We start from the raw sequence: 144,179 nt of genomic DNA, 5'->3' as shown, positions 1-144,179 counted from the left end.
ACTTATAGTTTACGACATTTATGTTTTGTATAATTTTCATTTTCAAAATATTACTATAATTGTCAATTTATTAATTACTCATTACTTTTTCTTTTCTCCATTGGGTCTCATTTCATCACTTGTTTTTTGTTCCATCTATACATTGACCATGCTGCCCTTTTTCATTTTGTTTTGACCCTAAAGAATTGTTGCATTTTGCACGTACAGATATTTTCCCCAGAAGAGAGCATGGTTTTAGATACAAAATTTTGATATCACCTCACCTCATTGCCCACAGTAGTAGATGAATGTTAAAATTCAACATGAATTCTTCACTATATCTTTCACCCTTTCCTAATTCACAGTGGAAATACTAGGTTTGCTTCTTCTATCTGTCTCTTGGTTGACAGCAAAACGAGGGAGAGAGGAGGATGGCTTGGGCAGAAGTAGAGAGGAGAATGGAGTTGCTGAAGAGAATTTAAAAATCTGGAGGGGAAAAAAAGGACAAATAGTCTAAACCAGTTTCTGTTTCACTTGCATCATTGCAAAGTACCATGTAATGTGTTAATATAAATTAAATTGTTTATTAACAGCATGCTGATATAGTGTTGGATTCCCTCCAACCTCATTTTGGAGGCATTAATATCCTTCAGTGTTTGCTTTATTTATAGATTGTTTGGAATTTTCCTGCAACATAAGATATGTTTCTGTGTGACTGTATGAGGAAAGAGGAAGAGAGACGGATGAAGAGCTAGCAAGAGCAGAAAGAGACAGTTAAACAACTGGACAGCATTAAAAAACAACTTGAGAGAATGATGTCAGCAGTCTACATACACTGAAGCTAAAGTTAGACTGAAGAATTACCCTTAATATGAAGACTGAAATGACATGTACAGCACACATTCTTCCTGTCGTCATCTTTTAGGCACATTAATTAAAAGCGAGATGTACTCTATAATGTAAACTTAATATTGCCCAATAAATTTCCATTCGTCTTGTCCCATTAGGTGTCACCTAGGTGTCATCAAATTCTTTTTCCATTTTAGATGAATCCTCATACTTGTTTGGTGAAGTTGTTGTTTTTATTTTTTTATGACAGATCCCCTTACTCTTGCAACTTTCTACATTTACCTGGACACATAAAAGCATGCACTCTACCGCTGAGCTACACTTTGACCAATCACATTTAGTGAGGAATGGTATCAGTCATATTTGAGGCACCGGTTACCAAAACAGGCACTGCTTACATATACATTTTCTGTTGCGAATCATTTAAAGATGAAGAAAAAGTTCTTTGATGATGTTTCATTCTTGAGTTTACAGTTTTGGTCTTGAGTTTACAGCCTGGTCCCGTCTGAGTGCCTTGTTTCTGTTTTATTGCTAAGCTAAGCAAAACTAAGCTAAGCAGATGTTGGCTGCATTTACAACACAGATACAGTTCCAATTTTGTCCTTTCGTGTGGCACAGATGTGATCCCATCGTCATCAAGAGCTTCTCTGGGTGCGGCAGTAGCTCAGACCACTTGGTCTTGGGCTGGGGACTACAGGCTAGCCGGCATGAGACCCATGTGGACCATAAAGGTCTGGGTGTGAACTGTTGGAGGCATCATTCATTTTACAAGTTGCTCTTTGGGCAATACGACATAGCTGCCTGCCACTTTACTCCTCAGTATAATTGCATGCTTATAGGCCCTGTGTATGTGCGTGCCTGCATGTACACATACATATATAAATACGTATGTGATAAACTAGAGTGGCAAAAGCTAATTTCCCCTAACGGGATTAATAAAAGATATTTATTCTTCTTTTAGTTGGAATACGAATCATGGACAGCTCAGATATTCCCAGTCAATACAAGGCTTAGGTCATTGAAAATAAATATAATAAGGGACGGCCTCTTTCACATATAGTAAACAAATTGGAATTGGGCATCAAGAATGTGACCTGAATTCCTTGAACTGTTCAATTACTACATACTCCACAATGTTTTGGTCACAGCGTGTGACTGTAAAATACTACAGATCACTGTCAGCCTTCTCTGTTGATGGTACGTCACTCTCACACCTCATAAGATAAAAACATGCAAACTGCACAAGGGACAATATTAGGTGTAACCAAACAAAAAACTACATCAACACAGCTTTACAAACTGTACACTGATTTTCTTTTTTTTCTTTTTTTTCTCATTCAGAAAGTCATGCCCAAATGTGATGGCAGACTGTCAGGGGAGCGGTGGTGGCTGTGTTGGAGACAAACTTCACATTGGATCTATTTTTAGTTGGGAACACATAACGTGTGTGTTGTTTTTCTGACTGAAGTGCCATGTAGACTGATTTTAATCAGAGGCTGGTTTGTTGCTGGTCTTGCAGTCATCAGTTCCCATTAAGTAAAAAAACCCAAAGAGGAGTTTTGAACGTTCTGTTGCTAGGAAACTGAATTACCACTCTGACGTCATTGCATTACACCACATAGAGTGAATGGAATCTGACGTTTATGTTGATTTCAGCTCATATCAATCCTGCTTATTTGATTGTTTTTAACTGAATGGAAATGTTCAATTGAAAATTGGATGCATTTCATTTTGATTGTGAGATGGTCAAATTGATCTCCGCAGAGCAGTAAAGTCACACTCAATTGCTTCACAGGTGCAAAGGTAGATTCATAGCAATATAAATGTACAATATGAATTTCAAATCAATATTTGAGCGCCCATGTAACTCGATAGAACAGTTTGAATTTGAATGCACCAGCCAGCCCACAGAGCATTCGACTTGTGTCAATATTTGCTTTAATGTTATAGTCTCTATGCTGCTTTATATTTTCACTGCATGCATTGTCTTCATTTGGTAAGTTTACGTGCAAAGAAGTGTGGTTGGACTGAAAGCACTGAGAGTACTGAGAGTGATCACATTGCCCCAGCAAATGGTTTTCCTTCATTCTGAGCTCTGTCCTTCTTACCTTCAATATTCAAGGTTGCAAAATATGAGCACATTGGAAGCCAAGGTTGAACATGTTAAAAATACCTTGGAATAAAAAAAAAAGAAAAAAATGCAGCTGTGATTTTATAAGAAACCTGATCTTTGACTGTTGGTTGTTATTGTGCATCTACACTTGGTGCTTACAAATGATCAATCATCTATAGTATCATCCTGCTGTGCAACAATCCATTTAACATTGGGGTAAATATCCGTTTTACACGCAGTTAGAACCCTTTAAGTTTAAAGGGATTAGAAAGCAAGTGGAAAAAAAGCTAACTTTAGTGTATACTGAAAACATAAGGGGTCTTCTTCCTACAGCTGTAGATGTTCATCTTCTTCAAATCAGTTTGTATTTTTAAGTCCTCAAACACTATTTTGCATTCTGTCGTTATGCTGCATTAATTTGTACTCTGGTGCCATTAAGCAAGCAAGTTTCACACCATTTGTCAAAAACCAGCATGTCCATCTGGCTCTCTCCATCATGTTCCTTTAACGATTCAATTTATTGTGGATTAACAGCATCCTGTCACACAGAGGGGGACGTGTTGCCTGCTATGTTTCCGCTTTACCAGATTACCTCCATACTTCTGCGCAGAAACAGAGTCACCTAGTGTATGGTTCTTACCGTCAGACTAAAGTGAGGACAGTAGTTTGATCATGTAATCATGCATGATGGGTCATGTGTTTTGTGGACAATCACATCTAAAGCTTTGCCTTGAGCTCTGAGCTCAAAGAGTCTTACTATCTCTGCTGGGGATTGTCTAAAGTTCTCACGTAGCAGCTTTGGTATAATAAGTATGCTATACTTTATTTACCTTATTAGATATGCAAAGCATGTGATGAACCGCATATTAAGCTCCAGTGAGTATATCAATACTCTGCTCTGCCAGATCCATCAAAAGAAATGCTGTCTCTCATGTGGTTTCATGGATGGCTGGAACTTGTACTTTCTTTCCCGTCATTGGTGTCCATCTGGTGCCTGCTGACATGAGAGCTGTGGGTGTTGAGGCACTCTGTAGGTGCCTGTCTGAGTCTAAGTTTGGACAAATCGCAGCAGGTAGCAATTACAGCCACTTGTCTGCTTCTCAAAGGGTGGTTTGATCGGACAGCCTATATGTCCTGTCTGTTGTTCCATCTAAATGTCACTTGTTTCAGGATGCCATGTTGGCAGGGAAAAAGCAGGTCTATTGACACATGGGTGACACAAGGCCCAAACAACACTCACAACTCACTTTCACATAGACAACATGACACATTGCTTTGCATACCAAAAGATTTCTGACTTTTATTGCCATCATTCATTAATAGAATACACAAGAATACACATATATACTGTACATGTATGTACAGATGACCTTAGGTGTGAGGCATTATTCACCCGGGACAGCTTGCCAGTCTATCACACAAACAGACAACTGATTACACTTACAATAAGTTAATTTAGAGTCATACATTTACCTCTGTTGGAAAAGTGTGTTGGGAGGAGGAAAACGGACATCGTAGAAGGAACTCATAGACACACAGGGAGAACATGCAAACTCCACACAGAAAGTCCTCAGGTTGAAGCATGACTTTGTCATGAGGAAACGCATAAACATTATAAATATTCTCCACCCATCTGTATATATGTAAATCCATATTTATATTTGTTTCACTGACCGTATATGATTATTGTTCCAAATATAAGATCTGATCATCAAAATACAGCCCCATGAGAGGTGTACCAGAGGTACACTGTTTAGTCAGATGCATTGAAACTAAAATAATTAATTCTATGCCGCTCTATAAGCTAATTTGTTGCTGCTAGCAGCATTACAGATGTCTACCAGCGACGTTCTGGTGGCTACAACAGGTGTTCACGGCATCAGAACACAGCCGCAAGATGATTAAAAGACAGAAGCGCTCTTTTCTTTGAAAGTCTTAAAAAACACATGCATGACCACGCTTTTGTTCTTCCCTTTCTTTCTTTACAGACTAGTAAAAAATAAAGTAAGTATGCATGTATGAGAAACAGAGCCCATTTCTATTGATCTGACACATGTGTTTGGTCTCATTTTATTCGTTTTACACTGTGTAAACATACTTATTTCAGAAAACAGATTGGAAAACATCCCATTTTCTTTGTGCAGGCAGCAGAAAAGATACATTCTGCAGGAATAATATGACATCAAGCCATAAAACGGGTTCCATAGGGGGAAAACAAGAACAGATCTCATGAATGAGAGATGAGTGCAGAAAAATAGCGACAGAAAGAAATAACCAGCTGGTGAATGGAAGGACATCATGCGCCTTCAACAAAGAAGAAAATATAGAGCAAGCTTTCAGTTTAGCTGTCGGCAATGTGGTTGAGTCATGGGAGGATGTGTGGGGTTAATTAAAGCCTCTAAGAAGGAGAGGTCGAGAGGTGGCTAACGGCAGAATCTGCCTGTAGCTGCCATTAAATGCTCATTGGACAAACTGTAGTGTCTCATTGGCATCCCTCTCTGAGTTGATCAAGCTGTCATTGATCTCTCTCCCTCAAGCATTCATTTCTGTCTCTGAAATGATAACTATAATGACAGAGTTTTACTTTAACTTTGTGTCAGTATCGCTTCAAACAGTGTGCTTATTGTTTCATAAACTGCATAAAAATCTGCTTCATCAGAATCTCTAATACCATTTGTAAAGCTTTGACCCTGTGATGTATAACAATGAAATATTCCCCTTACTTAATTTCCAAATTGACAGCTTAGTCAACATTCTTTTACTAAAATACAAAATCAAACCTTTTAGGGAACAGATTGAAGACATTGGTGTATTGACAAAAGGAACATAGTGATATTGTGTGTATGTCATCGCTGCAGTTAATGAGGTTGAGCAGAACTGTGGCTGTTATTAAAAACAAATGATCTGACAATTAATTCCTCAACCATGTAATTTATTTTCTCTATCACATGGTCACAAATCATTTATCCTTTTATGTCAAGTTTAAACTTATAGATGAGATCATTTCCACATCAATGACTTGAAATCAACAGCAGTTAAGGAAATTAGGAGTTTAAATCTCCAAATTGAAGGAGATCCAGGCAAACATTAGAAGAGATTAAGCATGGTTTGTCGTTGAAGACTAGTGTCATGCTACATGTCATGCCTCATCAACGTTGGCTCAATGTACTAACGAACTCACATCTTTCTCGGTTTACATGATTGAATTCAGCAGATGAAAGATTCTGTCATGAAGTTCATCATCCATAGAAATTAGCACAGTTAAAATCATACATTGATGGTCTCACTTTATTGCCAGCCAAAATGTTATAAAAATACAATATAGAAACGGCACCTGAGAATTGACAAACTATATTAAGACGTTATATAAAATTTACTAAATAAAAGGAATGAAAAGTGTGAGCTTTTCATTCCTTGAGAATTTGAGAAAAGTGTTTTCAGATATTGGGCTAAAAATAAAAAAGCTTCAAGAGACAAATGCAAAAATAAAACAAAAACATGCCACATGCCATATCTTTTGAAAAGAGAGAAACCTGCTCGAAAGTCAACACTGACTGGGAGAGATTGAATTTCCTTCAAAACACACAAAAAAATGAAGAGAGGCAAAATGTCTGCCCACCCAAAGGCTTTTATTGCCTCAAGTCTTTTCTGGAAATCAGCTTTGTACTTTGAAGTATAACCAAAAAAAAAATCCAGAGGTGGTGTTAGAGGATTAGTCCTTTTAAAGCATCAGACATTTCATTCCACGTGTTTCCTAGTAGATCTAACCGGTCAAAGCGACTCAATGAAATACTTTACATTCCTCTAAGTATATCCCTTTAAAATGGCCTTGCAGTGATGTCAGTGCATACCTTATCACTTACAAGCCAGACAGCATTAACAGACTAAAAACACTCAGGACCAAACCCAAGGAATATATAAAGTACCGTATATAAAGTCCATTTCAGTTTGATAATGAAAATTGTTTGTGCAAATGAGAAACGTCTGTTCTATTTCAATTCAGCAAATGATTTCACGGTATGCATGAGAATGACTAAAATGAATATAAACTAATTATGAGGCAGAGACTGTTGTCCTTATAATGAATCAATTAAACAAACACAATTGCTGTTTTTTTCCGGTTCAGTCTTTGTTTTTTACATCCCTAGCGAACCTTAACTTAGAAAGTCAAAGGACTAATGAGGAGCATTTGCCATTTGTTACCACACAAGTTCATGAAAAGCTTGAGTTCTGTGTTCATTAGGCATTAAAATTGTTGTTTTTGTTTGGAGGAAAATATAAAGAAGTCATTACCAGATGACAGGTGTATGGTGAGGCATACAGACTGCAATGAAATACAGTATATATCCTCATATTACTGCGTGGAAGCACTCTCTTATAAGTATGACCTTGAATTATTACAGATAAACCTCAACAAACCTAAAGTATGATATTGATGGTCATCCCAGTAATTAAGGTGGAAAGCTAGTGAAAGACCATGGATGAAACAACTACTTGATTAAAATAAATAGCTTTTTTCTACTCAAGGTTGGTTTCTATTACAACCTTGTTTATTCTGAGTAAAGCTTCCACAATAAATAAACAACGAAAACAGAGAGTAAATCCTAAACGTCTACCTTAAATGGATGACAAATTATATATTAGAACATACACTTATATTCTATTGTTGCTCTAACCTCTCCAATTTCCAATAATTGCTTTTAACATTTCAATCATTCTTTTGGTTACACATTCGACTAAAAGTATGTCAGGCTCAGCCTTCAGAGGATTTAACTGTCAGCTGCTTTGTGTGAACTCCATTTTCTTCTGTAGAAGGACCTGTTCACAACTCCAATTGTTTCCTGTGGGATCATTAAAATGTACTCGCTGAAGTGGAGGTGGGGATGGGGAAACACTCGCAAGAACAGTCTTCAAATTTAATGATCAAAAGAAAATATTGTATGTTAATAAATTAGCAAATTCTTTGAAAGAGTGGACCAAAAAAATCCATTCAGTGTTTTCTAACATCTGGACTTCAAACTAAATTTTCTATTAACTCTCTGTGAATACAGACAAGTTAATAAAATTATTATTTCTGTGTTTAGGAATATACAAAAATGTTTTCATCCTAGATTTGGATGAATTTAGCTCTTTTCAATAAAAAAAGAGAGGGATGGAAACCCTTCAATCTGGTTGTATCCCCTATGTGGCACTGAAGCAGCTCCAGTTTTAAGATTACCAATGACCTCCTCATGGCAGCCGATTCCAGAAACTATCCATCCTCATTTGGCAGCCTTTGACACCATCTCCCATAGTATCCTCAATGACTAACTTCTTTCTATCTGCATATCTGGTACACACTGGTTCAAACCATACACCCCACCGCCCACCCACATAACCGCAGTGGGAGCCAAATTATTCAGCCGTTCTGCACCACATCTCTGAAATGCTCTCCCATTGGACATTTGCATTATTGACTCCTACATCTCATCCAAATCCCATCTCAACACTCATCTGTTCCGACTTTCATATGGCCCTAACTCATCCTACTGTCTGTCAATCTTGTACTTTCTACCCATACTTGCTTCTATTATTTAATGTTTATTTCTCTCTCTTGCTCTCTCTCTTTGTCCTGTCTGTCGTTGTATTATTATTATTATTTTTATTGTTGTTGTTGTTGTTGTCGTACAACACTAGTCAATTTTGTTATTTGAAGCATATCAAACTAAACTGCCTTTAAGTAAGTTTGCTGTTGATCATCAATGATATTAAAAATTAAAAAATAAAATCCTGAACTCACTTGATCGAAGGTTTTAATTAAAAGCAGAAAATTAATTAATATCCTTCAACTCACTTATTGACCTTTAGATTGTCGAGAAGCATTCAGAAACCATTCCTTCATTTAATGTGCAGCTGGTCCACGAACAGAAAGTGGGGTTTGTCTGCTATCAAAGACGACAGGAGACACAAAAGGATCAGCTTCCTTTCTTCATCAGCTCTGCTTCCTTTCCCTCGGGAGCAGGTGATTTTGTGGGCAGGCAGACAGGCTTTAGGTAGCATCCTTGGGGGCTCCGCTACATAGAGATATCTTCAAGGAGTGACCAAAAAAATGAGGTAAAACTGCACGGCATCACTTTGCATTTGATGTCTGGTGCTCCAAAGGTGGCACATTTGAAGTTGAGTAATGAGTAAAGGTATTATACTTAAATGTAAAGCCTCAGCATCTGTGAAATAGTCACAGCTTATTGATGATTATTTACAAATCGTCTTGGATGACAGCCACCTAGCTTCCTCATTCATGTATTTTCTTCGTAGATTATGGCATTAAAAAAATTCTATAGATGGTCTATAGATGCAGATTTTCATTTTGCTCTATGGCAATGATTTTTCATGGTTTTGCTCAATGGATACCAGCCAACACCGACTCTAGTATAATTCAGGTGTTTGTAATTTATATATATCCGAAAGAAGATTAATGTTTTCTGCAAGACTTTTGCATCGCAGCAAAAAAAACCCCCATTACTACTTTTGTCTGTATTACATAATATTGTCACACTGCATTTTGTTTATGTCGCAGTGTAACACAAATATATTTTATGAATGTTTTACCAGTTTATAGTGTTTAATTGAGACTTCCGGCTCAATTTGCATCACCCATGTGTAATAATGAATAAAAACCTTAAAACTAATTAAACTAGTGAGGTTATCGTGTATCAGAGGATTTAATGGGTGGCAGGGGGTGTGGCTTGAGACGACAATTGATTTAAATACAAAACTGCAACTGCAACATTACAATCGGTTAAAAATTAAACATCCACTGCCTTCCAGAAGCACTTTTATGGAGAATGGACATCTGCAGCTGGACTTGAACGACATTTAGTTTATCTTGGAGCTGATGGAGGCACACCGTCCTCAGGCTTTCTTTTTCTGCATAGATGCCCAACATCCCAACGACTGGTAAATAACTGCGTAAATAACTTTGATCAAAAGAGATCATGAGCAATGCCTCCTTTTTCAGCGCCAAATAAAGAAGCCAGCCTTTTTTTGAATTTGAACATGATCTGACACTGGCTATAGAAATGTTGTGTGATACATATGAAACATGCAAAGCTGACATGTTATAGAGGTATTAGAGGTATTTTGCAGCACCAGAATTTTATTCTAACAGCTCTATCATCAGTACATGACATGGATATAGCGCTTAATGTTACTGTGCAATTATTGTTCAGTTTTCCTGTGATTAACACACACATGCACACACACACACACACACACACACACACACACACACACACACACACACACACACACACACACACACACACACACACACACACACACACACACACACACACACACACACAGAATCCAATTTGTGACTTCTGGAAGAAACTAAAATAGAGTGGACACTTTTCAGAGCAGTCAAAATGTATTATAACTGTATGAGTCCCAGCGCCAGTGCTTTTAAGCCCTCCGATAGGATCTTCAGAGGTTACACAGAGTCAGCCAGAAATCCACCTCTGACATGATTGCCAGAGCTCCTCAAAGGTGATGAGAACATTACAAGTTAAAACAATTGCAAGCAGTTTCACAACAATGACATGCTAACAGTCTCCTGGTGACTGTGATCATTCAGCATTACTTTCTGTTCAAATACAAGATGAAACCACAGAGGCATATGTTCCTGCACAAGAGGTCAGAGTTATTTCCTATTATTGCTGTATGTCTGCCAAGCAGGAGGTCTTTATTTATCTGTTTGCTGTTCAGGAGGAGGAGGTCACTGACTGTATCCTGAATATAGCCAAATTGTTGTTTCCATTCTGCTGAATGTCATCACACCACAGTGTTTTTATCTCAATAGCTAACAATCTTCGGTAGGTTAACAGCAAGCTAATTTAATGTTTATCTATTATTATGATCACACATTTTGAGTATTATAGACATACAATTTTATGAGGTTCAGTTGGGGCATGTATTCATTATAAGCTTTGAATTAATTGATTTCTTCATTGCAGACACGTTCTACTGCCCATCCGTTTTGCCATCAGCTTATTTAGGTGTGAGATGCATCTATGGAAAATACGATTTTGTCAATATCGGTTTGTTTGTTAGGATTACTCAAAAGGTTATAAATAGATTCTGATTAAATATTTTGGAGACAACATTCAAGGGTGAAGGAAATATTTATTTGATTTTGGTGATCATGTAGACTGCCTTGGATTCAAACATTTTTTTTCATGAGAAAGGGAAAATTACTAGAAATAATATCTAAATCTTAATTTGAAGTCACTTAAAATGTCTAATACCTGATAAAAAAAGTATAAAAGTACAGTATGTAGATTTTAGAATTCTGATAAAAATGCATGATGCATATAGCTAAATTATATTGTATAGAAAGTTGCTCATACTGTATATATACTAATAGTATCCGAGCAGAACTATGTCAGCATATTTTCAATGGATATTATTCCTGGGGTAATATTGATGGTTAGTATAAGGTATAGAGAATTTATGGAGGCGAGCGAGGCAGTCTTGCTACCAGCGGAAGTGCGTCTTTGTCTCAAGTTATCTTCTACAAGTGAGGATTTCAGTCAGAGAGCTAAATAAGATGGTTAACATGTAAGTATAATTTACTATAATCTTTTTAAACGCATTATTAATGATCATGCATCAGTGTGTTCTTATTTTAAATGTATGCATTTTAATATATAATATAATGCATATATTAATTGAAAGAATGGAGAATCGTCTTTACATCCCTTCGAGAAATGAATGTATGCATAACTGTCACATCACTGTATTACCATCATCTAAATCATTCAAATGCAGTTTGTTATTGCATGGTTAGCAATAATACACTATTCTTATGCAGCCTATACTCTCAGCACTGTACAGTCATTAAACCTATAGTACCATTTCAAATGTAGTACATGCAGATAATTCTTACATTATAGTATTACTAGTCTCAGATCTCAACACTTTTTGAATGGTAACCATCAGATTTGCGTCATCAATACATGCGTCTTATCCATCTGAACAAGAAAATATGCACACAAGAACAAAACAAAAAAGATGTGTTTATCTTTTTAATCTTATTTCCTATGATTTACAGCCATAGCCTAAAGAATGTGAATAAAACAAGTGAACACACTGTAACATATAGGGAAAATATGTTTGCTATCAGTATCATGCTTTTTTACTGTTAATGGATGAGGAAGTGACTATAAATGTATAAGTGGCCATGGCGCTGCCCCTAGATTCACTCAGGGCATCTAAAAACCCAATAATATTTACAGTAAAAAACAAGTTGAAACAAAAGTATACAATATACCTGTGTAGTTGCTGACAGTGTACTAGTACTCAACAGTTTGAGTTGGAGCGCATGTCTATCTAAACTTATTAGTGGTGCAGCAGACAGGCATGCAGCCAAGAGAGTTCTGATCCCTCACCTGGGAGGCTCTTGTGACCACTGAAGTGGCTGTCCAGTCTCTCTGGCACTAAAAAAAGATTTTAGTGCAGCTACGCTTGTTTGGCAGAGATGGTAGCAAGGGGGGAGTCACAGTTGTGAGTCCCGACTCTACCATGAGGGTTAGCCAGCAGCTGCAGAGTCCATTAGCACATTACACGGCCCTCTCAGCCAAGAAACGAGAAAAAGACATTGAACATCCCATTCCACTCTGCCACACAGATTAGAGTGGTCCTAATGCAGCCACAGTAAGGTATACGCCCCATGAGAGGGAAGGGAGTGGAGGGAGAGAGTGACACAGAGAGCGAGTGAGGGGTAGAGGGAGGCAAGGAGAATATAAGCAAGAGAAATGAGGAGATAAATGAAGTGTGAACCACTGATGATCATTCTCTTTAATGGTGTATTGGTGTGGCATCCAATAGACCAGACACTCATTAGGGGAGGGAAACAGAGTGCAATTTCCCTCTGCATGCTTGATTAAAACGGGCCAAAAGTTAGGATGATAAAACCAAAAAAATAGCACCTGCTTTATCAGCACAATGGTGCAATTCTGATAGCACCGATGTTTTATTTATATCCCTAGACATTACAATTCTGTCGAACAGAAAGCATCTTACATTCCCCCATGGGAAATTGGCGTGGAGCATGCACTGGGTGCATGCGAGTTGAATGGTAGTGGAAATATACGATGTGCTTCTGATACCTTTTGTTTGTGGGTTTCTGGGCCACTGTGAGTGCACCTTGCATCTGTCAATGCATTCACTGTGCGTGATATATTGTCCAACTAGCCCAGTTCAAGGATTTTGGAGTGAGGACAAGAAATACTGGCTTGTGCCAAAGGAGAGGATCTTAAATGATTCTAGATTGCTTTGCTCACTTGTTGTATGCCACATATCACCACCACCATCACTGAGTTATTCTTCTCTTTCTGCTGTCTGGGTTTATTTGTCATCCTTTCATACACTGCAATGAACATTTGTGAGAATACATAAAAGGGTGGATGCATACTTGTATCTCCAAGGCAGTGTAATAAATGCCAGCCAGAGGCTTGGCATTATTATGCCAACGATACTGCAAACTGTCTCAGAGGCAAATGAAATCAATCCATTTAATAAACTTTGCAGCATTTCGGAACGTGTGTGGTCTTTATAATTTGTTCAGCATCAGAAAACAAATACACCCTTGTTCTCCTGCTTGTTTGTCTCTCATATCAGATGATGCTAACGGAGGGGTCGTTTGGGGCAGACTTAGAAATAGAAATGGAATCATGCAGATGGCTTGTTTTTTCTGCATGAATGTGAGAAGAAGACAGTGAAGAAGTCAAAGGGCTGAGGGAGGGAGGGATCTGGATAAACAACAATTTATTAAAAATTATCTTTGAGTGGTTGAAATAACTCCTATCTTCCCTTGCAGACATGCAGTGCCTTTGGGTATATTGCAGATGCAGAGGTATGATAAATTAGATGCCTACAGATGGACAAACAGATAGAAAAGCACCAATGAGCTATAATTGGTCCCAATATAATCCTGCTTGTTCATGATATGAAAACCCTACAAACATAAATTTAAAAAAAATCTGCTCTGCATCCTTGACCTTTGGCCCTTTGTTTCACAACAAATTGTTTACGTGATGTGCAAGGCCTTGTGGTAAATAACCCAGGAAAATATATGTGACCATATCATTTGTCAATCCCATGATGTCATCCAGGGATGCTGTCACATTTCTGTATAATATTCCATTAAACTGGCCGATCAATGAGCTGTATTATTAAGGAGAATAACGGTATAAAAATAACTCCTAAAAACACATGGTTCCAATGTTGTTTGATGTTGTTGCTGCTAATTTTATTTAAAGAACAATTTTGTGTCTTTTCTAATACATTAAATGCATTTTTTATCCCTTAGAATGCGATTGAAATTTTCTGAATTTTTAAAAATATGTTATATTAAATTATTGTTCTAGTTAGACAAACTTGTCAAAGCTCTTTTTTATACAACTCAACATTCACCTCACACAGATATTGATGGCAGAAGCTACCATGGAGGACCCTCACCTACTTCTGATTGTCTGTGTTCTCCCATCTCTCACTGTCTCTGATTGCCTGCCTTGATAGTTAACAACAGTCCCCCCCTTATCACCTCCTGTTGCATCTAGGCTTTCATTTTTGTGGATTTCTTCTGTATCAGATCATTCTTGAAAAAAAAAAAAAAACCCTTCTACCTTTGATTTCAATCTGAAAGCAATCATTCTATATTCAGAACCAATAGTCACAAAACTATAAGCAAGTATATCTAACCGTAAACATCTGCAAATAGTTTGAGAACCTGCTTGTGAACAATTAGATAATAGATTATCTACAGTATACATACATTCATACGTGTGTATATATAATATCAATTGCACACACTCCAGCAGAATAAACTGTTGGGAAGCTGTAGAAACTCTTTTGATGAGGTTTATGAGTGTCTAGTTTAGGAAATCTCAGTTACATTTTTAGTGTGTTGGTTTTTTCGTTAAAGGGGACCAGTGGGACAAATGTTTTATTTCATTATTTGTTTACCCTAAAGCAACATCTCAACCCAGAATGAAAGGTCAGTCATCGCTTACCCACCTCCATTCTGGTGGAATGACACGTTGACTTTTTTACAACCAGAAAGCATAAGAGCATTTGTAGTCTTTTAAATTGGTGCATTATAATCATGCAGTCCCAGTTCTCTCCGTCTCTTAATACCACTTTGTAGTGCAGCCCGTGGTCCTTTCCACAGATATACTTGTAGTGATTTTGCAGGATTTAGTTTAGTAGAAATAAAGTAAAGTAAAAAAGAGAAATATTGCAAACCAAAAAATACAACTTTACCACATTCCATTTTCATTCAATCCTGATGAAGTACCTAATTTCATTCAGTGCTGCTCACCTTCTAGTCTGATATGTGCAGCCGTCTGCTATTCTGGTGTCAGATTTAACTGGTAGATTACTAAACTTGTTTGAGTTGTTGTTGCCTGCAGTAATTGCAGGCACAATTCCATTCAGATGAAGCGCTGCTAGCTTCATGGTTAAATTCAGTAGCCATAGTTACAATAAAAGATAGTAATGGAGCAGCTGCATCTATTCTCTATGGCCATGTTTTTCCCGTCAAATTTTTTAGTGTGTGTGTGTGTGTGTGTGTGTGTGTGTGTGTGTGTGTGTGTGTGTGTGTGTGTGTGTGTGTGTGTGTGTGTGTGTGTGTGCGTGCGTGTGCGTGTGTGTGTGTTCAGGTTTGTGATGAAGTCGGACATTCTGAACAAGCCTCTCAGCATTTCTGGTGTATTTAAGCCTAGTACACAACAGAAGTTGACATTGTCCCTCCTTAATTTAACTCTATGACGTAGACTTCCTCCTCTTGTTCAGACATAGAACAACTGGAGGCTCACACCTGGAGACGTCTGTCAGGTCTCACAACATACCCTCGATGAACTAGTGTAAATGTCAAGCAAGGGAAAAGGTATTGCAGAAATGCCAGCTTTATCAGAGAGAGAGACATGTTGGATGCAAATCAAGATTTTATTTTAAGATTCTCTTGGTTGTTTTAAATTCAGCTGGTCTTTAAACAAATTCACAGGAAATTGCATTCTTCGGAGAGCCAACACATGTCTGTTAACTTCATGCAAATGAATCCATAACAACCTGTAGTGAGAGCTGTCCCCTTGGATGGTGGTCAGACAAACAGGCTCTATGTTTCAATAGAAAATAACAGCAGTAACTAAAACAAATTGTGTTTAATTTAAAATGACAGATTAAAACAACCAACATCCATTTTGAGTCTTTTGACAACTGTGAAGTGTCTACAGAGAAATAGAGATTAATTCCAGCAATTATCTTTTGATTTACTGCTGGAATAATAATGAACACTAGCATTATGCAAATAGGTATTGTTCAATATTTAATATGCACTATTAGTGTTGTAGTATGCTAAATTGGGTGTCGGGGTAATTGATTACCCTATTCATTTACCTGCACCACATCCAAAAATGTGTGTACACAATGTCCACAGACTGATGTAGATTATCATTAGAGAACAAGGCAAAGACAAAGAAAACATGTGACACTGCTGTCAGGTGAATAGCGTGCATCAGTAGCAGTTCCTGTGAGAAATGTCTTTGTGTAATGAAAAACATCTTTATAAAATAAGACAGCCTCTGCAAAGACACAAAGACCCAGACAGGAAGGAGAGACTAGAAAACAAAATACGTCAAATACTGATGCCAAGATTGCTGCCTCTCAAAACATCCCTTTTTAACCAGATTCAAGCAGACACTGTCAATCTCTGTCAGTCACTCAGAAAACTCTGCATTCATGTCCCTTTTACCGACTGCAGCGTGTCTTTATTTTGGTGAGACAGCGTGAGAAAACACAGCATTTATTCTCTCATGCTCTCTCGTGTGTTTTTGTTGCCTATTCAGACACTGTAGGGAAACAGCTGAAGAAGAAAAGCTGATTTAAACAGTGAATTTGGTGGACAATGTTGTGCTGTTTTAAAAATAGAGTCACATGTAAAACCATTTAAATGGCTTGGCTTGCTCTGAGCTTGTTCATTTAGCCTATTCAGCTTTTCACAGCACAATGGAGCAAAAAGTGCCTCTGCCACCGTGAAGATGATGATTTTGGAAAGAAAGAACAGAACTGGATGGTGCTGACACAAAGAAATATTGTTCTGTTTTTGGATCATTATTTATCAATATTGTGTAGATTTGCGGTACCATTATATATAATTCGGATGTCTTAAAAGTTTGAGTACTTTAAGTAAGCTTGAGTACTTTATTGCAGTGGTCCCCAACCCCAGGGTCAATTGGTACCGGGCTGCACAGAGGGAATACATAACTTACTTTATTTCCGTTTTATTTTTTATCTGATTCTGAATAATGTATCGTTCTGTAAAATTCCCAAGCTAGCATAACAAACAAAAAACAAACATTGGCGCAATGTTACAAGGACGCTGCTCAATAAATTGCATACACACTGGATTCACATTTACTATGTTTAGAAAAAAATAAAACAAAACAAAACAGATTTTATGCTGGTCTTATCATTTATTTTGTTGTATTTATCTACCTCACCTTAAAGGTCAGTCGGTGAAAATATTGTCTGACATTAATCTTGTCTGTGGCGCAAAAAAGGTTGTGGACCGCTGCTTTGTTGTACACATAGCACAGAAACTCTTTCTTTAAATGGAAAAATAAATCAGCCTACTATTGCAGGTCTAATTTCTCATTCCCTAAAAGTAATAAAGTAATTGGAAGGCATTTATCATGGACCACTGAATATTTTTCAGTTAACTACACAGAGGGGCTTCATTGATTTCTCTTTGTGCTGTGAGAATATATCTTCACCTTTTGCCCTTCTTTATTCCAGGCTGGCATAGGCTCCACTCCCTGTGACCTTGCGTAAGTGTTAGCAGAGACAGGATGGATGGATGGATGGATGGATGGATGGATGGATGGATGGATGGATGGAAGGATGGATGGATGGATGGATGGATTGAGATGATTGGCTAACCATGAATTTCCTTTTTTAAGCCAAACTTGTCTCTAATGCTGAGACCCCATTTGTTCAGAAACTCATTGAAGCTCAGAAGGGACATAACACTTACCGAAGACTCATGCTTGAAGACTCATGCGTATTATGTGGGTGTCTCTGCTGCCCCCACCCGTTATGGAGTCTGGTGAGAGACCCTGACTCGAGACAGGCAGAGAATGTTAGCTGAGATTATGACTCAGGATTTATTTCACCACCAAGTAAATATTGGGTCCATTTTTCACAGTCCATATACGCTCCAAATATTATGACATCAAAAGGACATTTTTGAGATGGAAAAATTGGCTCTGACATAAAGTCTTTCTGAAAAACTTGTAAACTCTGACTCTGACTCTGACAAGAAAAAAACAGCAGAGACAAATAAGTCCCCATGTGACAGGACTAATGGTTTAGCAGCTGCATTAATCAATCTTCATCTGTAAGAAATGGCAGATTAATGATATTCACTGAGAGAGCTTTGTGCTTTTTTTCTGTTCAGTGAACTGCGCATAATATATAAAAATGCAGCTGACTTGGTTTTGCACCCAACAGACAGACTTCATAATTATTTTCCTATGTAATTAAGATTTTGATATCACTAGCTGCCAATGTGAAAAGAGCAAAACACAGACAGGAAGTCAGTCTGCATAGATGGATAAGCTTACATACAATATTGGCTGCATATTTTATTCTAGTTCAAACATATTAATGAAATTAGATTCGTTTTGACTACACCTCAACAAAGAAAATCCACCATAAACTGTGAAAAGCAAACAAACCTTTTATTCAACATCTTGCCCGCTGTTCCATATTTCAGATGGACTTATTGCAAGTTGCTTTATAAAGAAAGTTCTTTAGTGGTAGGGAAACCAATCAAATATCCAGCCTTCCCACCAGCTTTTGCAAACCCTCTGTCTCAGAAAATATATAACACACTGTTATGCATGGGCTAACACAAGACATTTTAATTGAATTTACAGAAAAAAGGCCATGACATCTGGATTCCCTGAGTGCAGTATAGTGACTCCAAGTAAAGTTTTATCTGCACAATATGCCTCTGGCTGAGTTATTCAGTCATAATCTTAGTATCTGGAGGGTGTTATCACTTTGCAGAGTGAGGGGAGAGTTATTGCTACATCCATATCTGCCTTTACTTTTCAGCACAGAGATGAGACATGTAATTTAAGTGGGACACTAACAAGAAGCATATGTCCATAACATATTTTGATTTTATGCATTTGTGTCTATGAGGCCACTCTATGGATCTCAAAATTCTGGTTAATTGAAGAGATGTAAATGTGTCATTATACATACCCATATTTTAATTAATATAATGCTTATAACTCTGTGACACATAGAAAAGTGGTTTTCAAGAGCGCAATTCAATTACTAAGAAGTCGCTATAAATGAAGTCGATGGTGGAAAAACATGGCGAACTAATAGCTGTAATATGTTTTGATCTATTCAACATCGTTAGAATCATTATAAGCAGAGTTACACCAACAAATTGAATTATACCAACTGATTACGACATTCATTGAATAATGTTATTTGCAAGAAATTTTTGATTTTCCATTTTTCAGATGAATGGATGAATAGTTTGTATGAATCTCAAATCAATAAATAAAAGAGATTCCAGTTGGAACCACATTCAGCAAGAGAGCAGTGGAGTAATGGTTCAGACTGTGACTAAATCTGCTGTTTCCAGGTGTGTGTGTGTGTGTATGTGTGTGTGTATGTGTGTGTGTGTGTGCATGTGTGTGTGTGTGTGTGTGTGTGTGTGTGCGTGCGTGCGTGCGTGCGTGCGTGCGTGTGTGTGCGTGAGAATGTATGTGTGTCTATGCATCTGAGCATGTTGTACCTTGACTGGTGATCAGATTCTTGTGCCTCCTTCATTGCTCCACTGTGAGTATTCCTCCTGCGCTCTCTTGTTGTGCATCCTTACTCATCTCAAGATTCCTTCAGATGTCTACCCACAATGAAGGTGACTCCAGCAGCCATCTCCTTGCACATATAACATCAGTTTACAGTACCTACTGGGGAGTTTGCATAATAATTATTTGTGACAAGACAAAAAACATATGATAGGTTGTGTCAAAACATACACATATACATATTAGGGCTGTCAGTTTAACGCATTAATTAATTACGCTATAAATTAACGCGCTATAAAAATTAACGCAATTAATCGTGAGTGGCAGGTCAATGCGCAAGCATTTTAAATTTGGCCCATTGAGGGACCCGTAGGCTGCAGTGGTACATCACTTCGTACCTGCGCCACTAGTCAAAAGCAGAGTGACTGACAACAGAGATGGACGCGACACAGGAGAGCGAGGCAAGCACACTCGGACTTATATGTGCGTATATTACACATAAAAAATATGGGCTTCGGTAATCATATGTTGACACCCTGAAATCGAAAATGATTGCATGAAACATAATGCTTATACAGAACAAAATGGAAATGAATGGAAAAGATTAAAGTCAAAGTCAGCTTTATTGTCAAATGTACCATATATGCCCGACATACAGCACAGATGAAATTGCAGTGCTCTCTGACCCACGGTAAACAGGCAGTACAACAGGCAGTACAAAACAGACAGTACACAGACAGTACAGCACGAAGTATTAGACGAAACACAAGGGATGGTAAACATCTCCATACACTTATTGCTGGTCTGAAGTAAATTAAGAGTTTTAGTCATTGGTCAACCATCTCTTATTGATGTGAGTTCTCATCTTAATACATTCAGTACTGTCACTCTGATTACTTGCCAGTATATAAGTAACTTTATAAACCTTATACCCCTCAGATTTGAACAACTGTGTTATCACAGCAGACCGTATGCTTCCGCCTCTTCCACTGAGTAGATGACATCACCCCCTGAGAAATAATATCTAAAAGTTTGTCTTGATGATTAGGAATTTTCCACTGTGAGCTGCATGAAAGATCAACAGTGCCCTTTGACTGACATTTGGACACGCTGTTCTACTGATTACCCAGGGTAGCCAGGGCTGTATCCTCTCCTAATAGGGCAAAACCTACATGCTGTTCATTAGTGGGGCCTCAGTAATCAGAGGTACACAGGCTCTCATTAAACAGTTGCCAATCACATTTCCAGGATCAAGTCAAGGGAGATCCACAGGAGGCTTGGCTGAGCGCTAAGGCATGCTGGAATTAGGCCTGGTATTCTGACAGGAAGTAGTATCTCATGATACCATACCATCTGAGTAATGCAAATGTCTGAGGGTCTGAGTCAATTTTTTTTGTCCATATTGACCCTCACTCCTTGAAGAAGCATTGTTTTCCCTTGAAAGCAGTGAAGAATGTCAATATTTACCACTTATTTTTCATGTGGAGAGTAGATTCTGCGCAAATTTAAAAATGACATTCTTTTATAAATATTAATAACAAAAATAGGCCCAGCTAATAATATCAGAATTCAATTTAGATAATTTGGGTTCTAATTAATCGCAGTTATTATTGTTGATGAGATTCTTTTTAAACCCTTACTGGCTTTGAATGTTGCCTAATATCGGCTTGTGGGTGGCTTGTGTGACTGTTAATCAGTCTTTAGTGATTATTTGTTGTTCCACAAGTGCCGTGACAAACTGGTGGCTGAAACAATAAGGGCCAAACACGATAAAATGAGTGCTGGCAGGTGATGGAAGCAAGGAACCAGAGAGAAAGCAATTGAATTGGCATTGAATTGGACACCCAACAGCAGTGATGATGAATTGAAGGGATTTGTCGGTAGAATACAGTCACAGAGTGATGTCATATTACCTTGATGGAATACAAAATACCGTACCATTCAGACTGATATCTTTAGAACACCTGTCAGTTCAACACAATACAGGTCTACTGATCAGTATCTTGCATAGTTTGATAGAAGCTATGATCTCACCTACAGCCCGTCACCATTGTATTTTCCTTTTAATCTGTCATTAAAGGAATTTATTTTCTGTGAACTCTCAGCTGTAGATTAATGTTCCTCAAGAGTTCTGGCACAGCAACCTTTATGACACTGGGAACATACTGAACATGTGACAGACTTTTTGTGTCAGAATGATTCAAATAATTACTTAATTTTCTCTCAACTTTGTTCTTGAAAAGTATTCATTTGAAAACTACTGACAGTGAAGAATTACCATGCACATCTGAACCAACTCAACCGTGTTCACTTTGTTCTGACGAGTGACTTTGTAGTGAAGGATTAATCTCTTTCTCTGTATGCCTGAATGAACGTTAGTCAACTTCGCAGTAGAATTTCTGGATCAGCAGAGCTTTGAATGAAACATACAAAATTCAGTACCTTACTTGCCTTGATGGTCTATCCATTTATGCATCTATGCTTCCCTTTACTTGTTTCTTCATCATCTTAATTTTGCATTTTTTGGACACCTTTGAAGCTGACATTATAAAATTGTGCTATGACAGACGTTATGGTGCAGCTAAATCAGCACCAACTTTCCCTGTTGCGTGGGCATCTGTGTCTCTCTTTCGTCCTTTTTTTTATTGCTCAATGAGCTAATATTATATATTATAAATGAGCTATAGTCCACGTGGGCCCATTTAGAAGAGAAAATGAACATGCCATATGAAAACAGCAATTAACAGTTAGAGAGCTTTAGGAGCTATCCACGGTCACACAAGCAACTAGTAATTAGCTATTAACAAAATAAATTAACAATTACTTTCCAAATACACAAGTGAGTCTTCCCTTGGTCTTTTATCAGGATGAGTGCAAGATGTTGTAATGCTGGACTTGAGTCATAATACAGGAGATGGTTTTTTTTTCTTCTAATGGATCTCTAATGGGTAAGGAAATTCCACTACATGGTTTCTAAAGTCAGTAAATGAGTGAAATGTCAATCTCCACAAGGGACAGACAAACTATTAAAATGAGAGGTTTGATGGATTTTCAGTGAATCTTTTTAGAAAAAGGTAAGTTACTATAAACAAGAGAGTGCCCATGAGCGTAGAAACAATTAATGTATGACATGGGAGTGGGAAAGAGAGAAATCCTTGTTTTAGACTCACTCCTGAATTCGTGGCCATAAATGTACATTAAAGACAAAGCTGGAGTGGAGAGATATGTTGAGAGACAGTTCATTTTTAAGTCTCTGTGCTTCCCACAATAATCTACCCTGACTACATTCACATTCAAATAGAAACATGTTTCATAAAACTTCAAAGTCCATGTAGAGCAGCATGCATGCAGTTATATGGATGAGTAGCAGCTTGATTTTTTTTCCAGACCTTTTTGTTTCTCTATTTCCTTTAGTGGCAAACACAAAGCTTTGAAAAACCACTGAGATCCACTTTCATTCTCTTAGAAAAACCCCACACATAAACAAAGCTGGAACAACATCAAAAAACCAGTGTGATTCTGATTCAAATTACAAGGCGAGTGATTTCTGTCACTACAGTTTCAAAGTGAAATGATAAAACAATTAAATACTGGTTAAATACTGGTTTTCTTTGTCTTCTCAGTTCAGAGGAATGACAATGGTTTCTTGATGGCATGTTTCTCTTCAATGCCTGGAATTATCTTAAAAGCTACAGCAATGGTGTGCAAAATATGCTGCAGTTGAGTTTGCACGACTGATGTTCTTACTTGCTGATCTTACCTTCAGTGCCAGGCAGAACTGGATATGTGACCCACAATACATATTTGTTGTGTTTAGTATGCTGCATACAAGCCTTCTGCTTTTTCCCTTAGCCACATTAAACACAATAAACAAAAGATAGTCTGGCTCTGCCCACCTTGTAGCTATTATCAGGAGAAAATGCTCTAGCCTAAAGGTTCTACATTTATTCTGGAGGAACATACCATCATTTCCAAAAGAATGGTGATTTTTCCCCATCATTATTCACATACTGTAACAATGTAATGCTTTTATTGCAGCGTGGCTAATTCACAGAGACATTACATTTGTTCTACACTATCAATTGACATTATAATTCTTGCTTCTTTTGTACTGTGTCTAATCATTTTCTTGTTGCGGGTCACAAGACAGACATCACTCTTAAATCTTTGCAGTAAATATTCAGCTACAGCCAGCTGTGCATATTTGCAGATAGTAATTTTGCTTTACGCTCATGGACTCCAGGAACTCAGAAAACCTGTGTTCTAGGGCAGTGGTCCCAAACTTTTTAGTGCCACGGACCGGTTTAATGTAAGACAATATTTTCAAGGATCGGCCTTTAAGGTGTGGTGGATAAATACAACAACAACAAAATAGTATGACCAGCATAAAAACTGTAATTTTGCAGCTGTACTTTTCTTTGAAGATGTATGTTCTTCTTCCTCCTCACTGCCTCTTTTACCCTCCTCAAAGAAATTTTCCAAAGATGTAAATTTTTTGTTTGTTTTGCTAGCTTGGGAGTTTCCATTTAATGGTAATGTATTCTGTGTAATGTATTCGGGCCTGGGTCGCGGGGGCAACAGTCTCAGCAGGGATACCCATACTTCCCTCTCCCCAGACACCTCCTCCAGCTCCTCCGGGGCAGCCCGAGGCGTTTCCAGGCCAGCCGAGAGACATAGTCCCTCCAGCGTGTCCTAGGTCTTCCTCGAGGTCTCCTCCCGGTAGGACATGCTGGAACACCTCCCCGGGGAGGCGTCCAGGAGGCATCCGGAACAGATACCCAAGCTACCTCAGCTCCGCTCGAGGTGGAGAAGCAGTGGCTCTACTCCGAGCTCCTCCCTGGTGACTGAGCTCCTCACCCTATCTCTAAGGGTGCGCCCAGCCACTCTACGGAGGAAACTCATTTCAGCCGCTCTAGCCTGTGCCCGGGATCTTGTACTTTGGTCATGACCCAAAGCTCATGACCATAGGTGAGAGTAGGAACGTAGATTGACCGGTAAATCGAGAGCTTCGTCATGCAACTCAACTCCTTCTTCACCACGACAGACCTACACAGCGTCTGCATCCCTGCAGAAGCTGCACCGATCCGTCTGTCAATCTCACGTTCCATCCTTCCCTCGCTCGTGGATAAGACCTCATGATACTTATATGTTGATAACTCCTGAAAGACCTGGAGTTATCAGCATATACCACTGAAAAGCTTAATATAATTGAAAGAAAGATGTATGGAAAAATAGACCTCAAATCTTGATGAAAATCTGCTCCGATCCACCAGGATGAAACACAGCCAAGGAAACCCACACTTCGAAGTCAAAAGTCGAAGTCAACTTAATTGTCAAGTGTACCATATAGGCACGACATACAGCACAGATGAAATTGCAGTCCTCTCAGACCCACGGTCAACAGGTAGTACAACACAGGCAGTACAACAGGTAATATAACACGAGCAGTACAACAGGCAGTATAACACGGGCAGGGCAACAGGCAGTACAACATAGGCAGTACAACAGACAGTACTACACAGGCAGTATAACAGATAGTACAACACAAAGTATAAGACGAAACACAAAGGGATGGTAAACATCTTAATACATTTTTTTTTAGATTATTAATTTAGTTTAGTTTATTGTTCTCGGACATGTTAATATAACAGACTTCACACCTTCATCAACATTTACAACATCAACAACAACATCCGAAAAAAAAAAAGCTGACAGATAGAGGCCAATAGGCTTGTGAAATTCCCGTGTCTCAGAATCAACAAACATGTCTCTCATCACAATATGTTGTCAAAAAAACTCAGACATTAAATGTTTTCAACCAGTTCATCCATTTTATTTTGACAAATGTTCATACTCGTATCCACTTCCAGATATAAGCCTTTTAATCTAGAGCATAACCGTGTTTACATTCTTCCTAGGAACACAAGGTTTGTTAACATCATAGATAGTCAAAACAAGAAGTTGACCTTGCCAGTGTTCTCAACAAGAATACAATGATCATATTCACCTCTTTCAGCAGACAGTGTTTATACAAGAATTAACCAGTTTGTTGCAGACACTTTAACAGTTTCACATGCTATTATATTGTCAAAAGATATCAACATGCTCTTTAAGGTCTCAAATTTAATGTTATCCCATGTTATCAGAAATCCATGTTGTTGTTTTTTTGGTTTTTTTGTTAATGTTTCTGACATTGATGATGTCGGTTTTCTCAACTGTTCCATGTAATACTTGACGTGTCCAAAATTGGTGTAGAGCTCCCACTATTGAAGTGACTCTGTTGTACTGGCCTTTGGTGTAGTAAAGACTCTTGTCCGTCTTTATTGCTCGTATTTTACCAACTCTTCTGCACTCCTGATCACCATTGTTTTCATCTGGTCCGGAGAAAGCCGTTTTGTTTTGATAAAGATCCTGCAGTTGTTTGTCCGGGTGTTGTCGATCTTCTTCAGTTGTCGAGCTTTTTTAGAAATATCAGCATTCTTTTTAGTAAGATTCTGATTAATGTAGACATTTTTTCCTTTCAGTTTGAAGCCTTGTTTCAGAAGAGCAATTTTGTGTTTACGATTCTGGAATTTTATCAGCACTCCAGGTGGTCTCCTACCTCCAGATGGTAATGGGTAACATGTCTCAATCTGGTCTGGATCTATAGTTATCTCTAGATCCCTCAGTTGAGAACTCACTTGTTGCTCCAGAGATTTGATGTTGGCTTGATTTTGATTCCAGTGATAATCACATTCATACAAACGCTTTGTTCCAAATCATCCATTCTTTGTTGTCCCTGTTCTAAGACAACAATTCTTCTGTCTTTTTCATCTATGTCTTTCTGTGTTTTCTTCATTTCGTCCTTTAATTCTTCCATAGCGTCTAGAACCAGTTTTTGCTTTTCTTCCAACTTTTTAACAAGTCACTCTTTAACTTATCAAAGTCGCTCTTTAACTCATTCACAGAAGAGGCCATCTGGTCTAGAGTGTCCTTCATGTTTTTGTTCCCATCCTCCTCGGATTTTCCTCTTCCTCTCGTCATTTTGCAGCGAATCAGTGAGAGTCAGTATGGGTATGAGTTACGAGATAGTGACAACATGAGACAGAAGAAAGACATCCGCTTTTGTTGAGAGCCGGAAGTGGAATTTTAATTCCCTTTCAAAATCACTCAAGAGCAATGCATGTAGCTAATTTATCACCAACAAATGTTTTTGGACATAGTATTAAATACATTTTGGTTATTGTGTTCCCTACTTTTCACCTGTGTCATTTTTCTTTTATTAAACATCATTTAATTCATGGACATCTAAGTTTTGATTTCCTTGCTTGTTTGGATTGCATCTGGTGAAAAGACTTATGTCAACAACACCTTTAGAAATATATTTATTGAGGAAATGGTGACAATACTTACTTCACCTAATGTATAGCCTCGTAATGACTGTTTTTATACACCAGTAATTATCATTCTTCTTTCATCCCACTGAGCACTATAGTACTTCACTTTCACACTAGTGCTCATTTGTATTCCATTCTGTCCCTCCCTGTATGTGTCTACTAAAAGGTAAGAGTGACTCTAGATCTTATAACTCTGAACATAACACTACAGAAAAGCCCTCTATCTTCTATACTTATTTGGGAGAAGGTCTGTGCAGGTGATAGATAAAACTATGAGAGAAAAGCAACCAAAAAGTGAGGGTAAGACAATGGCACCTCAAATCTTAAAGCATTCTCTGCATGTAGCATCCATTATCTCTGTGAGCCTGTCTCCTCTCTCAAAACAGAGCAGGGTGATGAGCCCTGTATCTTCTATACTTTCTTTAGAAAAGGTCTCTGCTGGTGACAGATGGAATCCATGAGAGAAAAGCAACAAAGAAAGTGGAGAATGAGAACAAGGGTACCTTAGGCCTCCTCATGCAATTGGTATTATCCATGTGAGCCTGTCTGCTGTCTTAAAACAGACCTGTGAGCTGCTCTGCCGGGGGATATTAATTTGCAGCCCTAATGTTCTGTGGCAAAGGAATTGGAGTCATCGCAACACAAACAAATTGAATCTTGCAGCCCATCTGTAATGCAAGGAATGCCCGTAAGTGTTTTTAGCAAGCTGAATGACCAACTCCAACAAGCAGAGCAGAAAATGTTGAAATTTGCTGGTGAGACAGTGGTTGAACGGTCAAAGTTGCTTCAGCATGGAAAGGGTGAAGATGGTCCTACAAAGGTATTTTATTGATGGGTTTCTGATGAGGAGAATGGGTGTTTTTGACCTCTGGATCTGGAACTATTTGTCTCACATGATTGCAGGGAATTTTGGGTGGAAAAGGAAGAGAATATGAAAAGAGACGGAGCAAGAAAGTGAGATTTAAAAAAGGCATTGCAGTGAATGGACAGACTGTGATTCCGGTAAAAATGCTGGAATGAAGGTGTGATCAGTGTTTGAAAACACTCCCTTACACAGCGTGTCAGAGCCACCCCCCATGTGCGTGCCCTCTTTTCTGTCCCTTCTCTGGTCATTCTCAGCAGTGATCAATGGAGCGGACAAGACTTTTTTGATGCTCTCACTTTCTGGCTATTTCTGTGACCTTTTTTCCTCCTGTGTGCTGCACACGTTTAAATGCCAAATGCCCAATATATTGTACATGAAAGAAAGGAATTGTCAATACCGTAAATCCCTTGCTGCAAATATAGAAGCTTTTTCTTGAAAGATCAAACTGACAAGATTGTGGTCAGGACTCCACTTATGTGCTGCTAAAGACGATTTAGATCTCAGATAATGATATGGGATTTCAGACCTGGTGCCTTTGAAGTTCATTCGCTTAAATGAGCTACTAGAACTATGCATTAACCCTTCAGAGTCTGTTCTGAACTTTAAATAATGACTGGAAGCATCATACAGACCTATTTACTAGTTGGAATGCTTTTCTATTTCTGAATGTATTAACATTTAAGATTGTGAAAATACTAAAAATTTGCATTAAATCAAAATGCTGCAGGAATTTTTGACCTGTCTTCACATAACACATCTATATATAAAAACATCAATAAGGCTGCACCAGTATTAATGACATGACATTAATGGAGCACAACAGGAGGAACCGGCTGCACTGCTGCAATTCCCATTTCAAAGCAGCATTAATAGAATTCCCTGACAGATTGAATTACTTTGGAAGTATCAGTGGAACTTTATTATCTTCCATCTGTTGGGCAATAATTTGTGGTCTTATTTAGGCCAAAACTGGTAAAGCACCTCATGTGCACAAAAATGTAAATATGAACACACTGAATATGGATTTGTCTGATCAACAGTTCTGTTCTCACATCCTGTGGTGTAACTTCAACAGTTTACAATATCGATATGAATCATTTCAGTGAACTGAGTGCATTTATATGTATAGTTTGTTTTGGTAGCATCTGCCCTTAGCTGAAAAAAATAAGAGCAGCACAGTGGTGCAGTGGGTATCGCTGTCGCATCACTGTGAGACGGTTCCGGGTTCAAGTCCTGTTTTGTGTGGAGTTTGTATGTTTTCCCGGGGTCTGCGTGATCTCTCTGGCTTCCTCCCACCTCCAAAAACATGCAACTTAGGTGGCTTGGTCAGTTTCAAATTGTCCATAGATGTGAGTGTGTGCATGAGTTATTTGCCCTTCCTGTGGTTCCGTGACCCGTCTGTAGAAAGTGAATAAATGAATGAAAATACTGTTGGGTCTGGAGCATATCCCACCTATGATGCCTGTTTTGAAATGTGGAAGGAGGCCAGAACATTTGAAGCGAACAGAAGAGAAAAACATGTAAACTTTAGACAGAAATGCTTCAGGTCTCTGGTTGGCTTCATAACTTCCATTTTGAATGTTTCTTTTCATGGCATTAATATTTAGGACTAAATAAACAACAACCAAAGTAAATGTTTGCAAAATAAATGATTATTAATGAACACTTTTGCAGAATTGAGTGCTTAGAAATCAACAAACGCACATCAAGACTTTGTTAGTGTAGTTTATCCAAGCTGATTGACAGTTGCCTGAGCAATCATTCTCCAACACATAGTGTGCAGCATCAAACATCGAACACAAATACAGAAATCTGTCATGCACAGTAAACAAAGCTGTTGTAAACAAAGCTCTGAACGTTGCAGAAGTGTTCTTATATGCACATTGCAAATGTATGTACATACAGAAATCATCAAATTACTGTTGACACTAATTTACATTCTATTTGCTTCCATATAACTTAATTTTATTACAAGTTTTACTGTTCATGTACATGTCATTTTGCTACTGGCCCTACCTTTCTACTGCTGGATTAAACTGAATTTCCTTATCCTTTATTATCTCATCTTTTACTTTGCAGAATATTTTTTGACCACGAAGGATGAAAGAGCTTTTCGGGGCCTGCAAAGTCTGGCATCCATTAGTCTGGTCGGTCAGTTCTATTCTAAAACTGTAGAAACTTAACGTGATTACACTGAGTGCCATATAAATACCAGGCCAGCGCTTTATCCAAAATTATTGTCGCTGGCTTTTCTTAACCTAATCAGTTGGCACAGAACAGTCAGTCCACTCAGAAATTATACTGGCTGTTTTAAGTTTTGTTGCTGCTTTTTTTGCCCTCATAGAAACTTATGAGAGATGACAGTCCAGCCTCCAATCCTCACTCTATTCACTTTGGTAACTATGTGGTATTTGCTGTCATACACTTGTGGGAAATGTTTACAGGCTGCGGGTTTGGTTCCAAAATTGCTTATGCAGTAGGTTTTATACACCTGATTTAAATAAGGAGGTATTGGCTTTGAGTAGTGTTGCCTGGTAATTTTCATTAAAGCCACGCTCTCTAGGAGATTAACCACCTTTTTGTTTTTTCATGACATGTAGTCAAACGGGAGGAAACGCACGCATGAAGGAGAGTGGACGCCGTTTTGCGCGCATCGCTCCGCGCATCGGACTGCGCTCCTCTCTCTCCATCCCCGCTTCCTTCTCGGAACCTCCCCGCAGCAGAACTCATCTTTCTTTCTCAAGTTTCCGACATTCCAGTCGACAGTCAAGGTGAACGATTTACTTTGAAGGGAAAACCTTAATATTTCTAGAGGAGAGTATGTCGGCGGTGTTGTGAGATCTGAGACCTGTTCTCCCGAAGTGATTGACGGTTTCTTCAAATAACAAAGTCTGAGCGATGTCTTCTTCCCTGGGCGATAGATTCAGCATCCCGGTCATAATGTACAGTCGGACACCAGCCGCTTTTTGTATCTCCCAAACAACATTTAAATTGTCAAGATTCCCAAGGTAAGGAATCGTTCATTCATGCTTTTCTGTTTCTTTTGTCCGCTGTTTCCTCGTAAATGCGCGCAATGTTTTGTTTCAAATTTGTAAAACATGACACCGTAAATGTCTAATAATTCTAGTAAACGGAAAAATGTTTTTCCGTTTACGCACATGTTTACGCACGACTGTGTTAAAAAGCAGCAAGTGTCGCAATGTGTCTATTGTCAGGGAAAGATGTTGTTGATACAGAATTCCTCACAGTTACCACCTGCGACTGTTTGAGCATCGATCTCATCCTGTTGTCTTTGTGTGTTTCACGGAGACGTGAAACCATCAAGTGGGTTCTGTGCTGTGAAAGTGCCTTTTTCTATAAGGCTAGAACACTTGGCCACAGTGTGAGTGCGTTTTTGAACAAAGAGACCCCATTAAAACATTGATAGAGCAGAAAAGGATATGATTCCGACTATTTAACGATGCTATGTGATCTCATTTATTTTTATAAGTAAAATGTTACTATTTGAGGCAAGACAGGGACTAATTATTTAAACCAAGGAGACAACAGTCCCCACCTTTTTATTCGGATATCAGTGCCCAAAAGCTTTGGAATAGAACAGGTGATATAAGATCTGACCACTGCTGAGCCCTATTCCTCCTGAAAATCAATAAATGAATCTATCTATCTATCTATCTATCTAGCTGTCTATCATCTGATTAATAAGCAAAGGATTTAACTTGATGCTGCCTCTCACTAATAATAAATTGTAGCAAGTGTAAATGGCTGAATCTGACAGCAGCGTCCCATGGAATTATTTTAACATATGTGGCTGCGAGAGGACAAGGGTGCAGAGAGGAGAGCAGGAAATTCCTGTGGAGGGTTTAAGGTTTGATCAATCCCACAGATAAACAGGTTGACAGATGGGGGACTGACTATCATCAAGGCTACAGACGCAAGAGAACGTTTCAGATTCATTCAAAGTGGATTATGACATCCTGCACCTTCTCCTTTGATGATGATAAAAGGACCAGTCAGTATGGTTTTGAACCCAAGTCACTTCATCCTGTCCTGTTGCTCATCTGTCAGCGCTGAGGCCACAGAGCCAGGTTAACTGAAAAATGTTCGAGGACAAGTTTGCATTTTCTCCTGCGAGAGCTCATGCATCACCCTGATCTGTGATCATCAATAACTACCTGGTGTTACGTTATTATGCATATTACATGCCAGCCACCGCTTCCCCAATGACATTAGCGGAAGATGAAGCTGTTGTTGAAGAGCTGTGGGAGTCGCTAGTTGGAAAAAATGGTTGACAAACAAGACACATTGGTATTCAGCTCCATCTCTCCACACCACGCTTGACGCCTGTCTGATAATACCCGTTCTCCACCTCAGGGTCAGAGGTCCCGGGCTGATTGGCAATGGGCTGACACAGGGAAATAGAGTGTGGTGACTGGAATCTAATGGGGTTGAAGTGCACAGTCATATCAGCGAGGCTGGCATGTTAGCAATGCCACGGCCTCGCTCTTCGTCCGCAGTGTCTGGATGCTTACAGGTTGTTCACTAACTTGTTAGCGCCTTGTTACACACCTGTGGGCTCCCCCACACGACACCACTGCAGCACACTTGCCACCATTTGCTCCACCTTTATCGTGCTGAATATTTTTTCTCACAACAGTGTTTGCTGTACCTCTTTCGCTTTCATCTGTACCATCCAGCCGCCTCTGTCTTACCAACAAGCCCAAATGCACTCAACCAGAGAATTGCACATGATCTCTCTTTTTCTTTCCTGTCCTCTCTCTGTCTCTTTGTTACTCCTTCTCTCACAAGCACATCCACCCACTCACACACACACACACACACACACACACACACACACACACACACACACACACACACACACACACACACACACACACACACACACACACACACACACACACACACACACACACATTTATTCACAGTTGTACGTGCACACAGAACTGTGGTTATTTCTAAGACATTCATCTTAGATGTGTGCTGAAATGGCTTATTCACACTTAAATTTCCATTACTGAATAAGAGCACTCTGCGCCTACAAACCAGCAACAATGTATTTGGAAGTCTGACAACACCAAAGACTTCTTTGAAAAGAAATCTGCTGTCAGCTTGTCGCATTTGAACACACTCTTAGTGTTACAGTGGCAGGAATGGGGAAGCACCTGGGAGAATATTTATTATGGCTCTATGTATGGCAGCTTCTGTATCTAATTCCTTCAACTAGGGGCTCCAAACATGTCCTCCCCCAAAATATCAGTGTCGGTGCCTGTGACCTCCACCATCCACAGAGATGGTTGAAGCGTACACCCATGAAGTGCAAATACCCCAAGAGGCTTGTCCAAACACATAACATCTGTTTTTCCTTCTTTTGTTTTTATTTTAGAAGTTTATCTTTTGTGACAGGTTTGGCTAAAATAGACCATTTCTAAATTTTATTTCATTTCTGGAAATCATCTCCACACCCACTGATTGCAGCGCCCAGTTTGGGAACCCCTGCCTCAGAACATGTTTAACAAAGTGAGCTCATTATCATCATCGCTTTGTTTACACTGGTCTGTTGGCAAAACCATAGTGGAAGAAAAAAAACCAAAATGGGAGTATTTGTCTGAGGCTCCACCATCTGCTGCTGTGAAAAACTCTATGTCTTTGTGGAAAAGCACCATCCTGTTTGTTGATGTTGATGCGCTATCTCTGAGCTGCAAGATTCCCCATCAAATCAAATCTCTGCTTCAGAAGCAGTGGAAATAGCTTTTTCTCTTGAAAACTGTCTCACACGATTATGTTAATTACAGCTGCACTTCAGTATAAATGCAGTTGGTGATTTATTGATGTTAAAATGCTTTTGCAGCTTCTTTAAGTGTCTGCCTTTTTCTGAAATTTTTAAAACCTTGGGACACAAGTCTGGGTTTTCTATAAAAATTCTCATCGTCACCAATGTAGGAACCAATACATTGATGTATTTCATGTCCACAAGATCTTCGTTGATTATTTATCAAAGCCACCTACAAAATCTCAACATGTGTTCACCCTTGTAGTGGTCAAAGGTGATATTTTAAGGGCAGTTTATCTTTAACAGATGAAAGAAACCATCCTGCCTCTGAAATCAGAAGTGCAATGCGGCAGCAGCATCCTAAGCGGACAGAAACCTCAGCACCTGCTCATCTCTAGTTTTTATGAGAATTTGTAAGTACTGACTCGAGTGTGTGAACCCCCTGGAGCTGTACGTGGACCGCACTCATGTGGAACAACAATGTCAGCACATTTAGGCGTAGAAGGTCCAACGGGGAGGAACCACGAAAACTTTGTTGGCTGTCCGGTGGCTACTGAGGCTCAGGAAGCCTCAGAGCGTGATGCTTCTATTTTATTAATGGGGCAGAAACATGAAAAGTACAGCAAACAAAAAGCTACGTTGAGGAAAAAAAAAGAGATTTAGAAACTGTAAGTAAGTAACTGCATAAAATGTGAGAGAGAATGGAAGATTCAAGCGGTAATGGCACTGCTGAAGGAATCATAAGTCAATAGTGTATTTCGATAAAATCTTATAATATGAAGTATAAAATGTTTTAATACTACAAAAAAGAGCGGAGATCATTTCTATTTTCACTACCTCTCTTGAATCTGTTGTGGGAGGCATAGTGGATGTCTGTTCTTTTTATGAGAATGTAATACATAGAGTGTAAATAAAGATACCAATTTTTTTTGCTGAATACAAATCTCTTATAATGTGAGTTTCCTGATCGAGATTAACCAAGGATCAAGAAATTCGGTGTCTCATCTATGAGAAAATCAATATACAGCTATTAAACTGTACACCAACAACCTATTTTCCATATCCCATCACCCCAGTACTATTTTATGCAATCTATAATCTTGTTGTCTTCAATTTAAAATACCTCTAAGCAGTTAGAAATATTTCAAAAATCCAGGCATACACGATTGGGGTCAGGATCCCATGAAATAAACTGCTTTCTCTTTTCTATATTAAACGGAGATTAATCAAACAAAGGTTAAGGATGAAAACAGGGAGGCAGAGAACTATTTAGTTGTTAGGGGATGGTACATTTTTTTGGGTGAGTTAGGCTTCTCTCTATGGAAGCAACACCTGGAGTAAGTATTAGTATTCTGCTGTACAGCTGGGTTTAACATTAGGCATAAAATTACTCGCTGCTGGTGAGTAAATTCTGAAGACTATGAGCCTGTATTTGTATGGCTGTGAAAGGCTGGTATACATTTATATGAATCCAATGCAAGATGTGAAATTTCAAAAGCTTTACTGCCATTACATGACAATAAATAAGTTATAGAATGCCTGAAAATGTAAATCGATAGTTTACAAATATTGCAAACCAGCCTTTTAACTAACTCTTCATCGTGAATCATAATGAATTTTTGATTGATATGATTTTCCTCCTTGATTTCAACCTGTTGAATTTCGTCTTATTTAAGGAATAGTCTGGAAATAATTTTTTTAACCAGTGTAAATCTAATTCAGATTAAGTGTCAGCCCTAAATTTACACATTGAAGATTACAGCTCGCTGTGCAACAACTCAACTATTGCATATGAGGAAGAACGGCTGATAAGACAGAAGACATGGATAAGAAATATAGACATTACATGTTAACAGATATCGGTGTGTGTGTGTGTGTGTGTGTGTGTGTGTGTGTGTGTGTGTGTGTGCGTGTGTGTGTGTGTGTGTGTGTGTGTGTGTGTGTGTGTTAGTGTGCCTGTGTGCATGTTTTTTTTTACCTTCTGCATCAAAGCATGTGGAACAGAACTGAACAATCTGCATGGCGAAGCTGCTGACAAACAGGATGATGTAAAGGTTGTTGCTGCTTAGGGAACAGCTGAACTTGGATCTGACACGATCTGATCTGAAGTGTTTGGTAAACTGTTACCTGCTGGTAGATTACAGATAACATTCTCTTTCCAGATTTCATACTGAATCTTCTCCTTTCTTCTGTTACTGTTTGTTTTCTTCCTGTAGATCTCCTTGAGCCAAATGTGAATGCCATCCAAACGACTGAGGAGCACATCTCGTCTTATTTCATCAGTTTTCAATTTCCTTATTAAAGCAAACATCACTGAAAAGCTTCACACTCACCTGTTGATCACTTGCTATGGAGAATCTCAGTGAGCTCCAAAACCCACTTTTGGACAAAAACAGCAAGCACATGGTGAACGGTTATGGGGGTGACTTCCCAAATAACCAGTACCAAGAAAACATTATTAATTACTTTGCTGGAGGAGGTGTTGGAGGTGAGGGGAGAGGAGGAGGAGGTAAGGTGAGTCATGTGGTGAGTGGAGGTTGCTACAATACCAATGGCAAGGTGAAATCTCAGCAGCTTTTGGATGCAACCTCATTGCATCTGGCAGTCGAAGCCTTCTACAGGCCCAACTTCATCCTGTACAAGGAGGAAAACGGCAGCATTAAGGCTAAGGAATACAAAAGCGAGTGCTGTGAGACCACCTTCACAGAAAAGAAAGCAAAAGAGGCATCCAACACGACAGGGACGGACACCCCCAGCATCGAGGATCCCCAGGTGAAGCTGCTGGAAGACGGTGAACACATCAAGATCCAGACTGTCTCCTATGAGGTTGAGGAGGAAGAGTACGTGGAGTATGAGGTAAGAAAGAATGAGACAAGCTTGATTTTGACCAAACAATTTTGTTTTTCACAAAAAATACCCAATTCTCCACTACAAGAGTTTTGTGTTTGTATACAAAAGATACAAAAGAGTGAATGAAGCTTCAAAGATGCTTGGTACAGACAAGAATAGACAGATGCACATTTAGTAAAGAGATTGTTGGGCTAGTGAGGTAAAATTTAGGGTTTTTTCTGAGGGAGAAACTGGAATGTAATGAAAGCCAGTGCCTGGATACCTGTGGTGTGCTTGTGTGGAATAGAGTGAGTGTGCTGTATCCCTGTGGTGTTTGGACACATGTATCATCACATGCTGGGCTTGTTGCTGGGATCACACTGGTATTTTACTAACCACAAATCCCATTTGATCCACTGACCTTGGCCTCAATTCCCACTTCTAAAATTCATCATTAGATAATAATAAATCACCCATGCCTGCCTCACCCTGGGATATTAGGTGCTACAGTACTACAGCATTAGCTACAGCTTTTTCGCGCTCAACTGGCATAGTCCAAAGCACTCCGAAGGATTTAGGGGATTGTACAGGCGGAACAGGGTGTTGAGTTTGACCAGTGTCCTTTAAGAGCTAATGAACTGACTTCCACATGCCCCTGAGTCTACTAGAATTAACCTGTATTGCTGTGATAAACATGCAGTTGCCGAAATGCAACGTGACGGGTGTACACATGACTCGGGCTCACTCAGCTGAGAGGCAGTGTATCTCACTCTATGAATAAAAAAAACTAACAAAAGGAAAATGGTTATTCAAGCTGAAGAAAAGCAAAAGGACATGGTTCAGTGACTTCAGTCAAAAACAGAGATAAGAAAAAGTTGAAGTGTAGATGCCAAGAGCATATTTCCCTTTCTGTGTGCTACTTCCTCATTTGGAAACTAAGGTGTATGTCCACAAAAAGAGAGCAGACGACACAAAGTTATGCATCAACTGGAGGCTCCTGTTGCTCAAATGTTAAGTGAACACATTCTTGTAATGTTCATATTTTCCTGAATGAAAAAACAAATTAAAAAGCAACATCAGGCCCGGCAGCAGTTTAGAGATAATAAGGGGGGGGGGATGCAGTACATATTACGTAATGACCAGGCAGTAGACCAACAGCTGATCTTAACCAACCATTTTAATTTATTTTAATTTATTTCTAACTTACTCTCTAAAGTATACTGTAATTTTAGGCAAAGTGTGGAAATTTTTGTCTTTCTTTACTCATAATTCAATTATCTAAAGCAAACTTCTGCAGTTTTGTTGAAAAAAAAAAAAGTACAATACTATTGTGTTGGGATTCTTGACCACATGAATCAGTCAGCAGCCTTTATTGAATTCTCTACTATTTTCGTAAGTCTTAGTGGGATACTTACCTTATTTCTTTGCACTCAAGTGCCGTCAACTGTGGACAGAATGCCTCTTGGGCTGTCACCATGCATAAAAAAAATAAATGAATAAATAAACCTGATGGATACACACCATCACCATCTTGTTGATGTCTGCCAAACAGAATGAGTCATTAGTGTCTGCTTAAGAGATGCTATTACAGCTGCATAAAATAATACAGAAACATTGAAATGGTTTTATGTTTTATGTTTTCTTTGTATTTAAATATTTTATTTAACTATTAAGATACATCACAGCATCACCGTATTAGTAGACGTGTAGAATTTTAGATATATGAGCTCTAATTATTCAAATGCTAAAAGTTTAAACTCCTAAACGTAGATCCTGTGTCAGTTCTGTTGAACTATCAATTTTTAAAAAAAAATCTTTCTGAGGGTTGTAGGATGAGAATGAGGTAGTTGGGCCTTCTCTGAGGAGGTTTGGAACGAGTGTGTCACAAAAGAATGGAACATGAAAGCTTTATATCAAGGCAATTTTCTGGTAAGATCGAAACTTTTTGATTCTTTCAAGTCACACAGCTTCAATGTAGCTGGATAGAAAATTTAGGAAGCTCATCTTTGGATAAAAAAACTTTGCTTTTACTATAATACAGTATTCCAGCTGGAATTTTATTTAAGTAGCACATTTATTTATACGTGAACTTCCTGTGCTTTCACTTCAATGTCAACATACAGTATATACAAAGTGTACAAAACATGACTTACAATAAGAAGGCAAAGCATTTACAACATGAATGCGACTAAACATAAAAGACTGATCGAGAGATCAACCAGGGAGAGTAGAGAGAACATTTCAGGGCCAACTTTAATGGTGGTGTATCACTAAAAGAACTGGAGGATCGCATCTTTACACTTGTTGCTATCATTTTGTCCTTCGGCAGTTTGCAACATTTAAAGCCAAATGAACAATTCATGAAATTGCCATGACATAGCAGAGTCTCTCAAGTATGTGTTTAAGTTGTTATGTAGATTTTTTGTAAAATGTTTGTTGTGACATACTCACCAAATGTAATGATTTGTTTTGCCAATTTTCACACCTTCATCTGAAACCTTGACATGGGCACAGTGTTCTACCCCACACTGTGGGCTCCAGGATTTATGTTATGTTACTGCAGTTGCATGTCATGTCTATTTAAGAGAACACATGCTGAATAAAAACCATGCTGATCTCTTTTCTTTGTGTCCCGTATGGTGAGGTACTATCCTTACATTTGACATTTCTGCAGAAATATTCCTATTTTTTGAGTTCAATTTTTGAGTTCATTTAAGAAAACACAGAAAGAGAATTCCTTCAATCTCACTCTTTATCTTTTAGGAAACAAATAATTGGAAGTCACTAGGTCACAAAGTCAGTGTCTTTAAATTGCAAGCTACCAAATGCATTTTTGATCATAATCACCTCCAGAAAAAAAAAAAGGAGTGAAAAGTGAAAGCATCAGAAACGGGGGGGGGGGGCTTTACCAAAGAATTTTTTGAAGAAAATGAAAAAACATTTTTCACACAGAAAGGAATGAATATAACATTTTAAAGTTTATACAACCTGTGTTGCTGAGTTCATGCTGCTCCACAAAAAGATGTGATTCACAGAGGAGTAAATTCTACAAACATGACCAACAGTCTGATTTAACTGTGTAAACTTGTGCTGATAACGGTCCTGCTCATTGTTTGTTTAGTAAATCTGTGTTTTGGCGGGACCAGGCCTGAAGGGCACTCTGTCACTCTTCTACTCTTGATTCTTTTTCACTGACAGATGTTGACCATTTCAACGCTCAGCAAGAAAAGAATTTTGTTTCTAAAACAGTGTTTTTGAAGAAACTCATCTTGTTTTGTTTGATGTCTAATCCATAATCATCACAATCCTGTGATAAAGACATTCTAAATCCATATTGCACGTATTATATGAACATTTTTTATCAGCTCTTTTTAACTAAATGAGATGAAAATGGGAACACTGCCTGACAGCTGAGTAATTTATGCGGTTTGTTTTAGATTGAAAAACTTTTCTTACATTGTAAAATGTCACTCAGAGATTGCCTTAACTGCATGAGACTTTTTCTTCCACTTTGTAGAGGTACAGATTGTTATTCATGACTACTACATCTCGTTGGGTGTTAGAACCAGGGGAACAGTGTAAAATAATATGCTTTAAATCCTCCCCAATTCATAAAAGGTCATTAACTCCAGGCGGCACAGGGTGTGCTCATGTTATTTTCCCATTAACTTATAGATATTGGTGTTTTTAGAACTCATTGCAGAAAATTAAAATGGAGAAATTACTGCAGTAAAATAAAGAGTTCTGTTCCCCCGATTCTGAGCGCTAATTATCCAGTTTTCAAAGGCTGTGGTAAAAAGAAGATTACAGACTGCTGCTGAAGAGGATCAGCAAATGGAAGAGACATTCCATCAATATGAATAGATATAAATTACATTACCCAAGTTACACATGGAAGGCTGTTTACACTTCAGTTCAACATTAGCTATGGACAACAAGCATTACTTTTTCTTATTATATCACAGTACTTTTAAAGCACATGTGATTTAAGGTTGTATCTTTTAAAATAACAACCCATCCTTCACTGTCTCCCTTTATATTATGTTGTATTTGTAAGCAGAACATCTAATAAATAAGTAATAAGGGATTCAAGATAATAAAGTTGTCCTCTTAAATTGCCCCTTACAAAACGCGCTGAAATCCTCTCAATGTTAAGAGTTTTCATAAATATACACAGAAAGCAGCAGAGATCTGCCAAATGGACCCCCGTCTGTCTTCACCTCCCTGCTGTTCTGACTGCTCACTGACAGCTGAGATCATGTCCATGCTCAGCAAGCTGCAATTGAAAGTCTCCCTATTTTGGCTCTCCGTCCACACCCCAAAAGCCACGGGGCAGAGATGCGGCGATACTGTACGCCTTCTCACATTCCTGCCAATCATTCAATTGTGAATACCAAAGCTAATGCTGCAAACTTGTTTTTATTATTAAGCTGTCTGTAGATTTCTCAAGCATGAAACGCTGATTTGATAGAAACTGTCAGTGCTGCAGAGTCCAAATAACAGGAAGCGTTTATGAGCCATGCATTAATTACTGATTTATTTAAAACTCAGTTGTCTGACAACAGAATCAGAAAAATGTCAACAGCAGCAACTAAATTATTTTCATTGCTTCTCACAATAAGTCATGAAGAGAAAGGGGTGATGAGGTTTTCTTAGTGAAAACAATGATGAACGAGTGATTTTCTGTTTGGTTTGTCACTTCTGGCAGATAATTTTATAGCCTAGATGATATTAGTGCCGCAGTATAATTAGCAATATCTGCTTGACATGGATTTTTTTAGACACAATGAGGCGGTCCTCTATGAAATAAGAAAGCAAACTGTGTTTCTGTCTCAAATCCTGTTACCTGAGTCTGTATTCCATTATCTCTTTTGCAATATTCATACATCCAACAGAAGAATATACTAAATTTCCATGGACACACCTCATCCCTGTGAATAGTGGTGTATAATAATGACTTTTAACCTAACAAGTCACCAGGAAATAATTTACTTTAACTTAAAACTTTTTCCTTAATCGTTGACTAATGAACTTGCACCAGCTTTACCTGCATAGTTCTAGTTGATTTGGCAGCACCTGTAAATTGTAGCAGTGATGCTAAGGAGTGTCTGGACTACAAAAAGCTTGAAGACTTTTCATGTCTCATCCATCAGTTCTGATGAGAGACGTCCAGGTGACTTAATCCAACGCATCTACGGTAACCTTAATGACAGAGCATCTTCACAGATATTTTTCTGTCCCATAGTTCAATTAGAAATCTGCAACAATCTTTATGGGCGGCAGTGGTGTAGTGGGTAGTGCTGTCGCCTCAGAGCAAGATGGTTCCGGGTTTTGAGTTCTGTTATGTTCTGGCGGAGTTTGTATATTCTGCCCGTTCTCCGGCTTTCTCCCAGAACTGTATTTGGTTCCAAATACAGTAGTCTAAATTGTGAGTAAGTGGTCATCTTTCGTGTTATTCTGTGATGCCCTGCCAACGTGTACGGACAATGCGTATGAAAAAAGAAATAAATGAATGATTTTTAAGCTTCCACTGTTGAAAGTGCATCAATAGACAGTATGCAATGTATTCAATGTGTGTAAATTATTGTAACCACAACACACAGTGGTGTTTTTTGGAAGAGTGTTTAGCAAATCCGTGTTTAGAAAAACTGGTTGATTGTTTTTCCTGGAGTGGGACTGAGTCACTGCTTCAAGCAAAATAGTTCAACTATGTCAGGGTGAGTGATGGCAAAATACAGAAAGATGGACAGGCGGACAGGTGTGATGTCCTTGGGTATTTTGAGTGTTAAATTGTATTGTTGTACTAAAGAGAGAGCTGAGCCAATGGTCCAAGCTGTAGACCTACCAGTCAAACAAAAAAATGTTCTCTTACTCTCATACTTCCTGTAGTATACTCATCAGTGGTATGGTTTTTTTTTATAGTAGCATATTACTGCTCTGACCTATTAAATAAGTAAATGATGTGTGGAAATGCAGTGAATGGTTGTAGCCGAGTTAAAACAGTCAAAGGGCAAATATTTATTAATGTAATATCATTGTCACTTAATTCTTTTCAATAGTTTCAATCAGCATTTAGGCCTAGACAATGTGTTAAATATGTGTATTCCATTTTGTGGCAGTGTGAGGGCATCATCGTTTCTTACATAATTGAAACCAAGGCATGACATATCCCACTATGGTGTCGCCATGGTGACACTGCTTTACTTGTAATTTGATCCAGAATCCACTTCCACCTTTGTATCGCTATAAAAATCGAATCCATTCTTCCCAATGTTTTCTTTTACTGACAATAAAATAAATGAAGGGATCACATTATCTCCTCCAGCTGTTGTTGCCGATGGTAATAAACGAAAGTCAAACATTAGATCATATATGGGTTTGTGTCTTCAGCTGGGGAGGGGGGGCTTATATTCAAGAAAACGCTCTGCAGGCAGCATGACCCTATGTGTGTGTCTTTGATCCTACAGCCATGCGTTCAGTCCTTGAAAATTTCCATGCATTTGCACCAGCATAAAGAGCCCTTGTGCTAGAATAACAGCCGTAATTTCTATTTGTCTCCCATCTGGTTCACCATCTCCAATGCATGAAATTAGCATTCAGCAGTGCATTTGATATTCAGATAATAATTTGAGCATGTGGTAGTCCTGTCTCTATGCAACATTTCAATAAAAATGGTGTCCTCTCAGCTTATCTGATTTAATTCTTTTTTTCCTTTTTTTTTAGCACATGTATGTGAGTAAAATTGTGGTGTGGGTGTGAAATCAATATAGAGATTAGTGTTAAAATTAGTACTTTTAGCTCTCCTCTGCAACATTTTAAATTTGTCCAGGTTTGACAGGAGGAGGTTAACCATTCCCAGTAAATGTGACGGTGCATGAGTGCTTTTGTCTTCATTAAATGTAAAATGTAGTCATGCAGCAGTTCAGGGCTCACATTTTTCGCCTATCCTGAAGGGTCCGGAACCCAAAGTGTGCCTCTGTCATATATTCTGGTGAAATCTTTCAGATTTTTTAATTTAGCAGTAAATGACAAACCAGCCTCTTGGGTAATTTCATGTCAGTTTGGTGGATTTTATTCTCCCATGGTTTGCTATGGGTATCATGAGACGCATTATGGTTTGAGAAAGTTTGAGTTTGTAACATTGTAGAATACAACTTGATTCCTGAAAAACTGCAAATGTTTCAATGAGCAATTAGTCATTGTTTTCAGATCTCACAAACAACCAAATAAAATCGAGATATAGATTATCAAGAACAAATACAGTACATACTGTGTTTTGAAGCAATTAAGAGATTTGCTATCTTTGGAATCCCAATGGTCGCCCTTATCCTTTGTCTGAACAATAAACAAACATGTCACATACTCATTGAAGCATTGTTTTTATCCAAACTTATCTTTTCAAGGATTTTTATACTCACAGTGAGAATAACATCCTCTGAATTCAAAAGCGTACATTTTCAGCCCACCAATGCAGAGACCTTGGTTTTACCATTGAATACAGTTGGCAGTTTTCCCAGGAGGAAAACTATCAAGAGATTTGTGTCACAGCTACAATGATTGGTGCATGGTGATTAGTTGTCTAAACTTCCCCTGATTCTGCAGCATCATTTCCCAGACTGAGAAGAAGTTAACTATAGTGGTGTAGAACAAAATCTGAGTAGCATGAACTTACAGCCTCAGTTGGCCTTTCCTTTTTAAAAACAATGGCTGTCACACATTATGAATAACAAAATGTACAAATAAACAAATGCTTGTATGATTTTGCATCTCGTGAAAGGAAATAATTACTTTATGATGTAATCCATACCTGGGCTTTCACTGGGAGCTAGTATGACGAAGCCACTGCTGCTCTTTGTAAAAACCGGGGTCCGGGGGCCCTCCCCCAGAAATTTTTTTAGAAAATGGGATTGTTTTCCTGCATTCCTGGTGCATTCTGAGGGCAAAATCTTCTGTTCAGTTTACCTACAAAAGTACACTAGAGTCAACAGTTCAAGCTGAACTATCTTTATTTCTATCCTACTTCATGCAGGTATAAATGTGAGATTCAACAAGTAAAAACTTTCATTCACTATGTGAAGATACAGTCATACAAAATATTACTCAGTGTTTACTTGTAAGTTTTACATGGACTAAAAGACATTTTAGCTTTGACCATAGCTGCCATAGTTTAGGTTTTTTTTTTAAATTCGATAACATGATTTTTCATTTAAATTTAAAAAGGCATGAAAAATAGCGAGGGAGGTGAATACACATTTACAGGGATCGCTGGTTATTCCTGCCGGTCATAGGGATCAAAAGTCTAAGACTACAAACAAGTATTGATAATATCTTTCATTTACCTTCTGATCGGTCTGACACCACTCCTACCCCCTCTCAGCATTCACCATTTGTTGTTCAATTAGAATTTTAACACAAACTCTACCGTAAAACACTGTATTCTTATTTGCTTTCAATCTATTGCCTTGTCATACTCCAATTTGCGGGTTTAGCTTGTAAAATAGAATCTTTTTGTTTTTCATTGGACAAGAGGAGGTCATGACTCGAGTACATATTTAATGATCGGGACAGAAATAGCGGCGCTAGCGAGAGAAAAAAAAGGTTGTTATCGCTCTGGGATTTTCATGAGTCCAAAAAAGTTGTAAGTTTCAGCCTTTTTTTCCTAAAAATAAGATTGCCACTGTGGCTACACAAGCTTAAAACCTTGTAGCCAATCTGGAATTTACACGCCTATGGCGATGTGGCGAATGGCTAGCGCAAGCCCAGCATACTAGAATGTCATTCAGAATAAACAAGTCAAGTAGAGATAATACTGAATCTATAACACTACAATAATCTAATCTGGGATCTGGACCCACTCAAAAATGTCTCACAGCTTCTCTCATGTTGCTGTCCAAAACTCTCTACAAAGTCTCTGCAAATTCAGATGTTTCTCTAAAACAGACCCAAACTAAAATTAAACCAACCATATAATACAATGCCACGGTGCACTGGGGTCACGCCCGGAGATTGCCCCGCCTCACGCCGTAAGCCAGCTGGGATAGGCTGCAGCTCCCCTTGACCCGCTGCGGCGGATACAGCAGAAGACAGTAAATGAATGAATATAATACGATGTTATAAAAAGGTAAAAAGAAACTAAAAACATCTTCATCCAGATCCAAAATGCAATTTCCAACCCTCCCACCTACTTCCATCCTGCCAAGAGGCAAATAGATTAGACAAGTCTGGCCAGCTTGTTAATACTCTGATGCTTTACCAATGCAAAAGGGGTTGTTGTCACAGCTGTACAACCACCAGAACAGACTATTATGCTGTGTTGAGTCAACATAACTGTGATTTGCTACAAATATCCAAATAAACCAGAATAGCATTGTTTTAGAGCTTCCATTGTTTTCTTGAGATTGTCCACAAGGGTTCAAGAAAAACCTTGATTCAATGTAAATAGAAGTTGGCGGTCAAAGGTCACGGTGACCTTATGTTAGCATATTATACATATAGTCACCTCACATACGTATAGTCACCTTACACCTTACATTTATCCGGTTTTCATGTGCACCTGAGTATCTGTGGAATGTCATCAGAGAATTCTATCACACTTTGCACAAAAACCTCCAAAGGCTTAGAGGGATTCCGGTTCCTAAGAACCTACTAAACGTTTCATTTTTCAGACTCCATCATTTTTATGCAAATTGAGACACATAAATATCCAGTGGTATGATTTATGATATTTTAAATCATAAAGGTCAAAATCCAAAGTCATTCTGATGTCATAATGTTTTGCACAATCACTTCTCTGGCCATCAATCAAAACCACTCAGGAGCACAAAAGAACATTGGGAGCATATTTCACTGATAACTTCCATTTCGCTGAGTGCTGCAATGACTACTGTCTTATGGTGTTCCTTCATTATCTAAACTTCATCTAGTGTTTGTTTCTGATCAGAAGTGGATGTAAACTGGAATTCTAGTTTTATTTTGTTGCCTTGTCTTCAACCTCTGATTCTATTGTCGTATTTATGTTTACTTGAATAACTTGCTGTGTGTGTGTGTGTGTGTGTGTGTTTGTGTGTGTGTGTGTGTGTGTGTGTGTGTGTGTGTGTGTGTGTGTGTGTGTGTGTGTGTGTGTGTGTGTGTGTGTGTGTGTGTGTATGTGTGTGTTTGTATGCATGCCTGTGTGCTTGTGCGTGCTGTATGTCAATGTTTTAAAAGTAATTCAGTAATCCCTCCAAACTTTGCTTTTCCTATACTTGACTGGTTAGAAAATCTGGCATTTTATTTCTTCTCCCTTCATCATTGTGAGAATAACATAAATACAAATGTGTCAGAGGTTTTACTAAATGAGTCAAATCAGTCATGCTTGGAGCAGGATGATAAAACAACAACATATATTGCACAGTGTGCAGCTCCAAGGCAGTAATCTGGCCAACTCCACCAGAGAATCTCAGTTTTTGCCAGTGCTTTTTTAGAGGCCCGAGGTACTTGGCATCCTCTGTGCACTTCCTCTTATTTGGCAGGGGAAGGAGAGCCCTCATGCATATCCTGTCCGTGTACCTTTCTTCTTGGAAGTGGTGGACCTTATCTGCCAAGTCTTTTATGGCAGAATTGCATGTATTGATACAGAAGAATCCGAGCCCAAGGCACACCTCACCGAACACAAACAGAGGGACGCCTATGTAGGTTAAGCACAAATACATCTTCATTCTGGTACCAGGTTGAATTGTGGCAAAAAGGGGGCGGAAAGAGGGCAGCAGTGGCTCAGCGGTAGAGCGGGTGCCCCATGATCAGAGATCGGCGTTTTGATTCCCGCTCCCACCCAACCATCTTTGGAGTGTGAGCTGACTGTGGGAGGTGTATATCTAACAAGTCTCTGTATAAGGATGTGAGTGTAAACATAATTTCCCCTTGGGGGATCGATAAAGTAAGTTTAAGTTTTGAAAAAGGTGCAGTCACACTGCACTGTTATGGCCATTTCTCGACTTTGAGACTGACAACCCCCGTAGATGTCAGTCTTTCTTTTTTGGTCTCATTTTGACTTGATCATTTACAACCCAACCACTTCATATATAGATTTCGGTACTGTGTATAACCAGGAAGATATCAGGATATAAATTAATTCTCGGTTTTTAATAAAATTCCTGAAAAAGCAGCAAAGCAGCAAAGTGATTTCTCTGCCAAATTGCACTGGTGTTTCTTTAATCCTTGCATGAAAAAGTGAAAAGTGAGACAGATTTGTTTTTTGAGTCATATCAGCCATTCAGGGATGATTCAGTGTTACAAATCTGAGCAATGTTTTTGGGAACAGTCATGTAACAGGTGTCGGGCAGTCTGTTGGCGTCAGATGGATTTAGATTATTTTCCTCAGAAACAAACTAAATGGCGATATTAAGCTTTATTGTGATTAATATACAATATAGCCTTTAGGTGTTTTTTATTTATTTAATTTTAAAAAAAAATTGTATACTTTACTAATCCCCAAAGGGAAATTAAGAATACACTCTATAGTTTTGAACAAACACGTGCATATGTTAGTGTGTACAGGCCCCTGTAACACACACAAAAACACACAAGGGGGCCTCTAGGCATGTAGGGAGAGTTAGAGTCGGGCAGGTCTTACATGGTTCGCCCCAAATGAGCAACTTGTAAAGGGGGACAGCGGCTTGCTCAAGGGCGCCTTAGCAGTGCTCGGGAGGTGAGCTGACACCTCCCACTGTCAGCTCACACTCCAGGTGTTTTTGGGCGGCTAGGCTGGAGTAGAGTGTGGTTATAATAACCACCATTCTTATATCCCCTCAATGGCACTCCATTAGTCTGGTAGGTCACATTTTTAGTGGGTAAGAATTTGTAATGCAGCCTTGTCAAATCTCATTTTAAAAACCTATAGGCACAAGCTAATCGATTGCCTGCTGAATAATAGATGTTAGCTACATCACTCCAATGCAGCTGCAGTCTGAGACAGAGCGGAACCTTAGGGAGGTCTTGCTGCTCCGTGCATGAAGTATAATGTATTTATTGTGTAATGAATAATGGCAGTTCAGGAGATAATGTCTTACTTAATTGTCCTGCTTGTGCTAATTAAAATATAAATTGACACATTCAAGCTCATTTTCCACAGCAAAATCTGTTTAAACCTTATTGATACTTTGGTTGTGTAGTTTTGCTAGTTAGTCATCCAGTAAAAGAAACACATGCAGTGAATGCCAGAGGACTAATGTGCATGACAGAAACATAACACGACTTACAGACACAATAAATGGTCACAGGCTGTCCTAATGATGTTGGAGGACTTCACTGATGTAGCACATTGCGCTGCCTCTTGGCTACTCTTCTGATTGACAGGTCTAATGGCTGGATAAGTAAAAACAAGCATCCATAAGCAAACAAATGTTTTATAGCATTTATTTGTTCACTTGTGATAGTTTGGAAATCAAGTCTTGGGGGAATTCGCAGATTTCAAAGGTGACTGCGAATCACAAAAGACAATCAGATTTAAAAGAGTTATAATCCTGATGGAAAAAATGTACAGTGTGTGCAAATATTTTAGTGATTAATCTACACAAAGCAGTGACCCTGAACTTTTAGCAGAGATTAAGAATTTGAGAAATAATGGAAGACAGAGCAGGGTGCTAATTTTTCAATTTTTTTATGTCGTGAGGCGGAAATTAGATTAATTACCCTAAATTGTTTATAGACATTTAAGGAATTGATACATATTTGAGTGGGTTTTTTTTTTACAGTTCTTCAGCTGGAGATAATTAAAATCCTGATTGTAAATGGAATTTCATATTTATGCACATCACATTGTTGTATGTCATATGTTTTATTCATTAATATTTTATTGTTTCATGTTGTGCAGAATATGAATGACTTGATTTGCAAGTAAATCACCACAGAAATAGTTGTTTTCTATTAGTTTTATTCTTTGTTATTTTTGGAAATAACTCATATAATGCTATATAAAGCTGTGGATAGGTTTAATCTATACATTTACATCGCCTTTGTGGTAAGTGAGGAACAGTAGTATCTAAAGCGACACATCTTCACATTATGAAGTTTATACTTCAAGGGAACCAAAACGCATTGCTCCTTAACATATGTTTGTTATTCATACCAGAGGAGTAGCGCTTTGTTTGTACTGCAGTGGATGTCAGTGCTGATTGGTCCTGCAGGCCTGCGGAGGTCATGCACAGTTGGAACGGTACACGGAGTCATTAGCCTTAGTTCACGTGCACGTGAGGAGCTTCCATAACAGGCAATCACTATTTCAGAGGCTTCAACTATTATGACCGCACAGAACCCATGTCAATGATATGATGTATTTAAGCATTTAACATTAATCCATGTAGATCCCTGGGCTCTAAGTAATTTATAGATGTTCATTCACACTAAATAATCATTTACTCTTGATTAAAAAAATATTATAATAACATAATGTAATGTTGGCTGTGGGGAGAGCTTCTCACCAGATTAGGCTTTTGGGCTGTTGGTCTGCTTCTCAAACCTTTGGGATACTTATTGTTTGAGCAGCCCACCGTTATATTTATTTTTCTGAGAGCTCATCCTCATAGCTGACTAAAACCATGGAGGTACAACCTGGAACAGAAGGAATGAAACACACTAAATACTCTGACTACAAGGAAAACGAGACACAGGTTACTGGCTAGTAGTAAGTGTTAATTCAACATTTAACAGACCTGACATTTTGTACACTGGACCTCTTAGTGACATCCAGCAAATAAATTCAAAGTTCAAGGTCTAGATAAATGGGCAACACTCTCTGTAATCTCTTGGTCAAGTGTTAGTGCAGCAGACTGATGGTTTTAGATATACTGTGAAAAAAAATCTTTTTAAAAAACTGTAGTTTTTGATATGTGGAAAGAGGACTTCACAAATGTATGCAAACAGCTATGAAGTCAATATTTAAATAAAGCCCCTTAGGCAGCTCTCTGTTACTGTAGAGTGTCTGTCATTGTAGTTCTTCCATTTGCTTAATGCAGATTGATATTGTGCTTCTTCACTGCTGTGTCTATATCTCTGTAGGCACTCAGTTGCTCCAGGCAATATGAGTCATTTGATATCCAATATTCATTTGATATTTACGTAATAATTTCTATTTTATAAGTATACTTGAGGATTTATAATATTTTGTGTGATACATATATTCTTTTTTCAGTTTTTTCTGTCTGATCTTTGAGTTAATATATTAATAATTAATGTTAGACCTTTCAAATAACCTACAGTGTATTTCTAGGCTGTCAAGCTTTTATAAGCAACACTCAACATGTGGGAAGTTAGGCTGGACTCAGAACCAGCACGGTACATCACAGTAAACCCACTGTGGCCACCAATCACTTTCTCTAATTGTATGAAATATAAAGGAGGAAATTTAGTTTCATAAGATAATAATTTATTGATGTCTGATTTAATCACCATTGTCTCCGCTGCATAACACAGTCTTTGTTTTGAATTTCAGCCTGTTTATTGAGCATGATGCAAATGCTAAGCATAACTTGTAGTGTTGTAGCCTCATTACACCATCCTAATTTGCACACCTGTCAACAAAGAGGCCACTGGGGTAATGAAAAGAAAAAAAACAACAACAACAAATATATTGCTCATTAATTCCCAGCAGGTACCGTAGTACATCCTCACAGCGAATGTAAGAGATGTTTGAGAGGACTGCACTATGACAAGACTCTTATCATTGAGATCACACACTGGCTGAGCATCCCTCTGAGGTTCCTGAGTGTGGTGGACCTCATACGGCTGCTGACCCCAGACGCTTTGTAAAACACTGGGCCTCATTAACTGTGCCGTAAAACTTGTTTTTGTTTTTCTCCCTGTAGCATAATAATGCTTAATTAAAATCCCCTAGGACTACAACGTAGTCAAGTGTTTCTCAACCTTATTTCAGTTACAACATCTTTAAAGCCTATGAAAAAAGTCAACCCAGTCTGAGATGCATTGAAAACATACACTCTGGCATCTCTCTAACAGACAACTCACACACATTACAAAGTGTGTTTAAGTTGAATGTTGACTCTGCAGGTGTCTGAAAGTGTCTTGTAAGTGAACAAAAGTTGTAACGGGCAGACGTTCTAGGTCCAACACTGGCCAGTTGTTTGTTGAGTCATTTGCTGATGTTAGGATTTGAGAATAACTTGAGACAAGCATGATCTGAATCTTCTTTTTAAATTGTATTTTAATTCAGTGTGATATCTTTTATGTGATATCTTGTTTTGTTTTGTTTATTCATAGGATGTGATAAAGCATGGATACAGACTATTGTACTGGTGCTGTATTAGAATGCAAGGTGCAACTCTAGGCTGTCTGGGATGTATAACCTGCAGATGACTCCTAAGCAAAGAGAATGTTTGAAGAAATATAATTAAATTTGAGGAGACTATTAAGAGGGATCTGATCCTAATGAATTCCGTCTGTTCCCTTCAAATTATTTTTTTCCTCAGGGAAGCAAGATACTGCTGCAAAAGCAATCATAAGATGACATCATACATTGGTTTTGTGGATTCACATGATGCTTTTTACATTATGGTTTTGAAGAATTTAGGAAATTTAATATTGTGTATTGCATTGTCATATTTTATCTTATTTTAGCTGCTGAACTTAGCACTTCAAAGTTTAAAAAGTAGTTATAAAGTAACTAAATAGTAAGAGTACAATAGTACAACATTCATGTAAGTGTGATTGTGCTATTGTACTACTGTGTATTTTTAGAACTTGTCACAGGCTTCATTTCTAGTCCAGATGTCCAGAATAAGAGTAGCCTCAACAGCTACCCCAACTTCCTCCTTTGAAGTATTGCTGGTGTTGCAACATACTTGGACATATGTTTTTATAGCTGAAATTAACATCTAGTTATTACAGAGAAAAAAGTAGTGGAAAAAAAGTACCTCTGAGTTATGTTTCCGACTCCCAGGTATCACACCAGTACCCATATAAATTCAAGAGGGAGCAGTATCCTAATTGCATCTTTAATCACATTTGCTCACTTACTTTACTTGTGCATTCTGCCAAGTAATTTCCCTTTGGATGTGAAGTAGTTTCTTTCTTCATACAGGCCTCTCTGTAGCTGTATTCAGTCAGTCTGTTAATTGATGTAATCACAAATGCTGGCATTTGCTTTATAACATGGTTGAAAAGACAGCTTTATTTTATTTGGGTGCTTTAATTTGATTCAGTGTGATCAATGGTTTTTCATTTGTTGTGTTTTTGTGCGTGTACTTTCCTTTTGTCCGTCTCTTATTCATTCAGGGACAAACCTTCAATGATCTTATTCAAAAAAGCTGTATTTTTTTTTACCAGCATACAACTTTTTGACTTTGTGATTGTCCAATTGTCACGGCATACAGTATACTGTTTAAAAATAATGTATTCACTTTGTCCCTATAGAGGCCTAAGACATTTGAAGTAAGATGATAGCTCTTACAATATTAATCTTCATTCATAAGCATATCAAAGGCTCATAAAGGAAGCTGTGACTGATCCAGACATTTAATTAAGAACAGTAAGCTTTTTTTCCACACATATTTTTTATTGTTTTATTCAAAGGAAATTTATAATGACAGGAGCCAAGAAAAGGCAAGTGTACACAATAAAAATAAAACAAATATTGCTATAGTGCTTTTATGGTATTATAGCCAGGCTTCTGTGTTTGTTTCTTTATTAATCTCTGTTGACTGTCTATATTTATTTATTTTGCTGTCAAATGATCATAGATCACGTCTAAAATGGTTCATTTGAATTTGCAGATATGTAAGCCTCAAATATTAAAAGAAAATTTAAGTTTCTCTATAAGACAAAGTTACATTAACCTTTATCTTTATACACACGTAACAGTTATGATACGAAGTGTTTAACACAACGTGAAAAAATACAATCGAGATAAAAAGATAAAGGCACAAAGACAATGTTCCAGCGGGATCAGAGCACCGGCGGTAAAAATAGTGGACGGCGTCCCATTTCCTGCTTGTTGGGGAGGCAGTTTGGGAATAAATAAATTACAAAAACCCTACTTCTGGTTATGCTGCTATGGCAGAGTGGTGAAACCATCCATTAGCTCTTCATTACCTGTCAGCCTGTTGCCTCATGTTGACAGGATTTACGCCCCACAAGACATATCTGAGAACAGCTAGCAACGCCGGCATGCATAATCATTACAAATATAGTGGTGGTGACAACGCACGCACACGCCTGCTCATTAAAAGTCGGGTAGGACATTGGTAAACACAATTCTGTTTACTTTATATCAAATGCAGCTCAGTGCAGGATGCTATTTGGATTTAAGGCTGACACGGGTTTGTGAAAGAGGAGAAGATAATTGTGCGATGACACTCTCTGGCTGTCCAACTCCAGCCAGCCTCAACCTGAACTCAGGCAAGTGAGTTTCTCCCTCTTCCCTGACGATGAAGAAGAAGAGCTCCTACATGATGTGTGTTTTCGGTCTACAAACAGCCAACAGGCTGAAAAGATATTGTCAGAGTACGCTAAGGCACAGATCAGAGCTGGCTCTGCATGGATTGCCCCTCATTGCTTGCTTCGGGCCATGAAGATGGAACAACATTGTGCACAATGTTGGCTGCGTTATTTGTGTGTGTTATGATGTTTTTTCCCGGCACCATTGCATTATGAATACAATGAAAATGCATTGATCATCCCTCACAGCACACAGCTCTTAACATATTCATAAGCAGAGACTGATAACGCAGAGTGGTGTGGAAAGTGACTCTAATATACTTGTTTCAAACTATTTTTGATTACATTTTTTCTTCCACTACCATTAACGGGAGAGGCCCCCACACCTTTCAACCAGCGGACGACTAATCCCTCTCATCAATCACGTAGCTGCATCTTATTAAAACTAATTGAAAAATGTTTCCTCAAAGCAAATGCATTCCCAGCACTCACCTCATTACACCAATTCAAAATTTAATACAAAGCAAACGCCCATCTACTGCACACTTGCCTGTTGAAACAAAAAAACAAATAAAATACACAGCAAAATTACAGGTTTTTAAAAGTGTCTTAGTTTACACTATTGTATTATATTGTGTTTCGCTGATCTGTGTATTTTTGGTTTCTGTAAAATATAGCACAACGGAAATTTAAGTCATCAAGCTCAAGATGCCCTGGTAGTAAACCATAAAGCTCATTATCCAACCAACATTTGCTTTGTTCTTCCTCTTTTATTCATACTCTCTATCATAATCTCTGTAGTAAAAAAAAAAAAGTGCTGACACTATATCTATTGAAGCATGTCAAACTCATCATACGTTCTGTGCCTGCTGGGATATTAGATTTGCATAAGACATCCAGTAACCAAGTGTAAAGGCAGGCGTCTCTCATCCTGTTCTGACAGATCAGGATAGGCTGCAGCTTTGTGCTCTAAAGCCTGTGTATTACTACCTGTGGATATCAGTCTGTGGTCGAGAGAAAAAACATTTTAATTTTGGTGGCTGAAAGAACAGTTCACCCACGAAAACACATGCAGGGATTAAGATGTTTAAATCCACTGAAAGTACATACAATATAAGGATTATATAGTGGAGCAGATCAGTCAAAATTAAGGGAAGGCTTTTATTTTTTCAGATTATCTTCTTAGATGATGATTTGACTGTTGAGAGCAGCTCAGTAACTCAATATGCTGGGGGGGGGGGTTGCCCGATGTCACCCATCTCAAAATGAAATATTCATCTTAATATTAAGCTCTTTTTTTCTGAAAACAAAATGAATGACTAGCCTTGATTTCTTTCATTTATTTTTCATGTTCCTCCTTTGTGTAGGATCATCCTTCAAACAGGATGATGTGTGACGGATGCAACTTAATGGCTCATATAGAAGCATGGCCTCAATATAATATTTCTTTTTATTGAAGTATGAGCACTGTGAAAAATAATTCTCTCACAGTCTTTCTTCATTGTGGGCGATGCACAAATGTACACAATGAATGTGGTAACTGTTTGTTGGACACATGTACTTAGAACAAGCCAAACTTTTGTTTCCTGCTGTGGATCAGGTCCGAGACGCTCACACTCCTAAACAGACTGCAGATGTATGAGCATCTCTTCTCTCTCACTGAAACACGTTTCTGCTTTCTTTGAGGAATGTTGCGTGGAGCGTGAAATAATTTCATAAAGCTTGAGGGAAGAGGTGTGTTCGACTCATAACTATTTCACATCTGAAATGAAATGCACTCTCAACCATAGCTTTTTTTTTTTTATGCCATCTGTTGTTTAGATGCCAAAATGTAGAAATCTGCATATCTCAGAACTAATGAGAAAGTAATGAGCCGTCCCAAAAAGTCCATGAATGTGAGCTGTGACATTATGTGGAAGCAAATGATCGTGCATGCAGTGGCTCGTCTATGTTTTGTTTCCCATTACATAAATGCCTTTTTTAATGAATGCAGATACATTCTTTGGTAAGTCAACTTGAAAATCACCTCCACCTGATTATTGCGCTGCACAACTTTTTTCTCTCACATATATAGAGAAACCTGTCAGATGCACAGATCTCTACAGACGGTGCTGTGCATATATTGAGTTTACAGCTCAGCAGGGCTAGAGACAATATTTAAAATTCCATTGCTATGCTATGGAGTTTAGGCCTTAAGAAGTAGGTGTAGTGTTTTGAGGTTTTGGAAAGTTTTCCCATCCTTGTTCCTGTGACGATAAGAAGATTAATAGCACCGTCATTTGTGCATTTATTTTTTCAGCAGCCAGTTAGCATAGTTTTGCACAATCCCTGGAAGCAGGGTGTAACAAAAGCGAGTGAGTTTAGAATGCCCAATGTTATTTTGGCATTGAGGTTAGCCTCACTTAATCCTTGTAAAGACTCAAAATTGTCATTAGAATATATTTGTATATTTTGTATTTAGGCATTTATATATTTAGCCAAGCTGTATCTTGGACTTTTTTCATTTGTCACTACTGCAATGCTTCACACGAACCAGAAAAGGTGCATGTTTTAACGTAAGCTGCTATTTCCCCCGCAGACGGACTGCTCCAGCGACAGCGAGAGCGAGGACAACTTCATAGTCGTCCCTCCGAGGGATCACCTGGGTCTGGCCATCTTCTCCATGCTCTGCTGTTTCTGGCCTCTGGGGATTGCAGCATTTTATTTCTCACAAGGGGTAAGCACAAACAAATATGTAGGAAGAAACTGGTATAACTTGTTGGTGGATGACTGAAACTTTTCTCTTTTTATACCCAATCATTTTACTAAAACTACTCCTTCAGACAAACTATAGCTTTTCCAATCTTTTTTTAATCCCTTGCCCAATCCTTACTAGATTTGTTGCTGGCATTAATCCAGAGTAAGATAAAGTTATGATTATGAGATTAATTTCTATCACTCATCACCAAGATGTTAACAGCTGTGATACACTAAAAACAACTGACTCTCTTACTGACAGTACAAGGTTAGCTTTTACTGAGCTATCCATCAGTAACTGGAGGCCAAACTACTTGATACTGTGCAAACAGGTTGACATCTGCCTTTAGCAAGAGTACATAAATCACACTCAAGGCCCTGTCTGAGAGTTGGCCTTTGAACTAGTGATGGATTCAAGATGAAACATGAACCAAGTTACAGGTGTGTAGCTGTGTTAAAGGTAATGAGCTACTAGATATGCTGCGGGAGTTTGTGAGAATGAATGAAAAAGCACAAAAAAATAAATTTTAGTCCTTGAAATTTTTTTTAATTCTTTGATATATCTTAGCTTCTTGCCTAGGGTCTACATGTAAAAAATGGGTAGAATTCATTAAAAAAATAAAACTTTACTGTTGAAACATTAGATCTTGTCTCCAGATCTTGTCTCCTGTCTCTTAATGCATTTCAGATAATATATGGGACATTTACGAAAGGAAGGCTCAAATAATATTGCCTTGCCAATAATGCTTTTCTTTGATGTAAATATTATTGATTGTAGATAAAAGAATGTGCTTCTGAAGATTGCTTTAGACAGCAATCTGGCAAGGTAGAACTAAACTGTAATTTGAAGCTTTCTTAAGTTTTCCTTTCACTGAAGACATCAGCAAACTGCACTCTCACTTCACTTCACTCTTTTATTTCTGTAGGAAGCAACTCGGATGATGTTGTGTCAATCAAACAAAGAGAAAAGTGATTGCTTCCCGTCTTGCCATAAATCAATTTGGCCTTTCTTCTATACAAAGACAACATGAAAAAACATAGCTTGTTAAAAGGCCATTAATAGAACATGCACAAATACATGGTGCATGTTCAAAAGCGCATGTAAATAAACACTTGCTCAAGACAGACAAGCTTTTCTTGATACATTTTTCCACCTTTGACTATGAATTATTATCGGCGGCGCACACATATAGCTGTCTCATCTGTGGGCGAGAGAAGTCCGAGGTAGATTAAGACAGTCAGTGAATTATCTTGTTAGGAGCTAATTTGATTCTTCCTGCGTAATTATGTGGAAGTAATGGCTCTGTTTAGGGATGGATGGCTTTTCTGCCAATTTTCTTTCTTTAGAAGGTGCTGTCCAAGATCTGTCAGAAGAATATATGGTGGGAGTATGGGATCGCTTCATTTTATAGCTCAATAACCCACTTCACTGGTCTTCATTTTTATTAGATCGTTGAGGGAGCACCGTAACTAAATCAATTTATTCTGTAGGAGTTGGCATGAGGATATTGTGGGCTTAAGTTTTTAGCAGAACATGGTCTTTAGTCTCTGTGAACCTTCATGCATCTGCACAGTTTGCACCGATAAAGTACATCAGGCTACTTATTTGGTCGTTCCAAACACATCATCAGATAAAAAAGGAAAACGTACAGTGCTCACATTATCCATATCCACTTCTTTATTTGCCAGTGTGTACGTTCATTTCAATTTCAGTACCAGCTGCTGTAGAAATAGGAGCAACACTGTAATAATTTTGTCAGATACCTAATTTTAATCTTAATCTCAGTCCTGTGTCCTGTGTGTTATTTTGGTTTTAACATTCTTCAAAGCTACATCTTGACTAAATTTGGACATTTTAGTCTTATTTAAGTTTTTTGCATTACTATGAATGACGCCCGGCTCTGAGCCCCCCAGCTGGCCTTGTCACCCATTTCAAATAGGAAAAGACTCAACTCCAACTCCATTTTTTAAAAGTACTGACTATGTTCCAGCCTTTTTAATCACCATTACTGTGTATTGGTTTATTGTTCATGACATTCACATCTTCTCATCATCCTTTCATCTTCATCAGTAATGAATACAGGTTTTGTTAATGAAATTGTTGCTAATTTAGAGACTGATACAAGCAGTTTTTCAGCTGCTTGTAATTGTGGTATAAATAAAATGGTAGTCCACTATCTAGATTTTGTTAAGACCTATAACAATTATTCCTAGGAAGGGCATTTGCCAGGTATATTAAGGTATCATGCTAATCTGTAGATTCAATCTAATTAATTCACTGTTTCCGTCACAATTGCTCTCTGCCTTTGTATTTAATATGGGCTCATAGATTATAGGATTACACAAGGGCAGCGAGTGAATGGAGAGAAGTCCAGAAATGACTGCACATCAGCTTTGTCACTTACTTTGAAGACATTTACAAACAAACAGGTTAGTGACTGTAATGGAATCCATGGACAGCAGATCAATAGAGTTTTTGTCTGACTGGAAGGTCATGCGTAGTCAAACAGAGAGCTGCTGCATGGCCTCGCAAAGTGAGAAACTGAGTGAAGGCATGAACTCACACACCCACACACTCACAGAAAGTGACATGAATTCATCTGCTGCCTTAAATTACTGGTGTTCCATTTACTGTGGAAGGTTTTAATGCGCTCTAATTTTAGGATTCAGTCTCAACTGCCAATATGCAAATAGATAATGACGAAAATGCCATGAGTATCTGGTGAGAACTAGCTCAGAGCATTTGATTGGCAAGTGTTTCAATGATGGTCACTAACAGGGTGATTGTTTTGTTTTGATATGCAAAAAAAATATTTCTCTCAGTCCTGAGACATCTGTGCTGGAAAGTGCATCACTGTAGTGATTTATTTCCTGATTATGCACATAAGACTCCCCTGAAGTCTTACAGCACACAAGTCATCATAATAGATGAAATTGAATGAACTAATTATTGTGAAACTGTTTGTGTATTTGCATATTTGTCTGCATGGGGTTGTCAAGAGAGAGGGAGAAAGAAATTGAGATATTTTGGAGCTGAGCCGACTTTAAAGTGTACCTTGCGTTAAAAGTCTCAAGCTATTCAGCGACGTCTGAGATGTTATCTTTTTTTCCTTGACACCACATTTCAATCATTTCGTCAAGGTGGTAGAGATAAAGTCTTCATGCTTCAAACCATTTTCCTTAAAAGGAGATTCAAGGAAATTTTTTCACATTTTCAATGCAGTGCTTCGTACACAGAAGGGAATTGTGGATAAACAGAAATTTTACATTTTACTCTATAGACCTCACCTCTGTTGTGTCTGAGTTTATTGGTTAAGGTCACAAATCAGTGAAAATCAATGAAAACAATATACAGTAGAAAACGAAAGAAATGCAAAAACAAACATCCAAACCTCCCGCTAGTGATAGAGAATACTGTCCTCTGTTATATTCTGGGTTTTTTTTTAACTCCTTTAGATTTTGCTCTTCCTAGACACTTAGTCAGGAGATGTAATGCTGTGCTTCCTCCAAAGGAGACTCTACTGAACTTTTTTTTGTTTTGAATAAGTACAGTATTGGATTGGAGCATTTGTGAATTCTTCTGACCCCCTGAGATGATCGTATGAGGAGTCTTTCTGTCTCTGTAATGCTCACCTGCCTCTTATTTTAGTGTTCCATTACTCAACAGGATTACTGAAAATATTATTTACAAATTTGTAACACCTTTTTCTTTTTCCGATATATTAATCTTTTACTTTATGATCCAATTCATGCTTGAGGTCTTCACAGAGATGGGTTGCACCTGCAGCAGGCTCTTTGATTGGAGGATTGCACTTTTATTTTTCTGTAGATAAAGATGCTGTGAGATGGAACGTTAGCTACTACGTGAACAAACAGTTTTCATGTCTGCATGGGTTCTCTCTTGATTCTCTGGCTTCCTCCCACCTCTTCCGTGTGGTTCTGCAATGCACTAGCAATGTGCCTGTAGTGTTTCCCGGCTTCATGCCCTTGAGTTCCAGCAATTCCTGTGACCCGCGAAAGTGGAGGAAGCAGTACGAAAAAGGAATCAATGAGTTTATAGCCTGGTATCATCGTAGTATTGTTAATCGACAGAAGTGTTGCCTGCTTGGCATTATGTAGCTGCGCTACATTGTGTTGATAAGGTCTGGAAATCCAAGAGTCAATGATCCTCTAAGGCTTAAGATGTTATCAATGCTACAACGTTACTCATCAAGGGCTGCCCATGGCAATGAGATAATTAAAGAGATGCCACATCTGATGTTCCACCTCTGAATTTCACTTTCATCTTGCAAACTACTATGTTTTTACGAAACATACTCATTTTAGTGAACCATTACCTGTGCATTGGGCACATTGCTATTTTGAATAATTGCATTATATTAATGACATGGACATACATGTCTGTGCATGACATCTGTTTCTACTGACATTTGCTGGCTTTCAAATTGTTGAATTTCAAAAGATGATGCATGAACCTATCTCATCTGCAGCTATCTCATCACTGCAAATATGATTCTTCTCCTTTTTGTAAATGTATTCAGAGACAGTCTTTCAAAGATATTTTGTTCTGATTTAATCAGTGACGGTCACATGAGAAGGACACATCCTGCAGACACTGGACTGCTATGGATGAACTGCTAAATATCTCTTATGTCCGTCTGGAGTACATCTCAGGCCTTAATGAACTCATTTGCTGGGAAACTAGAGACAGAAAGATCAACAGTCCCATAATTGTACATTCTTTGAGAGCCACGGTTTGGAAATAGAAAGAGAATTATGCATAATACCATATTTTTTATTATCACTCTAGGAGTAATCAATGGATAAACAGACAGCTGTAACTATTAAATATTAATAGAAACCATCCATACACAGCATAAGCAAAACACAAATGTAAAAGAAGTTGACAGGTATCCTTTGTGTCCACTGCTTCTTCTCCCATGCATTATAATTTGTTCCATCTGGGGGCATTCATTGTTATAATATGTTTAAATAATAGTTTGAGTAAAATTTTTGATGTTATTTTTAGTTCTAAACTTGGCTCATCTTAAACTTGGATCATAGATGTGGAGTATGTGTTCCGTAAAGGAGGTTCAGACTACAATGTTTTCTCTATTTACCTCGTGCTCTCCTACAATACAGTCCTACAGGTATTTGTTGAACCAAGGCCCAAGGTACCTGAATCAGCAGCCTTCTCTCTTGGAGGAGAAGCAATGGCTGAAGTCAAATGTCATCCCTTCATTCTGCTGCGATGAAGGTTAAACATCCCGAAGGACTTTTATATTGTAACCTTGTCTGCTTGCAGCTAAGCCCTCTCCCATACCAGCTTTTCACATTCAGTAACATCCCTCATCAACTTGATTGTCTTTAGAACCAATTCAATGAATTGATCAAAGTAATTTCACACTCACACACTACATTACTAGCTGCACATAGTGAACACAATGCCTTTCAATATACCGATGATACAATGAATTGTAGCTGTTAACCAGTAGCATGCTCAAACCTTTGCACAGCTGGCTACAAGCAAATGAATCAATAAACATTGGACAGCATTTGGAATAACTCAGAGAAAAACATATTATAAGAGATTAATAGACAACAACAGAGATGAAACATTTAAGAGCTAAGAGCCATACGGGGTTTAAACAATGTCAGTGTTGCACTTATAGTAGGACACTTTATATGAGTGTGTCTTGGTGCTTCAGCCATGACCTTCACTCACCTCTATAAATGAAAACAACAAATCAGAACAGGCATCCCTCATCCCTGAGCATCCTTAGCAGTTCATTAATATGATACAATCTTTCACACATACTTCTAAGTCAATTACTGTGCGATTTTTCACACATGCTGCTACATTCTGTAGCTATTCTGTCCTGTCCCTTTGCACCCAAGTAAAGGTGATGCTGGAATAGATTGGGGAACAAAAAAATTGTAGTGTGACATTGAGATTATAAAGTGTATCGAGTCTAGACATCTGTCTAAAAGTCAGCATGCTTCCTCTCTTCTCTGCAGCACCTTCTGCATTGCAGAGTTAGTGCTAGCTGTCAGATCTGTTTTATGATCAAGAGATTAAACCACATCATAGAGCCTAAATTGCCCACAATCATCACTAATGCACAGTAGTACAGCTGTCACCTTAATAAATCTCTCCAGCTCTTTTGATCCTGATGCCTCTGAATGGTTTTGTGGGATATTCAGTTCTGCATAAAAAGCAGATCCACAAATAGTTGTGTTGTTATCCTCATTAAGAGCAAAGTAAGGTTTAGGATATAGGAATATGATCCATCAGTCTGTCCATTGTCGATTATAACATAACTTTTTGGATCATAACTCAAAAACTGTTAAATATTTTTCATTACATTTTCTGGATGCAGTGACTTAAGTTGTGCTAAAATGTATTTTCAAGATTTTCAAGACTCATCTCAAAAAAAAAAAATCCGAGGACTGATTATTGTGGTTTTTCATAAAATGTTCTACATAGAAATCAAGTCCTGAAGGGGTGTCTTTTGTAAATTTAAGAATTTAAACTGTTTTTACTCTTGGCAGTTTCCACGGTAACAAATTGAATTGAGACTCATTCTGTTGGTGAGTCTTGCCTCAGGGGGCCCAAATCAAAAATTCTTCAGTATATTTCCACAAGGATTTATTTTCACACCTTAATGTTGACCATTTTATTTTAGAGTTCAACAAACATAATGAATTGAGATTCTGTTGTGCTTTATTTTAACAAATATGGTTCAAATGATGGAGCTTCGTGCATTTAACTTTAAGTTTTTATATAACAGTCCCAACAATACTGCTTTCATTCTGTATTATGTATTGGCTCAGTGTTCAAAGGCTACCATTCTTTAGGCCGACTGGTTTACGCAGCACCTCAGAGGATCTATTCGAGCTTATGATGGGTTATAAATATGTGCTATGCCATTAGATACAAGCCTTTTGGGTTCTGCTAATGAAGATTTACTAATTCATTCATTTTCTTGAAGATGAGGCAATCAACAATCATCTAGTCTTCAGCCATCTATCCAAATTTGAGTCACATGTTTATGCTGGAGCCTATCATGTCTGACATCAGATGAGAAGTAGGGTACACCCTGGACTAGTTACCAATTTATCACAAGGCCACTTAAACTCACAGTTATACCCACGGACATTTTTAAAAAACCACCTCTCCTAAGTGGCATGTTTTTTGTAGTGGTGGGGAAGCCAGAGAACCCACGCAGACACAAACAGAAAAACACTGGGAGGAATCAAAACAAGGACCTTCTTTCTGTGAGACAATATTGCTACCCACTGCACTGCCACTGATGGAGTTCGTTGTATAGAAATAATAGCTAAAGCAATTGCAAAACATGCAGCACAGGAATGGTGGCTCATGAAGAACTAGCTTTCCCGAATATATAGAAAGTAATATTTATAGCTTGATTTGCATATTTTTGGTTCTCTTGAGTCTTGAAGAGTGTTTTATAATAATTTAATCTCTCTAGCACTTTGTTGAGTGTCTCTTTTCAATTAATGAGAAATCATGATTAATCTGTTGCTCCAGTGTGTCATTTATCATTCAACGCTAGCAGCTGATACAAGCACAACCTTCAGTCCCTGACATTTTCCCAGTGCCATTTTTACTCCTCAATGCCATGCGTGATGAGCTCTCCTGGGTTTGTGGAGTCAATCAGTCAATGGGACCATCCTCCAACTCTGTTTTTATTTTTTTCAAAATACACGACAGCTTTTCCAATTATAGTTCTGAAAAATAGGCCATTTTTTCTCTGGTGGTTTCTCAAAATGTGCCTGATTTTCTTCTTCTTCTTTCCTCTTTCCTTTTTTCCAGACCACCAAGGCGGTGAACAAAGGTGACTTCCCACTGGCCAATATCGCCTCCCGACGGGCTTTATTCCTCGCTGCCCTCTCTATCACTATAGGCACTGGTGTGTACGTTGGGGTAGTGGTAGCTCTCATTGCTTACCTCTCTAAACCAGGGCACATATAGCAGCCGGAGCTTCCCTCTTCCTGCCTTGTGGGAGCCCAGGAGGAGAGCAGCTCCCCCTGGGGAATGACATTTCTCCTGGAGACTTCGAGAAAAGTTATTTGGGGGATGTACAGTTTTTTCCTCCACCTTCCTTTCTTTTAAGCTTTCTCTCCCAACAGGCCCTCTGTCAGCTGAGTGACTGGAGAGAGGTCAAGCTGGAGGGTGAGAACAGAGGGAATTGGGCACTGTTCTTTTTGTCGATGCTAAGAGAGTTTGAGTAATGGATGCATTCTATCTTGGAGTCCAGTTGTCAATCTTGACTTAAACCCCTGCTGGCTTCTACCTTCAATGTCCAGATTTTTAATTTCCTGACAAACATCAAGAAGAAACAACTGAGATTATAATGTATTGGATATAAGATATGATTTAAGAGCAAAGACTGGAGAGGATTAGAAATCAACACAAAAATCTTCTTTAACAAACCATATGTTGTTATTCGAGCTGTAGCTGAAACTGCGGTCTCTCTGTGGAGCTGTCTCCTGTCATTGCAGTTTGCCACCCATGACTGTCTTCAAAAGGCCATGAGCCTTCCTCATCAACTCCAAATACCACAACAGAAGATGAAATTCGTTTCTGGATAAACTTCAGAAAGAAAATACAGAACTACTGAAACACAACGGAGAATAAAGCTCTGAGAAGAAAGTTACCAGATATGATCACAGGCCATTTCTTTCTCATTGAACTATCTGCATTGGCATGAATTGTAAGAGTCTGAATGGAGCCTCAGGCTTGTGTTTTATCTCAGAGCAGGTGTCCACCCATCAAAGATGTGCCCTGAAATCTGCTAAATCTGTTCATGCAAGATAGGGGTATGCTTAGGTCCATGCAAATGTTCTTTATTTTCCAGTCTGTATTTGTGTCCCCCGCTGTCTAAAGCTACCTTGAATTATTTCACTTTAAAGAATGTTCATTATAGCCTTTGAAGTAAAGAACGGAAGTGCAGAAGCACAGATGGTCTGACATTCAGGGGAAATCTGTATACAATGACTCCCCAAAGACAAATGCTGCCAGTGGAAAACAATACGAAATTAAACATCCTTCTTTAAAAATGTGCAACAATAGGTAAAAAAAAAAGTCATAATTCAGGCTGATAATGTCATTAATATGCAGACATCGCTTCTCCTTCAGGGCCGCTCATATAAACAAAGTGTCACAGTCGGAAAGCTTTGACTTCAGCTGTGATCATTTTTTCCTTGCATGACTAGCGATGCTAGTGGTGTGCTACTACGCATGTTTGATTGGATTTACAACATGTTTTCAACACACTTATCTGAATCCAGCTATTAAAATGATGATAAACCTTTGAGATATTTGAATTTGTTCCTCCAGAATTTCACGATTAATCACTGAAGTTTGAAACACATACTTAAGAGAAAACAACACTGATTCTATTTGTATGAAGGGCTTATTTACTTTTGTTAGCATTTTATATGGTAGACAGGTAGACACTATTTAAAGCTGTAAAGCCTCAAGAGATGACATGAAACACATTTCTCTGCACAGGTCCTACATTAGTCATACCTGACATTTACAGTATACAATTAGCTCCCTGTAATGACTTTTTTCTGAGGAGGTGTGTGCTCTCTGGAGCATAGCCCTAAAATAGCACAACCACATTAATTTCACTAATAAGCCACTTTTGCTGTCACTGGTTGTTGTGGAACTCTGCAAGTTAACAATACATTTAGACATCCTTGGCTCAGTGAGCATTTTAGAACAAACATGCAAGTCAGTTCTCTCCTGTGAATGAAGATACTTTCCAGTGTCCTTTGTTCAAAAAATATGTTTATTTTTGCTGCCTCTATAAGCAGAATTTATATTCGGAATCATTTCAAGTTGTTTGTCAGGTGATTTATCTCATTCATTACCTGATCCCCTGAATAGCTGGTCATTAAACTGTGTCTGTTTTGCCTTATAACCTCTGACCCTTTTTTTACAAAGAGGTAATTAATGAGCTACTGATCTCACAACAGTTTGCGCACTCATCATCATCATAATCATCACCATCATCATCATCATCATCATCATCATCATCATCATCATCATCACTGTAACTATACCTAAAGACTCTCTGTTTGTTTTCATCTCTTGGAGAGCATTTTATTGCTGATAATGATGAACATGCTTTGTGTTTTGTAGTGTACCATTCAAATGATGTGTTTCTGGCTTTTTCGGCAATCTGATATTGTGCAATGTGTTACAGCAGTATGTGGGTTTCATTGCTGTTGATGTTTTCTTCTCATCGTGATGAGGTGATGTACACATCCAAGCAACAAAGACATTTACTGAATGCATTCCTCTATGCCAGGGTGAATCCGCCCACATGTCGTGCTCTCAAGCCGATTTAAAGAAAATAGCATTTTTTAAATTTAATTTATGATCTGGGATTTTTTTTCTTATTTTCTGTAAAGGCAACATGTACATATTACAAATAAAGAAATGTTAAAAATGTAATGAAAAATAAACAGTTAAGGAAGAATAGCCTTTCTGAAAAGCTAAATTTCTTCTTGGATGTTGCTTATATAAAGTGACAAGTTGTAGTCGGAGTTACATCCTAAAAACTCCACAACCCAAGGAACGGGCTGAGTGATTGTGATGCTCGCATTGTCCTTAAAGCGAAAGCAAACACAGCCTGAGTCATGGGATGTAGGTGGTTTTGCCAGAGAGAGATGGAGCATCAGCTTGGTAATTTGTAGCTGCAGTGCTCTCATAGCTGCGTTCAGGACAGAAAACATTTCTTTGTGCTGTCATCGCCATGGTTATTGGTCTTGAACACAGAGTGAAGCACAGGTGTGAGGCAGGTCACAGGGACACAGCATTATGTTCACAGTCACCAAACACTGCAGTATTCACATTTTTGTAATGTTCTCAGGTAGGTATGGTATTATATCACAGCAGCCTTATAAAATGCTTCTTCACTAATTCAACAACATTATTTTTAATGGACTGAACTGAATAAACTTCTTCAGCTGTTTATATACTGTAGTAAGATGATAGTTTCAATTATTCAAATTCTAAATAAAACTAAGTTGCTTATAAACAATTTTTGACCTATTATGCATTTTATCTAATGTTTCAAAATGTTAAATTACTTTTTTAAATTTGTACTTAATTTATACTAATTTGCTTTTTACTTAACAGTTTGTTGGGTTTTGTAATTGATACTATTTCAACTGCTTATTTGCTACTTTTAATCATTTCTCTAATTATTTCAAAACTGTAGCAACTTCTTGTTTTTACCTAATCCACTTAAAACCATTCATTTAATTAGCAAGTTATATAATATAACTTACTAATATAATTAGTAAGTTATATAATATAACTTATAATATAATATAAGTTATATAATATAGACTCATTTCATGTAGTATTAGTTACTTGTATTATGAATACAAGTAACATTTTACACATTTCAGGACTTTAATTTAATACTTCTACCCCTTGTCCATTGTTTGATTATTATTCTTATTATTACTCTGAGCTAACCCTGTTTGTGTTTCATCCATGCCTAGCCTACTTTCAGCAAACTGTGTCAGGAGGTATACTTCATTACTTCAAGCTGATAACCATAGTCCTGTTTTATTCATTAGAACCACAGCCTGTTTACTTCATTTACTAACTTTTTATAGTTCATCATGTATTGTTTTCTCAGAACTCTAATCAGGGAGATTTTGCAATCACCTATGAAAAATGTAAATGAAGCTATAAAACTCCACTGACTTTGATTTGTATAATATGCAAGATATTTTCAAAAGGGTTATTTACAGGTAGTTATTTATTAGGTTTTATCAATTCATGTCCGAAAGTGTCAAGGTTAGAATCTTGCCCTGCATATCTGTGTGTCTTACCTCTGGGTTCAGAAACATACATCGCATGTTAACTCCAAGGTTCCATGGTTGTGAATACTGCAACTACTTCATAAAAGTTGTTTTTAGCCATATAACTGTACAGCTATTGAGCTATCACAGCTAATTTAACGTAGCTATTAAGTGAAATAATGTGTTTCAACTGTTTCCACATCATTTTAAATATTTCATGCATTTCTACAGCTACTGTATATTTGAAGCATTCATCTGTTACCTCCGGCTTAACGGGTTTTGCACGGTTGCAGTTTTCATGCACCCTCAATCATCACACATCTGAGACTGATGCGCAGTTTACTCAGTCATGTAAAACTACTTAAAAGTGTAATTACATTCATTTGTAATTCTGGATTTTCATTTTTTCCCTTTACGAAAATGAGTACATATTTGTTTTTTTTGGTTTTTTAAACAAAATTATAGTCTCTATTTTTTAGCTAATTGGATTTGAGGCAACCAGTGAAATAGTGACAGACAGCGAAATAACAAAATTACCCTTGTAGATATAAGAATCCCTTCACACTACCTCATTCTCCCTGTCATTCTGAGGTATTACAGGTCTAACATGGAGGTACTGTGCCGGTGCACAGCACCAGCTGGGGAAGAGTCTTATTACCAGAGTGTGTAAGAGGTGAGTCTTTTTCAACTGAAAATACTGCAGCAAAACAGACTGAGATGCTTGTGTAGTCAACAGGGATGGAGAATACTCAAAATGAAACAAACCAACAAGCATGCTCCACTTTTTTTCAACAGGATAAACAGGCGATGCTCAACTGATATTCACAGGCAGATTGAATTAATAAGCATCAGAGATCAAAAGAATACTGTTGTGTTTCACTGAGTTTGTCTGAGCAAATATAAAGTCAGGAGGAAAACATTTTGCTCATCTTCTGGTGTTGTCAGATTTGTGTGAGGGAAATTTAATGTAAATTTCAAGAAATGTTCCAAAGAAATGTATGAGAATATATAATGTGTATAGATTCATGACAAGCTTCCAGTTATTGACTAATCAGTTTCTTAGTTGACCGATTAAACTTGTGTTGAAGGTGTGGCTCCTCCATGGCCTCTCAACTGTGGATTACTCACCCCATCATTTCAGGTATCTCTTGTGTGCATGTGTGGAATATCTTTTGTGCAACCACAGCCCTCATTTTATTTGATTTTCTTGTTTCTACCATGAAGCCAAACAACACATAGCTATCAATACCTTGAAAGTATTCTCTTGCATACTATAAAAAGTGCAAGTTAGTGGATTTTTATAGCTTCAGTTACATTTTTCATGGGTGATTGAAAAATCTCACTGATTAAATCTGCTCATCTCTCAGCTTCTTCAACATTTGCTGGGTTTCTCCTACAGAGGACGAGATAGGAACTTGATGAATCAAGGAGCAACAGTAAAGAATGGAAAAAAAACATGCATTACAAATGTCATAGAACCTTTTGCTGGAAGCTGTTTTTCTGTTTTTCCTGTCTGTAAGAAGACTTGGGTTGTACTCGTAGTCTAAAGGTTTTGGTTTTTTGATGTTCTTTTCTTTTTTGTGAGCTGGGGGAGCTTTTTTTTAAGGAGATAAAGAGCCCTTAAGGCATCCTATGTAATAATTTCAAACTGGAGAGGAAGCTGAGGAAAATCGAAAATGATTGAGCGAGTAGCCTCATCTGTTGAGGTCAACCCTCCCTCTTAGCTCTAATGTAAAATTAAAAAAGAAATGTAAATGACTTTTCAAATATCCATAATTAATTAACCTATTGAATTTGGGGCGGTTTGTGGCTCTGCTATTTTTTTTTTCTTTTCTTGAAAACAAACAAAGACCTATGTAAATTTTGACTTTAATGGATTTGCTTGGGAAAATGAAAAGGTTTTTTGGACTGATTGCGACCTCAGACAAAATGCAGTTTTCGTCTGTGATGCAGGCACTTTGTGAAAACAAGTGAAGCTTTTTAATGTACTTTGGGGGGAAAAAAGCTCAGATATTTGTACCCATTTTTAGATTACCTAGAGGACAGTGCATGTATCAAAAGATCCAGACTGTTAAAAAACAAAAAGGGTTGCAGATTAAAGTTGCTTAAATTTTCTCATCCATTATGGCAGAAAGGGGTTCAGGCTGTTGCGTTTCATTTGTGCAAGAATTTTGAAAGTTACATCCATCGATCAGAAAAACAATTTTGTCTAAAAAAATTTTGCCCCATCTCCAATTGAACACTGCAGGAGACATCAACATGTACCTTTATATATTTGCTCTACAGGTTCAATATTGCTTCTTGGTACATTTTGTTTCATTTATTATATCTGTCAATAGAAAAAATTAAAATAGTTTTCTGAGGATTAACACTTATTATGGATTATCCATTGTTTATCATTTAGTAATTAATTCATAAGAAATAATTGCAAAAAATTTTACTTAGATGAAAATCATTACAATTGAGTTGGCAGCTTTTAAACTTGTGATCAAACTTGTAATGTGTGATTACATTATTTAAGTAAAGAAAATGCTAAGGTACTATATGAAGAGCACACACTACAAAGACCAATACAATTACTATCAAACCTTGCTATTATAGAATTCCAGTGCAGTAATGAACTTATGGCAATTTTTGAACCAAACAAGCAGTTATTTGCATTTGTATTAAAATATTCTCCGCGTTTTACCTTCAAAAACATTTTTTTATGCAGGCTGCATCTTGGCCGTTGAATAATGAAGGTCTGACTGAGAAAATCTCAACCAGAGCAAAACCAACTCTCTTCAATGTCTCTGCATACAAAGAGTATAGGCGATGTGTTTTCAGGAAAACCCTTTCAAATGGAATGAAAGTACGTTCTCATTATAGCGTCTTCCGCTTTTATCTCACTTCTGCACTTGGTTCATCTGTGAGCAGACGGAAACGGAGGCCAAGAAGGGTTTTTGTATTTTATTTTTTGGGATTTCGAAGCCCTTGGAAGACAGCCTGGTGCCTCTGTAAAGATTTATTTATCAACTCAAAATCAATCCAGTAGGAGTGGAGGAGTGGAAACATGAGATTGTACACAGGTATATAGGTAGGTTCTACAGTTCAAAGTAAGGCAGAGTACAGAATGAGCTGTGTAGCTCAGGGGAAAAGCATTTGTGAAGATAAAGAATAATTTCAACAAAGCAGTCATTTCTCAGAAGAACTGCATTCATTCATGCTACAGATCATAATAGTAAGCATTAAAAATTATTACTATTATTTTAATTATTGTGATTACATTATTACACTCACACTCCGCCCAAAAACACTTGGAGTGTGAGCTGACAGTGGGAGGTGTCAGCTCACCTCCAGAGCACTGCTGAGGCGCCTTTGAGCAAAGCGCTGCCCCTTTTACAAATTGCTCATTTGGGGCGCACCATGAAGGAGCTGCCTGCCACCCTAGGGCTAGGTTTGGGTTGGGTTAGGGTTACCCTAACTTAAAGGACTAAAGTTGAAAAGAAGCAGCAAAACTTTTTTTAACCACTAGTTAATATGCTGCCTCTTATTTGTCACTGTAGCTGATTGTCTTTTTATCATCAAATAAAGCTGATTAACATTCGGACACTACAGTGCCCACAAAACGCTGAGAAAGAAATCCATACTGCCATGAAAATCTGTTGCTAGTGGAAAAAGAATGTCAGTCTGTTTTAGAGAACTGAAATCTCATTTCTTTTTCCATCAATATTGGCATTTGTGTGTGTTCAGGGTTGACTGCCTAAATACTTCCAAGCAGTCCCAACCATCTGAGAAATTCAAAAGCTCTGTTCCGCGGACAAACAGGAGCAGGATGTGGATGAAACGTAATAAAATGAACGACTCAAAGCGACTTGCTCAAAGTAGTGCTGCAGGCGTCTGGTGACAGATGCTTGCCCCAAGGAACTGCCTTCAAAAGCGCCCATTTTCCTCTGTTTTACTGACAATGGTGATAAAAATGGCTTTAGAATTTAGACTTTCTCCCTCTGTCAATGAAATCAATGTTTTTGATGCCAGCATGGGTGACTGACTCACCAGTACCAATGTAGGAAAATTGAAATAAATAGCTATTTCATTATGTGAAATATTAAAAGGAATAAGAACATCAATTTAAGGCCTTAGACCTTGCGCACCAGGAGAGACATTGCAGAATTCCTCCAAGTCTAAACCAGCAGTTTGCCTCGAGCAATGACTGCAGGGGAAATATGGACAACCACTGATTTTATGACTTGTATGGTGCCAATTTGGAACACATTATTTGAGAGCAATTGAATGTCTTTAAGGGTAAACTGACTTGCGAATGTCGAGCCTTGAATAACTTCACTCTAAAATGGGTCAGAAAGAGTCAATCACCTTGTCTCGATGCCCATGTGACTCACAGATCTGTACATACTGGTAGCTCCTACATGTATTCATTAAATGTCACTGTAGAATTTGAGCCAATTAGATAAGGATCATGCTAGACTGTCTCGTCTGTATAGTAAAGTAACTCACCAAATAATAGGAATGATAACATGTAGAACGCTCGAGTGATAAATCTTTCCACATCCTTTAATCCCAGCCTTTCAACTGTGATATTAATGTTTTCTTAAAGATTTCAGCATTTTAAACGGATGGTGCCTGGACCTCTTTGTTTGCAGTGCGCCCATGCTTGATTGAGTTAACATCATCTAGGCAGGAGTTTCACTAGCTCCTCTCTGCAGACTAAATGAGGACGAAAGTAGCATGTAGCTACAGGCAATATGAAATGTTAATAGCGCACTAATCCCCCACATACACTCACCACTGTCACTGTCTCAAGCAATGAAGCTACCTCAGGAACATCCTCGCTGATGCCAGTCACAACCGTCAATGTCTCATAAGCCCTTTCTACACATGGAACGCATTACAGCACGGCAGTGGCGACACAACGCTTTGCAACACTTTCTGTGTTTTCACTGAGCAAAAGAACAACAGAGAAAATCCAACCTAGTATGGTTTTTAAACACTGACCTAGCATACTGTTATTAAAATAGTAGTGTCTATGTCTAATTTGTACTTTGAGCTGTGGCTCAATCCAAACAATAAGCAGGCTGATCTTGTCTTGTACACAGAGGGAAGCTGAATTTTGGGAAGATAATTTTGGTTGATTTTTATCCTCTTTAGCTGCTTGATGCTAAGTACAAGTAGCTGCTTTTTAATTTTTTACATTGTGAGTTGCTGGCAAATAGGCTACATCATCAAAATATCACACCTCTGTCTTCCCTTTCCACCTCACACTTGCAACACGGTTCGATTCAGTGCAGGGGAAAAAATCTTGACCCCTTCATTGCATTTAAATACCACACTGGGGAAGAGGATTCCCGCATTGACCAGGATACAAAAGGCACATAGCACCTTAAGAAAAATTCATACAATATCTTTCAGGATATTTTTCTATATATATATCTGTGGTGCACTGGCACCACGCCAGGAGTGTACCCTGCCTCACGGCCCCAGTCAGCTGCTCCATACATGTTTTAAACAATTTGAAAAGCAGCAGTGAAAATCTAGGAAAGTGGTGGAATGCTCTAAAATACAGATGGACACATATGTAAAGCTATTGTAGGCAAACAGTTGATATGCTACTTATTAATTTTCTATTTCTATACTTCTATTTCTTTTTTTAATTTAGATGCCAATTCATTACAAATCAGGATGGTGACGTGGTAGTCCACTTCTTGGTCTCCCATTTTATAGCTCAAGTAATAAGAAATTGTTTGCATGAGGCGACACTTAACACACAAAATTTCCAGCTGGCGTTGACAACCAGATTATGAGTCTGGCTAATTGCTTTAGCACAAGAGCCTCTTTGATTAGCAGCAGTTTCATTCTAAACAAATTAGTACTCCAACAGCACACAATATCGAGGAATTTGTCGGCATGTGTGTGCAAAAGCAAACTTATCTTTGATGAAACTTCGTGTCTAGCAAACATAATCCAGTATGTATTTATGACTGGAGCCCATAAACTGGTCTATTTGGATGGCTGTAATTTATTGACTGCCTCACAGCACTGTGTTTCTGCTTGTCAACATAAACTAAAAGCCAGAAACTCAATAGAGCTTGCCAGGATAAATGCTGCTGGAGTGCTACGAAGCACGCTCAGACCTCACAATTTGACAAGGGGGGGTTAAGCAACATACAGTACATGTGTCACAATGTGTGCTACCTAGGGGATGTTCTTGCGACTGCTTGGCCTTTAACCAAAGCAAATTGTGAGTGGCAACAAACAGTGATGGCAGGGGGAGACCTTCACAATAGGGACAAGTCATTCAGCTGTCTTGACACAGTGAATGGAGAGACTGAGTCTAGGAAAGGTTACAAGGCGAAAGAAAGCAGTGTTGTACAAACACTAAATACCGTGGGAGCAGGACGAGAGAGTGAGAATGTTAAAGAGCAGGATATGTCAGAAAAAAGTCATCTAAAACAGGAAAAGTGAGACAGTGTGGATAATGAAGATGAGACCGAATGCAGCGGAGGTTATCTGACAGACAGGCAGTGATTTACTACCCTCCCGCTGACTCTCACATTGTTGTCACTGTTCCTAATTGACGGTCAATTATTTCCTGATGACAGCCCCATCCAATACCAAGCACGTCTGTGTGAAGGCTTTGTTGATGTCCCCCGAACACAACCGAGTTTAAAAGGGGCTCGACTCTGGCGACAAATCAATCCTGCTTGTCTTCCTTCTCCTCAGGTGTCATAAAAAAGCCCCATTGTTGACATGTGTCAGCTACCCAGGAGAACATGCATACCTGCACTGCAGGAAGCAGAGAAACTGCATGCTTTGAAATGAGTAAAAGAGAATAATTAAAGAGTCAATGGTTGTTTTAAAGAAAGCATAACAATGACTGCTTTTTAAAAGACGTATGGTCACTCTGTGTTTTGAGACAAACCATCTAGCTATGTTGAGTTAATCTCTAGATTGGATTTAATGGACGTTAACACATCACGTTTTTAAGAAAAATTACAAAGGATTAAACTCTATTGACTCTCTGAAGCAGGTGCTAAAAGAACTGGACCCTGTAGCTTTCAGCACGATGCATTAACAGACTACTCTTCTGTTAATCAATTCTTAATTATACTGTGGGCAAAGAAATCCAGCAGTAAGTGTTGTAGAAAAACTATTTTCCCAGGTCAAAGGAAGCCTAAGCATGATGGCAGTAAATTCAATTTATTGATGATTTTGCAGCAGCTGGCTCACAGCAGAAAAACTGGGTTTTTTTTTATTTTTTATGTGGGCGTCCTTTATTAATCATGGTGTAGCTGATGCTTTTTCACTAGAATTCTCATCTCACATGACTGATGAAAACATTTTGAAAAAAATTGCACACTCGATCAGGTAATAAAAATGCCGTATGCTACCAGATGAAGACTGCAGATGCAAATACCCCTCCAACACCTGTGTCAACCCACAGACCTTAAATGTTTTCCATCATGGCTGCTGGTGTTTAGGAGCCCAGAGCTACAAGGAAACGCTATTAATTGGTGTGTGTTTGTCCTGGCCTTATCAGTGTATTACTTTCATGGATAACTTGGAACTAATTAATCGGATACAGAGGAAGGAATGAGATTTGCCTCTCTCTCTTCCTCTCTTTCATTTTCTTCCTCTTTTCTTTCAAACCTTGTCTGTTCTATAATCCCTTTCAGAAAGATACACAGGGACTCAAAAAAAATGACAGAAAGAAGAACAAGTTTTTAAGTCTTTGTTTATACATGCATAATCCTATATTTGTGTCTTACAGGGCCCTTGTTGTTTCATTTTGATGTTTACAATATGTGTTAACTGACTGCCCTGCAGCATCTCACACTCATTTGAATGTAAAATAACTCATTTTTATTTTTTAAGATATTGTACTTTGTTGAAATAATGGCTTTGATACAATCTAGGAATTTCATCTATTAATGTTCCAGGAAGTTCTATAATGGAACCTGACTGAGTCTCTGAAACAATGCCACTGAAATTGCCTCAAAATCATATTGGTGTACATATCTTTAAAACAAACAAATAAACAAACAAACAAACATTGTGACATGACAAATATACAAAAAATCTTTAAATGGGGTAGATGCAGTCATCATTTATGTTATTTTGTAAAGAAACAAGTGTGACCTTCTATATTTGTTTATTCATTTGTTTATTTTTTTTTTTGTTTGTTGTTGATTAAATACCTGTGAAGGGATCTCACTGGAAAGCGTCTGGTAGCAGAGCCTTTATCCATGGGGTTGCTAAGGCACAGCCTGAATAAACTTCATGGATACACCGCCCTGTGCACCCATGACTGGCAGGAATAGGCATTGAAGTTGGGACAATGAAGGCAGAGTGGCAGTCCTGCTATCGCAGTTACCTTCAGGCCATCTTGGAGGCGTTTTGTAGTGTCCTGGAATACCCAATACTTCCACAGTGAGACTTATGTGTTCACATGGGGAACGGTAAAGAAACCTGGAGGCAAATGATTTGATATCTGATCTGAACCTGAGAGGTGGTTTACTATTTGAACAATTTGTGGATGGCTCATAACAAACACCATATTAAAGTAAAAGGCGGTTCAAGAGATCAGCTTTTTGTAACCTTTCTTCAGTCACAGCTTCCTTTCTAAGTAAGAAAAATTGTCTATCAACCCATAAATGTAAATTTAAAAAACTCTCCATTCATGTAGCCTCATTCCAAAGCAAGTCTGACGATTCCGGAAGGGAAAACAAGGCTTGTTCCAGGCTGTGTAATGACAGGGTGCAGAAATGCTCACTTGGACTGATATTATTGAGTGAAAGAAAAAGCCCCTATCAGGTCCTCTGCAATGGCAGAGTCTGAAGAGTTGGGGGAAAGCTCATCGATTTCCCTGGCTGAGACAGCAAAGTCAAAAAAATCCTCTGTGGTGAAATGCTGGGTGTGGATGAGATTTACCCTGAGATGCTGAAGGCTTTTGATGGTGTCGAACTGTCTCGGTTGACATGCCTTTATGGAGGTCGGATACTGTACTTGTGAAGTGGTAACACAGGATAGTGATCCAACATTTCAGACAGGCACACAGGTGGGTTGCACCCCAGGTACAGATAAACAGCTGCAATGAGCATCACATAGATGCTGTGTAATATCCACAACACACCAAAGACAAGACAGAAGTGATGCATTTCTAACCGATGGATTGCAGAGAAAAAGGAACCAAAGTGTACAATTTCATCGACACAAAAAATTTAAGACAAATTTGTGCAATTCTGAATTAAAGCCAAGAATTTTTTACACATAATATTCAAACTTGTCATTTTCCACTGAGGTACAGTGAAGCTTTAAAGAAGATAAACAAACCACTGCTAAAGAATGGTCGGGGTTGAGGAATTAAAAACTAGTTGAACACTGTATTTACAAAATCGGCCTAAATGCCCAACCCAACACCGTTTCATTCATCCATTGAAGGAAAATTACTAAGTTATACACAATTTTAGTGGGTATTGATGGTTGTGTACAAAATTATCATTGCAATTTACATGCATTTGTATGATCAAATTGAATTAACATGCACTTTGGCTCATGAAATAGTCCACAGTTCATTTATTCATTGTGTTTCTTCACCCGGAGAAGAATGGCCTTCTGATCGTATCTCTTCTGTCTCACCTCTTTTCTCATACCAAATGCCTCAAGGTCAAAATCAGGGAATAGAAGTTGACACTGGAGAGAGGGTGTCACATCACTCTATAAGTGACTGGGTATTCTCCATAAACACTTACCGATCTTTGCCATGGCAGAAGCGTTCAAAAAGCTCAGATAGGCGAATCCACAAGGCGGTTAACAGACTGTAGACTGTATATATGTAGGTATATATACATACATATACAGTAAATATTTATATATAGGTGTGTTTTATGTGTGTGTGTGTGTGTGTGTGTGTGTGTGTGTGTGTGTGTGTGTGTGTGTGTGTGTGTGTGTGTGTGTGTGTGTGTGTGTGTGTGTGTGTGTGTGTGTGTGTGTGTGTGTGTGTATGGTGTGTCCACCAATGTCTGTTCCGAAACCATGTGGATATCATATCTTTTCTTAATGTATTAAAACAAATTCTTAAACCAACTATATATATATATATATATATATATATATATATATATATATATATATATATATATATATATATATACTGTATATATATACTGTATATATATACTGTATATATATTCTGTATATATATGTTTCCATGAATCTTTCAAAATAATTGCATTTGCTATTCTTTCATGTTTCATTATCAAGCAGAATGTGATTCCTTGTGGAGGTCTTCTATTATTTAAGAAACAGCAGGGAGCCTATTTGGGGTAAAAAGCACTTTGACATGTTTCTTTGGTGATGAAATGTATCCTTATGGTTCTGCCTAGCAGAAGCGCTTTCTCTGCAAATCATTTGACTAGTGGCCCATGGGAGTTCCGCCTTGTCATTTTTACCCCTTTCTCTCTCCTTAGCCTTGGAGTGTGGGATGAGGGCTGAAGGCCGTCGTATTAATGCCTCGCGCTTTCAAATGGAAGCCCATCGACTGGGGATGGGTGTTCATTTCATTTGCTTGATCTCTACCTCAGAAGGAGGGCTGGGAAGTGTGAGGATGCAGGCAGGCAGACAGACACACAGCATGGATGTTTGTCTGTCCCTGGTGATTCCAAATCCCAGTGAACCCAGGCACAAAGACACAGTGGCTTTAAAAGAAGCAAAGAACTAACAGTTGATGGTTGGGAACAGCCATATGGTGAAAATATAAAACACATAAATAACATATTTATCAATGTATGTGTTTTTTCAGAATATATCAATATGTTTTTTGATGTACATACAGTACCTTAAATTGATTAACAAATTAAAAATGAATAGTAACTATGTTGGCAAAGTCATTTTTTCAGCACAAATGACAAATTTTCTTTGGTTCTTCATTGTGAGAATTTTGTATTGCTGTTGTTTCTTTATCTTTCTAATGCTAGTGGTAACCCAATAATCTCTTGGTTTTGCTTTGTTTGCCCACAGAGTCAACAGATCCACACAGGCCTCCATGCTGTGCGTCTGTCTCCCAGCTAATCCTCAAACTTCCCCTTCTGAGTTCGAGAACAAGCAAATAAAACAAACACCCATCCTCAGCCGATACGACAATAATCTCTTCAATGGTCAGACTATTTGTCACACAAAGCAAGTGATTTGCTGTGCTGTAGGGCAATATGACTAGATTAGATGTTTTAATTATAATCTGACATTCTGGTTAATCAGAGACTGAAAACAATAGATGAAACTCTTTCTTTGCAACACATATTAGAGGATTAACATTACCAAGGTTGCTTGAACATTTAAATCTAAACAACAGTAAGTGGCTAAACATAATAATGAATCAAATGAATGATGTAAAACATGAAAGCTGTAGCTCACAGTGACAAACCCAAAGTGAATTGTTATCCGAAAAAACTGAAAATACCCTCTGTACACAGCACCAGATGGCAGACAAGCACAGTTAGTAACTAGCAGCTGAATGTAGCGAAGCATTTATCAGTTCAATATTTCCCTTAGGAATTAATGGAGATTAAAACTGAGTCGATAGTGGACTTAGATTCACCAAACATGACTCCAAATGAATACTAATGTTGAGACAACTATTAACACAAATGAGAGCCCAGTCATTGTTATTGGATGTGATGTTGTGCCAATATGTTAAGGAAGACAACTTTTAGTAACAGGAAGTCTGTAATTTTAAAAAGAAGCGTTGAAAATGACACCTTGTTGAGCGGCATTTTGTAATAACGGTGCATTTTGTAATAAATAGTCCAAAATGTAATAATGTTTTCATTTCATTTTGTAATACCCCATTTTGTAATAAATTTTGCCGCATTATGTAATAAAAACATTTACGACGTTTATTACAAAATGCACCGTTATTACAAAATGCGGCTCAACACACCTATCCTGGGAACACATGTAATGTATAATATGTGAAGGGGTCACAGTGAAGGGAATTCATTTTAGCACTGTTGCACAATGCCTGTCTAAAAATGGGTTGTATGTGGGGGTAATTAGATTGTCCTTGTTTTCTTTTATGACACTGACTAAATGTTGGGGGAACTCATTCAGAATCTACATTCCTACAATTATCCAGCTCAAAATGTATTCCTTGACCTAGTATCCACCCGAAAAAAAACAACAACAAAAAAACTCTTTCATAAGAAACTAGTAAACAACTTTTCAAAGATCTTGTGGACAGAGAAAACCAACAAGGGCAATCACAAAACCTCATCTTAGTGATGGAGATGATTTATGCATTAAACAAAACATGGATGTCAGGTAAGATCTTTATTTTCAGATAGTTTGACATGAACATCAACAACATTTTTGCTTCAAGCTTTGAAAGTGAATCAAATGTGGAAAAGGAAATAAGTAGGAATGACATTTCACCGCTGGTTATTTGCTCATAGCCAATCCCAATTTATATAAAAGTCTGTGTTTGTATAAGAGTGCAGCTCCTGGTGAAGAGCACACATGGGATTGTGTGTGTGATGGGTGCAGCTGCGATGCTGCGTGATCCATGTGGATGCAGGTGGCACATAATGACCGACTTCGGTTGTGTCTAAGTATGTGTGTCGGTCTGTGCTCTGCCGCACAGCTGCGATATGGCTGTATACTCAGCATCATGTTGAGCTCAGGCTATTCATACATCATCCCCACAGTCGGAGGATCCTAGTCATTTGTGAGGATGTGTTTTGGTAACCAGCTCATCTTCAGAGCCGCTTCTCTTCTGTTCACTCAGCAACACGGAAATGATGCCTACCAAGCCTTTTTGTGTTAACAGTATGACAACTTTTCAGTAAATTGAGGGAAGTAATCTCAAACAAGATGTGTTATTCATTCTCAATCTCTTTTTATACTATTTCTTCAATCATTAAATGTTCGACAAATAGCTTTTTCTTTCAGAGCAACAATTTCATGTGACCACATGTTTGTCTGTGCGATTGCGGTGCTCAATTCTGTAAATATGTGTGTGTGTGCCAGTGGAGCTGTGTGATTGTGTAGGAGTTTTTGAGCGCTAAGATGAAAAGCTCTGAGATGGAAGGAACAATCCCTTTATTATTTTCTCACAGAGATTTATGTGCAATCTTCCACTGTGGCTCAGCTGGGTCTGTTATTGGAAGCCAGTAATCTCAGCCAAGGATTTAGGACCAGAGTCAAGGGGTCAACAACCTCTCCATCCATACAGACCTCTCAACATGTATAACGGCGATAATGTATATCAGAACAGGAACTAGTCACGCTGCTCTTGTCAGTAGTGACAGCACATAAATTGTCAGTTTCTCTGTGATCATTGCAACATATTTGATTATAGCTCAATGACTGATGTCAAAAGTTATGTCAGAATGCGAGAATTTCTCACATAGTTTGCGGTCTTGGTTTTTGGAGAATGAATACTAATTTCAGTTACATAAGCCAAGTTGGTGAATTCTTGGATAAATATCATAATTATTTTTTCTGGGGACTTCTTTGAAATGTCATTGATACAAATGAAAATGAAGAAAATGTGGTGCAAATGCATTTCTGCATTGAACTTGATATTCTTATACACTGACATTATTCAGCACATCTCTCATGTCTCTGAATACTCTTCAGCCATATGATACATTTGAAAGCCACTGGGGCAATTACTGGACACATTGACACAAAAACGTAATTATAATGTAATTAAATGATAATTGAATCGCGGTCATCGTGATCCCAGCGGGGCCACTTCCTCCTCATGTGCCATCAGCATAGCACGCTCAGAGATGTAGAGGGCCTGTGAGGCTCATGCAGGCAAGTGAGAGCTGTCATCTCTGAAGGAGTGATTTCCTTTACAGGATATAAAAAATGTCGTGCAGAGATGTACCCTCAACCTTCACAGGGGCTTTTTAGCATTCATGCTCGACTGCTGTCATAGCTCTATACACATATGTGCTCAAACACAAAATTAGCTTTTGAGTGTGAGTATTTATTAAATGAAGGCACCTGGTTTCCTGCATTAGAAGCACTTAACACTCAGTCATAGCAATGTGTCTTCACAAGAGATGGTAAAGTTGGTTTGTCATAAACCAACAACAACGTTTCACTCTGGATCGTCTCCACAATAAAGTGATTGATTGTCTGAATTTCCTGGACTCTCGGGTATTAGTGATCATACCAGTAACACCATGACATTCATTCTCATTGCACATCCTAATGTCTCTGTGAGAATAAAATCAATCACTGTCCATCCCTTAAATTTACATTTACTGTCATTAGTTCAAAATGTATCACTGTGTCAGGTTCAGCTTAGTGTTAAATTAATATTAGACTGCAAAATTATAAACACAGTTTGTCGTTGCAAGTATGTTAAGATTGTAGACATTAGCATTTTAGGTTAAATCTGTTTCTTGTTTTGTATGTGTGTATATATATATATGTGTGTGTGTGTGTGTGTATATATATATATATATATATATATATATATATATATATATATATATATATATATATATATATATATATATATATATATATATATATATATATATATATATATATCACACTGCATATATTGATGAATGAAGAAAATGAGAGAAAGGGTAAATTAGAAGATACAACTGTGGTGGACCAGGAAGTAGCAGTGATTAGCAAGGGTGAAGTTAGAATGCTGCTGAAGAGGATGAAGAACGGGAAGGTAGGTGGTTCAGATGACATTCCTGTGGAGGTATGGAAGCATTTATGTGGCTGTTCTGACCAGGTTGCTCGACAGAAGAGAGTGTTCGTGGTCATGCTTATGAACAAAAATGATGTTTAGTTGTTGAAATATTATTTGCCTTGAAGATGTGGTTGGAGAAGTATGGAGAATGTCAAGAGAGCTACATTGTCTACATCTGTAGACGAGTGGAATCACTTTGACAAAGGTAAGACATTTATGTAAGCATGTATAGGCAGTAGCAGGGATACACATGATGTCATTGGTATAAAATGTATTGAGTAACATCCATGTGTGTTTTCAGTCATATTTAACCGTAGATGTTGAAAGCTGGAGTTAGACTGATCAGAGGAAGCTTTCCTTCAACCAGGTGGGACTGGATGCTGTGTTGCCATCTGCAGGATGGCAGGAGGCAGAACACTTTGTGATAGAGTGATTGGCATCTCTGATAATCCTGCTGGCCTTCTTCAAACACCACTGGGCATAGAAGTTGGAGAATATCACGTCCATCCTGGCAAAACACTGAGCAATTTTCTCAACTCTCCGTAAAGCTCTGTGTACGTGATGCAGCCATTTTTCTTCTATCAGTCTTGCAGTTATCTAGCATTTGTTTTATTGTTACCCAACAGAATTTAATTACATTCCCCTGAGCCCATCTCCTGCCTGTGGATTCAGATATTCCAACGTAAGAGACAATAAAGATACAGTATAGTAGACTGTTCACACACTGCAGCAGACATTGAAACAGTAACAAAGACCAACCCTTTCTGAACACACTGTATTACCATTTTCTAGCAAGCTTTTTAAGTACAACAGGTTCATCTCGATTGTTGCAGAGCTCTAGTCATGCGCTACTCCTTTGATGAAGATGAGAGAAAACCATTTCATCCAGAGAGTAGGCTACTCTCTCCCCAATGCTTTTCTCACATCGTCAGTCCTTCAGCGGTTTGAAAGCTTGACTGAAAATAGTTGGCGGAGGTGTGGAAGCTGTGCTGATTTTTTTTTTTTTTGAGTGAAATTATACAAAACCCAGTCCTCAGCTCAAACTTCAGGCAGATTAGTCCAGGCATTGGCTGATATCACAGAATATAATGTATAAATGCAGCAATATGAGTCATAAAAATTGTGCTTATTGACATGGCATTAAAATTCTAAGGCACCCACTCACTGTCAGCTCTTTAAGGACAGGTTAGTTTCTCAGAAAAGCCCTGCATGTGTTCCAAATAGTCAAAAGCAAACAGCTATGTAAAACATTACTGGATTATGTTTTACAGCAGAAATGCTAGGAATAGACCATTTTGTCTGTATGCAACAAATATGAACTTCTTTGTCACCCAGTAGGATTATGTGTCAACAGCCAAGCCTTGAGTTATTGTAGAGATTAATCCTTTCAACTCAGCTGTGAGCTTGTTTTTATCAGAGTAACTGCCATAAGAGTGAAACACACACAACAACACAAACTCAGTGGGTAAGGTAGTGTGTGGCAGATATTAGGCTTTTGTGTTACTCAGATGGGATTACAAAAGGCTTGTGCAACATTGAGTCCCAACCGTTTACCTGCTCTGTTGAACTGACCACAATAATACTGAACCTCGGAGTTGGAAACTGCTCTGGGTTTGCCCATTTAGTAATAAAAAGTGTCTGGCTCATTTCCCAGTCTTTGGATTGTTTTCCTAGCCTTTGTAGCTGCTAGAGCTGTTAGACAACATTTGGATATGAAATATACTACAAATGTCTCATTTTCTCAATTTTCCAGGGAAAAAGAATACATGTTTTTGCTTGATTACTCATTCTTTATGGATGCGGTTATTCTTTGTACATTGCTAAAAATGTGTAGTAATGGCCACTCATAAGTATATAATACATATATATTACTGTATATATATATATATATAATATTTATATATATATATATATATATATATATATATATATATATCTACATATATATATGAATATATATATATATGTATATATATATATAAAATAAAAAATAAAACATTATATATATATATATATATATACACACACACACATATATACATATATCAGTATATATACTGTATATCATTCATTCATTCATGTGTTTGTTTATTTTCTTGACTTAAACATAAGACTATCAGTTATAATAACTACTTCTAGACAATATAAAACACTGGATGTAATCAAAGCCATCATCTATTTGGTAAACCCAATGATGTATAAGATATTTACGGTGTAAATATGTGTTGTTCTAGAAAGTCAATAGTTTTGATGTACATGTCTTAGGGTTTTTTTCATTTTGAAACATGTCATTAGTATCATAAAAAATGTATTATCATTCATGGATCATTTTTAATAAATTGTTCATTTCCTTTTCCCAGACAATGCCAAACTGGATTGTATTGAAATATTATTTCTAGACTTGAGTGGCTTCAGAGTGAGTCATCTCTTGAACAAAATCAATCTGTGGAAGAATAAATCAGGCAAATGGAAAAGTAAACAGCCGCAGGTGTTCAGGGTATTAGAGCAGATTATACAGGTGGAGGGCCCCGGGCTGCCCCAGACCAATTAGCATCAATGCCACTCTAGCTTTAGACCAGGGGCAACATGCTGTTCATAAGCCCCGCTTCTGGGCCCCCTAACTCCTCTCCAGGTGTTTGGCTTGGCTAAACTGGACCACTTCCAGAGAGGCGTGATACAGGCCAGGCACAATACTTTTAAAGCTGATAATAGAGAATATGTGTGATGTGTGAAAAGTTGTGCTTTGTACTTCAGATTTCATCACATGACCCTTTAAGGACATTCACTTTCACTACTGACACATATCTGGGCTAACAGTTCTTAAAGATCTTTAAGGAGTCAAATGTGGCCGATCTATCTGTTTAGGTTTTGTTACAGTATTTATTTGTTCATTCTTTAGAGGGAGCTGGCAAAGCACATGATGATGGTATGTGACAGTGATTTAGGATATGATCAGTTATTTAGGAGCTGCTTTAATGTCTTTTCGGCTTTTGCTTTTCTTCTACAGCTGTCCAAATGAAATCACAAAATGAAATGTAGGAGTGATGAAAGAAGGAAAGGTAGATCTTCACTTTTCAACATCTTGTATGTGTAAATTGATTGTCAATTAGGGAGACAGATGGTGTTCTTTTGGTTCAGGATTTGGGGGATGTTTTGATGCCCAAGGCCTTCTTTCTGTGCTTTTCTCTGAGATTTTTGGTGTGCATTTGTGTTACCAATGGGGCAGAGAAATAAACTGTTATCTTATTGGCGCTCTTCTGCTCTGTCAGAGGGAGCTACACTTTGAATGCTAAACAGTGCTGCTATATCTTCAAAAGCCAACACTGAATTGATCCCCTTGAGCGACACAAGACTCTTAAATCAAATCTTGGATCAACTTACGTCTGTGTTCCACCAAGGTTCCATCTCCTGAAAGTGAATGCTCACAGGCAACTTTAAGGAAGCAAATAGTGTCAACTATTAAGGTTGCGTGCAGAAATGACTGAGCTTTAACTTACTTTTCGAACTCTTCACATCAATTAGGCATGAGTTATAATTGAAAAATCAGCTTAACCTGGAGATATATAAAGCCCACACTGTCATTGAAGAAATATCTAATATTTGGGGAAAGAAAAAAATTCTTTAATGTCTCTCTTAAATATTGAGGGAAAATCAAACAATCTCTTGCTAGGGGGATTGAGAGCAGACAGGCAGCTGGCCAGAGACAGGTTCAAACATGGCAGTCAGAGACTGCGACATGCCACGACATCCCTGAATTCAAAATTTTACTCTAACCTACTTTTAAAGGTCAGGGTCATTTAATAAAAGACCCATGATCCAACATGTGACTGGTGCATTCTATTTGTAATGAAGTTTGAGAGATTTGTACCTAAAAAGGTGTAAAAGTGAATATGTGACCTTGACGTAGTTTTTCAAAGTGAAAGTTATAATCTAATTGTCATCCCCTTGCCTCCCTGAATATAACGCCTTTTGTTTCGTCTTTCTATCTTGTATATGTGCAAAAATATCTCAGGATAGACAAGGCAGTCAGAGACTGCAACATCCCGCGACATACCCTGACCTACATCCAGGGTATGTCAGGGTACCAACAGGACAATCTCCAGCACAATAGAGCAAAGTCAAAAACACAGATACAACCAACTGACAAAATAGGAAGCAAAAATCTCGAGAATAATTGTGGGGTCAGAGTAGGGACCACAATGGGAAATGGATGACTTGACAAATCTTGAAAGGGATTCCAGTGTGTAACTACTGAGAGGAGAGGTGATACTTAATGAGAAGATGGCAGAAATGACTGGGAGTTGAAGGAATATTAGCCTCTCCCTGCCGCAGGACAGACGGATTCATAATGAGAGACAAGACAGACATGAACCACTAGATGGAAGAAAAGCAGGAGAAACACAGATATAGGAGGAGGAAACTGCCGATAGCCAAAAATTTGTAAATATATCTTTGAGGGATAATACAAGGATGTATCTTGGTCCAGAAAAATCATCAAGTTATTTTCTGGCTCCACATTTAATATACCTTTTCTTCGATGGAGTCTGTGGGGTTTTTTTGCTTAAAAAGAAAGGATTTCTGTCTTTAACAAAAAGTTCTCTCGTTGTTGGGGTCCTTCCCACAACTTTATCACACATTTTGAATAATAGTATAAAACAGTCACTGACAGTGCAGCCATTGCAGCCTATTACACAGCCATATACCTTTTTGAATCTATTTTTTGCTAAAACATAAAACTGGGCCCAGGGATAATGATGCTGGAATTGTTCCTGTAAAGCAGATCTTTAGTCACTAGCTTAAAAGTATCAATCACATCTGGAAACATTCGATATACCTTCAATAGATTGAAGAGCTTGTCCGTGATTGACTCAGCACTGTAACCTCCAACTCTTTCAGACAGTGTCACGGTTAAACTCCCTACATTTGAATTTGCAGAGGTTAAGTTCCTTACTGACAAGAGAGAAGCTGATCACATATCTGCAGTATCTAGATTTTCCAAGTCTATTTATGGTCAGATAATGTCCCCCATCTGTGGTCTCAGGAGTGATTGACCTATATTATTTCTTTTTTTCTTTGCTAAAAGTGCGCTGATTGTGCATTGTGCATCTGATGTCAGTCAAGTCCTGCAAAGTGGGCAAACAGAGAGGAGAGCCAGTATTCAAAAGTCACTTGGTTTTGAGGCTGACTTGTTCTCAAAAGTTGATGAAGTATGTTTTATAAACTTCCTTCAGAGGGATGGGCTCGAGCGGATTTTTAAGGGGCCATTATGCTAGTTTGCAGCCATTAGACAGTTATGAGAAACACCCATACTTAGTAGAGTGTGCAAAGCTTCATTTAGACTACATGTTACATTTAATGATTGTGGTCGTGTTATTTCTCCCACTAAGTCGTAAATAAGAATAGCTAATGCAACTTTACAAATGTTGTTTGGGTTTGTATAGTGTTGCCAGGTCCAAGAACAACTTTGTCATCACTTTATATTTAGGAAAAATGTTGAGAAGTGCCCTGTCATTTAGTTGTTAACACAACAAAAAAACATCTTTATCTGCATCAGCCAGTTGCCAGTTTTTGTGTAATCCTGCTTGAAGGCAAAGCAACCAACAAACTAAGAATACATTTCAGTTCACCAGTATTAGATTCTGTTCACTGAGCACAATTTCTTTCCTTATGAAAGAAAAATTACTTCAGAACAAAAGGTCCCTGATCCAGACCTACAACTACAGTTAATGGAAATGTTCCTGCCAATAGCCTAACAGCTCTACAAAATAAACACACAAACACTGACAATCACAATACATCACCACTTGGCGGGATGTAGTAATAGATATGTTGGTTGAGAAATTGGTAGAGAAGTCAACTAGTGACCCAGATGCCTAATTCAGTGAGAGGTTCTCTCCGTATTTAAAAAGTATGATAATAATTTCATCCCAATCTAAACTAAAACATTCATATTTCACCATTGCACTTAATAAAATCTTGCCATTGGATGGGTTTACTTCTCAAGTAGAACTAAAACCTAATGAAGTAAAGTTTCCCACCATAGCAAGTATTTTTGAAATGTTCCCAGCAAGCCTTGAGGCAGTGTGTTTGAGGCCATCAGACCTGTGTTTGAATGTGTTGCTTTCTGTGCAGTGGTTACTTATGTACAAATGTTTAAGTGTAAACTGGTTGTGTGTAGGCTGTTTGTACCGTGGGTTGAACCTGTCACATGGTGGTGACTTCCCACGTGGATAAAGCAGATGGTCATAATCTCTGTGCTGCCTTTAAGCTTAAAGTGAAGCCTGCAGAATAAGATGAATACTTGATCTGTAAATTTCTCTATCACACATCCAACATGGGATGTTTTTTCTGCAAACTGCAGTGTGAGCAACAGTTGTATGCAGAGTCAGGCAGGGATGAATATAGTGCTACAGAACTGGATCCATGGTTTGAGTAGCTAGACAGTATAGACTCAGATGATGTGTCACCATTCAAGTTGCTTACTGCATAAGGAGAGACTGAGACAACCAAGAGAGAAGACAGCTTTTAGATGGGGACATTAATGTGCTAGCTGGCTTACAGGTTTAAAAAATCAATACAAAGCACAGCAATTGTAAGTGTACGCTTACTTAAACTAAATTAGTGTAGGTCAAGCTGTTTGTTTTCACTAGAACAAATATAGTACAAACTCTTCACCAATTCATTTCCTATCAAGCAGGGTGGTGAGGGCAGCTTTAGATTGAGCTCCTTGTATCCGGTACTATCACAGTGAGTGGCTTTGGAGCTCGGACATCGACTGCCCACCCATGGATGACTGTTAAAGTTTAGACTATTTTTCAATGTGCTGAACAAATTAAATACTTTTTTTTTCATCTCGGTGGACAACATGTAAATTTGGGTGGTCTAGACCCAGCTGCCGCCAATCACAATATTGTGTCAGTGACATAAATTAATGCAATGTTTTATATAACAATCTATTGTATTGCATTCCATTATAATGCTTATAATAATATTGATATATAATAATGTATCATTGTAATTTCCAGAAATGTCTGACACAAAAATGAACTGTAAGGTTTGCACCACATTGGGATTTTTTTCAGTGACTTACATCATTTTAGGCCAATTCTTCTTTCACTTTTTTTTAAATGGAAAAATAGAGGAACATTTTCAATCCTTTTTCCTTCTCATTTTTGCCATGAGACATATGAAGTAAGGCTTTGTGGGATGGATGAGGAAGGGATTCTCCTGCTTATTTTTCACACATTCTTCAGTTCCTTTTGGCTGTTCGGTTTGCTCATGAGGATCCATTGTGATGGCCTGTATAATAGCTTACATTCTAACAATAGACACGGTTACCATTCAAGTGATCCTCTTCTCTTTTGATGCTCTCTGCAAGTTTGACTGTTTTCTCATCCTATCTGGAGGATACAATTTACAATGATTTTGTGTCTCGAAATACAGAGATTTTATGATGGTTAAAAAACTATTTTCAGGCTCATTTGTCAGCTAATTTAATTATTGCCTTTCCCTTTGTGTTTGTGTATCAAAGTAATTCCTATGCTCTTCCTTGCTGTTGTTTATAAGATGAAGGTGGATGCATTGGATATGCATAAATGAAACAACTCTCTTTGTGTAAACAAACACAGTACAGACATAGTCATGCAACAGAAAGCAAACTGGATAAAAGAAAACTAGCTTGCTTTTGTGTTTGTGAAACTCCTGTGAGCACTTCATGGCACATTTCCCAGACGTTGATGGTTTATTAAGTTCAACAGGTGAAGGATGAAACAATGATTCAATGATTTCTGTGGGAAATAGGTTATAAATACGAGCAGCAGATTTATCACATCTCATTGAGAACATGATTCACAGCTAGATTTTTCCTGGGATTACCAGAAGGACTTATTTACAAGAAAGGCAGCGAAAAATTCACAGCACAGTGATGAATTTGAAAGGAAGGCATCCAGGAGGCTAGAGAAAATTTTTCATCACTACGGCAGTAAAGCAGCATAATAGTGATTGTTTCCTACACCAAGTGTTAAATAAGAAAGTTGACGCCACTATTTGACGTGGTGATCACCTAGTAACCGGTTAGCGCAAGTTAGCACAGACCAGAAAAAATGGAGAGACCATTAACTGTTTAATGGTAACCAAATTCACCTATATGGCATGGATCTGTATATCACAAATGTTAACACAGTAATATATATGGATATGCATGCTTTTAATTGACAAAAATACTAGAGTGCGCTGTCTCAATTTTCCTCCGGGGATCATAATAGTATACAAAATTAAAAAACAAAACAAAACCATGGGACCTCCAACTGAACCCTCCCATCAGGAGTTCTTCCCATGATGCTGTCTTGACGTCAAGCTCCACTCCTTCCCTCCACCAGTTTCTAGGCTCCAGGGGAAGTCTCTTTTGTAACTGAAGCATCTAATTTATTGGACGGCATGTTGATCTGGTTTCTGCTACGGCATCAGCACCAAAGACAATAAGTACCTCTCTTTACAAATAGCTTTATCATTCCTTCTTGTATCTTTTCTTCAAATAATGTATTATGTTGTTAGCTGTAGGGGTGGAAGTAGGCAACTCTTGTTACCTCTAGATAGAGCAAAATTAGCATTTTGTTTCTGTTTTGTTGAGAGACTGCTGTCGAAGACATTACAATCTGCTCGTAGGCATGACAGTGTTAGTGAATAGAGAGGATTTTAAGTATTTGTATAAAAGAAAATTCTGAAAAAGTCAAACAAATAAGGCTGTTTACTTAAATCTATTTCAGAGTTTATCCCAATACCTCCTGAACTGTCAATACTAAATAACTTTTTTTTGGTTTATTCCAAATACGTAACTCGTGTTGATTATTTTTCTTCCTCCCTGTCATTTCCATTGGAATTGGGTGATAACTGGGTTTTTGAAGCTGCTTCCCTTCACCCCCTGTCTCCAGAGGAGATAGTCAACAGTGGGGGGAAGAGTTGATTAAAAAGCCATCAAGGGTGGCACAGACAGACAGAGACGGATTATTTAGGACAGGGGAGTGAGACAGCGATGTATGACTGCGGTGGGATCTTCTCTTTGTGAACAGGCAACCTCTCGGGTATTACTTTTGATAGCTGACCTCATAGAGTGTGAGTTTACAAGCAGACACATTTTGCTGATAATGAGTAATGCAGTCAATATTCCACTGACAAAGAGGACCTGTTCACATTTGACACATAGCAGCACAGCACCAGTACTACTGCATGGTTCAAACGAAGGACCTGGCCCAGAGGATCACTTGATCATCTGTTGTGTGGCTCCCAGAGTTGGTTTCCAAGGTTAATAAATCAGAACAGACTGAAGTTCTACCACACGAGGGTGCATTTCATTGACAGTTAAATGAAATAAAGTCGAGCTCTCCTCTTCAGTGTTCACTCATCTCAAGTGACCGTATTTAGACAAAAGACAATTGATTTAAAAGAATAATAGAACATATGATTGCTTTATATACAGCTTTAACAGCTGCATGCATAAGACAGGTTACTCGAAGGCATATGTGATGAAAAGTAAATCAGTTCAATACAATATTTATTAAATTCTGGGCTGCTTTACAAAGGGTAAACTAAGCTCCAATGTCCATGTAGGTATTCTACCTACTTTGGCTTTTACTTTGTGTTTAGAGGCAAGCGTGAGGAATGAAAAAGGTAACACAGGTTGGTTAAATTTGTTTCAGATCTATTTCACAATCAATTTGGCAAGCCTATTTTCCCATCCAAGCATTTTCTGTCTGTGTCATTCTGCATTCCGCATTAAATCCACCTCAGTGAATGTGATTGGGCATGAGCCTTCGCTGCAGCAGTAGGGAGGGAAACAATTCTTTTTTTGTTTGGTTGTGCAAATGTGTGCAAAATTTCATATCAGGAGTAGCATACCAAACAAACAGGTGCAACATCATCACCAAAACATGCCAACAGTACCCTGATCAATCTGCATACATAACTGTTATGTATCTCCACTGCTACCATAGTCTTTCACTGTCAAACACAGATATTTGTAGCTCTTCAAAACCCATAGTGAGACTTTTCAAATTCCATTCCCTTGATGCAGCTGTGAAACTAGCCGTCCTACATGTCCACGTCAGATATGATTAGCTGTTGACTGTTGGTGATTTGCCTATTTTTGGCTCATTCAGAGCCACAGCACTCAAAGGGCATGAGTGAACTGCATATAAAGATTTATTGAGACATCATTCATTGTTGTAGTAATAATTTCTGTGCTGTTGCACAGGTATATTAAAAAAAAAAGATTCTATAGGTTATATTTTGTTGAATGTCATGTTCAGCGGTATATACTGTATGTGCCCCACTCTTCATCATCCAGGTATTCTCAAGGTTTCCAGTACTTGATCTTGATGGATGACTGTGAAAAATCTTGTGAAATTGTGACATTTAAGTTGAAAGTGGGGCACAAAATCAAACTGGATTTATTTTTGTGAAGACACGTGATTTCAGGATTATTAACTGAATTATTTAACAAATGACAACATTAAATTGTCTTCTGTTTCTCAGGTCTGATTAGCACTTGTATAATGTGGTTTGATTTTCCTGTACTTATAGTTAGATTGGCATAGTGTTATGAGGTGGTGCATCATGTACATGGTCAGTGTTCAGTTGTCCTGTGTATGAGATTAAAATGATTCATGTTGCAGGGATGAAGTTGCCCCTCAGCTCTTGCTTTACCCATGATTTGTAAGGTAGTTTTAATCAGGAACAATTAAGGTTGGATGGCCATGAGTTAACTGGGGGTAACCAGCTTGACACTACTATCATTCAAATTATTTATATGGGAATACTGTACTTATAATATGGCAGTGTGTCCATGACAACATGCTTCCACTTTGATAATTATGCTTTTCTATTGAGTATATACTGTAGGTGAGAATAAATCATAATCTCTGCTGTGACATAGGGGGAGATGCTAGTAGGCTCACAAAGGGAATACATTTTTTGTCATTTTGCTAACAGAGACCAGGGGATAACCATCATCCCCCTGAAATCACTATCCTTTACTGGGCTAACATTTGCTAATATTAACTTTATATGTTCATTGAAGATGCACTCTTTCTTGCTGTGTACAGCTGATTTGTTTACTACAAGCAAGCTATTGTGCAAAAAAAACAACAACTGAAGCTTTGTCTCAGGAAATGGCAGGTTAATTAGATTTACAGTTTAAATAACAAATGAAAATATTCGAATCTGATGCTGAAAAGAAAAAAAAAATGTTTTGACTTCAGTAACTTTTATCTCATTTTAATCTCAAGGTGTGCAGTATATTGAAGTTCTGTACTAATGCAGACTCAGCGAATCCAAGATAGCTGTAGTGTCACTATCAGATACATAAATCATTTTTTTATTCTCTTAGTCACCCTCTTTGCACCTATTACCCACCATGATGAATTCCCATTACCTTGATGTCTATCCAGGCAGGACTGTATTCAGAGTAATTCATGTCCTCACCAACAGAAATCCTGAATTTATCTTTTAATATACCAAGCCGTGGGCTTACACCCTTCCAGGTCCTATCTGCTCAGAGGGAGCTCTTCATCCCAAAAGCACATTTTTAATACATCAGAAGGATCAGAGGCCCTCCAAGGGGTGAAATTATATCTATATCTACTGGTACTACATAAAACAAGTCTTAGTCTTTCTTCCTCTTTGGTGATTTTAAAAAACAATCTGCTCCAGTTCTCCAGATACAATCAAAGAGTTCTGCTTTTGGAGCGGGTGGGTGAACAAATGCAGTCAGATAGAGGGATTTGGGACTCCTCTGCCTTTGTGTGAAATATTACAGGCTTGATTGGAAGTGACACAGCTATAATTCAGCTGGTGAGAGGGACTGGCCCCCACTCTGGCTCACCCACCATCCTCACACACCAACCTCACACACCAACCTCACGGGCAGTACCCTCAGATCACAAGTCATTTTCTCATATTTTCATCCGTTTATCTTTATTCTAATCAAAGCAATGAATTTGTGTCTTTTTAGTTTTGAATCTTGTTGCACTGTGATGGTGTACAAAAACAAAAAGTGACATATGGATAATGATTTAGAAAAGTACAGCATGGTGTTTTCAGAGACAGGACTCACTTCTGAATTTTAAGCAGAAGAGTTTGGATGGGAACAGTCTGGGTGTAGGGCTGCGTTTAACTCTTTAACATCCTTCTTTACTTTTACTTTTCTTTGCAGCACCAATAAAATTAGATACCCAGACATCTCTGTTGTGTTGCACACATCTCAACCTACATGGTGAGGTGCACTTCATTCAGTAAACAGATCATCTTATAATAATTGTATCAACTAATTGATAATGATTTTATATTCAAGGTGAACATCTCAGTTAAAGGAAAACAAATTACATGGCAATAATGAGTAATAGTTTTACTTTGTTCTTAGTTTCAGAACAAATTATTCCAAATCTTTCAATTATTTTGCAACTGTAAATACTTAACATATGTGTTTATCACCTTAATGCACTGGTGCCATGCCCAGATTGTACCCTGCCTCTCGTCCCAAGTCTGCTGCGTTAGGCTCCAGCAACCCCATGACCCGCGACAGCGGAAGAAGCGGGTATTGAAGATAAAGGAATCAAATTTGTTTATCATTTTAGCTTTTTACAAGCAGTGCAGAAAAACAAAGAGAAAATTTAATGAAGTTTACCACCAATTATTTGGTTATTTCATAGAAATAGTCATGGAAATTAATATTTTTGTGAATATAAATGATCCATAATGATTTATGAATGTGGACCATATAGAAGAAACCATTCATACACACTGACTACCGTACTTAGCTAGCTCAATTTAATGTATTTCCCCAAGTACATATCTCAAATCTTATTTTTTCAGATTTTTTTTTTAATTATGAGAATCCCAGGACGACCCGTTTGAAGCTTGAAACACTATAATTAAACCTGTCATAATATTTCGACGTAATAAGCTCTTTTAATTAATTTCAATCATGGTGAACATACAGAGAATTTTATCCCATGTATGATGTTGCAGCCGGATTTTATTTCAGTCACAGCTTTAAACATATAATTGTACTGCATTCTGGCAAAACTGGCTGAGCTGAGAACAGCTCACATTTAGTATTACTGACTGGCTGCGAAGAGTAGGAGAAACTACAGGGACCTGTCTGAACAATTAGATTCTTTCTCACCTGACTTATGCTCACCTTTCATGAAAGAAAAGAAAATGCATTATTCAGGGTTATTTCATGTTCTGGACTTTCCATAAAAAGAACACAGGGGAGGTAAAATTAATGTATGAAGTAGACACTGGCTTTCAAAATTCTGCTATTGAGAATGCAAGGGCTCTCATTTCAAGTGTTTGCAGGGAGTTACTAATGCAGACAGCCATTTATTACCCATACTATAATTACCAGCCCATTCTTCATATTATTCCCCAGTACGTCACTTCTCTTTTTGTGGGTTGAAACAAAATCCTGCAATTAGCTCTTATCTTCTCATTCTGCACACAATAGCACGAGCTGAAATGAGTTCATGGTTCATGGTCACAGAGTTTTTAATCACAGAAGCGGACATTAGCCGTTAACTGAGCTAACAGCTGTGCTTACACCCACCCAGCTCACAATAGAACCGCATGGTCATTAGACAAGGTTCATTTGCTGAGGTTGAGGATACTAATACGGCTGTCTTATTAGCATCGGGAATCAAGAGAGGGCATTAGCAGGTGATATGTGGGGTAACTTCCTTTCACTCTGTCATGCAGGGTTATCTGGCCTCCAGCCCCCAGCTCTCACCCAAGAGAATGTAGTAACACTTAACCCAGCAGGAGGCCGAGAGCCTCTGCATCACATATGAAGCCTGTGTTTGATCTGTTTCTCTGTACTTAACCTTGAAAACCAAAGATTAAAAGATTTTACTAAAATGTGGATGGATGGATGGATGGATGGATGGATGGATGGATGGATGGATGGATGGATGGATGGATGGATGGATGGATGGATGGATGGATGGATGGATGGAAGGACAGACGAACAGACGGACGGATGGATGATTCCAGTAGTCCAGCTTTCAGTAACTAAAAGTTAGGATTTGGACTGAAGTTTCGATCCCCTGACTTACGTACATCAGTTGGTGGTGAATCACAAATGTAGAACAGGTCATTCAAATGAAAAAACACACGCAAAGGATTGCGTGGCCATAAACATGGATTACTCTTGAGCCCTGATTTGTCGACGAGTGATCTGGCGCTCTGGAAGCATCAGGGGTCAAAGCTGTAACAAGTACTTGTGTTAATACCTGACAATCCCTCAATACACTGACACACACACACACACACACACACACACACACACACACACACACACACACACACACACACACACACACACACACGTCTTAATCACTTTCATCAGTAACAAAGCATCAGAAGGTTATTGATTGTAAACAGTTGACACGAGACACAATTCAAGGATTGTCAGTCTTTCAGTGATTTACTCGTCAGGGTACAGAAATACTTGGAGCATCTGTTGCACACAATTCTGTGTGAAAATTTGACATTTTTCACATTTATTAAATGTAAATGATTTAACAGTATTTTAACATTTCACTGCTACATTAATAAATGGAGAGATGAAAACCCCACAGGCACAGAAAGTGAGTTTCTAATCATTCTAAAGAAAAAAACAGAGTGGGTGCTAAAATCTTTTCTATCTAGTGAATGTATACTTTCTGAACAGCAGCTCGTGACACACTACAAAATAGTCAGGGTGACAGGAATGATGAATGACCAGGCTTTTTGGTGGGTTTGTGGACTGGTGAACTTCATGCAGTTTGGAACGACATACAACTCTGTGTATTTCTGGTATTTGATCATTATTCTTGTTGTTTTGTTTATGATTAAACTTTCAATTAACAACTAGAGAAAACAGAGAAATATTTGGAAGTACAGTATTCAGATCCAAAATATCTCTCATGTTGAGCTCGTATATGTCTTCAAGTCATCTTCTTTTCCTTTTTATTTTTTTGGTCATCCTTTGGATGCCTAATATGTTATTAGGGAATTTCCTTTCCAGGCATTATCTGACTTGCGATTCTCCTGCTGCCGTGTTGGATTATGTTTATTAATGGAGCTATCACTTGAGAAATCTGCACTGCGCACCCTGAGACATGCGGTATCACATTGATTTATATGTCCAAACCAAAGGGTGTGTGTCTGATGAGAGCCTGTCTATTAAGGAAACACTGAGCAAAGGGTTTAATAAAGCACACTACTGCCACCTAGCGGACATTATCTCGTCCATGACCGTCTGCATATAATTTCATGAAATGAAACAAGGTTACTACAGGCTGTCTCTAAAGATGCATCCTTCAGTTGTTGTTCTGAAATGTATGAATTTGTCTACATCTGTAAATGTATGATTTTTTTCTAGGCCCTGGAGTTCCCATCATTAAAAGTTTATGTATTAAAAATAAAACTTAATTTCAAACTTTTCAATTAGAAACTACTTTTTCCAATCACCTCTTCATTTACTTTAGCCACACCAAGGTGAAGGTCGCTCTGAGTTGATACCCCTGCACCCATCCGAGGGTAATTGACAGAAAGTGGTGGACTCGAGTCCCACAGGGCTGTTTGTTTACTGAGGAGATTTGGCATCCTCAAGATGCCTCTCTGCTTTATCGCATTGTCTTTCTGAACCAACTGCAGTATGCAAATCCGTGAAGACTTCCACTCCAACCTGCCAAGCCTCATTATTTTCATGCTATTTTTGAGATAAACAATGCAGAGTAGCTTTGTGCCAGTGAGGTTTCCTCCCATCATACAGTAATGAAGATGGAGATGCCAAACAGACCCTCAGGTAAAGAAACTAACGCTCTGCCAAATATTTTCTCGCAAGGATGATTCATCTGTAGAGCTTAGTTGCTGATTAAAGTTTTCTAAACATAAAAAAAATGTGTTTTTAAATTTTAAAAATTCCACCTTCTGTCAAATATCCAACTAGCTCTATATTTAACCTTGATATTTTACGTCTGTACCGAGTGGCTACAATCACATTTTACCTCGCAGTGAGGAGATCTCTTCCTCACAACAACAACGCCAGGTCACCTTCAGAAAGACTTCAGCCCAGTGTGACAAATTGCAGCCTCTCATCTGAATGGAGCCAGTCTGACAACACAGCAGGAGCCCCCCAAAAAACACAACTCAAAAGAAATGCTCTTCAACTCCTGTCTTCAAAATTTTTTGTTTTTTTTTAAATAATCTGCTTTGGTTGGTCTTAATGCACAAGATATAATTCTCATCCATTTACATCAACCTCAGTTTTCCATTTATTATATATATAGATAAAGACACACAAAACAATGCTGGTAAAAAAGAAAAATACTGAAGATTAGGAGGGTCACACCTCCATCTCTCTACCATGAGCCCTCCCCCAAATGCTTACATGTTCTTGGCCTTATCTCTGTCACCATGAATACAATTATCCCTTCCCCCTAGCTCTGTGCTTTCTTCCACCCTCTCGACCAACACCTTAATTAGCATCAGCACAATGGTTAAGTTCAAAAGTTTCAGTCTAGAGTAACTAGCTCGATCTGACCTGCTGGTTTGCACATTTGAATGCGGTTAGTGATTGTTTTGTCAATCACTTCGCTCAAAAGACAACAAAGATATAAATTCACTGGACAAGGCCTGACATGTCTTGAACTAGAGCAGAACTCCGATATGTTCCCCAGTTGACAGAGGGAGAAAATGATTAGATGTGTTGAGAAAAGGGTCTGCATCAGCCAAAGCAATGAATTAGTGGCTTTGAAGGAATATCACTTGATGCATTAAAATTACACGGACCAGGTCATGCAAAATAAACACCAGTATGGTGAATTGCAAGAATGAAACAAAGGGTGTATGACCATGTCCATAGTTTATTGATATACAGCCAAACAGCATAGATGTCTCTCAGAATCATCAGTAAAAATTTTCAAAACAAATTGTTTACAAAAGTAAATGTTAACAATCTGTAAAACACTTTTTTTCTGTATAAAATGAGATGAAACTTTTTAGGCACTATTGGCTTGATGGAATGATTGCACACAAAAAAATATTTGTGTTCACGTGGCATGTAAACGTAAAACAGATTTGCTGGAAAATCCAAGCTTGAACAAAAGACACGTGACACAATATATTCAACACCGTGAGAAACATTAGTGCAAATTAAGTGTGTTAAATGTTAGATGTTCAGAGAGGTATTTTCTCAGCTGTGTGCATAAAGTGAAGAGATGACGTTACATTCAATAATCAAAAAAAAGTTTCTAAAATGTATTAAAAAAAAAAAAGTGAACTTGCCTGTACAGGCAGTTCTTCACATTGAGATAAAGCACAACGAATCCTCACAAAAAATACACTTAAGGATTAACATCTTAATCTTAATACAGTAAAAACATAAAAAGACAATGCTATGCAGAGGTTAAAAAGAAACAAAATGCCACCAACAACATCTTTGAAATGCCTGTTGCCCTACAGGCAACATGCGAGGTTTTAATACAGCAAATTCTTTTCACACATGTGCAAATGTCTGGGAGGAAGAAATGAGCTGCAGTGGTGGTGGGGCAGGCAGAGGAAAGACACATTGCATTTAGATGCTAAACCAGTGTATTTTCTAGTCTTTTAGAACACGATAACAAGTTGTAGGTAGTAAAGTTACACAAAAAAAAAAAAAAAGGTAAAAGCTAAGACACCATTTTGAGGTTTTTGTGGCCAGGACGTTTTTCGACAACAACACATTTTTACAGGATGAAATCCATCCAGATTTACCCTTGAACCAATGACACCCCATGATACAGAGCTCGTTTCCACATGTAATACGTTGATCGTGGTGTGAAAGGGAAGTAAGACCTGAACTCTTTAAAAGTGGGGAAGGATTTCTGCTCAAAGCGTTGCTGCAGGAACAGTTTGGCTTTGGCCTTGAAATTGGCCAGAACCACAACATCCATGGCAAACATCTGGTCATCTATGGGTGCCTTAGCCTGGAGGGTGTGCTTTGAATGTGGGGGGTTGAATGTAGACATGGCGGACCTCTCTGGATATTTAGGAATCTCAGCAAATGAATGCACATGCTGTCTACCCATCACACTCTCAGTGATCTTTGGTTCAGGCATGGCTTTCTCTGGGCTCTCAGGAAGACTGATGTCTGCACTCTGTTGGAGTGCCTTCTTCCTGCGGTTTTGACCGCTGCGCCACAGCCAGTAGAAGCATGGGGACATGGATGGGAACTTGAGCTTGAACTTTGTCAGGGACCATTTTGACTTCTGGACGTGTTGCTTTGCAACATCCCTGAGCTGTTTCTTGCTGATGTACGCCATTGTAAAACTTCTGTGCTTTCTTCTGAAGATCTTTGTTCTAGGCAAGATAGACTGATTGGTGATTGGTGACAGACTTTTGGGACTTTGGCTCTCTGAACTCTCCTCGCTGCTGCCAGTACTGCCTTTGTAACCTCTATTGAACAACATGGCTTCTCTTCTCCAGTTGTAGTAAGTTGATCTAGATATCCCCGGAAAATTTCTTTTGAAAACCCTGAAGGGGAGAGAGGCATTCATCGTAATGCAACTTTGCAGACAGCGTTTAGCTTCCTTCATTTGGGTTACATTTTGGGCCCGCTCCAGTTCCAGTTTTCGGAGTCGCAGGCCAAACATACTGGCAACACTGTGGTGGTTGTCTGGCTCTTCCTGCTTTGCTTCAGGTGAAGACCAGCTATCCTGCTCTGTGCTCTCCCCAGGGCTTATCTCCCCAGTTGATGAGTTGGATAAGTTTCCTCCAGTTTTCAGAAGCTCGTGTTTCCAGTTGTAGTAAGACGACCTTGAAATTTCAGGGAAAAACTCCTTGAACTGGTGCAGAGGGATGAGCTTTCCCTCCAAGTAGCAAGCTTGCAGGAAATACTTCGCCTCATATCTTGCTGCTGACTTTTTACAGTGCTCCTGTGTCTGCCTCTTCCAGCGGTAGAAGGTCCTCTTGGTAATGTTGTACTTGTCTTTCAGACTAGGGTAAGACAACTGCGAGTCCTGATTCAGCAGCTCCTTGGGGTTCACTGGTGACTCCCTCTCCTCACTATCTGGGCTACGAATTGTGGCATCTCTGGCCTGGACTACGGCCACGAAATTCTTTGGCCTGAACAAGGACTCAGACTGAAGCTCGCCTGACCACATGACATGGAGGGTTTTTGGCTCCGAGTCATTAGAGCAGGTTCTTGGACGGATGACACGGTTGAAATAGGGTCGGATCTTGAGGTTAAACATGGGGTAGATGGAGTAGATGTTAAACTGCAAGACTGATGACAGGGCGTACAAATGCCACATGTTGGCATATGAGCCGGGGAAGCATGAAGCTTTGACATCTGCATCAAAGATGGCCTCCAGAACTGTTACCGGCAGGTTGAGCATGTCCTCAGACTCCTCAGCACAGAGGCTGAAGCGGACAGCCTGAAGCATCATTTTTGAATCAATCATCCCAGAAAGATAATATCGCTTCCACAGAACCATTTCCAATACTGTCCTGACCTGTGGACGGTGACATAAAGCAATCATTATTGTAATAAAGAAGTCTACATAAAAAGAGAACTAAAACCAGCCTGCAGTGACAGTTTAAGTACAACAGTGAATGTTAAAATTAACCACTGCTCACCTGTAGCTCCAAGCTAAGCTCAGTGTTGCCTACTAACAGCACGCTTACTGCATCAAACAGCCGGTTGCCCTCCCCCTTGCAGTTTACCGGTACAAGGCCAGTGGGTGCGTCACTCGGGTACAGGCTATGTGCTGCATTGTCCACACCTGCCCACTCTGGGAAATCACGGCATGGTGTCACCGGTAGCTGGAACTGAGTGAAAACCTGCTGCACCTCCTGGGCCACCCTGCTCAGAGCTTCCAGACCAGGGCTCTCAGTGGCCTCTTGGAGCTCCCCCAGGACAGACACCAGAACCTCCTTCCTCTGAATCATATCTGGCATCTGATGAGAGCTGGGGTAAAAGAGGATGTAGCACCATGGCGACGAAAGAATGGGAACGCTCAGTTAACAGTTCTTTAAATTTCAACACAAGAATATCTAAAAATATTTAACATTTTTAGATTGTCAACAATTTCCTAGTCGGGGTTAAATCAAAGAGTAACTGCATCTTAACTAGATTTTACAGGTCCAGTTTTAACTCATTAAAACAAATCTACTTTCAGCAAAGTGAAGAATTAAACTATAAGGCACTTAATTACTGATAACTTTAATATAAAAATAATAACATCTGGTGATGATCTGCTCCTTCTACAAATCACTATTTAACAACCGAAAAACAAAGCACTTCAACATGACAATTTGATTAGATAAAAACAATTCAAACCAGCTGCAGATTCATAAATACGCAAGCGTAACCTGCTTTTCTCTGCACTGTAATTTTTTTTAAAACTTTTTTCCTGGACGCATTTTGGTTTTTTTCGCCGTTCCACTCATTCCCAACTTTTACCTGAACTTGCACCGTTGGATTCAGTTCGAATTTAGTTTTGATCTGTGCGTAAATACAACACAAAAAAACGCAAATCCGGATATAAATAAATAAATGTCTTGTTAATTGGAACGCGGTTTTTTTTTTCCCTACCTGTGCGTCCAGAATAAAAAAAAAAAGCGCAGCTGATACTGTTGATCTGCTGTCCCTGAGTTTCAGTCCATTGTGTCCCAGAGTTTTTCCTACAGTGACCGCCAGTGATGTGAGGGGCGATCAGCAGCACCTCCCTTCAGGAAATTGTTAATGTTCGATTCGCTTTTTTGTCTTTGCGTCAGCAGACGCCTCCTTCCCCAGGAGAGAACATCCAGGGTCAATTTCAATGTGAAGTGTTAAACAAAAGCTAACGTGTCATGGTCCCATTAGAACACAGCTTCTAGGTTCTCTCAGTTGGTTTCGGTGCTTTCAACTTTTATTTATTGTAACTTCCGTCAATGACGTCATTCATTCATTTGTTTTATTCCCTGATTTGAATGTCAACAGTTCACCTTCAAGGTTATTTTTCAAGGGATCCTCAAATGACAAATGCCAGCCAGAACTACTTTTGCAACATAAATAAACATGTCTAATCTGGTTTTTCACTAATATATTTTGCATGATTAAATAATGAATGAATGAATGAATTAGATTGCTTGTTAAAACTTTTAATCTAGTACAGCAAAATTAAAACAAAACAAATTTTCAGTAATGGGTAAATGAATTTCTTCATAATTATTAGGAATGTATTTTGTGTGTGTGTGTTTTTTTTCAGTCCATGCTCAAGATACAACACAAAACCTTGTTTGTGGATTAGAGTGGATATGTGCAGACAGGGTGTGGACATGGGTTTTACTAGAGAAAGGGGCTCCTGAGCTCCACCAGGTCTGCCTGTTTCTCTACTCCTGTATCACTTTTAACACCTCCCCTCTGCCTTTTGCAGGATTTCAGTAATCAATGCCTTTTGTTCCACACACACACACAACAATCTCAGCCACTGTCCCCAACCCCCACCACCCCTACTGTAGTCCCAGCTTTTTACCCACACTCTCACACATCAGGGGACAGCAGCATTTGGTCCCGTTGAATCTGTCCACTTCAAGCACTTTGCAGACAAACTGGTGCCTGAGTTCACTGGGGTTCAAGGCTTTGACCCAAATCTTATCAGCTGTATGGACAATGAGCATGTTAAGGGGGGTGAAGAGGAATTTGCACGATTTGTATTTCTGACACCACAAGTTAAGTTAAGGTAGACACCCACTTGTTAAGAGGTATGGTGTTAAGTTGTCTCTCTTAATAAAAAGGTATCAAATTGTTCTGTCACAGCTTGGTGAAGTTTTTCAAATGCAAGATTACTGTTTCCTAGAATTGATGGAATTTAAGTGACGTGTTGAAAGGATGCAGCACATGAGAAGTCACAGGAAAAATATCCATTCTCCTTTCAAGTTTAATATCAGCATCCTAAATATGCATCTTAGTATTAGAGGCTGAAGTTATGCTGGTGCAGTAGAACGTCAGAACATTGATGTTGTTCCAGAACCGCAGGAAATATTCTTCATTATTTACACACATTCTCAAAAATCACACGGATCTTATAATCCAAGTGAATTTTACATTTTATACTCGAATGCTGTTTGCCCACATTTCCTTTTCACTTCCATTTTACATGAAGTGTAATCCCTTCAAGAAATCACAGACAAGATTATCTGTCTACTTTCACACTTTGCAGCCTGTTTGAAATGGCAAATTAAGAAAATGAATATAAATCCGATCCACATATTCCCTTCCACTTCAAGTGATGTGTACCATATAAATTACTTAATTTCCAGTCCCATTTTCTTGTCAGTTTTGTTTCTTCGCCATCTCTTCAACCCCCTTGGAGTGTTGGCTGTAGCCAATCACACATCTTATGTGTGTAGATTAGATGTGCTGTGCTGCACTGTGAACACAGTAGTGGGTTGGCTGCAAGCATTTAAAATGCAAATAGGGCAACACTGAGACCGGCTCCGGCAGTCTCTCACCTGCTGTTCTTGAGTGTATCTAAGGTTATGCTTATGTTCAGGTGTGGCTGTGTGTCTGCTGAGGGTAAGCTGGAAACAAACCTGACGATCTATCTAATTAAACTGCACGTCGCCACAGGCAAGAAATAAACAAACAAAAGAAACAGGTTTACATGCATATATAAAGACAAAAAAAAGTGTAGGATTTGACCTGACAACAGGGTCTCCTGTGGCCAAAATACATTGAGACAGGATCTGTCCTTGGTTGGTTGGTTGTTGGTCAATAACTCAACAAATCCTTCCAACGTCCTAACCTGTAAGCGGAGGACCTGAGGATCTACATTATGTTCGAAGTTACTGTATATGTGCTGCTGTTTTTGTATTTTGGTTGTTGGCGTTGAGACTTGCTTGGTCACTTTCTTGATTGTTTTGTCAATAACCCTGCAGACCTTGTAACCCTGCCACCTTGTCATGATTTCTGAAGGCGTTCCTTCTAACCGGTTAACCTACGGTAGGTTTGACGAACACTGAATATCAGGGTGAATTTTTTTTTCTAACGTGGTTAAGCAGCACTTCAAAATGAGTTTGAATGAATTAATGAATGAATTAATTTATTTATTTCGAATAAAAAAAAAAAAACAATGATAAAAAATAATAAATACACCAGAAAGGTGTGAACACTGTCAGAAAAGGAGTAGGAAGAAGTGTAAACCCGTCAAACTCCTACCCCCTTTTTTCTCAAAAATACTTAAAAAAAAAAAAAAAAAAGCATTGCAAAATACTTGCTGATATTTTACATAAGTAAATCAACCATTTGTACTGCAAAATCATAGAAAGATGAGATTTTAAAAAAGTAAAACAGAAGGAGAAAAAACAAACAAATAAAACAATAAAGTAATCAAATGAGGAATAAAATCATTAAAGCCAGAGAGATTACCTTTAACAGAAAAATTTAGGCCTTCCTCTTTCAAATACCTCCCAAATATAATCTTTTGAATGACCTCTTGAAATGGTTCATGTTTGGACTGAGTTGAACTTCCACACCCAGTTTGTTTCACAATTTCACTCCATGTACAGAGATACACATGCTTTTCAGTGTTGTTTTAACTGACCGTACTTTTAAGTTGAGCTCCCTTCTTAAGTTGTAATGCCCTTCTCTATCACTGAACGTTTTTTGGATGTTACGTGGCAATAAATTCTTTCTTGCTCTAAACATTATTATCCCTTCTCAGGACAGAGCCAAGTCTCAGACAATGCAATGATATTGAATGGCTTTTTAAATTTATTTAAGTAATCTTTGATACTATGGTAATTGGCATGCAGACTTCGACAATTAAAGTGGAATATTGATATTTCATGGTCTGGTTTAACATTCAGGACATTGTATTGTTTTTAATTTTTAATTTAATTTAATATACTGTTTTGATCCCCAAAGGGAAATTAAGAATGCACACTCTAGCTAATGATTCAAACGCATGCATATATACTGTATATTCGTGTGTACAGGCCCCTTTAGCAAGTTGTTCATCTATGTAGTAGCAACATGTGTTGTTCAAGTGGTCTAAGAAGTTAATGTTCAGATCAATGTCTTGTTCAAGTGCCTGTATGTTGAGTGAGGTGGTCAGTCAGTATGTCCGAGGTTTGGTCTGCAGTCCTCTGAAAACAATGTCATTCAGGCACGAGTACCGCTCCAGCTCTGCTACACGGCATCCCAGGAGGGTCACCATTTTGTCCTTCTCAGCACAAGTTCTTAAATTTCACCCATCATCTCCAGGATCTGTTTTTGATGTTTTGAGATAGTTGAAATTTTACCAGACATAAAGTCCAGCGATTTCTTTATCTCCTCAATCTCCTCCTCTAACGCTGCATTATTCTTTGATTTTGGTGGCATCTTGTTTGCTCAAGCAGCCGGGTAGTTGCTTTTAGATCAGGTGGAGCCTGGTGTTGGCCTGGTTGTTAGAAATTATTTTGGGCTGCTGATGTGTTTGCTGTGATTTTATAAGGGCTACCAGCATGATGAGTCTTATTGTAGTGTACAGCATAAAATAATCCCACAAGAGGACACTTCAGAACAGAATAGAATAGAATAGAATAGAATAGAATAGAATAGAATAGAATAGAATGCCTTTAATGTCATCATACACAAGTGTACAATGAAATCACAGAATGCTTCTGTTCAAAATTAAATGTGCTGCTATTTGTAGTGTACAAACTAATGATCTGACATATTCTTAGTTTTCTTTTAACAATACTGAAGGCTTTTTTTGAAAGAGTAAGTTTGTACATAAAAGTATTCATAAAACCTGGCTGACATGCCATATGTTTTGAGAAGCACTTGTTTCCATTAAACCCCAATCCACCAGCAACACCACTAAACAAAACCTTTAACAAGTGACATCCGTATTGCAACAAATGTGTTCTTTAGGTTTTCAACATCCTCCATTTTATATGGAAATCTTTTCTACTTAGAATATCTATCTTCTATAATATTAATTAGTATATACGGTAGTTTAATATATTTTGTGTGAGTGTGAATGAAATATATACTTAACTTAGCTTGCTTTAATCTCATTCCCTACAACTACTATAACGTTTTCTGAGTATAGAGAAAGGATGCAGAAGACTTAATTGCTTAATGACATAAAAGTTTGTCATCATTTGATTTATTATAAATTTGTTGCAAAATAAAAATCAGTGAGGTACAATAAATGTCGATTTAATGAACACTGCTTGACAAGTCTAAATCTGACAGAGTTCCAGCAAATTCATTCAGTCAAATATAAATAAATTGTAATGAGAGAAGGTTTTCAAGAACAAGATTTTACATTACAAAACTAAACAACCTGGAGGGTACTGGTTCGGTTCCCAACGAGCTGTTTACAGTTACAGCACAGGGTTTGGGTGTGGAGGAGTTCATTTATAAACACAGGAACATTTTTGGAGGTTGTAAACTAACAAAAGACATCCATCTGTTTTCAACAGTAGATTATTTGTATTGAATACAGGCGTATTCAGTGGGTTCATGGAGCCACACTTGTCTGGAGTCAACAGGTAGGATCACGTCAGCGTAGATCACTTCATCCACATTGTTGACCTGAGCACAAGCACAGATACACACTGTCAAAACGCAAAAGATGTTGCTCTCTATTTTAAAAAGAATTAACTTACATTGTTATTTGTTTGCGACTCATCCGTTAGATGGTGACCTAATACAATGATGCAAATGAACAAATACATATTGATTGGTGAGAATAAACAAATGCACCTCTGTCATTCATGACTTCACACTTGCAAAACATGTCATGCACTGTCATGTGGAAAAGAGCGACAAACTCGCTGCTTTACCACACTTCACACGAACGATTGCACCAAAGACCACAATACAATTGTGTAAGGAGTGTGTGTAGGTACAGTACTGGTAGGTATCTGGAGGTGTGTATGCATGGGTTAGTCTATGTTCACATATGTGACAAGTTTCCAGTATAGCCGTTTCAACAGGCCCTTTCTATAGGTTCAGAGGACTTACTCATTCTTCTTTTCACAAGAAAAGCTGCAACCACAGCTGTTAAAACTACACATCCCACCACGCCCACAGCTGCACCGACCACGCTCTTGTTGTCACCTAAAGGTGGAAATGACAAACATTTCACTTGTGAATTATAAGTATTCAGGTTACACTAGTCCCACAGCCATACATGTTTTCCAAGGGATACTGATGACAGCAGCCTAAATGAAACAGAGGGTTACAGCACGTTAGTTTACCTCAGCAAATATTTAAAATTATTAAAAAAAAGATCACCTAGGCCCAATAGCACCTCTGAAGCTCAGCGGTTTGCAGATATAATATGACATTATTGTTATATAACAGATTGTGATTTCATGGTTTAATTTTTTTAAGAGCACAGTGACAAGCTGGAGTCAAACCTTTGCTAAACTGTTTTTACCGTCTACGTGTTCCAGTGTCATCCTCAGCCAAAAATGTGGAAGCAATCTGAGACAGTGAATAAACAGTGTTTGCCAAAAATGTTTAAATAGTCTTTAAAAGTTTCAACTGTAATGAACTGAATTACACTCTCAGAACACAATTCCAGTGGTTCTGCTGTGCTTTCCACAGAAAGTAATTACAGTAAATAAAAACAATAAAACTGTAAGAATGTACATTTCAACAGAACAGGTGATTTTTTGTGTGTGTTATTCTACCATTATTCTTCTTTAATAGAGATTATAGACTATTTTCTTCATCACAACTTTTCCTGGAGCAGAGGTACGTGTCATTGGGCACATTTTTTCCTGCTTGTTATGGGGGTATCTTTAGAACAATGTACCAATAAAAAAATGTACCTTGATTTTCAGGTTGCAGATTTGGGATTAATCCTCTTCCTCTTCCTTTATATGAGGAACAAAAATACAATTTTTATATTGTTATTCATTTATTTATTTTTACATCCATCCTTTGAGGCTACTCTGGTAGGATGATTCATACAGACCAGCAACTCTAACACTCAACTCCACCGAAGTCTGAATGAGTTCACCCACAGTCACCTGGCACCTGAACTTTTTGTTTACAGGGTTTGGGAAACTGACAGTCAGAGTCGTATCACAAGCGGACCGCTGTTTTATCTGATGATGTGCGTCCCTTTGTACCTCAGCACCGTCTTCATCTACCCACACCAAGGTGATCTGATGCTGCTGTGTATTACATCCTCCCTGCTTTACCAAGGGAAGGAGAATGCACTGCAGTGACATCATTTTGCCAGGCATGAGGCTGAAATCTGCCATGGCTGTGTAGGCTAAAAGAAGGAAAAAATGTTTTATTACATTTTGTGTTAACGTCATGTTTTCAAATCATATAATTAACTACAGTACTCACTGTCATGAGGAGGGATGACAGCTGACTCCTTCTGGCAGAGATGACACCTCATATCTTTATCTCTGAGATCCTTGATTTGTAGAGTATATTTCGATTCCTCAGCTTCCGATTTATCTCTCAGTATCTCTCCATTAACGACTATGGCAGCGTATTCAGTATTTGTGAATATTTGTATTTTTGTGTCAACGTGCCACAATTGAAAGCAGACCAAATTTTCCTCACATGAAAACAAGACTTCATAGACTCCTCCAGGAAATATTAGACCATCTTCTCCTTTTACACCTAAAGGTAGAAATTACTATCCTAAGAGTTCCTGCTTTACATTGAAACTATGGAAAGATCAAGTGTTGATGCCACACTTACTGATCAAAGAAAGCAGCAGCAGCTTCATCACATAGTGAGCTATTCCAGCCATTCCGTGTGTAGATCTGCTGTCACCCTCAGTTCTGGACAAGAGTAATGTTACTTCCTCCATTTGACAGCACTCTCATGAGATGTTGAAAACTTTCAGAGCCGTTGGTCTGACAGACTGCTTCCTCAAGGTACTGGCGTGCTTTCATTTCCATTCCAGCAGATGGCGCTGTGGTTTTAAAAAGTCCCTAGCGTCAACCAGCACCTACAGTGAAGTTTCCTTTCAACCTTATTTTAAAGCTTTAAAAGGTTTTTCTGTTTGTTAACGTGCTTTGAAAATGTCTGTTGCAATGATTAAGCGCTTTATAAATAAAACTTGATTGATTGAACCTTGAATGTTGTACACTTATTCTTCAGGATGTATTTAAAATCAACCCAGCAATATGCCACCATGCATCTTAGTCATACTACAGGTCCAAACAAGTAGTTTATACTGAAATATATGCTAATATGAAATAAATATTTTTATGTTTCCACCTCAATGCAATCCTGTTAACTTAGTAATTTATACAGGATATAGCTATATTAATATCAACTGGAGATTTACAGATGTAATCTGTCTTACAGCCAAACAGTTCACATTCAAGTGGTTTAATAAGTTGAGCATTTCAGTCTGAACACCTGAAGGTGATCACTGATGGACAAATGAATATCTTTGAAGGCTTTAGTGCATTCTTTTTTCTTACTCTCCAAAAGTGTTTCTTAAAAATTCTTTCTGCCCTGGTGACAATTGTAGATTGATTATCATCATGAACAGCTTCAGGCTTGTAAAAGCGTTCAGACTAGTACTGCATCAGATCTTACAGACACATACGGCAGAATGGTGTTCTAAAGGTATGAATTCAACAATTACCACTCATTAGTAATACTGTGTTAGCACAATAAGCTAATACAATAAATTTAGAAAATAGAGATGTTTGAGCAAAATCCCAGTCCAGATAAGGTACAGTACATGATACATAAAAAAGACATTTGCAACAACTGAAGAAACAATACCAATAAACAAAAACACAAAATCATATTTCCTGCACCCTTCAATGGGAATGTCAGAAAGCAATACATTGTGCTGACCCATCTTTTTTTTTCTTTACACTTTATTTAATACAGTATATCCCTTTTTCTGCATCACAATGATTCAAAATTGTCGTGGTGCAGGGTACAATGTGCATTTGTATGTTATGTCTTCCACTTCAATATTTAAAAGAATATCAACTATGAACAGTCATCCAAAATATATTCTGTTTTAATTCATTCCAATACTTTTACCTTGAGAAATCATGAAAATGTTTAAATACACACATTTAAAAATAGCTGATTAAATAAATGCAGACATATATAAAAAGCGTGGCGCCTGATGCAGCAGCACATTCCACTCCTGTATCAGGGCTGTTCATACAGTAGTAAGTCACAATGGTAAGATTCACATTACTCAGAAGAACAAGTTGTCAAACAGGCGTGAGCTCTTGTCATACTTCATTCTGACAAAACCTGAGTCTCTCCGAACAGACGTTTGTCAAAAGTAAATTCACAAATGACAGTATTGTGTGATTAAACAGCATTTCACAAGGATTACAGTGTAGCTGCAATACGCTTTGTGGTTTACAAAGAGACATGGGTGAGTTCTGAAGACTGATCAAAAGCTACATTTGTTCTTCTCTTGTACACTCAGATCTTTAAAAGGTCCAAACAGGTGCTCATAGTATAAAAGAACAGGAAAACAGTTTCCTACATACAGTACTGTATATTAAAAGAGAAAATAATGTGGAGTTGAACACTGCATTTCAGTATATATAACAATTTAGACCCATTCTAACTGTTGATTGGTTGGTTTAATCAAGACAGAGACCGTTTTCTGTGTACTCACTTCCCCGCCACACCAAACAAACAGACAACATTAAAGTCAAGCAAGAGGTTTATCAAAAGTAGAACCTGCTGTTTTTAAAGTGTCACAAATCTCAGCTCTCCATCTTCCACACTATTAATACTATCCCATTTACATATCTCCATTTTTACCAGTGAACTTTAACTTATTGCTATAAATAATATACAGCATTACTTTTTATAATGAAAGCTAAATACACCAGGTATTTTGTGACAAACTTGGGAGTGGCTGGTCTGACAGCAATAAAAGTTTTCAGAGAGATGCTTCCATTGCCAATGCTCCTGTAAAGTGCCCGGGCTGAGAACGACACCCTCCGTGATGTCACAGGCTCGAAGACTGTGCCTGCGGCTGCATCTGTGCTTGGTGGCTTGGCTGAGCCACCTCGCAGTCCACGGGTTCTTTCTCGAATCTCCGAGCATACATGAGGATGAGGGTGACTGTGGCGAAGGTGGCTGCATTCACAGGGAAGGCCCGGACCAACGTGGAGGTAAGACCTTTAGTGAACACCATGTAACCCTCTTTCCTGATGCTTTGCCGCACACAGTCAAGAATACCGTTGTACTGGCAAACTCCACCCACGCCGTCCGCCTGCATCCTCGACTTGATTACATCCACAGGATACGTAGACAGCCAGGAAAACACGCCAGCCATTCCTCCAGCAAACAACAGTTTGGGGATAATGAAACGGTTACCCGGCTCACAGCCCAGGTTGCGTGACAGTACATCGAATACCAGGAAGTAAACCCCAAAGCTTGGTGCTTCTCTTAAAAGTGTGGTCACCATGCCTCTGTTGATACCCCTCAGGCCTTCTTCCTTGTAGATGTGTAGGAAGCAGTCCATGGAGTTCTTGTACAGCTTCTTTGAAGACTTCTTTGTACCGAGCAATTGCATGCGGGTTTTCACTAACTCCATGGGACAGCACACGACACACTGAAGGGTGCCTGCTGCCACGCCAGCCAGGAATTGGTTCTTGGGGGAGTCCTCTCCCAGCAGTCGCATAGTGTTTCCTTGAGCACCAAACACTAAAGCGTTGATGAATGTAAGGCCCATCATCGGGGACCCAATGCCTGAATACAATCCCATCAGCTGGGGAAAGGTTCAGAGAAATGTCATTAGACAAAATGAGTCAACTTCCCACTGTGCAAGTAAATCATCTCAATAAAAAAGTAAGTATGAAAAATAAACCTTAAGTTCTTACAAGTAAAACAGGTAAAAGACTAGAGGGCTTTATGTTGTAGGGTTATATTGCCAAGTGCAGTCAAATGAGTTCTATGTCCCTAAAAAAAAAATGACATGTAAAAACAAACAATAAAAGAACTCCAGAACCCAATAAAATCTTCACATGCGGGCAAGAAAATAAAGTCACATACCGACTCGTTACGTATGATGGACTGGAAACAGTGGAAAGTCCCACGGTACAGAGGCCTTTGAGAACTCTGGACCTGCAGCCTCACCTGGAAAAGAATACCAGTTATCAGTAACGCTTCAGAAGCCCAGAATTCCCACTGACTTTAAATGCCTCATCACGGAGACAAGGAGATCATTCACTATTTTCAGGTCAGTTAGTTGAAAACACAGTATAATGATGGCATGGCAACTGAAAGCATTTAGCTCAAAGCATTAAAAGGCATGACTGACACATCCTGGGATATTTATTGAACAGCTAACAAAAAGTTAGTCATTTTTAAGGGTCTTTTTATGTGACGTTAGTAGAATTCTATAAACAGCGCTGTAAAGTTGTTAGAAAACTCTTAAATTCAATTGTGCATTAAAAACACCTTCACCCACCTTAACTGTGTCAAACGGGTGACCAACCAGGACTCCAGCAGCTCCTAGGGAAACAAGAAAAACAAAACAAAAAAAACTAAAAAACTTGTCTTCACAATTTTTTTCCCCAATGCATTAAGCTTCAATTGCTTTTAACCCGGATGGCATGGTGGCGCAGTGGGTAGCACTGTTGCCTCACAACACGGCGGGTCCGGGTTCAAGTCCCGCTCTGTGGTCTCCCCGTGTCTGCGTGGGTTCTTTGGCTTCCTCCCACCCCCAAAAGCATGTGCTTCAGGTTAATTGGGCTGGTCCAAAATTGCCCGTAGGAGTGAGCGTGTGTGTTCCTGGTTGCATGTCTTTGTGTGTGGCGCTGCGGTGCACTGGCGTCATGCCTGGGGTGTTCCCCGCCGCACTTCCTATGGCAGCTGAGATAGGCTCCCGCTCTCTCGGCAGAAAATGAATGAATGATTTTAACCCCTCAAACTGAATGACGAGCTGTCAGCATTATTAACTTTCTTGTGACTGCATGTCTTAAGTCATTCTATCAAATCGAGGCTTGCATTTGATCTGCATTGGGATTTTTTAAAAAGTTTAATTATGGTTTATTGTTACTATTTCATTTATGTAAATCAGAGCAATACAGCGTGCTCAAAATAGAGCAAGTTCTCACCTTTAGTCTTCATAACCTCAACACAGGTCATATTGTGGTCTCACTGACATATCAAGCTTCTTTTACTGGGGTTATGTCTGTTTGTCCAGTCTTTGAAGGTCAGACTGAAGTGTTGAGTAATTTTAGAGTGCACTACTATCTTCTCCAGAGCAACACTGGCTTATCGAGCCAACGCCAGCTCGCTGGTCATTGTCACCCTTCAAAGCGTTCTTCAGTGAACCTTTGAATGTTACGTAACATCAGCTCGAGAAGCACATGACCCTGTACTGATTACAGATTGGGTTTCTTCTTAACAGAGGTCTTGTAACATAAGACTAGTTCCCAGTCTGATCAAGGGTACAGAGCGAAATCAAAGAGTACATGGGCAATGTGTGCTCCTGGTGAACTAAAAAAACAGCATATCAATACACAATCTCTGATTAATCGTTAGGCTTTTAAACACACTGCCCTGTGTGATGTTAGTTCACCTTATGGTTTGTGATAGTAAAAGACAAAACAAGTGTGTTTATCTCTTCATAATGTTATGATATTTCTTATGTTGTGTTTCAGAAAATCCATTGCAGTGTGTTTTACAGCATGTTTGTTGTCTTTTATTGGACATGAAAACAATTTTCATTGGCATTAACTCTCTGCTTGGACACTGATTACATCCCACAAAGCAGTGATGTAATTATCAGTGTTTGTGTGTTCATCCATCCGTCCGTCCACCAGATATCTTCAGAATTGTTGCAGATTGAAAGATGAAACAAAAAGCATATCACTCAGGTGGCAAAGGGGATGAAAATGAGATGATGATCTTGAGAAAACTAGGTCAAGGTCAAATTTCAATTTTTGTACACTTAGGAACCGGATAAGATAGACGTGGGAGAAAGCCAGTGTAAGACTGTTGATCAAAGCACTAGCTTTGATCTATGGTCTGAGATATTTTATATCCCGAGATATTTTTGCACGTATCTCAGGAACCAGATAAGATAAGAAGACAAAACAAGAAGCATTATATTCAGGGAGGCAAGGGGATGAAAATTAGATCACAACTTGGACCTTGAAAAACTAGGTCATGGTCACATTTTCACTTTTATACCTTTTTAGGTACACATCTCTGAAACTTCAAGGCAAATAGAATGCACCAGTTACATGTTGGATCATGGGTCTTTTGTTAAATGACTCTGACCTATGGAAGCAGGTCAGGGTAAAATTTTGAATCAAGGTGTGTTGCAGGATGTTGCAGTCTCTGACTGCCTTGTTGCTAATATCCTACTGGATTTCCCAGTATCATCATTACTATACAATTAATATAGAAATATGTCAGCTGTTACGGGACACATTGTCATTACTGAGTGAGCTGACTATTATTCTATTGTTTACTAAATTAACTAGTTCATTAATAATAAAGAAACCAAGTGAAATGAACTTTACTGATCATCATTTGTAAACAAACCACAGCAGGCTAATCCCACACAGGCGCTGCTTTGTCACCTGACCCATTTGTAAAGATTGACGTGTGTGTGCATGTGTGCGTGTGTCATAGTGATGTGCAGCCAGTGACCCCAAGGCCCTGGCTAGGGGCCTAAAAATGTTAGCGTGGACTAGGCCATTGATGGAAACCTGTCTCTCTTCAAAAATGTTGTCACAAGATGAGTGCCATTTTGAGTTTAAGCAAAGAAAATGTCACACCCTCATTAAGCATCAGAAACTAGACACACATTTTGAACATACAGAACATTTAGCCCATAAAATTACTGCAGCACTCAATGGGGTAGGAGGTTGAAAAAATTCTGTATTGAACTGTTGATGATTCAGAGTAAGTTATATAAGTCACTGATGATTAAAGACATCATGGGACTGGTCTGACAAGAAAAATAAAGCCGTAATACCATGTGTTCTTGTTTTTGTTTTGGTAATATACTACACGTCACAGACCTGATACTGGTAAATTGTAACTCTGTTTTTCAGGTCAAAATTATGCAGCAAACCGTCTTAATAATGAACTTTATTATCACGTGTATCAAATAAAAATAAAACTACTAACTCGGACATTAACAACAGAACAGTCCTGTAATTGAAGATGTACAGTAATGGATCAGGGTAAGTGTGCCGACAAGCGGTGGAATTTCGAAATTGCACAAGCAATCCTATGATCGAATTGCATCACATAAATAAAATGTCACGAAAGACCGGTTTTCTGCTTTGAAACAGAGGGAGAAACAGTTCAGATGTTCGCCCTGACTAGATTATGTCTCCATCCAGGCCGACAGCCGCTGAACTCATCGGACAAATTCAAAAAGACAGTGTAGCTGCGAATGACTTACCTCCGATGCACCCCGCAATGAAGTCCATCATCTCCCCTGACCGTCACCTTGAAGGACTGAATAGCCTATTGACAACTGTAAAAGCTCTCTGCAACTATAATTAAGGCTGTTTTGTGTCAGAGCTGTTGAGAACTTCTCACTGCCCTGGTTGTTAGATCTAGTTGGTGTTTTAGTTGACACTTTCCGTATCGTGTAATAGCACTAGCAACAACAGCACAAACGCGTTATCTAAGAGCCTTCTGTAAGACCTGATAATGTTGACACCTTTATTTTCGTTGGGAAGTTCTTTAGCGTGCTGTTTTTCTTCCCAAAAAAAAACTTTCCTGTTGATCCTACACGACTTCGATTAGTATGAGTCGCATCTTCCTTCAAAGCGGACATCCCATCCACTCTGTCAACTGCCTGCGAGTTAGCTAAGTAGTAGGGGGCGGGAATTACCGGCGTCGTACAGATTTTTTATCCAATCAAAACGAAGATATAACACCTACACCCACGCCTGAATTGTAATCCTTATCTCCTATTGGCTACATAACTCAACGACTTCCGATAGTGTGTACGTCATCAGTAGCATGTGACGTTTGTTTGTATGCAAGTAACGTGGATGGCCCATCCACGTTTCAAAGCCTCGTAAAGCTTTGAAACATCATAAAGCTTTCAAGCCTTTCATCCAATTGGTTCACTCTAGCACAAAAGTTTTTGAGGCTTTATTTGCCCTAGTAGGGCATCTACTGGACGCAAAAATATAGACTTAGACTTCCTTTTATTGTCATTGCAGAAACTCAGAACAGTGAATCTGGCAACGAAATGTCGTTGCTTGGCAACCGGAGTACACAAACCTTGTTCGCGTCGCTGTTTCTGTAGTGTTAGGAAAAGGATAAGCAGTGTGAAGATGGACATAGACAGTTTTTAGTGTTATTAACATTTTGAGTCTTATAAGTAAACTATAATAAATACATAATATTACACAGAGCCTCAGGCCTGGCCTTGCATGTAAACTTGAAAATGTAAAAAAAAAAAAAAATGTTGACCATAAGAATGACAGTATTGGTGGCATGAGTGGCATGAGTTTGAAGTGTGTGGCATTTTGCAGAACGCCTGTGAATAAAACTGTCAGCAAAATAAAGTATACAAAACGTGTACAGAATATTCTAGTGATGGCAGTACACTGTGTTTTTATGTTAAAGTATTTTCATCTCCACTTATATATTACCCCCGCCTCACGCCTTCAGTCAGCTGGGATAGAATTCAGCTCCCCGTGACCTGCCACAGCAGATGAAGGGGTAGATGATGAATGAATGAATGAATGAAGGTATGGCCAGTGATTATGGTTTAAGGGACACATCATTGATTTTTACTTCAAAAACAAACTCTCTGCGAAACTACAGTATCTCTAACTCTATCAAAACTGTCTCCAGACTACCTCCAAACTCATACTGGCCGCATCTCTCCATCAAACAACCACATTTTGAATGGAGCCTGCCTGAGGGATTTATATCGCAGCAAAATTCGTACCACTTCCCGAATCAGTCACGTGGTATCAGCCGGGCACCAAGATCATCATTTTTAGCCCCTCCCCTAAACGATGCAATCCACGATACGCGCATCGCGGGAACGCCCCCTCCCCTACTCTACACACGCTTCAGAGCCCTCGATGCGGAACCTCACGTCACTACGGATGGATCCGGGCAGCAGGCGGAGGAAGGCCTTGTTGTTTCGTTTTTATCCTCCTAAATGTATGTATATCTCCCCGACTTACCTAAACCACCCACCAGTCATACAGCACAAAAATTCCGCTGAAAGGCTTTCGGCAGTGCAGAGATGTGGTCACACCCATGAAATTGTCGGCGCTTTTTAGCTGGTCTGAGATCAGCTAACGGTGATGTAACCGGAACATACCGAAGGTCACCGGCGGAAGTGAAGCATGGACTCGCATCTGATCTGAGTATTTCGTGATTCGTTGCCGACCGAGAGGATGCATATCGCTGATTTTGTGTCCGGATCACTGGCAGGTAAAAGCAAAGGTTGTCCAGTTGCTTCGTCGTGACGTTAGCATGAGCTGATTAGCGTTTCTATAATATCTGAACTGTATTTGAGATCATTGGTCTTACATTTTAATTTTACATGAAGATAAGATACTGTTGTGTACAAGTCGAACTGCTTTTGCTTATATCGTTTTTAGAGTACTGTATTTGGTAGAGATGGATGTGCCTTGATTTTTGAATATACAGTCATGTCAGATCTGGAATATTAGTGGAGTTGGACTTAAAGCCCATAACTTCACTATGCTTATGATTTATACTCCTACATGTAGGAGCCTGTGGGGTTGCAGTAGCCTACCCTCTGGACACAGTGAAGGTACAGGCATGTGTATGTGAAAGTGTCAAAAGGGCTGCTTGACAACAATTTTTTCATTGGGGTCTTTTATACTTTCTAGGTCCGGATCCAAACTCAGAAACAGTTCAATGGAATACTGCAGTGTGCCGCAGCAACATTTTCAAAAGAAGGGGTAAATGAATGAATGAATGAATGAGTGAATTTGTATGTTAGCTGAATAAATAATGCTAGAAAGGGAATCCACATGGGATAAGGCCTCCACTGCTGGTCAGAGCTGATGTTAAAAAAAAAAGCAGAACATTTTGGACTTTAGGACTTTGAATGTGTGGTGGGTTTTTTTTTTTTTTTAGTACATCATTAATCCCATAGAAGGGATTCTGCAAATGATCCATTCCTGAGGAGCAGTGGGCATCCCCTAAAGTGCCCCGACAGCCAGTTGGAGTGAAGTATCTTAGTCAAGGATAACATTGTCATTTAGAGTAGGGGAAGGTAACGCTGATCTTCCGATGAGTGGACAACGTTCGTACCAGCTAAACCCCATCAGCCTCATCTGAGTAACCTAAAAGGGGCAGATTAACTCCTGTTTCCAAAAACTGATTGTTGTTAATCATTTTCTTTCTTTCACTTGTGTGATTAGGTGCATGGCTTCTTCAAAGGCATGTCAATACCCGTTACCACGATCTCTTTGGCTTCTTCAGTGTTGTTTGGCACATACAGGAACTGTCTTCAATGTCTAAGCCAGGCAAGAGGAGCTGGTTGTGGTCCAAACACCAAACTAGAGGTTTTCCTGTCTGGTCTGGTGGCGGGCATAGTTCAGGTAATATACATTTTACCTGATGTATAGACCATAATTGACAATGTAGTGCACAGTTAAAAATTGTGTTTTTTGTGTGCAAAATTAAAGGGCTACTGTACCTGAAACTTGAGCTACAAGGATTCATTTATTAGCCAGCAACTGTGTTTATGGGGTGTCCATTGTAAATTACTGTAACCTGAATGAGTTAAGTGGCAAACAGCTTGTTTTGTATTTTCAAAACATCCTTCTGTGTTCAGGCCTTGTAATGTTTGGAGAAGCTCAATGTGATTGGCTTTTTTTCAATACAGCGTCACACAGATGTCTCACCGGAGTTTAAGTTTTTCAATTTCCACAAAGATGAGAATAACGCAGATTTTCAATCACCTGTTAATATTTTATTTCATTTTCTGACATGTACAGCTGAAGATACTAATCAATTAATCTAAAAAAAAAACTAATCAGATTGATTGATACCAAGCACACAGTATAAAGCAGTAAACATTCATAGAAGAACTAAGTTCTGCCCCTCATCCTTGTGTATCAGGTTTCGGTGTTGTCTCCAGGTGACATAGTGAAGGTGCGTCTGCAATGTCAGACGGAGTCGAGGCGAGGAATTGCCAACATGCCCAAACCCAAGTACCGCGGTCCAGTTCACTGTCTGTTGAGCATTATCAAAGAAGATGGGATCACGGGCCTCTACAGAGGAGCCCTTCCACTTATGCTGAGAGATGGGCCATCGTTCGCTACATACTTCTTGACTTATACAACCATCTGTGAATGGCTGAGAGATACAGGCAAGAGTAAACCAGGTGGGCTATGTCACGACTGCGTTTTCTTTCAAGAAAATGTTTCGGTTTTAATGTCTGTGTTTTTACTAGATTATGTGTGTTGACTCTTTTAGTACTCAATATGCTTACACTGTAACTCCAGTAACTCCATGTGATTGTTTTCAGATAGAATTAAGTACAATTATCTGAAACATACCAAATATATGCTCATTTGCCTCATCTACACTTTTTTTATTTTAGGGATTTGCCATTTTAAGTGTTCATTGAACTGTAAAGGAGCTCATATGCATAGCGTGGTGATGACAGCTTAAGAGCAGAAGACAAAACTACTTTCCCTTTATGGTTGAGAGCTTTTTAGGATTAAAATATGTAAAACTTAAATATATAAGTTAAATTATTTAATGTCGATGTTTGTTTTTCTTCTCTTCCAGATTGGAGTTATGTGATGCTTGCTGGGGGAGTGTCAGGAATGGCAGCCTGGGCAATAGCAACACCCATGGATGTGATCAAAGCCCGCATGCAGATGGACGGAACTCGAGGAACAAGGCAATTCAAGGGTCTTTATCACTGTGTGACTGAGACTGTGAGGGTGGAGGGATTTGGGGTGTTCTTTAGGAGCTTAGGTATCAACTGTATCCGTGCATTCCCCACCAACATGGTGGTGTTTCTTACCTACGAAGTTCTCACCGGGTTTCTCGCTACTGGACCTGACCGAGATGACCTTCCTCAGTTAAAGCTTGAATAACGTGGACTACCTCAGGTGCCAGTGCCTCACGCTCTTCTGGGGTTTGTTGGTCTCATGCTGCTGTTTTTTCACATATCAAAGCAAATATTTGATGAAAACTGTGTTGAATTACAGTGTTTTTGAGGGCAATCATCTGCCGTCATTTGTGCCAACCATTATAATTACAACATATCACAAAGTAAGGGTGGCGTACTGCAATCACAAGTAATTGGTCAGAAATGGTTGCTGCTGGCACAAGATTGAAGTAGCAACACTTTGACCACCAGAGAGAGCCCTCTACCAAGTTGTTGAATTGTTTTTCTTTTTGCTTTGCTGAGTGGATTAATGACAACCTACACAGACATATTTTTTGCTGTGTTTATAAAACCATACAGTGCCCAGAAATCTGAACAGTCTGACTGTTGTACTAAAATTAATTTATCTTTTAATATATTGAGCCTTGGATTTACCCCTGTTGTTGCAGCATGTACTGTATATTATAAAGTTTATGGTAGCTAATTTCCAGCACAGTAGCAGACTGAAAAGCTGGACAACTGGAATACCAAGCCTTGTGATTTTATGACATTAGAGGAACTGGATTTATGAAGGGATTATTCTCTAAATGGAATGGAAAGAGAGGTCAGGCTTATAACTTAACAGCTCAAAGCTTTTTTTTCTTATTTTTTTTATCAGTGGAACCGACTGCAAGAGAACATGCTGTTATGGGATATGCAGAAATGCAAAATGAAATTATTTACATTGTAACTGACATCTTTAATTCTAGCTTCCTTTTATTGAATTTTACTTTACTAAAATACAGTGGTGAAATTGCTGACGTGTGAGACTGAGTTGTTCAAAGACATACATACATACATACATACATACATACATACATACATACATCTACTGTCGCCGGTCCTAGGGTTGCTGGAGCCTATCCCAGCAGACCTGGGGCGTGAGGAAGGGTACACTCCAGGCACAACGCCAGTGCACCACGGAGCCACATGCCAAAAATATACAAATTTCTTTTGATGTACATGCTAAATTTTCCGCCTAAAGCCAGACATTCAAACAGAGCCTGTTTGTTTGAACATATTACAAGTGTCACCTGTGGACAAAAATGAGTGCATGAGTCACAGAGCTTGAACATGTGGTTTTCTGAGTACTGAGAGAACCTGAGGCCAAAACAAAAATTCAAAAGAGTGTGTCTTAGAATGAAATGTGTGTTAAGTGTTTGCAATGCCATCCCATTAAAGAAAATTCCAATTGAGAAGCTTGTGCTTCTTCTCAGACTGAAACAGTGAATAGCTGAAGCATTATTTTAAGAGAATATGAGTGAAAATGTGAATGATTGACATTTATTCGAGACAAATTTAACTTGTCATCTAGTAACAAATCTGCATAAGTGTTTCTGGCCAAGCAGATTCTATTGTCATAGCCCTGAAAAACTGTACTGTAATATACTGTAAATGGATGCCAAGAAACAACACACAGAAAATGATTAATGTGTTCTTGACAAGGCCTCTGAAACAGCCTGTTTCTAGGTAAAATAGACCCAGTGGTTAAGACCTGTGGAGCTGTACCACCATCTAGTGTTTGACAGGGACACAGCCACCTAAAAAAACAAGCCTAGTTGTACAATGACAGAACAATATCAAATTTATACTAATAGAATCTAGGATCTTGTCAAAACTAATAGTCACCATTCTGACCAGCACTCAGATGTTATGGATGCAAATACTCCATCACTCCTCTGTCTTTGGGGCCTTGTGAAAATGCAATCATGGGTGCAGTTTAAAACACTTGGTTTTAATCTGCTGCGCTTGTACTGTATATATCTCCCTGTGAATGTGATAAAAAAAATATGTGATAAAGAATCAGCTGCAATGATTTAACTGTATTACAAACAGATTTACATCGCATATCCAGTGGGATCATGTTTGGTGAGACCCCAGGAGAAACACTTTCATTCTATTTGTAGAGGAGCTTTGCCTTTGATCGGTTTGCCTTTTTGTGGGATTACGCCAAAAAAATGTTAAGATTTTTTTCTGAATCTGGGAGGGAGGGCTCGACATTTAGCATAGCAGTAGACCCCAGTAATGAGTTCGAGACCAGATTCTAAAATTATTTTACTCACAATTTTTATAATCTATGGTTAAATTATTAGTTTTCCATAAAAATGGTTACTATAGACATAACAAGAAACTTTTACCAGTGGCAAGCAGCATGATCGTGAATAAGTGATTAAACTTGTCGAAAAACTCCATTCAGGAAAGACTGACTGCTATTTACTCTGAGACAAGTTAGGGATTGTTCCAAGTAGTTGATTTATGCTCTCATGGTGAAAGAATGACATTGTTCAGCTAGTTCATATTGAAATAGCTAAATTAAAGCGTGAAAGTAAATCACACACTTGGGTCCACTTGGTAGAATGGCTTGCAAAAAAAAAAAGTTTCTTTTTTAAAATAAATTTGGGATGAGAAGTCAACACTTCTATTTCACAAAGCAGCTGATGCAGAAGATCACATGTTACACCACTGATGAATTCTGTGTTGGTGGCATATTAGTGAACAGATCAGTGGTATGAGTTCCAGCACGACGTCTTTCTTCTTCAGCCGTGTTCTGTGCATGTTTCCTCTGTGATGTATATGCAAGGAACTCATTCGGTAATGGGTGCTCACATGTTGATTGGTTTTGTCATCGGCATCAGCCCTCGGTAACTACCAGAAGGCCCTCCCTTTCGCCAATTGTTTGGGCTATTTTTGGAGCTCTGAGCTCCCCTCTTAGTGACGTGTGCTGCTGGGTAAATTTGCAGCTTTGGCGGTCTGGGCCTGCAACCTCGTATGACATCAATCAAGATAACGTAGAGCGGCTGGAGGGATGAGAAGGAAGAGGAACTGGTGAAGATGCCGGGAAAAGAACAGAAGGGGAGAAACTGGACAGAAAATATTCAAATGCACGCACTGCAAGGACATGGATAGGGTATTAATAAAATAGGATGATGAATAACACGTGGATGGAAGAGTGATATAGACAGATTGAGAGAGAAGAAAGTGAATAAATCAGTTTGATTCTTAGCACTGATTCAGTAGTATCTGAGTTGCACTGGTGCACTGGTTTCCTTGCTGTCAGTAAGTGATTAAAAATAGATCACATAGAATTCATTGTGGTTCATCATTGCTTCTACATAGTTTTCACAGCACACAGGTGTATAGAAACACCACATTCTACTTCTGTCAGTTCAAGATCAGCTGCACACACTTTCATAGCTTGTTAGAGGGATGTTTTCATCCTTTATTGAAGTGTAAATAGTTATAATTCACATCTGACATCCTGTTTCCCATAGCTTGGATTATGAATGATCAGCTGTTGGACTATTCTTTGTATTAATTTATTTTTCTTTTTAAAGGCCCCAACTTTTTTTTTAAGGGCCCAAACTGTCCCAAACTACAATACCCCGACACACCTAGCGAGGTCATAAAAATCCAAGTGACCCTTCACAAAGTCAGAATCAGAATGTGTCCATGTTCCTGCGTAACTTCTAAATGGATTTTTCAGTTTGTCTATAAATAAGGCCCTTAGTTACGTCCTCTCCTGACAGATGGCCTTTGTACATCCATGTGAGCTCATTGCTTTACAGCATTTCTCTAATGTTATTCATTATGAGATTTGTCTTCATCATCTCTTTTTTTTTGGGACTCTTACCATCTCCCTGTCTGGCATTGTTTGATTTGACAACCCACGTAAGACAGCCGGTCTTGTGCCTTTTAAATTTGACTTTATGGCCCATTTAAGGCTCTGAGTTTGAATGTGACGTTCCCAGAACAGATCACAAGGTGTGAGGCAACAAGCTAAAATATTTTATTGTGACCAGGCGAGCACTGTCCCCTCCTGTGTGTGTGTGTGTCTGTGTGTGTCTGTGTGTGTGTTTGTGTGTCATGTGCCTTGTCAAAATTCACATAAAATCCAGCAACATGGCACATTCCTGCAGGGTTATGCAGTGGTGTTGGGCATGTGCATTTGATTTCCCAGATTGTTTAAACTTCTCTTCATTTATTGTCTTCCTTGGCCCTGTGATTTAAAGACACAACTGGTCTACTGTGAAAGTGAAAATCCATTTTCATAACCACCTCGTGATTCAAATCCCCTATAAAATCTTTCTTGAGAAGTTTTTTTTTTCCCCTGGCTGACGCCAGAAAAGTGAAAAGTGCATTAAAAAGAAAGTCAAGCAGTAGCATGTACAGTGCACAAAGAAGCTGAGCAAATGAGAAAGGAGGCCAGCATGTGACCGAAAAATAATGAGCAGGCATGGAAGATGAAGAGAAAAAGAGAAGCAGCAACCTGAGGACAAGCATGACTATTAGAGAGGAAAGGATAGGAAAGCAGGGAGAAACCAAAACAATGAAATATGAAGCAATAACTTGAATGATGGAGCTGTCACGCAGCGTTAGACACAAGCTTTCAGCAGCCTTGACAATGGCATCTGATCGCCCACTCAGTCTAACGCCTTTTAGCAGCGGAGGGATCACAACAGGTCAGCTGCACACACAAACAAGAGGTTCTTGACTCTGATGAAACTTTGGCAGAAGGAGGCCAAGCGGTTCTCATCCAAGTAGTTCATGTGATACAGTCATTCTGCAATGCCTTTTGTCCAGGTACTTGTACAGCCTTTCGACATCTTATATTCAAACTGACCGGGTTAAGTACAGAAGCAAAGGATTCGAGAGACGGCATAAGTCTTAAAATGACGTGATCAGGCACATTATTGATGCATCACTGTCTTGTTTCACCAACTGAAATTTAGTTTGGGTTTTTTTTTTTGGTTTTTTTTTGCTTTAGAGATTTATATTAAGCTTCCACACCTACACTGGTGCCTCAGAATTCATCATGAGGACAGCTGTTTTAGCTCAGGTGACGTGTGAGCAAAGAGTGCATTTGTAAGATGTTGGGCATGAGGAAAATTTCCACGCATTAACTTCAGATCCTGTAAGCACATACAGCATAAATTATCTGCTGTATAAATGGTGCTGACTGTTGCTTGGGGATCGCTTGATCAGTTGATGTAATTAATATTTTCCACTCACTGCCATTTCTCATGTTAATACTGTACCTCACAAGCAACCTCTAGGTGAATTGCAGATCCTTTGGGTATAATTCAGTATGATTAAGGTGACGTGTGTCATAGACTCATCCATTAGAGATTGATGAGGTCTGGATTTATTCTTTTTTCTGACCCTCGTGTGACTTGTCAGTGTCATGGATTCAAAATGTGAATGTAGTGAAACTGCCTGTGAAGCCCTGCTTGTATTTTGCATAGCTAATGGGTAGTGGTTTACACCAATCCTGTTTAGAGATGGTCATTCCATTTTGACAATTGTATGACTGCTTTGTTCTCAAATGACATCTTTGCTGCCTTCTGTTACTGTCTGTTGTCTTCAAGATGTGGCTGTACAGATGATGAAACATTGATATTTTCACACTGATGACTCCATTGATGTGGCAAATGTAGGAAAATTCAATGATTCATAAACGTTTCCTTTCAGACTGCCAACAGACTGTCTACTGGTATGAAGAGTTTTTTCCTCTCTTCTGGTCACAAAATGTACAGTTTGTTCTATTTGGCAGCTGACTGTGGTTTTAACAGTATGTTCAAGTGCAACTTTTTTTTTTTCACAGCAAGGGGATTTGTCATAATAAACTGCCTTCATCACTCCTAATTTGTTCATGTGTATTTGGTGTGTAAGGATATGGCCTACAGTAAGGTAAGACTATAAATAAATATTTAAAGCACAGTTTGTGAATAGTCTCAAGGTCTCCATTCACTAGTGTGTTGAATATGTCACACGATTGTTCTATTTATCTCAACTTCACTGAATGCTAATCATACCCTCCCCGGAGGTTAGAGGAAATTAAATTGTAACTAAGACTCAGGTTTAATGAACAGAATGTGAGCTGGGTATTATTTAGGAGAACAAGAAATGGAAACATTAATGCCTCCTATATTTATATGATCTAGTGGCACTTTGACCAATTACATAAATTAATGTCAATTTTAACTTGCAATGTATTATGACAGGAGCTACTTGTGAAAATTAAAGGATGAGGCAATTCAAATTTACAAGATACATCAAATGCTCCATTAACTTTCTTTTTCACTGAAGTTGGGACTAACAGTCAGTGAGTTATCAATAATCACAAGATGAACATGTTTTTGAGCATTTTGAGTTTCCATTTATTTTAAGTAAATTTATGGTTGCATATTGAACCTCCGTGTTACTCGTCTTATCCCGAAGCTGTAATCTACAGTCCCTTCTGTAGTTTCATTAATTGCTCATTTTCAAACCACAATTGACGTGCATTCGGAGTTCCCACTCAGAAGCATGACCCTGTATATTGTTTCAGCTCAGGCTGTATCGTGCAAGGCATACGGAGACAATTTGTCCTTCTCACTGTGAACTCAATTACATAGAGGACAGCATTGTTGCTCGCTGGTGAGGATTCTCACCTCGAATGTTTGGTGAACTGACATCACACATGAAAAGTTCATGGGAAAATATGTGCCTTAGGAAATATATAGAAAATTGGTTAAAAATAAAACAAATAAAAAATGTATCTATCTATCTATCTATCTATCTATCTATCTATCTATCTATCTATCTATCTATCTATCTATCTATCTATCTATCTTATCTTAAAACTGATGGTGATTAAGTTGGAAGCTTGGAAAAGGAACATCTAGTTTATCATAACATGTTACGTAAAACATTAATCTCCAAACTGTGAAGAGGTGAAACTCTCATGGGAAAAGATTGGGCATAGCTACCTGCAGACACATGGAAAACAGAAGTGCAGCCATGGTAACCCCAAACAGGCAGACATGTTTAACCTCATTTGGAACGATGAACAGAAAAGACTTGACTCCATCAAAACTTATCATACAGTCGGGAATAAGGAAGAATGAAGCAGCAACAGGAGGGTCACATTGTTCCATATGATTTATGATTGTGAAATGAAAATTATGGGCAACATTTGTTGACTGAACTATGTCCTGGAGACAGACTTCATTCAGGGTCCAACATTATGTATACTAGGCATATTACATGCAACGGTGTACCTGGGTAATATTAACCCTGACAACAGACAACAGAGCAGTACTAAAACACTGCCAATCCATTTCAAAGAATGGAGACATGAAAGTGCTAGAATAACGATTAATACCTATAATAGAGATGTGAAGTTCCTATATGAAAATTATTGATACAGGTGTTGATCGTATCATCAAAATACTTGTAACAGTACTGCTATACAGTAAGTACTAATGTATACAACAAAGCACAGAATTATCAAAGACTGCTGTTATAAGTCTTTTGTTACAATTATACAATTGTTATAATTATAATAATATAGGTCGTTACTGGATGCAATCATATTTCTTGTGGTTGAGGCATATGAAGCTGAATGTTGGATGGAGATATGTAAGGTATGTGTAAGCGTGAAAACAGACATCCAAAGTTTTATTATACTGACATTTTTCATTGACATTGAAATTTATTTATATATTTAAAATAATGCCATACAGTGTACTAATACTACAGGAGAGCAAAAGTAAATTGAATCATAGCTGTCTGCTGTGATTCCACCGCACACCAGGGATGTGATGTCCTGCTGTAACCCCTCTGTAAATGATGGTGTGCACAGGTACTATAGTGTAGTACCAATGTTGTTCATAATGTGGGTTTTTTATGTGGATTCTAAATGTCTTTTTAATGGATGCCAGTTAAATCTGTGTCATGGTGACAATAAATATACACAATAAAATGTCGTAAAGTTCAACTAAGGGTTACAGTCAAAGTTGGTTTCTTCCAACCATGACTTTGTTCTGTCCCAGACTGTTTGCTGTTCTCACATGAACCCTGCAGTTCAGAACTCAGGAGGACATTGGGCTTCTTGACAAAGGACTCTTGTATCCTTTTGGAAGACAGCATGAGGCCACAACCTTTTGTTTCCCTCGGCTCAGCTTCAAACGTCTGTTTGTACTAGACCTCCACTCAACGTCAAAATAAAAATCTGAACCAATTATTTACAGAAAATTTCGGGTCCTGTGCAACTTCACCGTGATGCTCAATTATACATTGTTTGCATTGGCAACATGTGTTCAGGGTCTTGTGAGATCATTATGTGGATGAACATTCCCATGACTTTTTTTAAAATTTACTTACAATAGTGCATAGTTGCACTTCTAGACAAAGCTGTGTAACAATACTTGTTGTTTTGATGTACTTTCTGTCGACTGAAGAAAAGAAACCAACACATTTTCAGTCCAGCAAAAACACACAATACAAAAACAAAATATTCATGTTTCAGAAAGCACTGGATTGGACAGAGACAATTTAAGATGGCAAGCTTAATTCAGGACATTTCTTTCAAGAGTTGACTAATTTGAGTTGTGTATTAGTGTATTTATAGTGTTTTCCTTACCTAATAATTACCATTTTATTTCTAGAAAGATAAACTTATCCTCTTTTACAGTCTATCATGTTATAACCTGTGATTCCACAGTCTCCCAGAACAGAAAAACTAGACACCATCACCTGGAGAGGGCCTGTCTTTTTATGTTTTGCATTTCCCATCATTGTGAATTGGTTGTTATAGGTATAACATACCGTACAGAAACACTATTTCAGCTCTTACAATGGAAACTCACAAAACACAAAGTCATTATTTCCACTCATACTCACCCTGGAATAGAAACACTTTTTCCTACAGAAGAAAAAGAACCGGAGAGGACAAAATGATTGAAGATCATACAACTCAAATGTAATTGCGATCATTGCTGAGCAAATACAGAAATTGCATGTTTGATCGAGGGGTTGTGCAACTCCTTCAGTTGAGAGACAAAATGTAAATAGTCAGAGGGATAGTGCAAACTCATACATAGTTTTATATACTGTATTCATGTACAAATGATCTAACCTTAACATCTTGAAATTTCAACATCCAACCATGCTGTGCTCCTGCTGGGATCATTATAGGAAAACTATGCACTAGACATAGACTATATAACTGGCTGGAGTTCAGTGTTGGACTCTTAATGTGTTGTTGAAGTTTATCCTGCTGATTCTGAGTCCACCAGCTGTGAGTTCTTGTCTTTGTTTGTATTTCTGGTCATACTAAAAGACATGATGTGAAATACATAGTCAGGCCTATGTTGTTATTGTAAATAAAAAGTCTTTAAATAAGACCATCATGTGGGCATAGATGTCTTGCTCTTATTTTAAAGGTTTGTTGTCATGACTTTGTCTTACTGTTTTCTGATTAATTTTGTAAATTGATTCCTACGCATTGTTTTTTCGATTTGTATTTCCTGTCTTATCTGGTCTTATTTGTTTTTCCCTGTGTTTCGCTCCGTACATGTTTATCTTCTATGTATGGAGTTCTGCACTTTTGCCTTTTTCTTCTGTAATTTTTTGTTTGCTGTGATTTGCTTTTTTTGCCCTGACTGTTTTTTATTTCTTCGCTTCTATCGTTTAGATGCTGTTGCCTACATTGGACTGCCCTCTGAATTTTGACCCTGAATTGTTTATTAGTTTTTCAAACATTAGATATCTTACTGCTCTGTGTGCAGTTTGTGTGCTGCAGCCTGAATGGTTCAGGCACGACAAATGGTCACCAAAAGGGGACACCTCCTCACTGTCCCAAAGATTTCCACAGGGTGCAAAAATTGTGAACTGGACAGGAATTTGTAGAAAACACAGCGGCTACATTAATGTGTAGAAAACATGAGGCAAAGAAGAAAATATTCTGAACTACAATGGGATCTCCCAGAAGACATCTGCCTTGCTTTGCAATCAAAGATAAACCTCGATAAATATAATTTGGTCCAGAAAATTCAGATTGTTATCTGGATTTGAACCACTAAGTAAGACCACAATTATGTACGCATGGAACAAGAACAATAAAGATACAACAAAATCATGCACTGAACTGGCAGAATGATGAGTGGATTTCACATTACAAAACATCCATCAGTCACATGTATAGGTGCCGGTGTCTCTGCCATATTTCATACTGTATATTGCCACCAGTGACAGCAGAGACAAAATCTGGTAACACCTAAAGTCTTCCATTCAACCATTCTGAGTTGAAAAGATCTTCTTGAAACACGTAAGCCTATTTTACATTTCAGCTCTCAAACTATAGTAATATTGGTAATCTGAGACCTTTTTCATTTTTTTATATTACCTGTAATTTATAATTATTTTACAGGTAGGTTGTATATAGTTTTTAAATGCATTTCTGTCCTGCTCGTGGTCTTTGAGTGTATTGTTTTCTACGTTATTTACCCTCTCACTGTTTTTCTAATTCCTATCATGATCTGTTTCCCCTCTCCTTTTACATTGTCTTCAACCCGTGTCTAATCCTCAACTGTTGCTCCCTTCATTTCCAGTCTATATTAAGTCTGCGTTTTCCAGTTTATCACCAGACCATTGTTTTGTGTGCAGATTTAAGCACATCTTGTGTTCCAGCTTGCTTGTTTCTGTCATGTTTTTCTTCAAGGAATTTTATTTCTAATCTGGATTTGCTTTATCCCTGAATTGGACATAATTTTGTTTATGATTTTGTCAAAATTTACTTGATGAGTTCGAACATTTTACTTTTAAACCTGTGAACTGAAATCTGTCTTCTTTTTATCCTCATTATTGTTCTCGCTGATATATAACTTGTTCAACCACTCTAGCCGGATCTCCAGCGCCAAATTGTTTACAGTAATTAAATTCCTCTAAATTTAATTCATCTGAAACAAAGAAACACACCAACCAACAAACTAGAGAGGAAGCACAAGCTCCTTCACTGTGGTTACGTACAGAATGTTCTCTCTGGGACAAGGCCACAGCATCTCATGTGGTCCATGGAGTTAACATTCCAGAGAGTTGAGAGGTCACACAAGCAAACAATCCATTTGTACAAAGGATTGGCACAACAGACCTGCATCACAGAAGTGATGTAGGTGTTTGAATGTCAGTAAACAGGCAATAAGTGATCTAAAAAGCATTCCTTTTTAAAACTCAACTCATAGCTTTGTGAATCCAGAGACAGATGTCAATGTAGCCTCAGAAACTCTGCCAGTAGCATCATTTCAGTTGAATCCCGTAAAGGCACATGAAAACAAACTGAACACCTTCTTATTTTTAATTATGACAAATATTCTGTTTTGGCACAACCAAGTATAAATAACAACGTCGATTAACTTTGATTAAATGAATTTGTTCAGAGGGATTAAGGCCTATTTGCATTAGAGTTGCTCAAAAAACCGTCTGGCTGACCTGATTCAACCTCCAATGCATAGCTCCATTTGTGCCACTGACGTATTCCTGCATACAGAGCTTTATGTTGTTAACAGCTCTCCACCAGAACAGGCCTCCTACATTTTTCATTGAGAGACCACCAACCCCAACCTCATTAGGGGAGTAACACGCAGAGGTCTTTAAATTACAGAGAATTGGAGCTCCACTAAATTACCACATTCACACGTAAAAAAAAAAAATTGATACAGGATCTACAGCAGGAGAAGCAATTTAAAAATGTTTAGTTTAATGCATTTGAAGGGCTTAATAAATATTTTTTTACAGATCAAAATGCACAGCAGATTCTTCATAAATAAAGATTAATATGTGTGGAGAATACAAAATTATTCGTTAACATCATATCACTTGGTTCAATCATTTACGCTGAAACATCTGAAATCCAGCTGAGAAATATGTTAGTAACAAATGAAGTATAGCTGTACTTCCTAACATTTGTTTTCTCATACATACAGTCACACAATAAGAAAAGAACAAGACACACATTTGTGTCAGTTGTTGACTTTTACCACTGATTTATTTTTTTCTCTGTGTTTAATTCTTGTGTTGGTCGTCATTTGATATTTAGGATGATTTGTGTCATATGTGCTTTGCCATTTGTTGTCATTTGTCTGAACATATGGCCGTGTGTGTGTGTATGTACTGTATATATGCAAGTGTGTGTGTGTATGTATACAATTGGTGCATGAAATACAGAAAGAGGTCATAACGGATGACTGGGAGTTTGCCAGCCACTACTAATTACATCAACAATTAACTGGAGACTGAAAATGCTGGTAGCGGGTAAGATTTTCCTGGACACAAATGATTGAGAGCAAATCAGATTTCTCTTTTTTTCAGCTCTCAAAACAAAAGAAAAAAAAGATCTTGGTTTCCATCAGAATTTACTCCTTACGTCGCCAATAAAACTTCAGAATTTATGTGTGGTTTTCTCCAAGTGAATTTCAAGATTTTATGGAAACGTATATGTGCAAGAATCTTGGCTTCGGCCACATATAAATTCTTCCTGGTACTCATAACGCTGGTTTAACCTTGTTTCTCAAGAGGCTGCTTCATGGATGTATTTCGGCATTTAAGTGTTCTAGGTATTATGTCAATTTCCTAAATGTCACACTTATGCAGGTGTGAATGTTATTATACTTTGCAGCTCTGAAAAAATTCTACATAGAAAGGAGAGAATCCACATTCCATAATACTATGTTTCTCGTTTTGGAGGTGCAGAAATACTAATCCAAGCACTAATTTAACCCCTCAGAAGACACGTGTGTCTTTCACTGACGACTTTTTCACTCTGCACTTCCACTTATTTTCATGAAAATCTACAGTGACTGAGTTGTGCATAAGTCCTAAAAATGCAATAACCACCTTGCAATGATACAGGAAGTGAAAGAAATGTGAGTTATTTGTCTGGATCACACCAAAATGTGATGATTTGAGTGTTCTGTTGGGTTTCACCTTCTGCAAAAGAGAAACTTTGAAATGTTTGTTGATGTGATTAAGCCCTTTACAAATTGTAGTTTGTTTGTTGATAAGATAAGATAAGATAAGATAAGATAAATATTTAATAGTCCCACAGTGGGGAAATTTGCAAAATTGATCATTTCATTCTCATTTGTAAAGTGATTAAATTGCATGCTTACAGACCCTTTGTGTGTGTGTGTGTGTGTGTGTGTGCGTGCGTGCGTGTGCGTGTGCGCGCTTGTCCGTGCTTTGTTCTGCATGTGCGTGAAATATATCGAGTGTTTTGTTTTTTAAAAAAAAATAAAGTAACTTTCTTATATTTGCAGTAGATTGATGTAATCTTGATACAACAACGAACAACCAGCTCACAAAGGTGAAATCGTGACTTTTGACGTCATCAACTCAACAGAGATTGAGTGTTTATGGCTCCGATGAACACGTTTAAATCAGTGTCCTTATGGATCACGCTAAACGTGGTGCGTCTTCATCACGATCTTCATCCGTTCCAGCAGATGGCAGCCACCACCCACACGCGTTCCACCCCCGGACACGACGGAGCCGTCAGCGCTGGAGAACAACTCCATCAGGGGGTATGACTCATCCGGAGTTTCGTTCTCTTGTCTCCCTCACCCCGCTGCTGTGATGCGTGCGCTCGGAAACACCTCTGCGTCGGGAGTGTGGACTTGCAGCCGGTTGTGCGCTTTTCAGAGTCACTTCAGGTGACTTGTACTCGGTCGGTCGTGACGCTGGTTGAGAAATATATTGATGTGGAACGTCACGTTCAACAGTGGAATCGATACCAGCGCCCCGTCACAAAGTATAACAAAAAATGTGATGTGGAGGCAGAGAGGGAGGCATGTGAATCAGAAAACGATGGGAACTCACGTTCCTGTTTCCAAGAATGTTCTGTATTTGTAAGTGAACAACATATTTTTTATGACCGTGCTCTTTATATGTGGACTGTTTTTGGCAAAGGCACCGGTATTTAAATATTACAGAAAGTTTTTAAAAAAAAAGAAAAAAAAAAAGCCTCCATATAACATTTTATTTGGCGCATTCGCATAACGCAGTGGTTGCTGCGTGATTCAATTTTGATCGCGTTATTTATTGGTTTCCCGTGAGCGCGATAAATTTTAGCATCGGTGACGTAAGAGATGGAGGAAAGAGATGGAGAGGCGAAGTCAGGACAAGAAAAAGAACAGAATGTGCGAAGAGGAGGCAGTGGCAAAAAAAAAAAAAAAACCAAAAGGGGGATAAAATGAGATTTGAGAGGAGGAAGATGACAGGAAAGGAGGACGGGGGAAGCGGGAACACTCACTAGGAGAGTGATTAGTGGGATTCACAGTTGTAACAGTTAAGTACATTTCCGGTGAATTTTGCATGGCACCTGAACACCCTTATCCACACACACACACACACACACACACACACACACACACACACACACACACACACACACACACACACACACACACACAAACCAACCACTATCTCCTCCCTCCTCACCAGGATCATTACATAATATGAGAAGATGGCATGTGCACGTTGACGGTGTGCTTGTTAATTAGTGTGTTCCAGCAGTGACCCTGGCTCACCAGTGTTGACCCCGTTCATTTATCAGCTGTTTCGCTCATCATACTGATACCACCCGCTGGATTGTGTTCCATTCCAGCTGCAGGAGCATTTACTGCACAGTGAGTGCTAACAGTTGTGGTCAGGCTGTAGGGGGGAGGTGGGAGTGGGGAGGGGGTGTTGAGAGCTCGGCTTAGGGAGATCTACTAAGTTCAATAGAGGTGACAGACTTAGTGGATGAAGTAGGCTGAGGTCAAGCGGTGACTCTGAATAAGCACATGTCTCACGTTCTCAGAGCAAGGACAGTCTGCTCTCATAAACATCACACATAAAAAAAAAAAAGACAGGACAGATGGTGCGATGCCTCCTGCATGCCATGAGTCATGCATAGCATACTTTCAGAATTCCCTTTCTGGGATTATGCTGGGTAAAGTTTGACATCCTACTGTTTCACAGTTGTATAGACACGTATTCTTGCCTTCAAAAGGCTATTATTACGTAAGAAAGTTCTGTTGTGTCAATCTCTCTCTCTCTCTCCCTCTCCCTCTCCCTCTCTGTATATTATCTCTCTTTATTTTTCTTGCACAAACACAGACACACAGCTTTTGGGCATGCTGAGGAGCTGAACTGGCACCTGTCATTTACCAGTTCACACTCCATAATGTTTGGACCATGGTGGTTTCTGACCAGCCACCCTCTGCTCCCCAACCGAGTCCCTAAGCACACAAGGATCTCTGTTCGCGATATTACCAATGGCATTGTTCCAAGAAAGTTCAACTACCATGACAAGGTACTTAATTTCAGGGACGGATCAGACTTAAAACATAATCTTTAGCCAGAATTTAGATTTAGCCAGAATAAAGGCATACTGTTTTAAAATTATATGATTTATTTTCTATAAATATATACACATTTTAATTATAGTAGATACTTGTGACCAAGCAGTCTGTGGAGTAGAAGTCTGGCCAAGAAGTTTACAGTAGCTGTGCCAACTAACTGTTGCTAAATGATGATGCATTAAACATCAATTTGCATGGAGTTTCAAGTCCTTGTGTCAGCCATGCTCTGTCCATGTCCATTTTTAGAAGAATTAAAGGCGGCCCTAGAAGCTTGAAGCCATATATTTTAGCTTAGCATAAAGGTAGAATTTGAAGGGAAGCAGTGAGAGTCTGTCTCATAAAACCAATCTACTATAATTCACCTACCCAGCTCTTGCATTCAACAAAATTTTGAAAAAAAAAGTTACCATCTGTTCTCATTCACAGCGTACCACTTTAAAATGGTAGAGGAGATAAGGGATAGGGGATATCTATACACACAGTAATTAGTGTGTAATATGCAGTTTACTTGGTAAACTAATACTAAGTATTTACTTAGTATTTGTCTTTACTTAGTATAACAAAACCAACTCATAATTTTTTTTTCTTCTTAAAAACATAAGAGGCCTTCTGGGCTAACAGTAGCTATCCATACAGCAAAGATGATTCCCTCCAGATAGTTCTGTTCTAGCCAACATTTAAAATCTTAGATCTAGAAGCAGTAATTTATTTTCTCGTATTGCCTGATTTAAACCAATTGATTCAAACCCAACGACAGTGAAATCATTTTGTTGCACAATCGGATAATTTCTTGTGTTTAACAATAGTAGCAATCTGCACTTAATCTACTTACCTTGGAGCTTTTGGAGCTACTTTTGAGGGACTTCACTTTCAGTGGTGATATAAGTTGCCCCTTCAATGACCCTCGACAAGAGGTAATAATATTACTCTGAAAAACTATAACTACAAAATGCTGTTGATGTGGCTAACTTCATTGACAATGTACAATTATGTTTATACACATGAATGCTGGTTTATACAGGGATGTAAAAGTCAAGCAGTAACGGTTTCTGTCAAAGGTCAAATGTTGAACTTTAAACTTTGGTTAAATTGGAGCAACCTTCAGTGGGGACCTCTGATTGATTGAATGTACTTGTTGTTGGTACTTTTTTCTCTCTTTATGATCAGGCACTTTTCGCAATCTCGATAAGCTTTTAACCAGCTCGGCATGTTGAAACCATGTTCTATACGTACTGCAGCCTGATAAGATAGTGGAATTCCATGAGGCAAAGTTGAACCTAAAAGCCTGACACACATGACAGAAGGTTGGGTGTACTTAAGGTAAGGGTCAAAACAGGGGAGTCAATCCAGCATTCACACAAGACCAACAGTCAGCAGGTAGGGTAATCAGGGGTTAGGAAAATCAGATGAAGGATCAGATCCAAACAGCAAAAGTGGTGGGTATACTACATTAAAAAATGTCAATGTCTCAATAACTCATCAAGTGGCCTTGAGCATCAATTACAGCGACATCTCATACAGTTCACTAATCCATTAATTGTCTGCTGAGGCATTTGCATCACATTCTTCTCGAAGGGCGGCCTTTGGGTCATTGAAGTTCTGGAGTACCGAGTTACGAGCCTCTTTGCAAAGACTCGGCTGATCCCAAAGGTTTTCCATGCTGCCTGGCCCATGCAAGCCAATGACGCCTGTGCATTGGTGGTGTGGTCAGATACCTCTGCAGGTCGTCTAGCTTGCGGATCAAGCCGGTCTGATGTGACACTTGGTTGCTTCTCACCTCCTTTTGATGTCATCTTCCAGTTCTGCAGGGCGCTGCTCACAAGGAAGCAGCCATCAGTGTGGAATGCGGCCAAGCGATTTCTGGTGTGACTCTTCCAGTCTGTCCATATCTCTGTTGCAATCTGCTGATGATAATTTAACGCTCTAAGCTCACTGGCCACTTCCATCTGTTGGTTAAATGTTCAAATGTTCACCTGTAATGATGCGAAATTCACATGATGAATGGAAACAACGCTCGTCCATACACATCGAATAATATGGTTAAAACTCTTTTACGTGCATGCCAAGCAGTAGGGGGCTGTTTTCAAATACTACACAAATAGATCACCATAATAGTGACCCAAGTGAAATCGGTGGGAACTGCATGTAGTGGGGCAGTGTCAGGTTTATTTTCAGGAGTGCTCTTTGTCAATTCACATCATAATGGTAATGCTGGTGTTAAAAAAAAAAAAAAAGGTTCTTGCCCCCGTTTGCTTTGTCAGAGCCCTGAAACGACCTTTTCTATGTAAACCAACAGTCAAAATAACAAATGCTTATCGTTGTAGGGTAAAACTATTTGCTTGAAATTTGAATGAGTACACCATCCAGTTTAGGTACATGTTCCTGTGTGAATGCAGCATAGAAAATGCAGGGCAAGAGATGAGCAGCACTGAGAGTGACTGATGTCTGTGATGATGCTCAGTTATCCAGATCACAATAGATCTCTGTGTTAAATAAAATCAGCTGGACTCGTAGTAAAAGCTTGAAAATGTGATCCCAGGGCGTCCCCAGCTCTGAACGGCTTGGTGGAGAGTTGTAGATATTTAACCCAGTGAGATAATTTACTCACAAAGACAGTCAGTGAAACCCAGTAATACAGGCTTTGTCCATGGGGTATAGGCTCACTACAGCCCACAGGTGATGCCTATACTACAGGGTTTCAAAGTCTATGAGCCACTGAAAATCAATGTAAGTTTGAGTTGATTAGCAGAGCAGTGTGATAGTGAGGCCAGGAAGTTAGATTATTGACATAAATGTCAAAAAAAACTTGGCGGACATTTTGTTCTTTCTTGTCAGACAACATTTCTAGTCAGGCCAGGGGCAGTGAGTTCCGTGATAACATGGAAGCCTCAGCTGACATATTATACAAACAAGGAAAGGTGCTAGTTCAGGTGACTTTCATTTCAGTAGTTTGCAAAAGTTTCATAGCACAAAAGAGCAAATAAAAAAAATCTGCTCACTTCAGTTGTTGAAGCACTGGAGGGATGTTCAGAGTGACAGAATCATAAACAGATATACAGTACAGTGCACGCTTGTTACTCGTGGTTAATGCGTTCCAGGAACCACATGCAAATAACAAATTCCACGATAAAGCGACAGGCTATTTATCTTATTATTTATGGTAATTTAAACGTTTATGAACACTCCCCATACTGATATTAAACCACCTTCTATCTATATTACCTTTTCCCACACGCTTATCGACTGTTTGAAGCACTTTTGTGTCTCACGTAAGTCCGAGAGTCATGGAACGTAGCACACTTCTGGATGCCGTCAGCCAATAGAACGTGTGTACGGTATCACGTGACTGCCTACCAAAAAGGTGAAGTCACGAGTGTTGATGCACGAATGAACAAGGGCGCACTGTGTACCTATGCAAATGCTGTTGCACACATACATACGCATACACACACATACAGTATACACACACACACACACACACACACACACACACACACACACACACACACACACACACACACACACACACACACAGAGTACATACACTACATACACAGGAGCAATAAATTCCAGGCTGTGGAGTTTATTGTGAAACCACTTTGTGAATTGATAGGCAGCATTTCAAAAGGGAAACCCTAGAGACTGAGAGGAGCGCTGCATATATCATGTATTTAATGAGAAGGCTCACCTCAGACAAACTTACATAATATCATTTTATGAAAGGCATTCATACATTTTTACACTGTGTTCCTCATTCTGTATGACATACATGATAAATGACTATGTGCGTGAGTCTGAATTAATAATGTATAATGGAGAACTCTTGTTAATTAAAGTCCAGGGGCTTGTAGACATTAACCATGTTCGCGGCAAGAATACTCAAGATTTTTATTTTTTATAATTGACAATACAAGGAGATGTGGCAATTCTTCTTTTTTTCTCTAGTCATCTGTTTTTTTGTCAAAGTGCATAGCTTAAAATGACTATGATGAAGTGGTGTTGTTTGGTGTTTCGATATTTTCAAACAGTTTTTCTCTTTTTGGGAATAAGAATTCCACAAGGGCTGTTTCAGTAAGAAAAGATTTAAAATGAAGTCATATAGTATCTGTTCCACAACATGCACATCAACGTATGCCGAGGTGATGACTTTTGATTGAAAGTTGTTTCCAAGAGTTCCTGTAGCCATGGCAACAACTCATAACTACTATTAATTAAGAGAAGCATTCCTTGGTGCACATCTAGTATTTGTCTATTCTTTCCAAGACTTTTTTTTTTTCATTTTAGGAATGATTGAAACCTAACTTTATATTTTTATCTGCCACAATTTTTAATTTCCATTTTTCTGATGGGCTAAACTGAAAGTGCTACACTTGGCTGTATGTGCTGCCACGCTGATTTCACAGACTTTTTTTTAAGTTCATAACATGAACATGAAATCCATTCCATAATTAGAATGCAGCTGAGACAACCTTCCACTAACAGTCAAGATCATTCTCACAATAAATTCTAGCAGACAATGTGGATAGTAACAGCCTCTAGGTAGCCTGAAGGTTAGCCAGGACACCATTTTTCAGTTAGCTTTCTGTTGGATTCTGTGGAAGATGTGACAGGTTGTCGTATTGAATAGACAATACAGGATGTAATTATGGTATTTTTGAAAACAGACTGTTCCCTACTCGAGTTGCCTATTGTTAGACTGGACTGTCAACTCATCAGACCCCACTCACATGTTATTATAAAGTATTTTGTTGCCTGTATTTTAATGATGATACTTGAAATCTAAGTTCCATGAAGGGGTAGATTTGTTCCTTCAGGCGGCCAAATGATAATCCTGACAACATGGCAGAAAGGAGCAGGCAGAAGTAGGCAGCAGGATTGTACAGGCTATTTCTGTTACCTGAAACAGGCTTATGGTTGCTGACTGTTTCATATTAAACTTGAAGGTACCTGTACTTCATTTCCTTTAATCCAATTTGTTTAAAATACTTGAAGAGGGATTTAAGATGGTAATCTTGAGGAGAAGTTGGTTAACAGTTGTGATATCTGTCCTGCATTTACAGTACTGTTGCTATAAGTATAGATCTCTGTGTACACATAATGTGTTTTCCCCCTGGATGGTCCTTCTGTGTCCTAAATGCATGGTTGTGTAATTTTGAGGCTCTCTGCTAAAACATGTTACACAATACCTTAGATTCCAACAAGCTGACTCCTTTTGAACAGTCCCTACCCATGACATCTCTTAGCTGTTCAGACAGATTGTCCTGAGACAAAAGAGATCCACGATGAGAAAAATACCTGGGCTAATGTCCAGCTGTAGCAAAATAGAATGGATTAAATAGGACTCACAAATGGATCAAATGGGACTCAAACTGGTAAAGCAGAAAATCTACCACAACATCCGAGTTCAAACTGTGGTCTAAGAGCATATGGAGTCTGATCTTTATTTCTGCTCTAACACTGTTAAAATTAACCAGGACCCACATTTTATTTTGATTGAATTTTAATTTTAACTGAATCTTAATTGCATATATTAGAGACTATGAATATAGATAGTGGATTTAAAAATGTAATTGTATTCATCACAATAATAAGCTGTGGTTAATCAGGAAAATTGCAATTGCAACACACTAGAATTTTTGCTTGAGGAATAAAAACAAGTGATTATGCATTTTGGATCTTTTTTTTCCTGTGCTTTGTAACATCCCAATTTAATTTCTATCATTTTGTTTTTGCCCATGATATCCATAAAGAATGGTGGAATTAATTGGCTTAATGCAAAAATAGAATGATGCATATGAGTATCTCGTGAACATGTATATTGTCAGCAGTGCAATCACACCAGTCAAATCGCAGTGGATTTTAGTTTCATTGGCAAGCTTCCCATGAGGCATAATTAATTGTTCTCATGTTGGGAAAAAAACATAATAATATATTGTGAAGTTGTTTGTGCCCCAATTTACTTTGGCTACAACACAGATTTTACAGTTCAATTAAATATGTAAACAGCATGTAGTTCATATCACAATAAAACAATAGTCCTTCCCTTTTATCATACAGTAAACAACCTTGTGAGATACAGGCTTTCCAATAAAGGCATGGGTGGAACGTTCACACAGATAAGATCTGTCATTAGAAGTTACAAGTAACTTGTTGTCTGACTCATGTTGTTTTTCCTGTGCCTGTCTATTCTTACGGCCTTCCTCTGAAGACATTCACGTCACCTGTCCCTTCCACGCGGCACCCTGCACTCTGCACACAGTTCCTCAGAGACATCCTGTCCTCGTGTGACCTGATCATTCTGTACAATCTCTACTTCCATGCCTCGTGCCACCTGCTGCTCCTCCTGAGTGTCAAAGTGAGAGCCTGCTGTCAAATGAAAAGACTGTGTTGCGGTAACTCCACCTCTTTTGCTCACATCTCCCAGCGCTGCGTTGCTAGGATTAGGCTGATGAGTGTAGTAGAAACAAACAGAGTTGTCCTCATTTTGTTGCACT

The 144,179-nt window shown here is 38.5% G+C and overlaps 5 protein-coding genes across 11 annotated transcripts; 2 read left to right on the top strand and 3 right to left on the bottom strand.

The window, feature by feature from the left end:
• Positions 1-36,193: 36,193 nt before the first annotated feature.
• Positions 36,194-79,839, top strand: syndig1l (synapse differentiation inducing 1-like). Of its 2 annotated transcripts, none has more exons than XM_068342943.1 (3): positions 36,194-36,700; positions 56,679-56,816; positions 79,703-79,839. In XM_068342943.1, exons 1-3 carry the CDS (start codon positions 36,194-36,196, stop codon positions 79,751-79,753), a joined length of 696 nt encoding a protein of 231 aa, XP_068199044.1. In that variant the 3' UTR covers positions 79,754-79,839. The 2 variants fall into 2 exon arrangements, with proteins under 2 accessions (XP_068199044.1, XP_068199043.1); XM_068342942.1 differs by lacking the exon at positions 79,703-79,839 and adding an exon at positions 64,674-67,267.
• Positions 79,840-100,875: 21,036 nt separating this feature from the next.
• On the bottom strand, positions 100,876-104,108 carry vrtn (vertebrae development associated). The gene is made up of 3 exons (XM_068343062.1): positions 104,020-104,108; positions 103,062-103,392; positions 100,876-102,937 (listed from the first exon to the last, which is right to left on the bottom strand). Exons 2-3 carry the CDS (start codon positions 103,380-103,382, stop codon positions 101,195-101,197), a joined length of 2,064 nt encoding a protein of 687 aa, XP_068199163.1. The 5' UTR covers positions 103,383-103,392; positions 104,020-104,108; the 3' UTR covers positions 100,876-101,194.
• A 4,475-nt stretch (positions 104,109-108,583) lies between these two features.
• Positions 108,584-111,249, bottom strand: LOC137613675 (uncharacterized). Of its 2 annotated transcripts, XM_068343060.1 has the most exons (7): positions 111,133-111,249; positions 110,770-111,051; positions 110,387-110,689; positions 110,241-110,285; positions 109,426-109,521; positions 109,068-109,105; positions 108,584-108,993 (listed from the first exon to the last, which is right to left on the bottom strand). In XM_068343060.1, exons 1-7 carry the CDS (start codon positions 111,242-111,244, stop codon positions 108,886-108,888), a joined length of 984 nt encoding a protein of 327 aa, XP_068199161.1. In that variant the 5' UTR covers positions 111,245-111,249; the 3' UTR covers positions 108,584-108,885. The 2 variants fall into 2 exon arrangements, with proteins under 2 accessions (XP_068199161.1, XP_068199162.1); XM_068343061.1 differs by lacking the exon at positions 109,068-109,105 and having other exon boundaries at positions 108,900-108,993.
• Positions 111,250-112,176: 927 nt separating this feature from the next.
• On the bottom strand, positions 112,177-118,189 carry LOC137613374 (mitochondrial basic amino acids transporter-like). Of its 2 annotated transcripts, none has more exons than XM_068342549.1 (4): positions 117,809-118,189; positions 114,851-114,894; positions 114,433-114,516; positions 112,177-114,148 (listed from the first exon to the last, which is right to left on the bottom strand). In XM_068342549.1, exons 1-4 carry the CDS (start codon positions 117,837-117,839, stop codon positions 113,384-113,386), a joined length of 924 nt encoding a protein of 307 aa, XP_068198650.1. In that variant the 5' UTR covers positions 117,840-118,189; the 3' UTR covers positions 112,177-113,383. The 2 variants fall into 2 exon arrangements, with proteins under 2 accessions (XP_068198650.1, XP_068198651.1); XM_068342550.1 differs by lacking the exon at positions 117,809-118,189 and adding an exon at positions 114,261-114,339 and having other exon boundaries at positions 112,178-114,148; positions 114,851-114,896.
• Positions 118,190-119,448: 1,259 nt separating this feature from the next.
• Positions 119,449-123,282, top strand: slc25a47a (solute carrier family 25 member 47a). Of its 4 annotated transcripts, XM_068342552.1 has the most exons (7): positions 119,449-119,541; positions 119,664-119,817; positions 120,120-120,163; positions 120,243-120,314; positions 120,780-120,959; positions 121,483-121,747; positions 122,158-123,282. In XM_068342552.1, the coding sequence occupies exons 2-7, from the start codon at positions 119,781-119,783 to the stop codon at positions 122,469-122,471; spliced, it is 912 nt and encodes a 303-aa protein (XP_068198653.1). In that variant the 5' UTR covers positions 119,449-119,541; positions 119,664-119,780; the 3' UTR covers positions 122,472-123,282. The 4 variants fall into 4 exon arrangements, with proteins under 4 accessions (XP_068198653.1, XP_068198652.1, XP_068198654.1 ...); XM_068342551.1 differs by having other exon boundaries at positions 119,457-119,817; XM_068342553.1 differs by lacking the exon at positions 120,120-120,163 and having other exon boundaries at positions 119,457-119,817.
• Positions 123,283-144,179: the final 20,897 nt, after the last annotated feature.

This window comes from Antennarius striatus, chromosome 19 (genome assembly GCF_040054535.1).
Source record: "Antennarius striatus isolate MH-2024 chromosome 19, ASM4005453v1, whole genome shotgun sequence".
Taxonomy (NCBI): Eukaryota; Metazoa; Chordata; class Actinopteri; order Lophiiformes; family Antennariidae; genus Antennarius; species Antennarius striatus.
This window is presented reverse-complemented; position numbering and strand designations above follow the sequence as displayed.

What these genes read in the sequence shown, in the direction of transcription:
- syndig1l (XM_068342942.1), top strand. Translation starts at nt 36,194, where the DNA reads ATGGAGAATCTCAGTGAGCTCCAAAACCCACTTTTGGACAAAAACAGC. An exon ending in AAGAGTACGTGGAGTATGAG is followed by an intron (nt 36,701 to 56,678) that starts GTAAGAAAGAAT and finishes TTTCCCCCGCAG; the next exon opens with ACGGACTGCTCCAGCGACAG. An exon ending in CATTTTATTTCTCACAAGGG is followed by an intron (nt 56,817 to 64,673) that starts GTAAGCACAAAC and finishes CCTTTTTTCCAG; the next exon opens with ACCACCAAGGCGGTGAACAA.
- vrtn (XM_068343062.1), bottom strand. Translation starts at nt 103,382, where the DNA reads ATGCCAGATATGATTCAGAGGAAGGAGGTTCTGGTGTCTGTCCTGGGG. An exon ending in AGCTTAGCTTGGAGCTACAG is followed by an intron (nt 102,938 to 103,061) that starts GTGAGCAGTGGT and finishes CACCGTCCACAG; the next exon opens with GTCAGGACAGTATTGGAAAT.
- LOC137613675 (XM_068343060.1), bottom strand. Translation starts at nt 111,244, where the DNA reads ATGGAGGAAGTAACATTACTCTTGTCCAGAACTGAGGGTGACAGCAGA. An exon ending in TGTCATCCCTCCTCATGACA is followed by an intron (nt 110,690 to 110,769) that starts GTGAGTACTGTA and finishes TCCTTCTTTTAG; the next exon opens with CCTACACAGCCATGGCAGAT. An exon ending in TCTTGTGAAAAGAAGAATGA is followed by an intron (nt 109,106 to 109,425) that starts GTAAGTCCTCTG and finishes TCATTGTATTAG; the next exon opens with GTCACCATCTAACGGATGAG.
- LOC137613374 (XM_068342549.1), bottom strand. Translation starts at nt 117,839, where the DNA reads ATGATGGACTTCATTGCGGGGTGCATCGGAG. An exon ending in CATTGCGGGGTGCATCGGAG is followed by an intron (nt 114,895 to 117,808) that starts GTAAGTCATTCG and finishes TTGTTTCCCTAG; the next exon opens with GAGCTGCTGGAGTCCTGGTT. An exon ending in CCATCATACGTAACGAGTCG is followed by an intron (nt 114,149 to 114,432) that starts GTATGTGACTTT and finishes ACCTTTCCCCAG; the next exon opens with CTGATGGGATTGTATTCAGG.
- slc25a47a (XM_068342552.1), top strand. Translation starts at nt 119,781, where the DNA reads ATGCATATCGCTGATTTTGTGTCCGGATCACTGGCAG. An exon ending in TGGTGGCGGGCATAGTTCAG is followed by an intron (nt 120,960 to 121,482) that starts GTAATATACATT and finishes CTTGTGTATCAG; the next exon opens with GTTTCGGTGTTGTCTCCAGG. An exon ending in TACAGGCAAGAGTAAACCAG is followed by an intron (nt 121,748 to 122,157) that starts GTGGGCTATGTC and finishes CTTCTCTTCCAG; the next exon opens with ATTGGAGTTATGTGATGCTT.